Consider the following 114,827-nt stretch of genomic DNA (forward strand, 5'->3'; position numbering starts at 1 on the left):
CGGATATGTATTTCCCAAGTTCCATTTGGTTTAGTTATTTCAGATTTACAAATTTTAGTGGCCTTGTTTTCTCAATTGTTGTTGGAGCTTGAAGCTATAGTTCTCATGGCAGTTCTTGGCAGATGGTTAGTTATAGATAGAACTTTAATTTCCCGAATTTAGTAGTCAAATAGTTCCAAATCTTGTCTATTTTCTAGTTGCAAAAATCAGATTCTCTTTCCAGTTTAAACCAAAGACTTCTATGCAATGTTAGCAAACTCATGTTTACAAAATGATCTCAAGCACCTCTCGACAGCAGGTAGTTTAGGTTAAGTTTAAGCTCATGTTTAGAGTTCAAGTTTCCCACTTTAGTATTTAGGTCCATGTTCAAGTGCTTAATGCGTGGTGGCTAACATCAACCCCGTGTCGTAGAAACGATCTCGAGTAGGTCCCTAGTCTCTGTGGTTCGACCCCGCTCTTGCCGCTTATACTTTGTAAAATTAGTTGCAAAAGTGGGAAACTATAAATCTTGTTGAAGGAGGGACACGTGCACACCACACACGTGCAAAACACTAGGGCTGGCAATTTTCGACACGACACGATAATCCGACACGAATCCGCACGAAATTATTGGGTTGGGGTCAAGTCTTATTGGATCCGTGTCCTTATCGGGTTGACCCATTAAGAACCCGATAATTTCGGGTTGGGTTCGGGTCGGATGCGGGTCGAATACGGGTAACCCATTAAGAAATAATATTATTATTTTTATTATTATTTTAAAAAATATATATTACTTTAATGTTTTAATTTCTTATAAATTAGGTTTAAATAGTATAAAACGAATTTTAATTGTGTAAATTAGGTTAAAAATTAAGGTTTAATCGTGTAATATTAGGTTTTAATCGTGTAATATCAGGTTCGGGTTGTTATCGTGTCGTGTCAACCCATATTATATCGTGTCGATAACGGGTTCGTGTCGGGTGCGGGTCGTGTTCGGATTTGAAGGTAGCAGGTCGGGTTCGTGTTCGGATTTACAGTTTCCTTAACAGGTTGGGTTCAGGTTAGGCCTTATTGGGTTGGGTCATTATCAGGTTGACCCGATAACGACCCAATCCGCACGATTTGCCAGCCCTACAAAACACCTGTCTTCAATCATTTTTATTCCATTTTTCCTTATTTCATAGGAAAGTCTTTGAGCATTAATTAAATCGTGTGATTTAATTTTATGTGGAGGTCTACCAATTATTCGTTTAAGAAAGAGAGCGTTATCTGGTACGCAACTTATTCTAGCACTAAAATAAATCTGAAGTCTATTCATCATTGTTCAATTAATTAGCGTACAATTTCCTACATTAATTATTCGAGCACTAAACTAAAGTCCCGAGAATTAAATTCATCATCGTGGGATTAATTAGCGGACCATCAATTATTTGACCAGGCAAAACATTAGGAGGGCCCGAGAATTAATTTGACACAGCAGGCCCAACTTAAAGCAATTAATCCATTCCTTCATTTAATATTTTCAGGCCCAAGCTTCCATTTTAAGTAAAACATTAGCCCAACAAATTATGTCATTGACCCTAAAGGAGTGGCCAATTAAAAGAAAATAAGTGGCCCAATTCTACTCATAAACTCCATCGGTCTTCCCCCCATTTCAACATTCCCAGATTGGGGAAAAAAATTAAATCCCTAAAAGAAAACCGCAGCTCCCCGAGTTTTATTAAGAGTAAGCAACTTAACAATGAAGTTTTCTTGCCCGAGTTAAAGAAATTAAGAGTTTGTTCTCATAAATGGTGAGTCATAGAAGGCAACAACCAATAAAGATGTTTGAGAAAATAAGAGTAATCCGATTTCGGGAACTGAAAGTAAGTCATCACTATTGTGGGAATGATGACAGTGTCGTATTACATGCAAAATTGTGAATCAATCAAAAGTCTTGAATAGACGAGAGGACATCATTGTCAAGGAGGTTCAGAGAATGTCCGAAGAATGAGATTATTCTAAAGGTCATGCTTGTAAGCAACTTTAGAATTGAAGGTTTATGATTGGTGCTTACAAGTCAAAGCATTACTCTTGCTGATTTTGGTTGTTAGTACATTGAGATTTAAATTGCTTTGTTTGTATTTTTGCAGGTGGGGTTGGAACCTTGGGCTGCCATGCTGCTTCCCACACTTGGGCCCGCTGCCTTCGGCCCGGCGGGCTGATCGAAACAGCCGTGGAGTCTCGAGGGTTGGGCTGGTGAAAACGAGGCCCAGTATGCATGCTTTTGTAATAGTATTCATGTTTCATCATTTTCCATATTTTTTTGTAAGTTAACGGAGTTTGTGATGTATACATATATTCGAACACCTTGTTCGGAAGAGACGTCTTCGTATTCTTTCACCATATGCGTTATAATTCATAACTGTTCATTTGATTATTTTCGTTCGTTCGTTTATTACTTTAACTTTTATTTTTGCGAACTGGCAGCATTAAGTAACGACAAAATGGCAAAGAGTTCCATTTAAAACAAACAACGACGTAAGGGAGCGACAAAACTCTAGTTGGACATTAAACATAACGAAAGAGGGTAATAAAGGGGCTGGTATTACAATAGCATTATCTTATCATTTTAGTTCGTCCCACAAAATTAGATAACATCTATTTTTGGAAAAACAATTCCCTCTTATGTATTACGAGACTCATTCTTTATTAATAATACTTCGATCACCTTTTTTTCTATTTCTCTTTTATATTATTAATTTTGAATTAAAACCTGTTATATGCCAATTTTTTTATTCTTATGGGATGGTGGGAATATAAGATTTATAATTAATTGATTTATATTAAAATTTACGTAAAAATTAAATTGATCATGAAGCCGTAAATGCTACATGTTCCGTCACACCCTAAAATACATAACAGAACTTGGTAACATTTTGGGAGCAATTGATGTACATATAAATTTTGATTTTTATTATCTCTCAATTGAATTTCCCTTGACCCTTTCAATAAAATTTTAGTAAAGGAGCTATAGTAAAGAAAATAAAATAAGTACTAGTAATAAAAAGGATTTACATAAACTGATTCAGTACCAATTTAAAATATACATTTATTTTTTTGAATAATGATAGATGTACACAAATATATATGTACATAATTGGACATTTCAAATGTTTTGTCTTAAAAGTCACTTCCTAAATACCCCAATATTTTATCATTTTTAAATGCTTAATCTATATACATATTGATTCTGTTTTATCTATCGTGTCTATTTTTAGAAAATAGAAAGTTTCTCTGTTATATTTTACTTATTTTTTCTCTTTTTTCACTTTATCTATTTTCTTATCATTCTCTCCTTTACTTTATATTATTTTTTTTCTGATTTTGTTACTTTTTCATCAAAACTCACACTGTTCACAAATATAAATATTTTTATGGACCAAGGAATATAAATTAAGATCTTAAAAATGTTAGTGTTTTGATCATATCATTACAAGGTGATAAGCACAGAATCCAAATCACCGCTCTCAAACCGCTTGACCACATCCAGAAAAAAAAATGAACTACTTAAAATATTTTAATAATTTATTCTTTTGATTTGAGTATAAATTAATTTGTAGGCTAGTGCATTATTATACAATACAAATGGCGATTTTATTTTTATGTGACGCCTCAAAATATGTTAATAACATAACGAAGCACAATTATTATAATATAAATCCGGTATTTCAGCAACATATAATGCAGTAGAGAGTTTTGTAGGGCTATCTAGAATGTAATGTTTGCTCTATTCATTTCGCAAATATTAATATAACTGTTATTATTAGCGACGATTATATATACTTTTTGAGACAGAAATATGTTTAAGATAAGCATATACAATTAGAACTCTTTATTATTTTCTAACTGAGATGGGATTCTCTAAATGAGACAATTGAAAAGGAAATTTGAGATATTTGGAATGGAGGATTATGTTTCTAAAATATAAATACTGGATTCAGAAATGGGACAGTAACAAAAAAATATATTCGTCCCATAAAAATATAGAGATTTCCACTTATAAAAAGTTGTCCCAACTCATTACCCACATATATTAATTTATAATCTACCATTACAACTCAATAAAAACTAATAGTAATATGGATCCAATTATTCAATAACACTACTTTGCTACCATTTCTCTCTAACTTTATCAATTGTGCATTAAAACGTGTCATTTCAAATATACATATTTTTATGGGAAAAATGAGTACACTATTAATTGCCTTTGCATTAGAAATCTCAATTGTGTCTGAGCAAATGCCCTCCACAGATAGCTTGTTTCCCTGCAGTGTATATGTATATCTAAATTTGAATATATATATTTTTTTGGAATTTTATTTAAGTTGTGCAAGGACCACCAAACTTGACGCCAATCAATCCTAGAGAATATTTTAAATTTATTTGTTTGTGTTATGTTTGTTTTCTTCTCCAACTCTTATCTTGAAGGATAAGATATCTAGCAAAACGTAGTATTATTCACCCTCAAACAAAACCAAGGAAATTGAAAAAAAAAATGATGAATATTTTACGAATTGGAATGGTAAACAAATATAGGACACATTGCCATCTTCCTATGAAATATTCTAAGAAGAAAAAGAAGTTTCTATCAGAATAAAAGGTAGTATCAAAGTACATCAGCTGCTGTCTTTGTCGATTTCCAATTTATGGCATAACCTCATTTCTATTTCCATAGCTTACCAGTTTTTAGGTCATGTCCCAGTTTACATATATACCTTCTAATTCATGAATGAATTTATATGTTATTTTTGGATAATAATTTAGCAACAGCAGGTGCAGAGAAGGACCACCTCAATTTCATTGGTATTGTTGCTTTCAAATGACAGTCAGTTACTTTCCAATTTTTGAATTTCATGGAATTTACAAATTTCAAGATTTTTTTTATGTTGCTCGTTGTCATTTTTTGTGCAGTTATTTTATCATCCATTGACATTTTCTAACGATTAGATCTCGATTCATCACGTTGATGTTTGGTACATTAAGAAACAGCGGAAGAATTGTACCGTTGAAGCAAGGTTTTCACAAAGTATTTTTATAATAATTCAAAAGGATATGAGGTTCAAAAACACATTAAGGAGTACAATATACAGACGATCTAAAATAAATTAATTTCAAAGTTTTAATGAATACTAGTAGTAGTGTAGTGTAACATTAAATGCAGCCGTGTAATCTGTTTACACGTGTAGCCGATTTTTCTAATCTCTCTCTCTACAATTACATTTTCATCGGAAAAAATTCCGATAAACCGGCGGCGATTTGGTGTTCGCTATAGCCGGTGGAGGAGGAGGAGGAAAAGGAGAGAGGCGATGTGAAGGAATAATGTGCGGAGGAAGAGCAATGGTGATGGTTGATGAGCAAATCGACATAGGCGGCGACGATGTAGCCGTGATTGGATCTGTCGTTGAGTCTGAGGTAACAAGCGAGCAGCTCCTCGAAGTCGAGGCTGTTGAGGCCGTGCGCCGCCACCATCTCCGCCATTGACGATCTGAAATCGAGGAACGGATCGTAGGAATCGATGGCCGTGATTTTGACGCCGTGGCGCGAGTCTTCGAGGATGGACCGCGTCTCGCCTGGATCGAAGAAGAGGCGATCGGATCGGAGGGCTCCGATCACCGCGGATTCGTCGTCGTTGGCGCGAAATGAGAGAGTTTTAGGGCTGTTGTTGACGCAGGCCGGCCAGGGCCACGGTGAGGGTGAAAAGGGGGATGCGTTTTTGTTGCTCATTTGATTGGGAAAGATAGTGATATTGGTTGGTATCAATTTTGAAGAGAGGGAGGAGGCTTGTTTATTATACTACCTCAACTTCATGTATTTCAATGATAGAGATATTCATTTTTTTAAATAAACAATTTCATTATTTTCATTTCCTAAAAATTGTCCATTTTAATTCAGAGTGGATTGAAGTAATTAATGAAATATAAATTCAACTTTTATATATTACTCCTTCTGTTCTAGTTTAAGCAAGACGACCCACTTTTATATATTACTCCTTCTGTTCTAGTTTAAGCAAGACGACCCTACTCGCTTACACTAAGGCGGAAGTAGTAGGTAGTTCTTTAATAAAATGTATAGTGTAAGTAAGTAGAGATAGAAACATATTTACCATTTATTGTAAAAATTGAAAATGGACAATAATGATTATAGATGATAATGACAAAAGTGAACAATTAATAGGGGATAGATGGAGTAGAGTATTAATATTAAGTAGGACATGATATTGAATATAGTTACATTACTCCCTCCGTCTGCAAATAGGAGTCTCATTTTTCCATTTTTAGCCCGTCCGCAAATAGGAGTCCCAATTTACTTTTACCATAAATGATTTAACTCACTTTTCATTTAAAACTAATATATACAAGTGGGATCTCTATTCCACTAACTTTTTTCCACCAATTTGTCTTCACATTTCTTAAAATTCGTGCTGCGAAAATGTGAATTTTGGTGAAAAATGAAAAAATAAATTAAAAGTGGTGAGAAAACGGATATAATTTATTGAGAAGTGGGAAAATATATATTTTTAAATTTAGAAATGATTTTTAAATTAATTTCGAATTAAAAAAAAAGGAAAATGCCAACGGCTATGCCGTTGGCCAATCCCGTCGCGCCACGTCGCCCTGCTCAGCGGCACGGACGTGCTCGACGTGCCGTCGTCAAGAGCACAGTGGCGAGCATGTGCTTGCCACGCCAACGGCACGGATGCCGTCCTTAGCATCGAGCACCAATGTACATGCTCTTACAACAGATTACTTTGGATTTGGGTAAAGATCAAACGTAATAATATGAGATAATATTACTCAATTAGGGATTGCGCAATTAGCTTTATTTGAAGACAATTAGTTTACCGGCCCACGGATAATGTAGCAACATCTTAATTTACTTGGTTTAGGCCTGCTTAACCGGCCGGTTCCAGTTCTATCCGGTCCGGTTTGATCGGGTACCCGGTTCCCAATTTTCATGAATTCCGGAATCAAAACTGGAACCGATCCGACCGATTCTTACCCGGCCGATTCCGGTTACAAACCGAATCCGATTTGTAGTTTTAATTTTAATTTTTTTGAATAATTCAACATCTAGAAATATAGCAATTTATATCAAAAAAATTCAAAGAAACACACAAAAATACAAATCAACAAGATAACAAGATAACAATATTCATCATCCAATATTCCAATACCTAAAAACAATAATTCAATAAATACCTAAAAAGTATAACACCTAAAAATCAAAATCAACATCAACAAAATACTATCTAGTATACACCTAAACGCATGCAACACCATACACACACAACATCTTAAACACACACACAGCCCCATGCACTGACACACAGCCTCGACACAGACACACACACGACATATACACACACACAACCCCTATAAGATAATTGGAAATCTAAAATTGAATTTTTATTCGGTTCAGGGTAGAACCGGAACCGGAATTTTTGAGAACATTAGAACCGGTACCGGAAAACTGGTTCGCGGTTCCTCAATTACCCGGTCGGTTCCGATTCCGATTCTGGGTACCCGAGAACCGAACAACCGATTAAGTAGGCCTACTTGGGTTCGTTGGCGTCGTCAACGTTCATGAATATATTTATTGAACGAAGCCTATATTATATTATACTATTATAAATGCATATTTGGCGATGATTTATTGAATGGATGAAGGAAATATTCTATTATATTAATAGCATGTTTGGTAGGGTGGATAATTAATTTAGGGATTGAATTCTACGGAAAAAATAAAGGTAGATAAATCATCAAAGTATGAAATTTTTGACAAAAATGACATTTTTGTTCATAAAATTCAATCCTTAGATGAATTATCTACCCTACCAAACATGGCTTATAGTATTATAAATGCATATATAAGAATGATTTTATTGAATGAAAGAAAAATACTACAATATAAATTTGTATTAGTTCCATACTATTTAATCGTAAATATAAAGAAATATATAGTGTCTCTATTAGAATATCGAAAGTGTTTCCCATAGTTCACGTTTATGGGCCCAAAACAATTTATGATTTTAGAGGTTAGTGACATCAAAATTGTACACATATTAATTTCATGAAATACGAAAATGATATTTCATTAGTTTTTTAGGACCATTACATGGCTCGTATACTATATTGCATTTGCATGTGTAATTCTAGAATTGGAAGGTGGTGTTTTTGTAATTAAATATTTCTGAATTTGAATCTATTAAAGTCAATTACAAAGCATCCATTATTTTGAGAAAGAGGTCTAGATGTCTAGAGAGAAATTGATTTTAATTTGTGAAAGTCCTCCACAATATTAAAATGGTACGGAGTAATTTTTTTAAAATGGAAATGTCAAATTGGTATATAAATTGAATACCCAAAATGGGAGTGTTTTTGAACGAAGGGAGATTTATTATGCAAAGTTTGCGGAAATAAAAGCGATTACAACTACTGCTTTGAATGTGGGGATGCATGCTAAAAATTTGAAAGGCATATCTTAAATGAAATGAAAGAGGCATTCTGAATTTGGAGGCTTTCAATATGCCATTTATTGACGTTGCCGCCAATGCCTAACGACCAAAATCAGCAATAAGTATACTTCTGAAATACTACTCCCTCTATCTCATAATAATTGTCACTTTTATTATAGGCACGAGTTTTAAAAAATATAAAGAAAAATTGATTGGAAAAGTTAGTGGAATGTGGAACCCACTTTTTAATATTGATTTTATAATAAAATGTGAGTAAAGTGAGTTAGTGGAATGTGAAACCTACTTACCATTTATGGTAAAAATGAAGTGTGACAATCTGTGGCGGACGCAGAAATATTTATCGATAAGGGCTGGAATTTCTAAATTTTGTTTTAAAGTATATATTTGAGTAATGTAGATAATTTGTAGGGGCTTTTACACTATAATTTAAACTAAATTTGAATAAATTTTAAAAACAATTAATAGAAAAAGTAAAAAATATATATATTCATTGAGGACTTAAGCCTCCCTCGCTATACTTGAGCCCGCCCATGGTGACAATTATTGTGGGACGGATCGAAATGAAAAAGAGTGACAATTATTATGGGATGGAGGGAGTAGCAATTTAGGAGTTATTTTCATGCCATCTATCTATATATACATACCAACACACCAATTACTAATCAAAACTACCAAGTAGAAAATTTACTTTTCTTTCTCAAGAGTATAAAATTTCAAGTCATTCCTGTGATGTGTATAAATAAAGTATACGAAAAAAGATGAGTTTATAGTAGTACTCTAGTATTTAGAAATAGAGAAGCAAATGTGGAGGAAGATGATAGTACAAATTTATTATTGAATGGATGGGATATGTCAAACCTCAAAGCTAAACCAAATGCATCTCCGGAGGCATGTGATGTGGGTTTCAATTTTGAGAGGAACATATCCGAATACATTAACTTTGTCCTAAAAAGATCATGAAGATATATTTAGGGACCAGATGATATTTTTGTCTTTTGTCATGTAAATATTGGATGAGGATGGTCCTACTTCACGCCCACTTGCATATATATAGCTACTCTATCTGATGAGTATCCATATTATTCGATTTCGACGTAGGTGTTTCTGGGTGGTAAAACTGGCCGGAGAGGTCGATTGTCAAACAAAACTTACCAAGTTTTAAGGCAGTAAAAATGAAATCAGATTTAAACCCATAGGATAATCACATCACAATTTCCATATTAGAACACATGCATAAGCTTTCATCTAATCCTTGTCCCTTATAGGCTGCTTGTCACTGCAGTAACACAGCTATTATTATTCTCATCTTCTTTTTTCTTGATCTTTTGTTCTGGGAATGAGTTACTTATAAAAGCTTCGAACTCAGTCCTTAAAATAACAAGAACAAGGTGGAAGAAAAGAGTTTATGGAACAGCTTGTTAATCAATCCAACAACCAAAGACCTAATCAGCATACATATCAGTAAGGTATTCCTGATGATTGTCAAACTAGAAAATAGCATATCTTGTCGAACGGGTCCAGGTGAGACCGCCTGCTGGGACTGACTGCGCCAACCCATCATAAACATGGCTCCCAAAGCAAACTCCGATGAGCTGACACTCTATACAGATATCATAGATTCATTAACGAAAGAATATTCAAAAGTTATATTAAAACCCATTCTTACGAGCACAGAATAGTTAAAAGTAAACATATACGTAATTAAAATACACACATTATTTACTAAAGCCAACATAACAAAAACCATAACACATTATTGCATAAAACTCAAGATCTATTAGGCCAAATAAAACTAGCATAAATCTTCACATATCAAGGTAAACTAATATTCTATAACACGAATGTATTCAGCCGATTTTGATATGGTTCTAAATGATTCACACAAATAAAATCCCATCAACCAAACATCCCAACAACATAGTACACAACAAGTACAACAGCAAACGGCCTAAGAGACTTGATAGGACGGGAGCATTCTCAAACAATATCAACTATGGCTGCGGTCGACTAAGACCTTTACATCTTTACACTAGAAATAGGTTCCTTCCGGAGGCTGAACCAGCTTACGGTTGTGAGTTGCTGCCATCTCTTTTTTCAGCTGTGTCAGTATATATTCCATGGTGTACTCACGCTGCCAATTTGATAGGAGCGAAAACTTCTTTGGTTCCACCTAAAAGCCATAAATATCTCAGATATGCATATCTTATTCTAGTCGAGTAACAAAAATATCATAAGACAAAGGATAGAATTGGATATCAGTCATCTTGACTCATCTCATAACCCTCAACATCATTACCAATAGCAATAAATTGGTTGGGAAATACATTCAAATGCAATACATGAAAGTGACCATCATACCTAAAAAATTACCCTTAAACATCAGCTTAACCTGTGGATGCATTAAACATACTATAGAAAACCAGTAGATTGTTTTACGTAGTCAATTTCATTTTGTTTCATAGTCAAGAGAATTGAAGATATGCAATTCTGAAAATGAAATAGACAAGGAAATTATTTGACTTTTTCTATAGAATTCATACATGGAAGTTGACCAGAAAATCTATTAAAGCATGATGGGTGTTTTCTTTTTAATTCTACAACTCCAATTGATTCATTGTTGAATTCCATGATATCTAAAATTACTAAGCAACATAAACAATCATGAATCATCTAAGGGGCAAAACAGAGTCTCGGACACAGGTAACAAGTACAAACATATTTCATCGAGTTATATTTGAAAGAAAATGAGAATTGTTCAACGTTGAAAAGGTTAATATTATATCAAGACTTTATTATGAAGGTGCACTGCATGTGAAGTGGATTGTTTTTTATCAATTTAAGGAAGTTGAGAGGAAGGGAGAGAGGAGTCAATTGAATTGATAAAAATTCCTGGATTGTATATACAGAGAAATATCAGATTTTCTGATGCATTAGTTCAAAGTCTATAGCACAAAAGGGAGAAAATATAGTATTATTAGATTTAATTTACTTTCAATAGCTGAAAATGCAAATACAAAAAATACTTCAAAAAAGTAAATGTTCAAGATAGAAATAAGTTCATACCACGCCAGTTTCATGGTTTACACAAGTCATGTTAACCCGGGAATGAAAACGAACACTGGGAGGCTTCTCTGGATAATCTTTGTCACAGAATAGCTTCAGCTGATATATACGCCCTTCATGTACAGACTGAAAAAGAAAGCAGAACAGAACACTTACTGATGTACAGTTCAGGAGACAGTAGATCAAAGCAAATGTTCACAGTTCCACTAAAGATGCAGGTGCCATACATTCTAACGTACAAAGTCATCCCAAGAAAAATTGACACTGGCATCAACATAGACATCCCTAACGTATAAAGTTCTTTCCGAAAAAAACAACGTCGACATCAATATCGTATAATTATCAGCAGTTAAGGAACCAAAACAAAGCCCGCAGTGCACGGTTGCCTTTGAGAGAAATTGCTGCGATACACAGCACAGCACTGAATAACTTCAAAAAAACTGACATGAGGGAAAAGTATATGGAAGTAAGAAATATTACAAAAGGTATAGAAGTGAAAAGTATGAACAAATACAAAATTTAAAATTTCGTCCAAGCCCTGCAGAGAACCACAAATATTAAGATTATACCATAAAGATGCCCATTAAAACTTTGTAACTACACAACTTGTGAACATATAGATAAAGAGGGAATGCTTACATTGTGTGGACCTATGATGGTTCCTGTCCATGACCGCATGTAAATATCATCCCCATCATCCATTCCATAGCTCACAGTACCATCCCCAATTCCCTTCTCTCCACGTTCAAGTTCTTCCAGCAACCTGAAATTTCTAGGGACTGAAAGAAAAGCAGAATAATTGAGATTTTACATGAAGTAATCAGCAAGTCATCATTGACAGTGCAATAGGGACTCAGACTATGCAGCAAAATTTCATTGTACCCCCATTCATGCACTACCAATGCCGTGCATTCAATATATAGCTTGCACAGTATGACAAGAAAGTTAGAGGAAACCAACTTGCAACAAACTATAATAAATCAAATTAGATTATATCATCTAGGACAGTTGCAGAAAAAGCAGCCGGGAGATAAGGTGTAAATCCGGAAATAACATTGCGGTTTTACATTATAAGTATTTATAACTAAGGACATGACGCTCAAAACGACATATATCAATCGGGAAAAGAAAATGACCATACAATCCACATGATAGTTAAATAACTGGGCCTTGATAAGATAATAAATTAATCTATTGGAAAAAACTGAACTCAAAATAACTTGCAACATCCCTTAAGTGCGACAATCGAACTAAAAGATCTGAACAAAGAAACGCCTCTTTTCACATAATAATGCACCAGCAACATAAGATGTACGGAAAACATGAAATTCTTCAATAACAAAACACTAAATTAAGCTTCGAAGATCAAATTATCAGGAACAACTCTTCATTGAGATTCAACAGTTAACCCTTGAATACAATCGTTTTTCCATCACATAAAACACTAAATTACACAGAACGCGACGGCTCATCGTTTCCACATTATTAGCAATTAAATTGTGAGGGTGAAATAAAAAGAAAAAGAAACAAAAAATAATTCATAAGGAGAATTGAAACCATAAATTTGGAGAAGGAAGGATATATACCCACGACACTGGATCCTCCCGAGCCAAGAGTCATGGTGTAATGGCGTGAATCGGGCGCTAGGGTTTCTGAGCAGACTCGATTCGATGAGAGACAGAGAGGGAAGAGGCAGGCGTGTAGAGAGAGAATCGAAGACACGAGATTGAATTGAGGCGTTAAAAAGATTGGAAGGAGAAAAAGTGGAGTGAGAATAAGTTGAATTAAATAAATGATTCATGAAAAAGTATGCATTTGGGCCTTGGATGATTCATTTATTTAATGTGTTGATTTATAAACATAAAATAAATTAATTATTTTGATGATGTCTCCCTTGTCTTTTCAATTGAGAAAGTTGAACTCATTTATTTCAATTGTCTAAGCTCATGGTTAATGACCTCTAAGTTAAAAAAAGAAGCGATAAAGATCTCTAAAATTATTAATTTTGGTTAAAGGTATTTTTTACAAATTTTAAAATTAATTTAAAATATTATAAATTTTACTCTTTGTTTATTTACATTTTATTTGTTATTTCTCATGGCAGGTCAATTACATACTATATCCTACTAACTTCTATGCATTTTTTTTTTATCTCATTTAGCATTACTAACTCAACATGATTTTCTACATAGTTTTTTTTTCCTACTTGCTACAAACTTAAAAAGTGGTCTAAAATATTATAAACATTTCACCTTTGCTAAGGTAGAATAAGTTTTTTTGCTAAATATATCTTATTTGGGTTGGATTGGTAAATAACAAACAAAATACAAACTTGTGATATTTTAGCTCAATTTTATAGTTCGTTTGAAATACCAAAGTTCGGGGTTTTAGGGACCAATATCTTAAAAAAGAAATAACACAAAATAAAAATTAATTGTTCATATGATTAAAAACAATGATAATAAAAATATTTATTTTTAGCAATGATGAAGCTATGATTTTTATACCGATGTCTAAATTTGAGGTATTTTCAATATCGGGATCGTCGGAAGCTATTGCAACATGGGCGGTAGAGGAGTAGATATAAATGAGTAATTGTTGATAGAAACTAAAGCTGCAATGGTACCGTCGTAGGTGAAGTAACACTTACCCTTATTTGTTAACCATCAACAAATAAACTATTATCACAATTTTCACATAGAGGAACACTGGAATTCCTACACTCTTACATTGCATTTTAAAAAAAAAATCAAAAATTGATTCAAAGGGTCAACTTTGAATGGTCAACTTATTCAATGACTGAGATTGTGCGAAATGGCACATTCTCATTAGAGTAATAATCTCCCTCCAATAATAGGCCTTGAATTTTAATATGTAAGGTATAGATTTTATAAACTTGGGTTGCATTATTTGGTAATGAGTTCACCCCATGAGGATATATTAGTCAGTGGCACTTAGGCCATCCACAACGCTGTCACTAAACCGTCTCTTAATCGTCCCTTAAATTACTATTTGCGGGCCACACTGTACTTTTTTACTCCATCCCTTAACTAAGGGATGGAACCTGCAGCCCTCCGTCCCTTAAATTACTATTCATTCAATTTCATTTTTAATTTTTATTTCCAACCAAATTCAATTAAAAAAACGCACTTCATTAAAAATAAAATAAAATTACAACATAAAAAAATACAACTTAAAATTTAAAAAATAAAAAAAAGACATAATTAAAATCCAAAAAAAATAAAAATGACATAATTTAAAATAAAATTTTACAGAAAATAAAAAAAACTACTCCGCCGGTGAATCATCCCCCGGAGGCGGTGGAGGTGCACTGAAGCCGTGAGGAGGCGGAATGCCAAGTTGTGCCGCCATAAACGCAACTCCGTTAAGCCACGCTTGGTATTGGGCGGGCGTAAAGCGGGAAGTGTCCGCCATTGTGGCGGTCATGTACATGGCCATAAGGGAGTTGGGGGGTCCCCCGAGCCCGAGCCCGAGCCCGCCTGGCTTGATTCGGCTCTGCCCCTCTTCCCTCTAGCCGCCTTCGCCGCATTTCTTCCTTGCGGCCAACGGTGCCCACGGGAGGATCCCTCGACATCGTCTGCCGGGGTCTCAACCTCCTGCGAGGCAAACTCTTGTGGCCCGCTGCCCGAACCGCCCTCACCAGACGACTATTGGCCACTCGCCGTGTGCTTCGTGCGCTTCGACGTCGAGCCCGTGCAGGACCGCACACCGCCGGCCCACCTTTCGTCGTCCCTGACGACCTCCCAAACATCGACATATTTGAATTGTTTGCCGGTGTCGTCGAAGTAGACCCGCAAAGCCGACCTCAGAATGTCGGCTCCCGTGGCTCCGCTTTGGTAATGAGCCGCTTCATTCTTTTGACCTCCCTGTCGACTCGGTCAAAGTGAGCGCGGGGCATCTTATATGTGCGGCGGCGGGTCTTTTTCGGCTTAATCTCGTGGTAGGCCTTGGTGACCTTTTCCCAGAAGCACTTCCGGGGTTGTTGATTCCCGACGATGAGATCGTACGAGACACTGGTCCAGGCGTTGTACACCGCCAGCGTTTCTTTGGGGTCATACGGATGCCGACCTAGATCCTCCTCCTCCTCCTCGTCCGTCTCGGCCTCCGCCCTGGAGCTTCCCCCGCCTCGGCCTTCTTCCGGAGTGGGTTGAACCGGATAATCCTCTTGAATCTGGGATAATCCCTGCGAATACTACGGGGCGGAGGGACGGGCGTATGCATCAACATCAACATTGGGTAGTTGGTACCCCCCAACGTCGACGAACCCTGGGTGCCCGGCGTCGACGAACCGGAACCACCCAATGTGTTGTACATGCTCCCTCCGTCACCGAACGCGTTGAGATCCCACCCGCCGGAGCCGCCACCGCCGGAGTTTCCGTCTCCGGACATTTTGTGATGAGATGTTAGATGAAAATTGGAGAGGAAATGGAGATGATTTGGGAAGAATAGATGTGTAGTTGTGTGTGAAATGATGATGAATTAGGAGTATTTATAGAGTAAAAAATAAAAATAAATAAAAAAAAGAAAAACGGCTATTAACGGTAATATTACCGTTTCACATTTTTTTTATTTAATTCGAATTTTTTTTATAAAAAATAATTATTGCGTCAGCGTGACGATGCCCACTCGCGGGACGGCGAGTGGGCGTCACGCATGGCTTGGGAGCGCGCCACGTCGCCTCGGCGCGTGGAGAGCCGTCTCGCGTTTCGTCACGGCGGAACAGGACGGGTGACGGGCTGGGGACGAGACGGGGCGCGGCAACGCGTCACGCCGCCGTGCCCCTGAGTGACGGGATACGGGACACCCGCGTGACGCATTGCGGGTGGCCTCATGAGTTTTTAGGCGCAATTTTAATGGGAGTATCATTGCGGGTGACCTTATGAGTTTTTAGGCGCAAGTTTAATGGGAGTAATTCTCTCTCTCTGCACAATGCCATTTTCTCCAACTCAACAACACTAGTTCCCGTCCAGGCGACGTTACCTTCCAGTTCTAGAAGGAAGTCCAATTCTTCCTCTCTCTTTCGCAGTGAATACAGAAGTATCGCATCCTATTTTCACATTCTTTTGTTTTCCGGTAGAAAATGTATTCAAATTTAGAAAAATCATGTATCAAAATAATCATATTATACAAATATTTATTTTAATAAATAATCAACATATGTAATTTTTGCAATATAATTACTTACCATATTATAAAATTTTATAAATAAATATAATTATGAAAACATAATTATTAGGAAATAGAAAATATAAATAGTAAACATGGATTTTATAAATAATAATAATTATAAAAAATATAAGTTGTAGAAAATAAAACTGAAAATATCAGAAGAATAAAATAGAGAAAAATTGAGCTCGGTGAGTATCATACTCAGACCTCAATGTGAGGAGATATAATCTCACACCAATTGCGTCAAGATATATATTCTATTTGTCCATAAAAAATAGTGTCATTAGTGAACGACACGAGTCTTAATATGAAATTGAGAAAATATGAGAGAAAAATTAATAAACTGGGTAAAGTAGGAAGGAGAAAGAGAATCTATCAATATATAAAGTGAGAGTTCTGTGAAAATTTTTAAAATGCCAGTTTTGCCTTTTTTGGCGGGAAACTGAGCAATATTTTTAAAATCTAGCAATATTACAGTTGATTATTTGATTTTTTTGCACCATTTTCTGTCATTGTAGAGCTTATGTCTAGCCAGTTTGTATGAACCGAGATTTTGCTGTTTTTTAGGATGCATGTAATAGCCGAGACCTAGATTCACGAGAATTATGAAATAAATACTACTACCTCCGTCCCTGAAAATTCGTCCCAGTTTACCATTTCGGTCTGTCCCTGAAAATTTGTCCCACTTCAAACTTACTAAAAATGGACATTTATTTACACTCCTCCACATTCAGGGTAATTACAATTTGACCCATTTCATTTTGCAAATGGGTCATTATTTTCGATCAACTCTCTCGTCTCCCTCTACACTCCCCACCGCCTCCTTCAATGCTCTGCAACAACCCACCGCCTCCTTCAATGCATTTCAACCACCCACCGCCTCCTTCAATGCATTTCAACCACCCACCCACCTTCCCCATAACACTCAGCATCTTCCCCCATTGTTTCCCTCATTTAAATGGTTGAAATCTGGGCCCCATCCACCCACCGCCTCCTCAAATCCACAGAAACCCTAATTTCGTCGCCCCTTCGCCTCCCACAATTTGATTTCATCCACCATCCACCTCATATTTCTTCGACCAGAAACCCTAATTTCGTCGCCCCTTCGCCTCCCCCCAAATTTCTCACAGAAACCCTAATTTTTGTGAGATGGCTGGACATCCCGACTTCTGGCCTTGTTTGTCGGTCGACGATATGGACGAACTCGTCGTCCCAGACACGCCAGAGCATCTTTGGCCGTCATACCCCCCCATTGTCACCCCCTATCATGTCAGAACCTATACCGATACCGTCGTCCCTGAAACGGAACTTGAAAACCTCCCCCGATCTGAGATGTTTGAGTACTTTGGCTCTGTAAGCTGATGTATATTTTTGAGCTTTTATATCAATGAACTAATAACACACAAACTTAATAAATTAGCTCTAAAATTACAACCTTTCTGCAAGAGTACAGATGTAGTTGTAGTAAAAGAGTGTCGAACCACAGGGAGGAGTTTGATTATTTAACAAGACTTGACAAGATTAATAAGCTAAATTTAAGAACTAAAGTACGAAAATGGAGAAACTCAAGAGATAAAGAACATTGCTCCCAACAACATTCGGATGAATCATTATTGTATTGATTCTATATTCAAGTTCATAAGCAATTGAGAATGATGATCAATTTTACACTCTAAAAGTATTGAACATACTTAAAGAATTATAGTACTAATGCTAGGTGAACACATAGCCAAAAGTACCTACTCATTAGACTATTATTCCCACGAAAGCGCAGTAAATATTAGACTAACTTCTCAAAGCCAACAAATATTATGGTTAGCTGAACACTTAACACATAAACATCTTCTCATCAAACTAAACTCCCACGGATGCGTAGTAAGTAATAATTCAACTTCAAAGACTTTTTTACATCAATATTCACTTATGCATTTATCTCTGAACAAGGTAAAATTCATAAGTTCTTCATCTATGTTATCATCCAATTTCCAAGTTGAAGAGACATTAGAAAGAGGCAAATAATATACTACATTAGATGCATCATAACATAGCATATATAAAATGCAAACCATAGACGAAAACCAAAGCAAATGATTAAATATAGAATCTCTACAATCAATTCATCCTACTAGTGTTAGGAGCAATGAAGAAAAACTAGCCACACATGCTAAAGAAGAAAAACCGTAAGACTAATGGTGTTCTCTGATAGCCAGCGGTAGTCCGTCTCCGAGATGATGAAGATTGGATGTCGGATCCTCCTCCCTTCTTCTTCCTCTTCTCCCTTCTTTTCTCTCCAATTTCGTCCCTCTGTTCTCCCCAAACATCTAAAAAGCGTCCCCCTTTTTCTGTTCCAGTCGTCTCCTTTTGTTCCAAAGCAACCGCCCAAAAACTGACGAAGAAACTGCCATTTTGCAGTTAGACATGAATCACCCGACCGGGTGTTTTGTTGGTGTAAAATTCACCCGACCGGGTGATTTCCACTGGAGTCTCCACGTTTTGAAGAAGCAACCCGGGCGGGTGTTGGAATGTCTACCCGGGCGGGTAGACAGTTTAGCCGAGTGCAATAGCAAATAGCGCTTCATTTCGGAGCATTGAGCGTCATTTCCGGTGGATTTCCGGCGGTTTTCTGTCCTCCACACTGCTGCACACCAAGTGTTCGATGAAATGTTTCAAAGAGGATTCGGTCCTTGTCTTTTACATAGCACACCAATTGTTTGATGAAATGTCTGAGTGTATCAGCCCCTATTACTTGAACTACAATGAAAGCCACAATTTAATGAGTCATAACTTGTATAAAAGTATGAAGAACGAAGGGGAAAAATATGGAAAAATGCTTCGCATCAAATACCCCAAACTTGAGTTCTTGCTCGCCCTCGAGCAAGATGAACTTTAAGCACAATCATTCAACAAAGTTTAACTCACAAAATTATTTCAAAAGTTTTCATCAAAAAATCAAGAAGGGACGTGAATGACAAAATCTAAACCCCCAACATTTCCAATCAAGATTTCCCACTCTCAAGAACAATCACTCATCCACCTAGAATTTCAAGTCAAGGTGCACGTTAAAGTAAGTCCAAGCATAAGATCATACAACTCAAACCGTCGTCATTGACTCGTCAAGCATTACTAATCACATAGACTCGCGGATTTCAAATCAAACTTCTTTAACTTTACCAAGCTATTTACAAAACATTCACAATGTATCAACAATAAGGTCCAAGATCTTAATTAAAGGTTGTAATGTGGCTAGGGATGAGGTAGGATAAATATGGATAGTGAGCTCAAAAGCTACACATTTGAGTGCTAAATTCTTTCCTCCTACGACTTTCATCCAAAGAATCAAACAATAAGATCTTCAAATTACAACCAAACTTTCACTCCCCCAACTTGAGATCATTCTAGACAAGGTTACATCGTAAAAATATAAGCTCTCTCTTTATTTCATCAAACTTTTTTTTTATTTTAGATAAGACCTCGACTATTACAAATTTGGAGGTCGTCTTTTTTTTTTCTAAGAACTTCATTCTCAACACCTATACATTAAATCAAGTCTCAAAATGTCTACACTTTTACAAGACACCACCCAACACTCAAAACTCAAACAACAAAACTCAAACTTGTATTTAGCACCCGAATAGTAGTAAGGTTTATTGATGAGGCTAAAATAAGGCTTATTTAAGTAGCTAAGTGATTGGCTAAGTGTTTACACAAACAATGGGGATTTAAGCTCAAAGTGGCTTCTAGGGGATCATTTGTTGGACTAGGCATGTGATCATTTGGCCATGGAGTTCATCCTAGTGCCTTATCCTCCCATATCATTAACACAAATGAATGCAAGCATTTAACTCGATAAAGCAAATCGATCCAAGATCATTTCCACAAGACATGTGACTTTCATACTCTCCTCAACTCAAGAAATTGGTTGTAATCACAAATTACTCTTTCAAATAAATTCATGCACAAATTCCATCCATCCTAAGCTTCAAAGATCAAGAAAAATCAAGCAAGATTTCCTAACCAGAAAGCCGAAGATCTAGCATGCACCCATCAATTACATTGATTCAAAACACCTTTAGCATACAATACACCCAAGAAACATGCATCATGCATAAAAATCATTCAAACTCAAACAACCCCCCCAAACTTGAATGTTTCATTGTCCTCAATGCACGCAAAGAAGAACATAAAAAGTAAAGGGATAGAATACTCCCCCAAACTTGGCATGAAATCTGTAGCATATGGGTGGGAGGGCGGGTGTATCTTCAATTGTAGGTGTACTCTCTCATAAGCTTCAATGTAAGTCCTATCTCCATGTTGCTCCTACACAAAAAAAAATAAAACAACATAAAAAAAATACTCAATTCAATAAAATACATCGAAGGAAAGAATTGAGTAAACAAAACCCTCGACTTATTAAGAGAAAATAATAAACTAAAAACTCATTAGGTTGCCTCCCAACTAGCGCCTTTGTTTAAAGTCGTTGGCTCGACTTAGTCTTCTAGCTACAACTCTGAAACAAAAAAAATAAAATGTTAGAAAACTATATAAAAATAAAATAAAAAAGAATCCTAAATTAAATAACCTATTGCCTCCCCGGCAACGGGGCCAAAACTTGATGTGTATTTTTCGAGCTTTTATATCAATGAACTAATAACACACAAGCTTAATAAATTAGCTCTAAAATTACAACCTTTCTGCAAGAGTACAGATGTAGTTGTAGTAAAAGAGTGTCGAACCACATGGAGGCGTTTGATTATTTAACAAGACTTGACAAGATTAATAAACTAAATTTAAGAACTAAAGTATGAAAATGGAGAAACTCAAGAGATAAAGAACATTGCTCCCAACAACATTCGGATGAATCATTATTGTATTGATTCTATATTCAAGTTCATAAGCAATTGAGAACGATGATCAATTTTACACTCTAAAAGTATTGAACATAATTAAAGAACGATGATCAATTGAGAACGATGATCATTTCCGGTGGATTTCCAGCGGTTTTCTGTCCTCCACGCTGCTGCACACCAATCGTTCGATGAAATGCCTCAAAGAGGATTATGTCCTTGTCTTTTACATAGCACACCAATTGTTTGATGAAATGTCTTAGTGTATCAGCCCCTATTACTTGAACTACAATGAAAGCCACAATTTAATGATTCATAACTTGTATAAAAGTATGAAGAACGAAGGGGAAAAATATGAAAAAATGCTTCGCATCAAAAGCCCATACTACGGTCCCCCACCACCCCCAGCCACCCCCTACTACGGTCCCCCACCACCCCCAGCCACCCCCTACTACGGTCCCCCACCACCCCCAGCCAACCCCTACTACGGTCCACCACCACCATCGAATTCTGACAACTTACCGCAAGCTCCCCCCATCGTGTACTCGTCGGTTGAGAGATAAATGTTTGCGATCTTGCTGCCTAGGTTTTTGGATCTAATCTAAGTATGTTGTTCCTCAAATTCCAATCTTTGTGTTTGGATGGTGTGGTTTTCCGATGGTTTGGAGCATGAGGGTGTACATGGGTTTGGAGGCTGGGGGTTTTATACTGATTTAGGGTGTGGATGGGTCTGGAGACTGGGGGTTTGTACTGATTTAGGGTGTGGATGGGTTTGGAGGCTGGGGGTTTGTACTGATTTAGGGTGTGGATGGGTTTGGAGGCTGGGGGTTTGAGTTGGTGGTTGATCAATCTGGAGGCTGTGGGTGTTGATGGGTTTGGAGGCTGGGGGTTTGGATTGGTTTGATGGCCATGGTTGTTGTCTGAGCTGTAGTATGTGGGTGTTGTTGGTTTGGATGATGTGGGATTGAATGATTTGGTTATTGTTTTATGTTCTTGTGTTGGCTGTGATGAATGCTTATGAAGTTTGTATGGCTCCATACCGAGGCATTTGTGTTGTTTGCTGTGTCTGATGAGTTCCATGTGATGATTTTGCATGGCTTGCTGATGTTGGTGTGTTCATTGTGGTTTTGTATGGTTTGCTAATGCTGGTGTGTTCCCTGTGATGATTATGCTTGTGTTTTATGTTGCTGAGTTATTCTTATTAATAAGCCACCCCTGTACTTAGGTTAGGAGGCTTATGTGTCCATGATTTAAACATGCTATCTGAGGGATTAAGTTGAAAAAACCATACAAAATCATTATACAAACACTTTCACATTACAAGTCACCCTTAGAAGCCACCCCTAAACAGGTTTGGAGGCTGCCCTATGATGAAAGCTTTCTGAGGGATTAGGATTTTAGAAGCCACCCCTGTTCTTAGGTTTGGAGGCTTTACAAAATGACAAAAACAGTTGAATAGAATAAGCCACACCTAATTCTGAGGCTTACTCAACCAACTGACAAAAAGTATGATTCCTACATTCTGAATTAGAAGCCTACAGCTTCTGTGACACCAGAGATGTCATAGTTTGTACTCACATCATGTTCTGGCTGTTGGAGGTATGCCACAACAGCCTTCACAACTCCTTCTTCAACCTCTAATGCATCTGGCAGTGTCCCAATCCTTGTTACCCTCTCTTTAATCATGTGTGAAGTTTTGTAGCCATTGCCCCCTTGCACTTTAAGAATCTCAGTTAGACAACCTTGTAGAGTGAGGAAAACATTGTTGAGTGTGTATGGGCTAAGTTCATCAAATGAGCTATGCACATTCCTCAACAAGTCATCCACACCATTAGCTACCTTATCATCTTGTAGAGATTGGATTGCTCTAAAATATCTCAAATCCAACACATTGCAATCTGGGGATTGTGGTGGTTGGCACCTGATATGGAACTGGAACCCATCCGTGGATGAAACTGACAGAAAGCCAGCATCATTGTGGTGTATATGAGGCTTGGCATTGTCTCGTTGAATGAAAATCTCCTTACTTGTATTCTCTGGCCATTTTGCCTTGATTGCTGGTATGATCTATATATATATGATCTGTTAATATGTGATTGTATACATAAGGAAAACATAAAGTGTACCTTCTGAATTAGGCACTCTCTCATCACTTCCTTGTTCACTGATTGAATGGGCATTGTCTCCAGAGTCCCTCTTGGTCTGTTCTTGGATTTCTCTTTGCTGCTCCATAGTTGTGAATGAAAAAATGCCTATTTTTCCATAAAAAATGACTTCTCCATTTTCTGCAAAATGAGGTCTACACACAGCACACATAAACATCACCTTTGTGATGAATCGCTTTGACTTACATGATCTGACTGGCTCAGTCTCATCTGACAGCAGGTAGTATCAATCTGAGGTCTTAGTCATGTAAAACCATTTTTCATCTATGTGCACTACATTGTGCATATGGTGATATTTTAGCATACCATTGACTATGAGTGGTTGAATATGGCTTAGACCCCATCTCATTCTGGCAACTTTGTTTGAAGCAGTAAGTAGAGGCTTTATGGCATTTGTGTGTGGCCTTTGTTGGTTTTGTTTCACAAACCTACCAACTGTGCTCTTACTTACATCAAGTTTTGAAGCAAGCGTCCGGATGTTAGATCTCTCAAGAACTGACAACTCTCTTACCTTGCCAGCATCAAGCTGGAATTTGTCTTTGTGCTCGTAGCCCTTAACTCTGCCCTTTATGTTGATAGGTACTCCACTCTGAATTTGGAGTTTTGCTTCTGCCCATATTCTCTGGGATGTCTTCCTGCTAACTCCAAACTCTGTTGCTGCCTTTTGAATAGCTCCATATGGTACTTCTCCTGCCTGGCTCCATTGCAACAACCTTTGAGCTAGCAGAATTTTTTTGAGGCTTGGTATTATGCGTGAGTCTCTATCTGCCAGCTCCTCCTCCATAGCCCAGTAATGAAATTTTTCTGAGGGCACTAGTGATAAAAATCTCAAGTTGTAGTTAGATCTAGTCCTTTTATAGCTATGTGTAGGTTGATGTTCCCTCTATATTTGTGTGTATGAAATGGTGTTCCCTCCATGGATTTGAATTGTTTTCCCTTCCTTTGGGAGTTGGTAGTTGGCTTTATTCCCTCTCAAAATGTATGGAATAGGGTGGTAGCCCCTAATGTATTGAAAGGCAGAGGCATGTTTAAATGTATGAGCTTCATATTTCAATTTTTTTGTTCATTTTTTGGTATACACTGTAATTAAATGAATTTGCAGGGTGATAGCCTAAAATTTCGCATTAATGGTTGAATCACAAAATTTAATAATCACATTAAATAGCACTAATTTTTTAATCACATTAATTATGTAATCACATTAATTTCGTATTAATTATTTACTCACAGTAACTAGTTAATCAGATTCATTATGTGTAAGCACACTAAATTCACATTAAATTTTTACTCCCAGATTTTGTAATCACATTAATTTTTTAATGTCAAAAATTAATGGAGTACAAAACTTGCATAAAAGCATTTACACCTCATTTGTACAACAATAAAACAAAAGCATTCATGTGGAACCAAAACTCCACTACACTCCTTCATTTAATATAAAGTCAAATTACTCCATAAAACCTGTGCCCGGTCAAACCGGGACGAATTTTGGGAGACGGAGGTAGTAGAAATTTAAATAAAAAGAAAGAAAGAGTATTTATTTATTTCTTGAGTAAAAGAAATAAAATACATAGAATTTCAAGGTACTAAAATTTCAAATGCTTGAGGAATAAATATCTAAGATTATTGAGTTTTGCATACAAGTTGAAAAGAAAATTCAAGTCGAACTACGCTAATACAACTCGAGATCGCTAGCAACTACGTCGGTCTTCATCACTAGGCCATCTCGGCCCAGATTCCAGAAAGCCGAGAGGGCGAGACCACGAGGGAAGCAACCCCAGCAGCTAGCCTTGGGCGCTGCCAATACCTAACCAAAATCAGACCGAAACGCGCATTAGGTGAGATTTTAGATGCATGAATAAAAGACGAACTAACACCCTATATTAGAAAAGGGAAGAGGGACATTACCTTTCAGAACAGCGAGTGAGAGCTGGGCCGAGAGGAGCAAGTCAGCCAACAGAATTTCATCTCAGTAGCAGCACTCTGCAAGGCTGAATCCCTGCAGCTCGTACTCCACTCATACCTGCCATTTGCTATGGAGAATCAGACAATTGTGGTGCACCTGCCATAAACCAACAAAAGAAATAAATAAATCAAGTGCTAAAACTCCCACATAGAGCCAAATTCGGTTGAATTGCAATAAGAAGGACAGCCAGAAACTGAGGCTCTATGGCAGCCACCATAAACCCACGAGTACACCCCCATATGCCACCAAAATCGGTTAGAAAAGAGCTTGAGGGCCAGAGTACTCGCACTGCAACACCACAGACAGATCAGCCGATTTGTGCAGCCTAAGGGCCAGTGACTGCACACACCACAGCCTTACAGGCTTTCAGTTACACTTCCCCTCTATATAAGGGATAATCACTCAGCCTCACTCTCCCTCAGCACCCTAAATCATTCAGCAAGATACCTTGCAGTGAAGGTAACATCACTTCATTTCAAGTTCATATTCGAATACCACATCATCATGTAGAAACACATAGCATGATAGGCGAGTGGTAGGAACACATCAACAAACTCAAACGGCCGAACCCATCTCGGCCGAACTAACAACACAGTGAGATTTAACATATTACACATAAGCCTTCCAAGTAACAATACCTTATTCAAAAATCACCAAATCCACATAATAATCAATCCAAGTCTACAACCATAGTGAAAACAAGTCAGGAAAATTTATCTTCAGAATAGGAACCCGCCGGGATTTTCGGTGACTGAACTTTGGCATGCCACAACCGACGATGGCAGCTACACGGACTCTACGGGACAACAGCAGCTCCCACTCGTGCTACGAGTGGCCGACAGCGGCGGAGGGTGAGCAGGAGCCATTTTCGCCATCGACGAGGCGACGGCGAGGGAGAAAGGGACTGATGCAGGGCACCAGCAGCGGCGAGGCCGCTACCTGCGCATCACATCCATGGCAGCGGCGGCAATGAGCGTTTCGCCGGAGGATCTGTCGGCGGCGACGCTATGTGTCGACAGCGCCGTGAATGAGAAAAAGGAAGGAGGCAGGGGGTGGTGGTCGTCGTGCGATGCGGAGGTGAAAGAGATGAACGGAGGGAAAGGGGGCTGACCCCGTCGCGCTCACACGCCGGCGAGGAGCGCCGAAGGCGGTGGTGTGATCAATCGCCGAGAGGAAGGAGAGAAAGGGGGCTAGGGTTCCTCATTCTCAATTTTGGGGAAGAAAAGATAAAGTGTTGGCCGACGGATGGGAGTATGATTAAATTGGATTTGTTTCCTTTTTCCAAGTGGTAGTATAAGTGAAATGGGCCACTTATATTAAAATTGTTTGGGCCAGGAAAGTAATTCAACAAAGGAATTAGATCCCTCCATTGAATTTTGGGCTGTTAAATAAATCCTCTTCGGCCTCCAATAAAAGAAAAGAAGAGATATAGAGATTTGGGCCACTGCAGTCAATCTGGGCCTCGTCTCTAATATTTGTTGGACCATTATAATTAAATTTGATGGGCCACCGCTCTAAATAAATACAGGAATTTAGAAGAGAAATTCCCAAGCCACGGAAGAAAAGAAATTTATTAAGCCGTGTTGAAATGGTATTCAGTAAATACTTAGATGTGAACTTTATTAGCCAAGTAAGTATTTCAAAATACTTAAGGAAAATAATCCGGGAATTTTTTTTATACCCGAACAGTTCGCCCAGATTCTGAATAAATTAAATTGCTGATTTAATTAAGGAATTAAGATTTCTAAATTTAGAAAGCAAAGAAGTAAAATAATAAGCCCACGTTTAGACATGCATGCATGCAAGATAAGTAATTACTTAAAGCCTAATTTTAGTATATTATTTGTTATAAAGGAACGTCGTCACTCGACGAGTAATCCCAAGTCAGGAAGCGCTCGTTTAAAATAGTTAAGCAGACGAGGTGGGCTCTTCTTTATTTTCCAAGCGTGTTTTATGTGAAAACATGATTATTTTGAATGAGTTGTCATGCCCAATTTTGATTTTATGATTGCCTATCTGTTTGGCTATGCCAAACTAGTTTAATCGAATTCGGGTCCCAGTAGGGCCGCAAACCCTACTCGGACTAGTGTACACATAGGGACCGTGAGCTAGCGCCAACATTGGCCGGTCCAGTGACCGTTGGAATGTGGCCACATTCCCGGTTCACACAGATCAGATATGGTATTTCATGAGAAGTTCTATGACTGCAGTCTATTTTCAGAAAGAAATAACAGATTTAGTGACCGGGAATTGTTTTCGGAAAAACCCCGTGTTTACTCAAGTTTGGCTGACAACTAAAAGAGAAAATGTTTTTGGCATGAGCCCACTGAGTATACCAAGTACTCAGCCCTGCATATTGTTTTCCTTAATGTGCAGGTTGATCATTGTCGCAGCGGAGGAGGTGTTGGGAAAGAAAGTAAATTAAGTTAGGTAAGAAAGGAGATAGCTGATCTAGTATGTCTTCATACATATTACACCGTCTTGGTACTCTTCCGCTGCGAGAATCTAGACTTTGTTTTTAGAAAAGACAATGCCCAGAAAATACTCTGATTCAATATGGTTGTACTCTCTTTCACATTCAGACAGTGTTTCTCTTGAATTGATTATCCATTTATGATGAGTTGAGATTATTTAGCAAGTTTTAGTCGCGAAATAGCTACACTTTCTAAAAAAATATGTATTCTATCACAATATATATACTATATACATTCGATTCTTCCAATGCACATGCACCTGATCCATTCTTCAGTTTCCAATGTAATTTATCCCTAAAAAAAATTCTTCATATGTTAACATTCATATTTAAAATCTTTCATGTATACAAATTAAAAATTAATTTTGAAATTCAGTTTTTGATGAAAACAAGAGAAAGTGTGAGAGCCTAAAAATATCACAATCTTTCCTGAATTAATAATTGTACAATGCAGAAAGATTTAAAAGTATATAAATTGAATTTTTTTATGAAATTCGTGTCTAAAGAAAATGGGAGAAGGGGGCAGTAAAGAAAATGGGAGAAAGACGTAGTATTGAAAGGATTTAAATGTGAAATCAAATATTATTAAGTCTAACTTATACATCATGTATTCAGATTCGTATGTAATTACTTTGACAGACTGTAATATTATTCTGTGTAGCCTTTTTTAATCAAAATGGGCCGTTTATTTATAGTATGTAGTTACTTTTTTGTTGTCATTTAGTTTCGAAAATTTCAATTCAGGTGTATTTACAAATCCTAATGTTATTTAGTAGAATAGATTTATAAGCACTAAATAGTGTCTGAAAGTATTATCTGATTAATATATTATATCTGGGACAAATGAAATAATTTAAAGGTCCGTTCATCATTTTGTTTTTTTTGGGAACTACATTTTTTCAAGGGAGTACATGCCCAGCTTCCATCTCTCTATAAATACCATGTTCTCTCATATTTATAATTACTCACCTACGTTCACTCACCAACATCCCAGCTCGGTTTTTGGTGGTTCTATTCTTTCCATTAATCTTCTATCCATGAATGTCTATCATACTCCTATTCTGTTTTTCAGCCATTAATATTTTTTGTAACATTGCAAGATCTATAGCAGATGTTTATTTAATGATATTTATCATTCTTCTTTGCAACCTATATCTTAGTTAACATGTTCAGTTTTATTCATCATGTAATGCATAGTTTTTCTTTCATTCCACGTTCACCTATATCTAGATGTTGAGCATTGAACGAACCTTTGTTTATGCCTTCATGATGCAATGTTCAAATCCAAGGTCTATGTTTTACTCCCTCCGTCTCATAGTAGATGTCACACTTTCCTTTTTAGTTTGTCCTACAAAAGATGTCACATTTCCTCTTTTAGAAAAAGTTCCCTCTCACATCAATTATAAAATTATATTTTCTCTCATCACTTAACACACAAAATAACATCTCCTAAAATCCTGTGCCATCTCCCAACTGTGACATCTACTATGGGACGGAGGGAGTATTTCTTTGGTAAACAGTTTATAACTTGCAAAAATGGACAGTTTATATTCTCAGATAGGACACTGAGGAATGATTGAAATATTTTTCTTACCAATTTAGCTTTTCTGAAGTAATTGTCTTCCTTCTATTTTATGAAAACTTTGGGTGACATTTCTTCTGTTCCCATAAAGTATTCTTATGCACAACATCTTCCCTGGCAAAAAAAGATGGAGTTAAATTTCAATGTTGATTGACTGTTAATTTTTTTTCCTGAAATACTTCTCTGATCCGGCGGATTTATATTTCTTACCATAGTGACATTTCTGAAGTAAACTCTTTCTTTCTATTTTGGTAGACGTTTCTTTTCTTCCATATAATCTCATTTTCTTCATAGTTCAGATTATTCCTTGCAAAAAAATAAGCAGTTAATTTAACTGTTCATTGATTTATTTGTTTTCATTGTTTAGCTAAATCTCAGATGTGCCAAGACTCATTTTCTTACCATATATTCATTTGTTAAGTAATGGCTCCCTTTATTACCTAGATTAACAATCTTCACCAGGAAATTGCTTGGTCCATCAACTGAGTCTGGTGCGCTCATATCTATGAAGGTGTACCTAAAGATAAAAGTTCAATAGTTTAGAGTGTGTATTCTATGATTATACTGTATATTGTTATACCAAATTTACTAGGAAATAAATTAAATAATGTAAAATACCAGTTGAATAAATATATATTTCTGTTAACATATGTTCTGTTTTTGCATTACAGGGAACAAGAAGTCAAGCTACTTTTCCTAATAACTTAATCCAGAATAAGGCTTCTCAGCTTGGGAAGCCCTCGGATCATCCGAATGAAGTGGTGACTATTTTCCAGTCAAGCTCTCCCTCATCTATCATTGCCAAATCAACCAAGGGTTCGCTTTTTAATGACTTGCTCTATTTTTCATTGGCTATCCTCATTCTCGATAACATCAACTATAAGAAAAAGATATTACAATTATATTATACTTACTCCCTTACTTACCCAAGTGCAATGGAATATCATGCCAGGGGAAATCTCAAATCTGTGACAAGCAATCACATAACTTGTCATCCATATAACGCACATTACATAGCCAGCATACATTATTTCCAAATAAAGAGCCAATTTAATTTGAATTTAATGGAAGAAGTATGAAAAAGATTCAAATAGTCAAATAGTGCTAGATTCTATACGAAACCATTGTAAAATTATGTCCTAATTCCTCCATTTTTAAATCTGTTTATGAACAAAAATCTTAGACTTGCAATTTTTTGTGTTTCATAGTATGGTATATTACACAAAAATTTTACCTTTTTGAAACTGGACTGTATGATTTAGCCCCAATCTTTTAGGATTTTGCTTTTCTGCCAGTCATTGTTGTCGGTTTTGTTGTAACCTGAGAGCCGATGTTCGAGTAGGCGACCGTTCGCGTTCTCCATCTCTAATGGTCGAAAGCCGACCATTGGGTTATGAATGTGTAAAATAGTAGTTGAAATTAGCTAGAATCGTTCTATTTTTCGTCGATTTGTCCTTTGCTTCGATTTACCTGAAATCGGTCGCACTCCGTTTGGTTCGGCGGTATTTCTCAGTCTAGGGTATTCAATTTGATTCCTCCATCGATCTTTTGTTGTAGCTTCTGACCGCCATTCTAAGCATCGTCGACTACGGTTTTCATAAGGAGATGTCGGCACATTTTGGGAAGGAGACGACGTGATTCAATTGTCGGAGGAAGATCCCAGAGTCGTCGAATTTTTAGGGTTTGTGTGTGTCGGCGCCACTAAGGAGAGAAGAATGAGAAGTACGTATTCATATGTTTTAATATCTCTATATACATTTCCAACATCATTGACCGGTCACGATTCCAACATTTCCTTGATTACTTCTTGACAAGGTGGAGATGGATGAAAAAGATTAGTCCATAACAGCTTTATTCGACCAAGCATAATAGCTCAAAGACTAACTAACAACAAAACAATTATTTGATTTTTCGTTTGTTACAGTTTCGTCAGTGATTAATACTTAATACCCCCGTTTCTTCAATTATTTGATTTTTTTTCAGAGAAGGGCATTTCTATATTCACGAGTGTAATTTTTCTTTGAATTTCATTTTTTTCGGAAAGTAATGTTATACCCCTTCCACATCATCATCTTCTTCTTCATCATTTTATTATAATTATACTATGTCAAGCCAACAATTACAAATCAGCATTAGACTCATTGGTCAATGACAGTGAAGGAATTCAGCCTTTTCTTGTTAGTGTTTCTATTATTCTGCCGAAATGACATTCTCCAGAAAGGATAGACAGACGGTCATGATACTCAATTGGAAATGTGGCCAAGGCAAATATACAAAAAATGGTAAGGGTATTTGAGGTTGCTCTCTAAGAGGAAGAGGAAATCCCACGGATATGGATGGAGGCCATCAAAGTCCAACACTGGAATGAGGCAATGATATTGGAGTTGAAAGCTCTGATGAGAAACAACACTTGGTTAAGTGAAGTCTTGTCCGCTAGAAGGGAAGAAACCTGCAGGTAGCAGATGGGTGTTTACATTAAAAAGAAGACCGAATGGATCCATTAAGAGATACAAAGCCTGCCTAGTAGCAAAGGGTTACACCCAGACCTACAGTGTAGATTACTTTGAGACGTTCTCTCCTGTGGAAAAACGAACACTGTAAGAGTATTGCTCTCCTTCGCAACCAATAGAGATTGGTCATTACATCAGTTCGATATAATTAATGCTTTCCTACACCGTGAATTGAAAAAATGATGTATATATGATTGCCCCTCCATAGTGAAGATGAGTTTGCAGATGGAGAGGTCTGCTTCTGTATGGGTTGAAATAGTCTCCAAAGGCTTGGTTCGGGAGGTTTACTGAGGTGATGGAGAAATATGATTATCAGTAGAGCAACTCTGACCATACGTTGTTCTTGAAGAATAATATGAATCTTGTTGATTCGAAAAACTTATGTGCCTGGATTTATTCTTACAAAACTACTCAATAACCTAAATAAGAAATATTACAATTACAAGATGGAAAAGAAGATGATGATGATAAGTGTTATTTCTTTCTTCCCACAATAGGAGTCACATTTGGTGTGAGCACGAGTTTTAAGAAATGTAAAGAATAGTGGGTTGAAATAGTTAGTGGAATATGGAACTCACTTTTTCTTATTGATTTATAATAATAATAATATATGAGTGAAGTGAGTTAGTGGGAGGTGGGACCTACTTACCATTTATGGTAAAGTGAAAAGTGACTTTTATTGTGGGACGGACTGAAATGACAAAGTGTGACTCTTATTGTGAGACGGAGGGAATATGATTTAGATTAAAGCTTGAGAAAGAAAACCCAATGGCTAGTTTCATACACAATAACCTAATGGCTCCACCATCTAACAACACAGGAACTAGCAAGCATACCTTAACAAATAATCTAAGCCCGACAATAGATTAAGTGCAACCACAAGGGATTTTGGATAAATCTGTAATGATGAAGATGAGTGCTCAAATTTGAATCTTTGTTCTTCAATAATGTTCAAAGTCTGCTATGAAATGAACCCTAGAAAGAGTATTTATACTTAGGGTCTAAAAGGAGCAAATAAAATAAGTCTTGTACAAAGATTGCATATACTGTACAAAATTCCCGACCGGGCATTTCCAACGCTTCACTTTGCCCGGTCCAGGCGAATTCTCTGGAGGAAAATCGCCAAAACAGTCATAACGCCCAATCGGGCGTTTTCAACAGCTCTTTTTGCCTTGGTCGGGCGATTCTTCTGGAGTCACTACGTGGCTTTAGTAAAATTACCACAACTTTCTCATCCAGGCTCTGATCAAGTCATGCAAACTGCAAGGTAACACCAATTCTTTCAAAGACGAAGACAATGGTGGTTATGGAGTCGAATTTGGATATCATCTTGATAGCAAACTACTGCTTGAATCAGACTTCAGTTCCACTTGGTTCCTTGTCATGTGTCTACCTCTTCTCGGACCTCAATCAACCCATGGTCCTCGATGTTGTTGTATTCTATGATTGTGAACTCCCAAATTCACATCATCCTCTCTTTTTTTATGAAATGATTTCTCCTAAAATCCGGTTCTTTGATTCTTCTTTAGGACACCCAGATCATATCATTCCCTCATTTTGAAAGATTTATCCTCAAATCCTGATCAAGCCCCGATCAAGCGTACCAACAAAATTGAGTGAGTTAAAATCAAATACTATAGTGCTAGAAGATGGACTAGACTTAGCAAGGGTGTTGAGGGCGAAATTGTCTAGCTTGCATATTACCACGTGAACTATGCTTAGTGAATATGTGGCCACATTAATAATACTATCATCATGGGCATTAAGTAATAACAATGTTAGATATATTCGTTCACTAGGGTTAAGAAGCTTAAGATTAAACAATGAAGCTTGTAACAAGTAATGAGCTTAGGATTTACAACATAACCATAATACACATGTGAGCTCAATATAATAAGCAATGGAATGGTTACCATATTTTCTCCTAATACAAATGTGCATCCCATTAAGGTATTTCCCATAATCATACTCTAATAAGTCAAAAACATTGAAATATGATATGGAAGTACACACATCTAAAAATTCTTTCACAAAATAATCCAAAACAAAATAATTGGTTGTAAGATCTTTGACAAAAGATCCATAAAACACACCAACTCTATTGAAAGGTTTGGTTGTCATCCCAACACACAAATTCAAACACAATTTTCATATATTAGCTATAATTCTCCCATCAACAAAAAACAATTGTGTGTAGTTATCCTAGCATACAAGGCAATTATTCATACATTCAAAAAATTGTCCACAAGTTTCCCGGTCAGGGCGAATTCTCTGGAGGAAAATCGCCAAAATATTCATAACGCCCGACCGGGCGTTATCGACATCTTATTTCACCCGAGTCTGGCGATTCTTCTGGAGTCACTGCGCGGCTATGGTAAAATTACCATAACTTTCTCATCTGGGTTTTGACCGAGGCTTGTAAGGTATCCACATTGAAGATCTTTCAATGCGAAGAAAATGGTGGTTGTAGAGTTGAATTTGGATATCATCTTGAAAGGAAAACTAATGTTTGAATCAGACTCTAGTTACACTTGGTTCCTTGTTATGTGTCTATCTCTTCTTGGACCTCAATCAACCCATGACCCTCGATGTCGTTGTATTCTATGATTGTGAACGCTCAGATTCACATCAAATAAGTAAGGGGACAATATTACCTGTCTAATAATCTATGTCGATGACATGATTATCACAAAGTGGGAAATTTAATTTATTTATCTCACACCAGACCCGATATAGCATATGTCATTAGTGTGGTAAGCCAATTTATGCACCAGCCGCATAATGATCACCTTGAAGCAACTTTTATAGTAGTTCGATATCTAATAAGTACATTGATCATGTAATAATGTTAAAAAAGAATAGGCATTTGGAAATACACGGATATACAGACGCTGATTGGGCTGGAAATCCAATAGATAGACGACCGACCTCTAGACACTTTAACTTTGTAGGAGGGAATCTCGTCACATGTAAGCTCAAGAAACAAAAGGTTGTAGCATTATCAAGTGTTGAAGCTGAGTTCAGAGGGATAATGAATGGATTGACCGAAGTACTATGGATAAGAAGATTGATGAACGAGCTAGGAATCTCACCGCAGAGGACGTGTCGGATATTCTGTGATAATAAAGCTGCAATTAGTATTTTATAAAATCTAGTCTAGCATGATCGAACTAAACATGTTGAGATAGACAGACATTTCATCGAGGAGAACATTGAAGATGGAATTGATAAATTCCTACTTGGCCGATCAGAAAATCAAGTGGCAGATATTTAAGAAGGCTGTGGGATCCGGATCTTGTTCTGAAGTGCTTGGCAAGTTAAGTATTAGAAACTGTGCTAATTAACTTTAGGGAGAGTTTTGGAATAGAACGTCAATAACAATAAAAGAGCAGAAGATACGGTAGAGAGATTAGGGTTCAGTTCCCGTAATTTCTATGTACTATTTTTAGATGTATATTTTCATAGAATATTTCCTATCGATTCTTCTCTATAAGAGAGCAATCTCTGTAAATTATACACATACTTTCTCCCCAATACAGCTTAACATGTTGCAGTTTGGTTGTAATTTTTGGGTAAAATTATTTTTTGTTAGCATCATTGACATTGATGTTTTATGTTACTATACTTTTTACCTATATTTTGAACTGGTGGTTCACTTCCAGAGGGGAGGGCTCACAATGTTGAGATTATGTTTTTTGTTGGCACATGCATAAATTGTTTCATGGAGTTTAATTGACATACATACTAGGGTTGGTGCATGTATATATAGGATAGGTATCATGTTGATGCTATAGCTAACAAGTGGTCCTGGGATGGGCTGATCGGGCGTAGCAAAATTAACAAAAGCTCGGCCCGGCCCTGCCCGCCTGAGACATGGGCCTGGGCCGGAGCTCAATATAGGCGGGCCTCGACAGGCGTGGATCGGCTGGATTGGCCCAGCCCACTTGACAACTCTATGCAAAACCGGAGACTTAATTACTTGCTACATTGGAAATTAGACTTGTTTGAAATGAAGAGGTATCTTTCGTATAGTCTTGTTAGTATCCTTTGAATATACATCTGCCATTTTTCTAAGTATAAATATTAAATGTGTTTCATTTTTCTGAGTATTGTGATTATTCTCATCTACCGTCTTGTCTTGTTTTGTCATTTTCAGACGATTATACGAGGAAGATATGTATTACGCGCTCGTCTTTCACTGTAGAATAACAATAGGTAACTTTAATTTCTCCGATTACATGATATTGATTGTAATTGTCGATGATTATGCTATAATTTCATAAATGCAGTTAAAGCATTTTTTTTTTGTCCAAGAAATAAATGTGTGAAGTGACTTGAAGTAGACAAATCATCTTGGTTCTCTCAAATTCATGGTGGAACTTTTGTTATTCAGCATATAAAAATAGACAAAATACTATTTGTCTCTTATCCATTTTATTGCATTAAACACATATGGCTTTGAGACAAGAGAGTTATAGTACTATTTGCATAAAAATTCAGTCCATTATGAGTATATCTATAGCTCTATCATGAACAAGGAAAGTAGAATCGAATCCCTATATATAAGATTAATTCAAGAACACCAAGCTAATTTTCTCCTCCTTACCAAGGGAAGAGTAGAATAAGATTTGTATTTAAGCGGATGACATAGTTGCAGTTGTGAGTTTAAATGCAGTGTTAACAACATACTCCTACGCTAGCTAGCAAGATCAATGCCACATGGTATAACAGTTGTGACTTGATTTCAATTTTTAGCGTTTCTATGACTTTTGAAGGTTGCAACACTCTCTGATTATATAACCTTTGAGTAGTGTTTATTATGATTAAATTATATAGCAACTCCTTAATTAGTGTAACCATTGATACATTGCTTATGCTAATAAATATAAATAACGATTTTTTTATTAAACAATAGTTAATTCAAACATATGAAGAAACTATATATAGCGTGTAATAATGTTAACTTATTTATACCATTTACAAATTGTAGGCTGAATTTGTTTTAATACTTTCACACCACATTGTTTAGCCCAAAATCATTTTGAGTACCTAAAAATAGCGACAGTTACAAAAACTAAATGAGTTCAAAGTGATAGGTTATTTAATATTATTTCTTAATTACATCCTTTGCATAAAATAATTACTCAAAATTTTTCAAAACTCGCCATTAATATATGTATAGATGTGAGTGAAATGATATTCATTCTCTACTAACAATACATTAATTACTTTTTGTTGCTATATATCTCTTACTTTACCAATTATGCATTAAAATTCGTGCGCAATCAAAAATGCATATTTTTGTGAGACCAATGACGGATCTAGAAATTAAAACTTATGGGGTCAAATATAATGAATAATTATAATATATATACCCTATATATAAGAGAGAGAGTTTTGATCAATGTCGAACTAATTTTGAAGACCGAACTAGATACCAAATTAGGGCCATTAGATTTAGTTTTTTGATGAGATGCGCAATTATTTCGGTTTTCATTACAAACTCATTTTACTTCATTGTAGTAGGTTTATTACTTCATTTCGGTACGTAATACCTTGAAACTACAGTATGTTTTTACTTACTTCCAGTAGGTTTTGAAATGATTCAATATAGCTTCATTTGAATTCATTGAACTGAGTTTTTACTTTATTCACTTAAAAAAATACAATTCATTCCAGTAGCTTTATTACTTCATTCAAAAACGTTATTACTTCATTGGATAAGGTATTTACTTCATTCCTATAGGACTTCAAATGTTTCTACACATACTTCATTCAAATAGTTTATTAGATCATTCAATGTACTTATTATACCATTCAATTAGGCTATCACTTCATTTTATTGTCATAGCTGGAATTTTGGGACTATCACAACATTAATAGGATGGTCTTGACGTCTCCGTCCGCGAAACAGTCTGTATGTACTTGAATGAAGTAATAATCCTATTGGAATGAAGTAAAAACCTACTGGAATGAAGTAATATATTTTGGAATGAAGTTAAATCCTCCTAATATTTTATGACTTATTTGTCCCGGGCTAAATTAAAATAGGCTCGTGATAAAGGCGAAAATAATTTACACATTTGCTCATCTCATCCATAAAAAACTAGATCTAAAAACCTTAATTTGGTCTATTTCTGCGGTTCTGCAATAAGGAAAGGATTTGCATATAATGGAACTCATATATATATATATATATATATATATATGTAATCAAATGCAAACTTTAAATACTGTACAAACTCCAAACTATGATATGGACATTAGAAAATATCAACATATGACAAAATAACAACAAAAAATGTCAACACAATATCAAGTTGATGTCGTGTTCACATTTTTTGTTGCTATTATTTTATCATCCGTTGACATTTTCTAACGGTCCAGATTATAGTTTGGAGTTTGTACAATATTTAGAGTTTTCATTATCACTACCTTATACACACACACACACACACACATATATATATATATATATATATAGGGTTTTGATCTATGCAAAACTAGATTTAAATACAGAAACGCAGAACAATATCATACGTATGGCACATTTAGGTCATAGTTAGGTAATTTTTAGGTCATTCTAACAAAGCATAATCTAAAATGATCTTAGCATGACATTAAACCCAAATGTTATAATATGACCTAAAATTGCTTAACTGTGACCTTGCGTGTTTTTGGTTAATTATTGACCATTAGATCATCTAATCCTATGGCCAAGATTTGGGCTGTATTTCTGGATTTAAATGCATTTTTATTTTGATCATCTCCATATATATATATATAGAGAGAGAGAGAGAAAGAGAGAGAGAGAGTAGTGATCTAGGGAAACCGCTACTTAAATGCATAACTAGAGAACACGAATTTAGTTTACTATTAGAGCGATTTAGTTCACTATAAGAGTGATTTAGTTCACTACAAGAAGTAGTGAACCAAAACGCCTTTATAGTGAACTAAATTCTGCACGAAGTAAATACTTCACTATAATGGTGCTTTGGTTCACTCCTTCCTGTAGTGAACTAAATCACTCTTGTAGTGAACTAAATCGCCCATATAGTGAACTAGATCATTTTTATCTAATGACCGAGATTTGTTCTCTAGTTATACACTTAATATTAGTTATACTTTAATAATCTCCCTATATATATATATATCCCTATATATATATATATGGTTGTGATCAATTGAGATTTTTTAGCCTAATTGAGAATTGCGATGCATTATCAGCCACTCATTTTTATTAAATGAGTGGTCCAGAATTTGCCACAAGGAAAATATTTTTAGATTAATTAATTATGAAAGGGCAGAATGGTAATTTCATGGTACATTTTATTCAATAATTTTTTTTTAAAATTTTTAAATTTTGTTTTTAATTTTTTTTTAATTTTTTTGTCAATTACACACATATAATGTCAACTATGTGTACATGTGGGCCTGCGTGGATATGTGGTTGAGAAGGGTGGCAAGGATATGGTACCATCCTGGAGGTCTTGAGTTCGACTCCTAGATGGCGCGACTTTGGGATTAATTTCCCTGTGGGCCTGTTCAAGGTTGTTTCCTTGGGGCTTGGCAAGCTTTCGAGCCAAACTCAAACTCAAACCCAATTTTTTTTTTCATATCCACCTACTTGTTATACGTTTTCAATTACACCTACATACTTATTTAAATTACACATTAATCCCACAACATTATATCAAAAATTTAAATTAAATTAAATAATAAAATAAACTTTCTTATTATATATTAAAAATACTTTATATTAAAAAAATACACTAACTTAAAAATTAATATACACTTCACAAGCTATGATAAAATTAAAACATAAATCAAAACATATTGAAAATATCACAACTATGAAAAAAATATACCACAATGTGGATATAAAATTGAAAAAAAAATTCAAGATTCGAAATTTGTGTTTGTTCCCACAGCTGATCAACTAGTGCAACTCCGGAGAAACATTTTATTTCTTTTTGCACTCGTGCATCTTTATTTGAACTCGTGCATCTTTATTTTTTCGTGTTTTAATTCACATAATTAAATAATAATGGACCGATTTGCAATATCTCATAAATTTTTGCAGTAACACCATATTTGGTGTACACCTTATTTGGTGTAAATCCGTAGAAAACACCAAAAATGGATTTGCGTTTGGTGTATCGTTGGAGATGATTTTTACCCTAAAAATGGATTTTGGTGTATGATTGGAGTTGGTCTTGTTGGGTTTGTGTGTGGCTGGATGAATCAAATGCGGCCAAATAAATAAGTAACTCATGGCCCAAATCGCAAAGGCCCAAGACAACCGAGGAATCGGCCATTTGAGTGAGCTCGTTAGCTCATTCAGTTAAGTTGTTATACTTAGCTGATTTCTTTTTCTTCTTCTTCTTCTTCTTCTTCTTCATCATCATCATTCGAGTTATACAAGAAAATAGAGATAAGAGAGTATATACTGTAATTCTATTAGCTAGCTAGTTGAGAGTTTCACAATCGAGTTGTCTTCTCCGATTGAGTAGTGTGCTAGATTGATTGATTGAGTATATTGTAATCGGTTTCCACCATTTGTATCCGGAATAAAATCATCTCCCCTTCATCCGTGGATGTAGATTCGTTTATGGATCGAACCACGTAAATCTCGCGTCGATCTTTGCATTTGATTCTTCAAATTGGTGCCGCTTGTGGGAAATTTGCATTTGAAGGCTGATCCGAAGGCTCAAGATCTTCAACAAAAGGCCTACAACACTCTAATCCTGAGTCTCAGTGATCAGGTATTGAGGGAGGTTTCGAAGGAGGAGACCGCCGCTGCAATTTGGGAGAAGCTTGAGTCCATCTACATGACGAAGTCTCTTGCCAATCGCCTTCATCTAAAACAAAGGCTCTCTACTTTCAAGATTTCAGAGACAAAGAGCATCTTGGAGCAACTCGAAGATTTTGGTAAATGTGTGGATGATCTGGAAAACATTGATGAGCAGACCAAGGATGAAGATAAAGCCCTTATGCTTCTGAATTCACTGCCAAAAAGCTACGAACAATTCAAGGATGCTATACTCCTTGGAAGGGACTCCAAGATCACCTATGAGGAGGTGTATTCGGCCTTGAAGTTAAAGGACCTTCAGAACTCTTCAGGGAAGTCCCTTGATCCGGTTGGAGAAAGCATGAATGTGAAGGCTAATATCAAGAAGCCTGATAAGGGGAAGAAGCAAGGTTCTGATTAATGGAAAGGGAGGAGTCAGAAGGAGTCAGACCAGAAGGAATCTAAGACTTGCCATTATTGCAAGAAACCTGGACACATCAAGAAAAATTATTTTGCTTGGAAGAAGAAGCATGCTAAAGGCAGCTCAGATGAAAACACTATTGACTGTGCAGCTGAATTGGAGTCAGCTCAGGTTATGAATGTGACTGAGAAGCCTATTGCAGACTCTTGGATAATGGACTCTGGCTGTTTCTTCCACATATGCAGCCATAAGAACTGGTTTGAGGACCTCACTGAGGCTGAGGGGTCAGTCTTGCTGGGAATCAATCAGGTATGTGCTGTTAAAGGAATTGGTAATATTCACTTTAAGGTGCATGATGGTTCTATTAAATTGCTGACTGATGTGAGATATATACCTAGCATTAAGAGGAATCTCATATCTGTTGGTGTCTTAGAAATGAAGGGGTTTTCTTGTGTGTTCTCTGATAGTTGCATGAGAGTTTTGTCTGGGAATGCCATTGCTATGATAGCATCTAGAAGAAATAGATTGTATTATCTGGAAGTTGAGGTTTTTGTGGGGAGTTCTTGTGTTGCTGAGGATCAGAGTCTGGTAATGTGGCATAAGAGGCTGGGGCATGTAGGTGATAAGGGGCTTAGAGAGCTGGTTAAGAAGGGCATCTTCACATGTAATGAACAAGAAAGTGTGAAGATGTGTGAGTTTTGCTTGCTGGGAAAGGAAAAGAAATTACCTTATGGCTCAGGTAAGCACAGCTCCACAAAGCCTCTGGACTACTGTCACAGTGATTTATGGGGGCCTAGTCCAGTGAATTCCATAGGAGGTGGGAGGTATTTCTTGAGCATAATTGATGACTATAGCAGAAAGGTATGGGTCTGGATACTCAAAGAGAAGTTAGAGACTTTTGAGAAGTTTAAAACCTGGTACAAAACAGTTGAAGTTGAGAAGGGGTATGGTCTGAAATATCTAAGGACAGACAATGGCCTTGAATTCCTGTCTGCAGAGTTTGATATTTTATGCAAGCATAGGGGAATAAAAGGCACAGGACTGCCCTGGGGAATCCTCAACAGAATGGGACTGCAGAAAGAATGAATAGAACACTTCTTGAGAGGGTAAGATGTATGATGTTCACCTCTGGGATGCGTAAGAGATTCTGGGCAGAAGTTGTCTCTACTGCAGCAAAATTGATCAACAAATGTCCAAGCTCAGCCATTGATACCCCAGACAACAGATGGTGTGGGAGCTTAGGAGATTATGAGAAACTCAGGATTTTTGGCTGCAGAGCTTTTCCTCATATAAGGCAGGGAAAACTTGAACCTAGAGCATTGAAGTGTGTTTTTTTGGGCTACTGATAAGGCTCGTTTCATGCATTGGTTTTGGGTGATATTACATGCTTTTTTGGGAAGATAATGCGCAAATTTGAGATTAAGTGTGCAGATATTTGCTGGGTCAAGTAGATGCTGCAAATTGACCGAGCAGATGCAAAATGAGCAGAAAAGGAGTAAAAAGTGTCAAAAATCCGCTAGGTCAAAGAGAATTACCAGGAGAGCAGGTGCGTGAAAAATCTACCGAACCCAGGAACGCACACAAATTACCCGGGGCGGGGAAAATGGAGCAGAAAAAGTAAAGAAAGGAGCAGATTTAAAAGATCCTATTTTAAGGGTACAAACATCAAATCATGAAGAGCATACCCTAGGGATTCGAGCTTGAAGCCTCCCTATATAAATGGCCATCATGAATGAAGAAGGCAGCGCTTAACGCTACCATTCTCGTAGTTTAGGTAGAAAACTCTCATAGGCGCTTAACGCCAACGCTTCCTTAGCTTAGTTTAGTTGAGTTGTTGATTTCTTAGTTTAGTTTAGATAGTTTGCTGTTTTCTTAGCGTAATTTCATGGTTTTGACGGAGGAATTGACGACTCCGATGTTGGATCTCTATTTACTTCCGGTTTTTTGAAGCTTTGTTTTATTCTTATGCTCTGGACCTTGCTGTTTTTAGATCTATTTCGTGTTCTGAATTCCATAGCTGCTGTAGTTGTTTCTAAAGTTCAAGTCACACTCTATTTTGAATCTAGAGCTATGGAAATTGCAGTTTATCTTCTGTTGATTTTGTCTTGTTGATGTTTAATTTCTGTTGTTCTGTTTCACAATTGTTGTTTGTTGGTTGTTTGGAGTTGGGATCTGTTGGATTGTCGTTGGATTTTGTGGATCTGGATGTGGGGATGTTGGGGTTTTGTTGGATTGTGGTGGATCTGAATCTGTGTTGGTGGATCTGAAGTTTTCTGTTTCTATTCTGCATGATTATGGTTGTTTATTGTTCGATCTCGCATCTGCTAGACCCAGTAGCTTAGATCTGTTAGTTTAGGCATTAATTTCATGTTTAAATTTAGATCTAAGATTGCTCTGTTTTCATGGTGTTTAATGCTCTGTTTTGTTCTGTATTTCCCGTTGGATTCATGAAGAAGATGAAGTTTGCTGGTAGCTAGGATTATATCTGCATCTGCTTGTCCTCTTTTTGCTTTTACAGCTTTTCTGCCAGCCCCAGCCACTTTAGGAAAAATAGTCCCCACTTGCCTTTCATCTTTGTCTGCCTATTTTAGGAAAGCCTTTAGCTTGGTTAGTAAGTTTCAATTGTTTTCTTGAGTTGCTTTCATGTTTTATTAAAATGATCAAAAATGTTTTCGTGTTTTATTTTCCCGCCGTACTTCTTCAGTCTCCTAGGTCAGGTAGATAGATCCAGTTTAATTCCGCCAGGTCAAGTAGATTAGAGTCTTAACCCACTTAATGAATGTGCGGCAGCAGCCGACCCCTTTTCCGATTGTGTCGTAGAAACAATCTTGTGTAGGTCTCTAGTCTCTGTGGTTCGACCCCGCTCTTTCTGTTTATACTTTGTAATATTTGTTGCATTAGTGAGAAAATTATAAATCTTGTTGAGGACTATGGTGTTATCTACTTGATTTTGTTTCTCCGACACTGTAAATAGCTTTCGGCTTTCTTTAATTTTCTGTTTTTGATCGTTTTCTTTTGTCCAGACATGACTTCTTATCCAAGGTGTTTTCCAAGGTTGAAAAAATCAAGGCTGAAGTGGAGAAGGAAAGCTCTCCGATTACATGTGGCTGAAAGAATGCCTATGGGGCCAGGGAGTTTTCTTGTTCTTTCAATTTTATGATTAATGGTTGCATATATGATCCTTGGATACTTTAGAAGCTCATTTTGTAAATACTTTTAGGCGACTTTTAATTCTTGAAAATAGTTTTCTAAGAAAAATCCAAAAACATTTAAAAAAATTTAAAAAAATTTTAAACAAAAAATTTAGAAAATTGCAAAAAGATTTTTAGATATTTTAAATCCCTTTTTCTAATTAAGTTTATTTAAAAAAATTATTTTCAAAAACAAAATTGGGGATAATTCGGAGTTACGCGTAATAGGAAAAACTCCACTTCGCATGCACCTTATTATTGCATAACTGGTCAGTTTGCTAAGTACTATTCGGAAATCTGCTGGGTCAGGTAGATAGGAAGGAATTTGAAATTTTTTGGACTGAACCAGTATATGTTAGGGTTTTGTATACTAGAAATCACCTTTCGAGTGATTGAATACTGTAAAACTCTACTTGTTATTTTCCAATGAATAAAACAGATTATTTTTGTCATAATGTTGTTATGTTTTACATTTAATGGTTGTTTATTGCATATTTAAATGTATAAGAACGTAACAAAGTCTAAGTCTTTGTTCTAGTAGACCGGTTGTGGGCGTCGTCCACTTTAAGGTAACACGGTCAGTTCTGAACAAAGAAAAAGAAGAATTTCACAACCCAGATGACCTAGACTACCTATCGTGAAAGGTTGCAATGTCAGTCCGATTATTTATAAGCCTTATTGAAATAAGATGACGTTGGTGTGGTATAGCACTGAATGGATCTAACAGCAAGACGAGTCTTTATGCTATCTACTGAAAGATGAGGTCTTGATAATAATTTCTTAATCAACGTACGTTAGCATTGAGCATACGATATTGAGTATCTACTACTTTGACTTACCAAAGGTGCGGGTTTTTCGTAACCCAACGATCCAAGTATATTGGGTAGAGGTGATCATTATCTAGCTGCGCTAGGATTGCTATTACGTTGAATCGTGCGCGAGGAGAGTCTCGTTTGATAACATCCACAATAGGAGCTCGAAACAAGGTTTTATTATTCGGAACCTAGCTAGTTGGAGTTTGATTACTCTATGAATAATAAATAAAAGTTTCTTGCTAAGTCCACTCTTGGAGATTAAATATGTTGATTAATTAAGTCCATAGCAGACATTAATTAATTAATGGATGTTACTATCTTAAACGCGGGAAATGAATTGAACGCAAATAAAGGAAACCCGGAATACTTGTAATTTCAGATTTGGAAAGGCAGTGCAATATTACTTCTGTAGTGGTTGCTTGTAATATTCCAATATAAGCTTAAATTAAATTGTGGGTTCAATTTAATTAGTAAAAAGCTAATTGGGTGAGGCCTGATCCAATTCTTCCTTAGATCCCGGACTATGCCCAATTTGTGACTTAATATAAATAGGAGAATAAAGGATACATAAAACACTTTTTTCTACATAAAAATTTTGTCCCCCTCTAGAGAAAGAGAGTTCGAAATTTGAGCCTCCTCCCTGAGCAGTTTCTGTCTTTCATTATTCGAGTCCTAGTACGTTGGTGAGATTTGCCCACACAAATATCAGCGTATAGTCTGGGACACCAGTCAGAAGATTCGAGGTCTTGTATTGAAGATCTTCACGTGGAGACGGAGCAAGCCATCATCGATTCTTGATTGAATCAACGAGGTAAATTGGCTAATTCCGTAGTAAGCATGTTTTAGGGATTTTATATGCTAAAGCATGTTTTAATTCAAGTTATGAGCATGATACATGTGATAATTGTGCGAATAGAATTTGTCTGAATAATCTGCTAAATAGATCAAATTCATGTGATCGGATAAATGCTGCACGCTTCCGCTGCCAACCCCTTCAGTTTACTCCCAAGAATACTTGAGCAAAAGTTGTACATAGTGTGAATATGTTTTTTTTTTTTCTGAAATTCCTTATTAAAATCCAAACAAAGAAAAAAATTTATTCCCAAAAATATTTTTGAAATTATAAGTAAATCTGGGAAAGAAGTTTATAAATGAAAAAAAAAATTTGGATCTTACATCCACTTGACCAGTTTGCTTAAGAATTTCAAGTTTTAGTTTCGTAGGTCAGGAAGAGAGTACAAGGACCTCCAAGGAATTCCAATGATGAAGCTCCCTATTCAGGAAATAAGGAAGACGACTACCTGACCCAGCAGAATGGCAAGTCAGAAACAGGAGAAACAGAGGATTCCGCCCAGCAGGGGGTGGCCAAACCTGCTCTACAAACTCCAGACTATCGATGTTGATGTACAAGCAAGAGAGGACTTACCCTCGTGTCATCCAGCAAGAGAGCAAGGAATCCCCAAAGAAGATGCAACCCCCATGACCAGCAAGAGGACCAAGAAGGCAAGCACCACCAGCACCCCTAGGAAGGCTACTCCAAAAGGAGCCAAAAGCAAAATTGAACCACCCCAAATGACCAAGTAATTTTTATTTTCAGTTTTGGTTTTATTTTGTTAGATGTCTGCTATGCATGTTGTGTTTCTGTTATCGTGCATGCTTCGTTGTGTCTGTATATATGTATGTTTTGTGTACCTTCTCCCACTTAGCTCAATTCTTGGTCTAAGTGTGAGAAGTTTTTGTTAATATAGCATGTGTTTGGTATCTGTGTTTTCTGTGTATATCTTCTCCCACTTAGCCCATTGCTTGGCCTAAGTTTGAGAAGATTGTTGTGTATATACGTTCTGTTAATTGATGTTTTTGTCTTCTCCCACTTAGCCCAATTCTTGGTCTAAGTGTGAGAAGTTTGTGTTTTCTTTGTGTTTGTGATCTCTGTTTTGTTGTCGCCACTAACTGCCCTGTTTTCCACCTCATTGGGATTGCTTGGGGACAAGCATGAATGAAGTGGGAGGGGGAGAACAGTTAGTGCAGTTAGTGTCAAGCATGTAAATAATCTGTTAGGTCTAAGAGTCTGTAGTTTTTTTTAGGTTCTGTGTTTGTGTATGCATAACTGGTATAATAAATAGCAAAAGACCCTTAGGGAGAGTAATTGAAGAGATAATATATGCCAATTTGTAAAACTCTTTTCCTTAATAAATCAAAGTCAGTTGGATGAAGTAAGAACGATAGAAAATGCCTAAATTTGAAACTAACTGTGAAGCCCTCTTAAATAGTGAGTTATAAGCCTAGAGTAGAACACTTTCTACTAAACACATTAAAAAAGAATAGAGTGGCTGTCATTGATGCTAAGGGAAAAGTGACACAGATAGTAAGAACTAAAGGCAATAGGGACAACCATTTTGAGCTTAATTCTTTCGAACTTGCTGAACCTGCCTCATTGGAAGGGCACCCCTTAGTGAACTCTTTGGGCCTGTACTAAACTGAATCCATTTTTTTGGAACCTTTAGCCTTCATGCCATGTGAACAAGGGGGCAGGGATTGAGTAGCTCGATGGTAGGGGTAGAAGAGAGATTGAGAAACAAGGGAAAAATGTGCAAAAAGTTAGAAAAAAGAAACGAGCAAGAAAAGTTGTAACTTGACCCGAGAAAAATGTTAGAATAAGGGTAGAAAAAATATATATACATGTCATCAGGCCCAGGAAAGAGAAAAGAAGTTAGAAAAGAAAATGGGCAGGAACAGTTGTAACCTGACCCAAGAAAAAATACAGAAAAAAGAAGGTTATATGGCCCAGTGAAAATAAAGTAGGGAAAATAAGGCTAATTAGCCAGGGAACATCTCCAAAATGTTGGGAAAGATGAAATTATACACGGGGAGGTTGTTACCAAGTTTTGTCCCTAAGTTCACATGTCTGCATCATGTTTTCACTTATTCTTCTTGAACTTAGGACCCCTAGGATTCTCACCTATATACACTGTGATCCCCTAGCCCCGTTAAAACCGAATGAAAGACCTTAAGGAACTATTCTGTGGCATCCGATCTCAAGGCATCAGTGGTATGGCAATATGATGAGCGAATGATCCTAACATCTCTAGTGAGAAATGAGTGATTGAGTGAATCCAACAGATGGTAAGAAATAAGGCTATCTTGACGAACAGACAACCTGACCAAATAGAAGAAGGGATGGGGAAGAATCTGAGGCTGTAGATGCTTGGATTGACCTTAATCTTTGTCGAAGTCTGTTGCGTCTAGGTCTAGAAGTTTTTTGTCTCCCGTTTTAGAGTCGGTCATTTGATAACCATGCATTGAAACTTGCCTTATGTATTTTATTTTTTCTTTCATACTTGAGGATCAGTATGGTTTAAGTATGAGCAATTTGATAAGGCTCGTTTCATGCATTGGTTTTGGGTGATATTACATGCTTTTTTGGGGAGATAATGCGCAAATTTGAGATTAAGTGTGCAGAAATTTGCTGGGTCAAGTAGATGCTGCAAATTGACCGAGCAGATGCAAAATGAGCAGAAAATTAGTAAAAAATGTCAAAAATCCGCTAGGTCAAAGAGAATTAGCAGGAGAGCAGGCGCGTGAAAAATCTGTCGGACCCAGGAACGCACACAAATTACCTGGGGCGGGGAAAATGGAGCAGAAAAAGTAAAGAAAGGAGCAGATTTAAAAGATCCTATTTTAAGGGTACAAAAGTCAAATCATGAAGAGTATACCCTAGGGATTCGAGCTTGAAGCCTCCTTTTATAAAGGGACCATCATGAATGACGAAAGCAGCGCTTAACACTACCATTCTCGTAGTTTAGTTAGGAAACTCTCAAAGGCGCTTAACGCCACTGCTCTCTTAGCTTAGTTTAGTTGAGTTGTTGATTTCTTAGTTTAGTTTAGATAGTTCACTGTTTTTTTAGCTTAGTTCAATAGTTTCGACGGTGGAATTGACGACTCCGACGTTGGATCCTTGCTTTCTTTACCGCTTTTGAGACGATGTAGTTGGATCTCGAGTTTCATCGGAGGAATGGATGCCTCCGCCTTTGGATCTCGACTTATTTCCAGTTTTATGAAGCTTTGGTGTTTATTTTCATGTTGATGATGCTATTTACTCAAGTTTCTTGGATGCTTTTCATAATTGGTGGCTTAGATGTTTAGATCCATGCTGTTTACATGATTTCCAGTAGTTTAGAGGTTGAGATCTAGCTGTTCACGTGCTCGATTTCTGAGATCTGTTAGTTTAGGTGATGCATGCAAGGTTAATCTGTGTTTATTCCGCTTTCTGCTTGACCCAGGAGAGTAGATCTGGTAGTTCTAGCTTGAATTTCGTGTTTACATTTTGCTTTCGAAGCATGCTATGTTTTATTTCGTTAATAGTGTTGAAGCTCTGTTCCATGCTCTGTTTTTACTTGGTTGTTTGGAGAAGATGAAGTAAGAGGTTGTTAGAAACCAGATCTGCTTTTTTGCTTTTGCTTTTTTGCTTTTCACAGTTTCTGCCAGCCCCAGTCAGTTTAGGAAAAATAGTCCCCACTTGCTTTTGCATCTTTGTCTGCCTATTTTGGGAAAGTCTTTAGCTTGGTTAGTAAGTTTCAATTGTTTTCTTGAGTTGTTTTCATGTTTTATTAAAATGATCAAAAATGTTTTCGTGTTTTATTTTCCCTCTGTACTTCTTCAGACTCCTAGGTCAGTTAGATAGAGTCCCGTTTAATTCCGCCAGGTCAAGTAGATTAGAGTCTTAAACCACTTAATGAATGCGTGGCAGCAGCCGACCCCTTTTCCGATTGTGTCGTAGAAACAATCTCGAGTAAGTCCTTAGTCTCTGTGGTTCGACCCCGCTCTTGCCACTTATACTTTATAATATTTGTTGCATTAGTGGGAAAATTACAAATCTTGTTGAAAGGAGGAACACGTGCACACGACACACGTGCTAAAAATCCTCTCTTCAGCTACTGACATACTTGGATTTTACATGGTTTTAGAGGGTGGTTTTGTATGAATTTGATCATATATCATCTATCATTAGGCGTGTTTATATCTACTTCTCTAATATTTTAATATGTTGACCATTTTGTTAAGAATGTGTAGAAAGAGGTGCAAAATAGGTGGACGTGCAGCAGCCTTGGTTTGAGATAATTTTACTGGAGCTTTTCAATTCCAATCAGCCCCCAATGCATATCATTCTCTTTGTCTTCGAAAGAGCTTCGCGTGGGTATCTTAAACACCTCAATCGGAGTTTTGTAGAAGAAGTTATGGCCATTTTACAAGCACTGCGCTGTCCAAAAAATCTCACACGGCTGGGTGAATTTTTACCCTTTATAATTCCACCCGGCCGGGTGTCACTTTTATAAAATGAGGACTCCAGATACTTCTACCCGACCGGGTGGATTTCATGTTTAATAATTTCACCCGGCCGGGTACGTTGTTTTGGCGTATTTTTATGCCAAAAACGCGATTTTTGATGGGGATTAAAAGGAGAAAAAGCCTAGCGTTCATTCTACTCCCTCTCAGCCGCAAAAACACACACTCTCTCTCTAGGAAGCACTCTTGGAAGAAGATTGGAGATTCAAGCCTCAATTCCTCCGCCAATTGTAATCCGTGTCATGAATTACGTTGTTTCCCTTAGTTTTTGTTTGTTTTCTACTTTGAACATGAGTAACTAAACCTTTCATGTAGAATTCTTGGTGAAGATGCATTGATTCATAGTTTTAATCCAATTGATTTCGTTTTATCTTGCTCTTGCAATTGTTTGAATTATTCTTGTGCTTTTTCCTGTCAATTGCTTGATCACCAATTGAGAGTGTTAGGGTTTCTTAGAGTAATCGTGAGATGAAATATTTAATCTTGGAAGAGGAATAATTCACACCTTTATTCAATAAAACTCGGGAGAGTTGAAATTCTAAGTGGGATCATTAATCTAATCAAATTGTTAGGATTTAGGTCTAAGAATTAGAAGGGGACTTCAATTATTACACCTAATCTACGAATTTCTCACCTCGGTAGGGGGTTTAATCTACAATTGTGATTGATTCAACAATTCTGGAGACTTTAAATGGTAAATCGGTTTTAATTGGGTTAGGCTATGAGTTGCGCATCGGATCCTTGAATTCTGCATATTTCTCCATCATCTTACACAACTTGCTTAATTGCTTTCTTGTTTAAGTGTTCTATTTTAATCTCTGCATTTACATGTTTTCAGTAGTTGTTAGTTTTAAAACCAAAATTTCTGATCGTCTGGATAGTAGTTGAAATTAGTTCGTGGTACTTAGGTTGACACTTAATTGTCTCTGTGAGATACGATATACTCTTGCTTGCTATTTGCTACGATAACCCCGTACACTTGCAGGTATTATTTGGGTAAAATAAAGTTGAGTCAAGTTTTTGGCGCCGTTGCCGGGGACAATTTTGTGTTATATAGCTTGATATCGTGATAATAATCAAAATTACTACTTCAGATTTTACTGCTTTATTTTTCTTTTAATTTTTCTTTTAATTTTTCGAGTTTCACATTTGTATTTCGTGTTCAGGTGTATGCACACACGTTCTAAAGGCTTGCCTCTAGAACCTTTCGACTCTGAGATCGAAGCATCAAACCGGAAGAGGAATGTATATACGAGGCTCACGCAGAAAATTCACACTTCTTCGCCTACCCGCGCAGGAGCATCTTCAGATCAGAGGGATCTTTCACCCATCCGATCACCAGTTCAGGATCATATTCAGTTTGATCCCGTTTCTCATAGTCTGATGGAGAACGAAGAGGGTAACAACGACCCACCACCCCCTCCTCCCACTAATGCTGAGCTTCTACGACAGCTGGAGGAGTTGCGCCAACAGGTCAATCGTGGCAAACCCAACTGTCCATAACAACATCGCAGCCAACACTTTTGAGCTGAAAAGAGGACTAATCCAAATGGCGGAGAACATTGCTTTTAGGGGCAAATCCAGAGATGATCCGAACAAACATATCACCAAGTTCATTCAGATCTGCAACACAACAAAGCTGAATGGAGTGACAGATGAGCAGGTTCAACTAAGTTTGTTTCCCTTTTCCCTGGAGGACTCAACAAAGGACTGGTTGGAGAGTTTGGAGCTGGGTTCTATTAGAACATGGGATGCTATGGTGGAAAAGATTTTGGAAAAGTTCTATCCCCCGAGTGAGGCTATTAAGAGGCAACATGAGATCATTGCCTTTCAGATGAACCCTGCAGAGAATATTAGAGAAGCACGGGGAGAGGTTCAAAGCCTTGATGAAGCGGTGTCCCAACCATGGGTTAACCCCGACAGTGCAAGTCATTACATTATTCAAAGGGTGCGTGCCTGAAGCACAACGGGAGTTCAATTTGAGCTCAGGTGGAAATCTTCTCAAGAAAGGAGTGAATGAAGCTATGGAAGTGATTGAGGAGCTCGCTTATAATGATGAAGGATGGAGTAATGAGAGGAGTAAGGTGCATAGGGTGGCTTCCACTACAAATCATGATCCAATAAGCACCTTATCCGACAAGTGGATGCTCTTACAATGAAATATGACTGCATGGCGATGGGGCAGCCCTCTCAAGGACCCCAAAGAGGTGTGGAAGGCGTGAATTACGTGCAACAAGGGGGCAACAACAGGTACTATAATAACCAACGCCCTAACTATCAGGGTGGATGTTATAATCAGTACGGGAACATGGGGCATCCCAACCTCTCTTATGGGAACCCCAATAATGCTCTGCAACCACCTCAGGGGTTCACAGTTACTGATGGAATGGTTAATGATCAAAAAAAGATGACCACAGAGGACATACTCAAGTCCTTCATGATTCAGACTAACAAGGTCATGGAACAGAACAACCAAAGGATGGAGAAAGTTGAATCAGACGTGCAAGGAATGACCACTCATCTGAAGAATATTGACATACAGATCAGCCAGATTTCCCAAACTGTGAGTGCTAATACTCAACCGGGAAAGTTTCCATCAAATACTATCATCAATCCCAAGGACTGCAAAGCTATACATCTGAGGAGTGGAACAAGCTATGAGGGACCTCCAATGCCATCTGAAAATGAGGATAGAGTAGTAGAAAAGAGAGCTGAAGAGAAGGAATTGGTCGAAGAAAATGAGACTGTGCAGATTTCTACTCCACCTAAGGAGAACACGACTGTACATTCACCTACACCACCAACAGCTCATAGTCCAGCTGAAGTGAGGATCCCTTATCCTCAACGTGTTCAGAAGAAGAAGACAGATGATCAGTTTTCAAGGTTCTTAGACATCTTTAGGAAGGTTAACTTGAATATCCCATTGGTGGTGGCACTTCAAGAAATGCCTACATATGCAAAGTTCCTAAAAGATGTGCTCTCCAAGAAGAAGAGGTGGACTGACTATGAGACGGCAAACATATCTGAAAATTGTAGTGCCATAATTCAGAAAAAGCTACCGGCCAAGCTTAATGATCCTGGCAGTTTCAACATCTCATGCGTCATTGGAAATGACAGACAGACAAAGGCACTTTGTGATCTGGGGGCGAGCATAAATTTGATGCCATTATCATTTTTCAGGAAGATGAAGATCGGCACTCTCAAGCCGACAACAATCACACCGCAGATGGCAGATAGAACCGTCACCTATCCTAAAGGAATTGTTGAGGACGTTCTTGTGATGGTACACGACTTCATATTTCCCGTCGATTTTGTAGTGTTGGATATGGAAGAAGACATGAATGTACCGCTTATCCTGGGGCGTCCATTCCTTGCAACGGGAAAAGCATTGATAGATATAGCAAAGGGAGAGCTCACTCTTCATATGGGCAACAAACGCCACATCTTATCTATCTACAATGCTATGAAGAGTCGTGAGGAGGAGGAACTTGTTATGAAGAAGGAGTGCAAAGTTGTGCATGTTGTAGAGGTCCAAAAGGCACAAGAAATTGAGTCCACATTTGGGGATTTTTCTTTGCCGCAGTGGATGTTGGTTCATGTGGTGGATCAAGTTCTAAAGAAGAGACTGCATTAAATCCTAAAGTGAAGGAGAAGAAAACAAAAGCTGAAAATTCACCCAAAGTGGAAATCAAAATTTCTGATGGAGCTCTGAAAAATACTTGGTGGAAGAAGAGATTGGCTAGATCATATGCTTCCAAGATTGACAGAAAGTCTAACACCACCAGTTATGGCATGACATGATGCAGCTCATGGAGGACGTCGAGCCAACGACGATAACCAAAGGCATTGTATGGGAGGTAACCCCTAGTAGGTAACTTTTAATTTTATCATTTCAGTTTGTTTTTGGTGTGTTTTGTGTTGCTTGCATACCATGTAAGTCTCCCTTCTCCACCAACTTTTCAAACTTATTCTTTGCATAGCTTTGAATAAGTTTGGGGGGATGATATGGTGGATAGAGACACTAATGAGGTACTTATCTTATTGCTTTATTTTTGCTTTATATTGATTAGTTGTCTTTTGCTGTTTTTTTATTTTGTTTTAGGATAGAATTGTTTTGTCTTGAATTGAAATTTTTTTTGGTAGTAATTGGGGTGAAGACTAGTCGCCTATGATAAAAGAACCATCCATTTTGAGCTATCACTTGACCATTGACTTGAGAGTTTGAGTAATAGGGTGCATAAGCAACGAATTGCTTGTTTGCCTTGATTCATGCTATTTACCCAAGTGATATTTTTGAGCCTTCAATTCTTTCATGTGTGTTTTATCATCAATTGTGCATATGTTTCTAGAACTTGCTCCTGGTCTTCTTGAGTCTACATAGTGACCTTAAAGATAGGGGAAGATGTTAGGCTGTCGTTGTTAGCCTCATATTTACCGAAACACTAACCTTAATATATAACATCCTTGATAGCCAAGTTTGAGCCTTAAGCCTTTTCTTTTGTCAAGCTAATCAAGTGGGTTGGGAATCCTAGACTCTAAATTTATTGAGATATGAAAAGAAGAGTTGGGAGAGTATAATTGAAAAAAAGTTGGTTGAGTTGTACTTAAAAAAAAAGCGTGAACGGAAAAAAAAAAGAAAAAGAAAAAAAAAAGAAGAAAGAAAAAAAAATTGTATATAGAGAATAATTTGAGGTCTTTGGAAGTTGGGAAGAAATTAGACAAAGTCTAGTTATTATCGAGAAGTGTTTTGAGAATGGTTGAAGTTAAAAGTTGATTGTTGTGATTTCTTGGGATTTTACGTTTTGGGAATTTCAGTCACTTTAGCCAAATATTTCCTCACCATACAAAAGAGCCTACATTATAACCTAAATAAAAGACCTTTCGGACTCTTGATTTATTGTCACACGAGGTAGAGGAGATGTTAGACATTGAGCAAGCTTATGGTAAACCATGCATTTTTGCTTGATTTGAGTGACTACTTGATATCTTATACACTTTTTAGTGAGGTGAATATACACACATATATACATCCTGAGTGAAGCATGAATCCAAGGTGATATACGAGTTAGTAGTAAAAGTGCATTCGACAGCTTAACTTAATGGAATTTGTATTGTGATATGTTTTTTTTATTCCGTATTCTTTGAGACGATGATGATGTCTAAAACCCCTTTAAATCCAAGTCTTCTTTTAGTTCTTTTTCTTCATTACTCGAGGACTAGCAATTATGTAAGTTTGGGGGAGTTGACATACTTGGATTTTACATGGTTTTAGAGGGTGGTTTTGTATGAATTTGATAATATATCGTCAATCATTAGGCGTGTTTATATCTACTTCTCTATTATGTTGGTACGTTGACCATTTTATTAAGAATGTGTAGAAAAAGGTGCAAAATAGGTGGATGTGCAGCAGCCTTGGTTTGAGACAATTTTACTAGAGATTTTGAATTCCAATCAGCCTTGGTTCGAAAGAGCTTCGCGTGGGTATCTTAAACCACTCCATCGGAGCTCTGTAGAAGAAGTTATGGTCGTTTTACAAGCATTGAGCTGTCCAGAAAATCTCACGCGGCTGGTTGAATTTTTACCCTTTATAACTCCACCCAGCCAGGTGACACTTTTATAACGCGGGACTCCAGAGACTTCTATCCGACCGGGTTGATTTCATGTTGAATAATTCCACCCGGCCGGGTACGTTTTTTGGCGTATTTTTATGCCAAAAACGCGATTTTTTATGGGGATTAAAAGGAGAAAAAGCCTAGCGTTCATTCTACTCCCTCCCAGCCGCAAAAACACACACTCTCTCTCTAGGAAGCACTCTTGGAAGAAGATTGGGGATTCAAGCCTCAATTCCTCCGCCAATTGTAATCCGTGTCATGAATTACGTTGTTTCCCTTAGTTTTTGTTTGTTTTCTACTTTGAACATGAGTAACTAAACCTTTCATGTAGAATTCTTGGTGAAGATGCATTGATTCATAGTTTTAATCCAATTGATTTCGTTTTATCTTGCTCTTGTAATTGTTTGAATTATTCTTGTGCTTTTTCCTGTCAATTGCTTGATCACCAATTGAGAGTGTTAGGGTTTCTTAGAGTAATCGGGAGATGAAATATTTAATCTTGGAAGAGGAATAATTCACACCTTTATTCAATAAAACTCGGGAGAGTTGAAATTCTAAGTGGGATCATTAATCTAATCAAATTGTTAGGAGTTAGGTGTAAGAATTAGAAGTGGACTTCAATTATTACACCTAATCTACGGATTTCTCACCTTGGGAGGGGGTTTAATCTACAATTGTGATTGATTCAACAATTATGGAGACTTTAAATGGTAAATCAGTTTTAATTGGGTTAGGCTATGAGTTGTGCATCGGATACTTGAATTCTGCATATTTCTCCATCATTTTACACAACTTGCTTAATTGCGTTCTTGTTTAAGTGTTCTATTTTAATCTCTGCATTTACATGTTTTCGGTAGCTGTTAGTTTTAGAACCAAAATTTCTGATCGACTGGATAGTAGTTGAAATTAGTTCGTGGTACTTAGGTTGACACTTAATTGTCTCTGTGGGATACGATATACTCTTGCTTGCTATTTGCTACGATAACCTTGTACACTTGCGGGTATTATTTGGGTAAAATAAAGTTGAGTCAGCTACCAAGATGGAGTGAAGGGCTACAGATTATGGTGCACAGAAGCTACGAATCAGTAAGTTATCATTAGTAGGGATGTCATATTTGATGAATCAGAAATGCCATACAAGCCTACTAAGCAGAATTAAAGACCTTCTAAATCTACTGGCATTAGTTTTGATCAGCACCAGCTAGAAGATAAGAGCTCGGAACCTGTTATTCAAATAGAGGAATTGATTTCCTTAGATGAAGAAAATGAGTCAGTAGCTGACTTGCCTCTAGATCATCCTGACCAAGAGACACAAAGTGAACAATATATTCTAGCCAGAGACAGCACTAAAAGGGAAATCAGTCCACCAGCTAAATATAGAGATGCAGATTTTGTGTATTATGCACTCTGTGTTGCAGAGGAACTGGAGATTTCAGAGCCAAGTACTTATAAGGAAGCTATTGGTAGCAAAGATAAGGAGAAATGGATAAAGGCTATGAAGGATGAGATAGAATCTCTCATCAAAAACAAAACCTGGGTCCTTGTTCTCAGATCACAGATTGAACAATGACCTATTTCTTGCAAATGGATTTACAAGAAAAAGGTGGAGGCCTCTGAGAATGATAGTATCAGGTTTAAGGCTCGTTTAGTTGCAAGGGGTTTCACACAGGAGGAGGGGATTGATTATACTTAAGTCTTCTCTCATGTTGTGAAACATAGCTCTATAAGGATTCTCTTGGCAATAGTGGCTCGAAGAGAGTGGGAATTGCAAAAACTAGATGTGGTGAGTTGGATTCTCCTTAACTTGAATTCTCCTGACACAACCCTTAACTCGCGGAGATAACCTTTTTAAAAACAACACCACTTACTAACAAGACTTAAGAAAATTCTTATACTTTAATTAGAATGCATGCCCCTAATTAATCATGGACCAAGAACTTAATTAGAATTCTAGCATAAGACCAAATTAATTTCAGCCCAAGCTACTTAGTAAATTAATTCCGTCCCGCACTACCTTCAAATATTTCTGCACCCAATACTTCAGCCCAATATACTCTTCCCATTTATTCTCTTCTCTAGGCCCAAATCAAATAATCTTTCAGCCTCTCTTCTTCCTCCTCTTTAATTTTCCTCAAGCCCAACTTAAATTAAATATGGCCCAAAGTCAAGAGCCCAATTAAATACTCCCCACCATCGGATCTCTCCCAAATCACCCTTACCGTTCTTTCCCAATTCATCTCTCCATTTTCCCCAAAATTAGAAATCCCTAAGTTGAGAATCGGTGAAGTAGCGACGCCCAGCACTAGCTTCCTCTGCGTCCTCGCCGCAGCAGCGCCACCGCGGCTGTTCAGATTTTCCGGAGCTCCGCCATCACCCATCTTTCTATTTTCACTCGGCGGCGCCGACACCAGCCGCCGCCGCCTCGAGCTGCTGCTCCAGCAGCGCCACCGCTACAGTCAGTTCTCCGTTTCACATCTCCAATCCCAAACCTTAGATCTCTAATTTAGTGAAGGAACAGTAGCACCTCGACCAATCCTGTTTTTCTTTCTCTCGGCGAAATCGTCGCCGTCTCCGGCAGAAACGGTCATCACCGCGATTGTCCTCCAGGGTTGGAGGTGTTACCGTGCGAGGCAGCCTCTTTCTCGGCCTCTGCCGGCTCACCAATCGTCGCCCGCCTCGTCGTCCGGCTCTCCGTCGAGCTCTTTCACCCAACGAAGTCGCCGATAGGGGAGATGGCGTCGCCTTTCTCCCTTCCTCCTCCTTCTCCGTCAAGATTCTTTTCCCCAGAGATCGCAGTGCCGCCGCCTGCTATTCTATCGGCGTCGACGTCTCCGTCAGCTCTCCGGGGATCCGTCGGTGCTCGCTCTTCGGAAATCAGCCCCTCCGCTTAAGCTAAGTCTCATTCCCCATTCCCTTTTACTTAGTTTAGGCAGCCCCGATTTGCTATGTGATAATTTGATTGTTGAGCAATGTTTTGTGCTCATCGTGTACTATGGTGTGGGAATCCTATTGCCAGTCTTAAGTTCTTGAGCATGAAGTTCTAATATGATGCAGAGGGGAGCATTTTGGTTACCTTGCTTGGTGATTCTTGCTGTCCGCGGAACTGCCACTCCTTGCGCCACCCCGCAGATACATGGCTGACCCGGGTAGTACACATTGGCAAGCTGTGAAGTGGATTATGAAGTATCTAGTAGGCACACAGGATGTGGGATTATTGTTCTGCACAATGGATGATGAGAATGAACTCATAGAATATTGTCTTGCAGACTATGCTGCAAATGTTGACAGCAGGGAGTCTCAATCTGCCTATATCTTCAAGCTATATGGTACTGCAATAAGTTGGAAGTCCAACCTTCAACCTGTGGTTGCACTCTCCACAACAGAGGCAGAGTATATCTCGTTGACAGAAGCAGTCAAGGAAGCAAAGTGGTTGAAGGGGATTTTCGGTGACTTTGGTGTGGGCAGGACACTGTGACAATCTTATGTGATAACAGCAGTGCCATTAGCTTGGCTAAGCACCAAACTTTTCATGAAAGAAGTAAGCACATCGACATCAAGCTTCATTTTGTGAGGGATGAGATAGGCAGAGGCATGGTGGCTGTGAAGAATATTCACACCTCTGAGAATGCAGCTGACATGATGGCTAAACCTCTACCAAGTGCTAAGTTCGAGCATTGCTTGGACTTGGTTAACTTGACTGCTAAGAGATGAGGGAAAATAGGTGAAGGTGGAGATGGTTTGGTGGATGTAGCCAAGGTGGAGTTTGTTGGGTTTGTGTGTGGCTGGATCAACCAAATGCGGCCCAATAAATAAGTAACTCAGGGCCCAAATCGCAAAGGCCCAAGACAGCCGAGGAATCGGCCATTTGAGTGAGCTCGTTAGCTCATTCAGTTAAGTTGTTATACTTAGCTGATTTCTTCTCCTTCTTCTTCTTCATTCGAGTGATTCTGGAAAGTAGAGAGAAGAGAGTATACACTATAATTCTTTTAGCTAGCTAGTTGAGAGTTTCACAATCGAGTTGTCTTCTCCGATTGAGTAGTGTGCTAGATTGATTGAGTGTATTGTAATCGGTTTCCACCATTTGTATCCGGAATAAAATCGTCTCCCCTTCGTCCGTGGATGTAGATCCGTTTGTGGATCGAACCACGTAAATCTCGAGTCGATCTTTGCATTTGATTCTTCAGGTCTTATAGCCCATTTCATCATCAAACTAATAAAGAAGTAAATACGTATCTTCCTCCTCGGTGTAAAATTTGAATTCGGCTCTACCTATCCTAATTCCCCTCTCCGTCTCTCTCCTCTAATCGTCGGACCCCACTTGATCCCACGTGGCTCCGTCTTTGTCCGGGACGGAGGGAGTATACAGCAAACAAAAATAAACATAAAAATAAAAATAAAAATAAAAATAAAAATAATTGTGAGTTTCTATGCACCCGGATCAGGACCCCACTCGTAATGCACGTTGTCCTAAACTAAAAATTGCAGTTAATGCCTAATTTAGTATTTATTGAAGGGTTAAAGAGTGCCTCTTTCTTAATTAAAACCATACGGCACCTAATACGGCCAAATTATAGTTATTGCCCAATTGTATGATTCCATATGGTTTGCTGCCTATAAATAGAATTAGTTTACCGATCCATCAACTCCACCATTACTTGCATCGATCCATAAACCTGTCTTCTATGAATCTCAAGTTGAGTGCAAACTGCGCTGTTTCTCCAAGGTGAGGTCTTGGAAATCATGTTCACATATCACAATTAATGTGCTTCATTTCTTCAACCTTTTGGTGTTGACATCTCCTTTTTATGTGAAATTACTTGAATTTATTATGTTATTATACTTAGAATAAAGATTAAGGGGATGCCATATGTTTTCTTCCAGTCCAATATTCTGGCTATGTATATAAAGAGATGTGATTTAGCAGGAATGGTATTAGGGTGGAAAATGATAATACATGCACAACTATGTAAAATTCATGAATTCCAATTCCAAATGAACTAATAAATGTCAAACAAATACAAACCACAAATCAACAAAGTCATTCAAAGTTAAAATTTGGTGGTCCGGATCGCTACATGGTGTTTCTAGCCGAGATTTTTGCAACTGTGATTGACTAGGCACATCACGCCACAATGTGTTCGGGCCACGAGAATTTTATTAATGTTGTTATGCATGTGTATTTATTTGTTCATACATTTGTAACATTTATTCTCATTTTAAAACTCATTAGTCTATATCTATTTCCTATACATTTATACTCCATTCGTCCATGAAAAATAGTTCATATTACCTTTATCGTCTATCATTAACATTAGTTAGATACTGAAAATGACAAATTATTTTCATTTATAATTCACATTTTATCTTTCTCTCTCTTACTATACACTTTATCTCTTTTTCTTTGGTACTTCACTAATTTCATAAAGTATTAAACACATTTTATATTTCTCTCCTATTACCCACTTTATATAATTTTTCTTTCGTACTTGACTAATATCATACAATATTAAACATGTATCATCCCCATTGAGGCTATTTTTGATGGGCGGGAGGGAGTATTAGTTTTATTGATTAGTTATGTCGACATGACGAAGGTTGCAAGGAAAAGTGGCCATAGTAACTGGCGGCGCAAGTGGCATAGGAGCAAGCGCGGTGAGCCTATTCAACGACCACGGCGCAAAGGTCGTGATCGCCGACATCCAAGACGATCTCGGAAATGCCCTAGCCGAGAGTCTCGGTCCCGACGTCACCTACATCCACTGCGACGTCACGGACGAGGACCACGTCCACGGCCTAGTGGATGCGGCCGTGGCCAAGCACGGCCGCGTGGACATCATGTACAGCAACGCGGGCGTCGTGGAAAGAACGACATCTATTGTCGACGTGGACAAGGGCGAGCTCCAGCGCACCCTCAGCGTCAACTTGGCCGGGGCCTTCCTAGCCGCGAAGCATGCAGCCAGGGTAATGGCCCCGGCCAGGAAAGGGTGCATAATATTCACCGCCAGCGCGTGCACCGAGGTCGCCGGGATCGCGGGGCACGCCTACGTGGCGTCCAAATATGGGATCGTGGGGTTGATGAAGAGCCTGGCGGTGGAGCTTGGATCGCACGGGATTAGAGCTAATTGTGTTTCCCCATTTGGGGTGTTGACGGGGATTGCGGCTAGGGATGAAAAGACAAAGTTGATGTTTGATGGTATGATGTCGGCGGTGGGGAATCTGAAGGGGAAGATTCTGACGGCGGAGGATGTTGCAAAGGCGGCGCTTTACTTGGCTAGTGAGGAGGCTAGCTATGTGAGTGGGTTGAATCTTGTTGTGGATGGAGGGTATAGTGTTGTCAATCCCACTCTTAACAATATCATGAGCGCTGGCCAATCTTGATGTGTTGGTGAGACACATTTTATGGGGATTTAACTAATAACATCACTTGCCTTAGCCAAAAAAATAATTGTCAGAATATGATAACTGGGAGATGTAAGATTGTAGTTAAATTGTTTGATCTTATCTTCCATGTTGTATGGCGTGAATTCATTTACATCCATTTGGTACATGGAAATAGAATTGAAATTTTATGGAACTAAAAAGCATGGTTGGAGCAGTTTGCACGATTAGTTTCGTTTGTATACAATAAACTCTACGGTCCACTTTAACCTAATGTGAGTAGAAGTAATTTTATTATGTTGTGTTTAATTTGCGTATGCATTTATAAGATGTTTCTCAAATATTTAAATGTATAAGAATTTTTTTGGGTATTTGAATTCAAATGTATAAGGCGAACAAATTTAATTGTAACCGTCGTTCATAATAGGTAACACGGGCGGTTCTATGCAATGTTTGCAAAAGAAAAAATGGAACTTCACAACCTAAATAGGCTTTGGCTACCTATCGCGAAAGGTTGCAGTGTCAATCCACATGTTTCCTTTGCTTTTAGAAAACTAGTGTTATCACCTGTGCTATGCACAAGACATAATATTTTTCAAATAATGAAGATAAATTTTAAGGTAAGTAGATTAAACAAAAGAGAAGAAAAATAATATAATAATGCTTATAGTTAAGAAAATGTGTTAATTACACTAGGTATTAATAATTTTAAGAACAATTAAAAATATTATAAGCAATAACAAAAAGAGAAATATACTTCTCTCAACCCACTTTAAATGAAATATTTCATATTCAGCAAACGATTTTATACAGTTTTAATTTCTGATATGATTGGAGTAAAAAAAATAATACAACTGAAAGTCAAGACTAAGGACTCTAGTTCGCAATACAGATTAAAAACATGCAGAGTTCGTGCAACTGATCCAGTCAGACGATGAATGGATCAAGCAGGCAACTATCTAGTCGTTGGTTATGCAAACGGAGAGACTTAGGGCTTTCAAGACCTTACCCACAATACTATAGACTAGTAAAGGGAAGTAAGGGTCTAATCCCACAGGGACAGAGGCGTGCCGAGTTGTGTTCAGGACATGTTGGGGATTGGCTGCTGCCACGCTTCACTAAGGTGGGTTAAACTACGACTAAGAACTGGACTACTAAAATCACAAAATTAACTTGATCAACCAGGCTAAGCATGATGAAAACAACTCAAGTAGGAAACAGTACGACAGCGTAAAGTAGTTGGGACCACTGAAAAGAAATGGCACACTACCAAAAAGTTGTAAACAAAAAAAGCTGACAGAGACTGCTACTCTAACAAACTACGACCATCTTCTTCGCTAAGCAACTAAATTAAACACCTACGGCAGATGAAAATAAAGCAGATGACATGAAAGCAGGAAACAGATAAATTGAAACACGGATTCATGTAATTCAGACGGAAGAAAAACAGATCTAAAGTATCTATCCTAAAATCATGCAAGTTGACGAACTAGAACTTAGATCTAACTACGAGCAATCGAAACTGAACAACGAGCGATTATCTTAACGAAATCTAATGCAGATCTAAACCAACATGCATCGCATACTCCATCTAAACATCAGATCTAATCATAAACGACTAAATCATGCAGAACTAACTTAAAATCAAAACAGAACTAAAGCTAAGCAAGAGAAACGAAATCAGAAAACACTAGATCCAAAACAACTTGCATTAAAAACTTCATTTCATAAACGATCTTCAATGAGTAAAACAAAACAGAATTCCAACTCAGATTTGAAAATCGATCAACAACGGAGAGTAGCAACTAAGAGAAAAACATAAAGAACAACTAGACTTTGGAAAAAACATGAACTAAAAACGGAATAACAATTGTTTGACCCCTCGGGGTTTAAGGAAAACACAAACTACGAAAACTTCTTGGCAGATCTGAGTCCCTTCTTCCTTAATGAGGAAGAAGAGAGGAAAGTTGAGGTAAAACGGTGACTTTGGTGGCTCCTAGCTTCCTTGCTCCATGTTACGAATAAAAGTGTGAAGTTTGGAATGTGAAGTGACTGAAAATGATGATGCCAAACTCTCCTTTTGTGTGTGTTCTCTCCACTATTTATAGGATGACATTGGGCCCAAATCCCTAGGGTAAGCTCATCATGTCTTGACATTAATGCCCTTGAGATAGCATCTTCTTTTGTTTCTCCTATGACTCATCATCTCATGTGGTGAACTCTACTTGATCAACTTGCTAGTTAGGTAGACTCCATTGCTTGTTGGCAACTAATCAACATTCGGTTCGAGCCATTTCTCGCTTCTTTTACGAGTTGATCAAGTTGTTCATGCACTCTGCCGCTTCAGCACTTTTAGCTCCTACACACTCAAATTCACCACTTTTTTCGCACATTATCGCCCATGTTAGTGTTATAAACCCCTATAAAACCATACTTGTAACGAGCCCTATCAACAACTAACAAAGAAAAATATGTGTGACCAAGGATCAAAGAATATGCATTAATTAAAATAAGATAATTAAGTAGAAATAAGAAATAATATCATTATATACTTAAAAAAAAAGTAATGTTAGGTCACAATCTAAGTTAAGTGTTTCCTATTCAACAAGAAATTTTATATCTTTTTATTTTATGAGTCAATTGTAGAAGAATAAAATAACACAAAAGATTAAGTGATGATTTAAAAAAATGTTTTGCATGATTTAATTATAACTGAAGATAAAAGAGAGAAGAAGTTGCATATTAGCAAAGAACAACTCCTAAAAGGGAGTAAAGGTGCAATGCTAAATACGAAATAAAATAAAAAATTAAATTAAAGAATTAATTTTGAAACTAATTAATAGTGTGTTGCACGTCTGTAGAGACACTGACACTTAAAAAAGTTATTGGAATAATGATACTCCGTCCCGTCTCACAAAATTTGTCTCATTCTACTATTTTCATCGAGTCAAACTGGGGCAAACTTTATGGGACGGAGGGAGTAATATTATTCTATTTTTATCAATCTTCATCATCTTCTTCCTTAAACACTCAGACTGTTTCTTGCTATTTCTCTGCAATTTAAGAATTTTCAATTGTCAGCCCATTTTACTATGTGTATCCATGACTATAGAATGAATAATCTTCAATTAAATAGTGAAATAAGTCTAACTCATTAATTGCATGAGTGGCCCAAATTTCAGCCCAATTTCATTCTATTCCTCTCAAATGATCCCTAACCCTAGAGACAAGGAAAGCAGGCGGCGCACCATCTTCCATCTCCTCTCCTTCCACCGACAATTCCTCCCGTCGGCACCACCAGGTCGCCGTCAAATCACGCTGGCGCCTTCTCTCGCTTTCTCGGCGAAATGCCGCAGACACCGACAACCTCTTTTCTCTTTCTCTCTCTATAAATTTTTTTTGCGCGTTGTAAGTCTGCAACCCCTCCCCACTGCACTTGTCACCGCCGGCGACCATCACCTCTATCGCTAGTCTTCCACTCAATTTTTTTCTGCGCGCTGCAAACACCTTCCTTCCTCTACAAAAAAGAAAAAAATTCAACTTCATGCCCAACCTCCCAACATCAAAATTGCTGAAATAAAAGGTTAGATTAACTCCTTATGGTATCAAAATTGGTTAAATTGGACGTTATTTGTCGTAAGTTAGAGACTGTAATTGGATGTTTTCTCTTCGCGGTGGCAGGACCGTGGCTGGCATCTCTCTCGTCACCTCACCCGGAGCCGTCGCTGGAATCCAAGCATAACCACATCTGCTATACTCCAAGTCTGCAATCACAAAATCAGAAAATCGGTCCACGAAATGCAGATTCTAGTGCATCTATTTAAAACTGTTTTAATTTGTGGGTATATATAACTATTTAATCTTATTTTTGAAGTTATTATTGCTCAATAGGAGCTATATTTTTTTTATCCAAATGGTTGCTATTTCTCAAAATGACCAAAAGGGTAAAAAAACTTTACAATTTCTCGCCAAAAAGGGCATTATTGACTTTCCATCCATCTGTCCTTTTTAGTAGGATAGATAAGCAACACATGTTTGGTATAGCACTGAACAGATTAACAGTAAAAACAGTGAAATAAGTATTTCTTGCTATTTAATAAAAGCCAAAGTCTCAATATTTATTATCTCATAACCAATGTATTTATTTGGCATTCGTTGCATAACATTTATGTGATTCTTCATTGTCACAAAAACCATCGAGGAATTTCTTTTAAAAGCCTTAGAGCATTAGAGCATCCGCAACGCGTGCCGTTGCGGTGCCTTATTTCGTTCCGGAGGAACGGAACCGCGGCGGCACGCGTTGCAGCCGCCCGTGTCGTCGCCATTCCGTGCCGGTGCCGTGCCGGGTGCCGTTCCCGCGAGACGCGGCACGACACGTTCCGCCACGCGCCGAGGCGACGTGGCGGCCTCCCATTCGACGCGTGACGCCCACTCGCTGCCCCGCGAGTGGGCGTCGTCACGGTGACGCAATAATTCAATTTTTTTTTAAAAAAATCGAATTTAATAAAAAAAATATTTTTATTTATAAAAATTGTTTTTTATATTTAAAAACAATTTTTACAAATAAATGAATACTAGAAATTCGTATTAGCCCATATATATTTGATGGGCTTGCGAATTTATGAAACCCATTCTTGGTTGTCTCTCTTTTATAGAGACATCCTTGAATGTTTTTTGTTCCACTTTCGATGTGGGACAAACTCATCTTGGTTGTCTCTATTTTATAGAGACATCCTTGAATATTTTATGTTCCACTTTCGATGTGGGACAAACTCATTCTTGATTATCTCTATTTTATAGAGACATCCTTGAATGTTTTATGTTCCACTTTCGATGTGGGAAAAACTCTTTCTTGGTTGTCTCTCTTTTATAGAGACATCCTTGAATGTTTCATGTTCCACTTTCGATGTGGGACAAACTCATTCTTGGTTATCTCTATTTTATAAAGACAACCTTGAATGTTTTATGTTCCACTTTCGATGTGGGACAAACTCATTCTTGGTTGTCTCTATTTTATAGAGACATCCTTGAATGTTTTATGTTCCACTTTCGATGTGGGACAAACTTATTCTTGGTTGTCTCTATAAAATTGTATTTTAAATTATGTCAATTTTTATTTTTTTAGGATTTTAATTATGTCTTTTTCTATTTTTTTGAATTTTAAGTTGTAATGTTATTTTAATTTTATTAAAGTGTGTTTGTTTTAATTGAATTGAGTTGGAAATAAAAATAAAAATGAAATTGAATGAATAGTAATTTAAGGAACGGTTAAGGAACGGTTAAGGAACGGAGGGTTGCAGGTTCCGTTCCTTAGTTAAGGAATGGAGTAAAAAAGTACAGTGGGGCCCGCAAATAGTAGTTTAAGGAACGGTTTAGGAACGGTATAGGAACAGCGTTGTGGATGGCCTTAGAAATGGAATGACCCTCGTAAAGGGCCTTCCTTTTTTTTATTTTTTACATGTCAACATTTTATCCAAGGCACTATCTCCCTGCAATGGAAGGCCTATCCCACATCCCATTTCATTTCCATATATATCATCATTATTTTATTTTAATTTTTTTGCACTTCTATATTTAATATGTTATCAAATTAAATAAATTAAAATGCAAAAATATTAATACGCAAATATTCGTTGTATCACGCGGTTTATTACTTCATCGTCAGAATCGCTACCAGAAGACATTTATATTCTTATAGAGAGAGAAAAATTATAGAAAATGAGAAAAGATAAAGATGTAGGTGTGACAAATGGAAAGAATTGATGGGGTATTTATGGTAGAAAATCAGGAATAAAATTTTTTTTAAAAATGGAATGGTCGATGATCGGCCTATCACCGCAATGGTTGGCCGATCATCGGCCATTGTGGATCTACCAAGGCCATCGTATCGTCCATATGAGGTAGGGCTTTGATCGGCTCATTCTCTGCAATGGAGGGCCGATCTCAAAGCCTCTTGATCATCCTTTCCATTGCTAATGCTCTTATAATCTTTTCTGTATGTTTCATATTCCAAAATAGGGTATGTTTGATTTTTCATTCTTTGTTTTGTAGGTTTTGTTATTAGATTTATGATATTTTTTTTCATTTGATTTATGTTATTATTACTTGAATAATAGAGATGTAGTTGCTCTATGCAATTTCTTAGTTATTCTTGAATGAGCATTCGGTTTTCGGTTCGATTTGATCGGTTTTCAGTTTGATTTTTGGCCAAATCGAACTGAATCGAAAATTCTAAATTTTGTGAAAATGAAAATAAAACTGAATCGAACCGAACTGTCCAAAAAATCAAACCTGAAAAATTGAAATCCGAACCGAAAAAACTGAAATTTCATAAATATATTCAAAAAAATCTGAAAAACCGAAATCCAAACTTAAAAAATCAACCCGAAAGACCAAAATTGCATAATATATAAAAAAGCCGAAAATCCAAAAATTAATTTTCTATAGTTAATACAAAAATTATAGCGTATCAACCAATTGACATATCCAAACAATTAGAATCTTTATAAAATCTAAATTGTCAATTTTTTTAATATAATTCAACACAAATAGAGTTTATTGTTAGGTATAAAGTATAATGTATAATGTATAATACTATTTAAAAGAATTTCAATGTTTTGGGAGTTTTACGATCTGAACCGGACCGAACCGAAAAATCAAAATTAGCCAGAACTTAAAAATGAACTGAACCGAAAAACTGAAAAAAAAAAAAAACTAACTAAATTTTAAATTTCGGTTTGGTTGAGATAGGATATTTGCTTTTCGGTTATTTCGCTCACCCCTACTTACATTTGTTGCTTCAACAAATAAATGTGCCCTTGCTATTAAAGAGAAAGGCTTTGTATTTGCTATCTACTTCTATAAAGTACTCCTATTTGGTTTTTATCAATTCATTTGATTATTATCTTAGATTTGAAATGCGCTTTATTTGCCTCAGTTAATATATTTTCTCTTTTTTGTTGTATGAGGGGGCAAGAATATGCATGTCACATGCTTCCATATGCATATATGTTTTTTGGTCTTACTGGTTTTCCCACATGGCAGGACAATCAACATCGATACTGTTACCACCTTCTCTCTTAACAACCAGTTTTATTCATCACAGTATATGACTTAAGAAAGAACATTCTCTCTTTAAACGACTAGATGATAACTGATAGATTGTTTTCAAGACAAAGGCCCTTTATCTTCTAAAACTTCAATGTAATCATCTGCTTATTTTTGTCATAGAGAAGAGTAATGCTCTTCTACATTCATGGGAGCCAAGAGGTTTTGACTATGTTCCCTCAACCTTCAGCGCCATTGATTTGGCCTCAGTGATTGAATAGAGTTATGTGTAATGATTGTTAGGTAACTCTCATTATCCTTCTCTATGGCCTTTTTACTATGTTGTGGGGTGATCAAAATCATTATTCTTCAAAGCATATTTGGATAAAAAGAAGTGCTTTTTCAAAAGTTTATGTTGTTATTTAGTGCCTCTCAACTGTGTCGTGGTGTCAAAGTGGACGGGGCCAATGATACAACTCAGCTTGTTCTTCTAAAGCCAGTCTACATTAATAATCCATCCATATCATACAAATAGTATATTTAAAAATAACATAAATTTTAATGCATAACTAGTAAAGAATCGTATTAACCAATCAAACTTGTTGAATAAATCGTATTATATCAGTGGAAATTTGAATATTTAGAAAAAAGTTCAAATTAATAGGTTTGAGACGGGTAAGTAAAAAAATCGTGGATTCGTGGTTGCAAAAACATGAGAAATCAAAATACTTTGGTCTTTTTTAATAAAAAAAATCGGAAGTAAATTGATTATGATCACTCATTGATGAACTATCATCACTATGTTGTTCCACACAGATTGTCATTTATAAAACGTTGTTTTTAGTTTGCCCTATATAATTTACACATTTAGGGACCGTTTGGATGAGAAAAAACTAAACATAACTAAAGAAATTGGACAATTAAAACTGTGACTATATGTAAAGAAGTGAAAGTGTTATAAGTTAGATTAATGGTTTGGAATATTAGATTATAAGTTAGATTACTAGTTAGAATTAGACCTTCTTTAAAACACAATGAATACAACTCAAAGACTATATTCACCAAAACAAAAATTTAAATAACTCCACTAAACTAGCTACATAAGAACTATCAAAGCTATCATAATATTAGACATTGTTCAACAAAAAGAATATTGCAACCGCAAGTGGATTTTGGCATAGATTATTTGAGCTTGAAGAAGACTCCAAGGGTTTACAAATGCGGTCAAAGCTTAAAACTGAAAACACCCTAGTAGAGTAATTTTAACTAATAGTGGAAAGACACCCAAAATGAGTTAAAAATCAGACAAACCATGTCCATAAAACTATCAGCGAGTCGTTGGGTTCAACATGGTGGTAAACTCGGTGATTTACTAGACTTTTGCACTAGTTGGCGAGTCGTTGGGGTTCGACAGAGTGATGAACTCGGCGACTCGCTTGTAAGTGCCTGGATTGCTTGTTGTTCTCCTGCATTGTGGTGGTTCGACGTAGTGTCGAACTGGATGACTCCCTAGTAAATGCTTGCTCTTCTTATTAGGCCATCCACAACGCTGTCACTATACCGTCCCTTAAATTACTATTCGCCGGCCCCACTGTACTTTTTTACTCCATCCCTTAACTAAGGGACGGAACCTGCAACCCCCCGTCCCTTAAACCGTCCCTTAAATTACTATTCATTCAATTTCATTTTTTATTATTATTTCCAACCAAATTCAATTAAAAAAACACACTTCATTAAAAATAAAATAAAATTACAACATAAAAAAATACAACTTTAAATTAAAAAAAATAAAAAAAGACATAATTAAAATCCTAAAAAAATAAAAATGACATAATTTAAAATACAATTTTATAGAAAAAAAAAACTACCCCGCCGGCGAATCATCCCCCCGGAGGAGGCGGTTGAGGTGCACCGAAGCCTTAAGGAGGTGGAATGCCAAGTTGTGCCGCCATAAACGTAACTCCGTTAAGCCAGGCTTGGTATTGGGTGGGCGTAAAGCGGGAAGTGTCCGCCATTGTGGCGGTCATGTACATGGACATAAGGGAGTTCGAGGGTCCCCCCGAGCCCGAGCCCGAGCCCGCCTGGCTTGATTCGGCTCGGCCCCTTCTCCCTCTAGCCGCCTTCGCCGTATTTCTCCCTTGCGGTCGACGGCGCCCACGAGTGGACTCCCCGGCATCGTCTGTCAGGGTCTCTTCCTCCTGCGAGGCAAACTCTTGTGGCTCGTTGCCCGAACCGTCCCTCACCAGACGAGTATTGGATACTCGTCGTGTGCTTCGTGCGCTTCGAGGTCGATCCCGAGCTGGACCGCACACCGCCGACCCACCTTTCCTTGTCCCTGACGACCTCCCAAACATCGGCATATTTGAATTGTTTGTCGGTGTCTTCGAAGTAGACCCGCAAAGCCAACCTCAGAAAGTCGGCTCCCGTGGCTCCGCTTTGGTACTGAGCCGCTTCATGCTTGTAGATGGCGCAGAATCGTTTGACCTCTCTGTCGACTCGGTCAAAGTAAGCGCGGAGCATCTTATATGTGTGGCGGCGGGTCTTTTTCGGCTTAATCTCGTGGTAGGCCTCGGTGACCTTTTCCCAGAAGCACTTCCGGGGTTGTTGATTCCCGACGATGGGATCGTACGAGACGTTGATCCAGGCGTTGTACACCGCCATCGTTTCTTTGGGGTCGTACGGATGCCGGCCTAGATCCTCCTCCTCCGCCTCCGCCCTGGAACTTCCCCCGCCTCGGCCTTCTTCCGGAGTGGGTTGAACCGGATAATCCTTCCGAATCTGGGAGAGTCCCTGCGAATACCTCGGGGCGGAGGGACGAGTGTATGCATCCACATCAAAATTGGATGGTTGATACCCCCCGGCGTCGACGAACCGTGGGTGCCCGGCGTCGACGAATCGGAACCACCAAATGTGTGGTACATGTTCCCCCAGTCGCCGAACGCATTGAGGTCCCACGAGCCGGAGCCGCCACCACCAAAGTTTCCGGCGCCGGACATTTTGTGATGAGATGTTAGATGAAAATTGGAGAGGAAATGGAGATGATTTGGGAAGAATAGATGTGTAGTTGTGTGTGAAATGAGGATGAATTAGGAGTATTTATAGAGTAAAAAAATAAAAATAATAATAAAAGGAAAAACGGCTATTAATGGCAATATTACCGTTTTTCACATTATTTTATAATTTTTTTATTTAATCCGAATTTAAAAAAATTGAATTATTGCGTCAGCGTGACGATGCCCACTCGCGGGACGGCGAGTGGGCGTCACGCATGGCCTGGGAGCGCGCCACGTCGCCTCGGCACGTGGCGAGCCGTCCCGCGTTTCGTCACGGCGGAACGGGACTAGTGACTGGCTGGGGCGGGCTGGTGACGGGACGAGACGCTGCAACGCGTCCCGCCCCGGTTCCGTCACGCAGGAACGGAATACGGGCAACCCGCGTAACGCGTTGCGGGTGGCCTTATGATGTTGGGGCATATCTGCACAACTTATGAAATAGAGGGACCATTCTGTAATATTCTAATTTCTGTTTTCAAATTTTCCACAGTTAGTTGAATGTTTAGAAAGTGAGGGAAATCCAGTCAGTTTTGACACACTTGTAAATCGAGCTAAGAGAGAGGATTTTTCATCAAAAAGCTTGAGTTCATCCATGAATAAAAACGATCTCCATTGATTCTCTTCTTGTTCGATTGTTCTTTGTTTTACTCACTTCAATACATTGTGTGGATTTAGTTTCTTGATTGTTCCGGTTGGTTTGATTGAGTTCAAGAACCGATTGCGTTGAACTACGATTTACACTTCTCCCGCGTTTTGGTGGCTCACCGTTTTGCTCCCTGATAAAACCTTGATGCAAGTGAGCGGTGTGTGACGAGTTGCCGCTGAACTGAATCTGCGTGCGGCAGTTTGTGGAGCAAGTTTCATGGTAGTTTGTGTGAAAGTTTAAGAAAATAAACCTAGTTGAGGTGTTAGGGTTGAACACGTTGGAATGAGAAAAAAGATCACTCTTTATTCCTCGACACTAATTTCTAATGGGGTTCTAGTATTTATAGAAGCCGCAACCCTAGACGGTTCGACTTATCCTACATCTCGGGAAAGAACCGACAAGAAAACCCGATGTAATATTAAATAACGATGTAGATATCTTGCTTATAAGGCAAGATTTCTTCAAAACGAATATTCAGTCAAAATAGAGAATTCTAAAACAAAGATTAGGAAATAAACAAAAAGGTAATTAAAAAGAACAGAATTAAACATCCGCATAGCGGGCTGGTGCTTTGGTGGCCCGTTTCGGTCGGTCGGGTTTGGTTATGGGCTTCTTCTCCCGGACTCTTCTCTGGCTTGGTCCAGCTCTTGACTTCTGTTAACTTGGCCCGTCTGCCTGAACTGGTGCTGATCCTTCATCCTTAGCCGGATCCCTATCAACTCCCCCCTCCAAAAGAACCACCTTGTCCTCAGTGAACTAACCATTGATCTTGCGGCACGCCAGCCACCAACACTGTACGAGCAGCAGATGCTCGAACAGGAGAATCACTCGGTGCTCCATCCAGTAACTCCGACGGAGGGAGCAGAGGTATGTTGGGTTGCCATGGTTGAATGAACAGTCGAAGCAATGACGCGTGAAAAACATCATGAATCTTGCTATCCATGGGAAGTTGCAGTCGGTAAGCCACGCTGCCAATGCGCTCCATCACCTTAAAGGGGCCGTAGAAACGACGTCCCAATTTGGTCGAAATTGGTCTCCCTACCGAATGTTGTCGGTATGGCTGGAGGTGAAGTAAAATGTCATCGCCCACGGCAAATTCCACGTCCTTACGATGTCGATTCGCCTGAGTAGCCATAGCATGTTGAGCGCGTCGGATGCGCTGCTTCAGAGTATGTAACAGAGCTTCCCTTTCAATCAAAATATCATTCACCGTGACATTATGAGACGGCTTAGAGTAAGTGTCGAAGAGGTTTGGTGGTTCTCGTCCGTACAAATCCTGGTATGGTGACATGCCAATACTAATGTTTGTAGAACAATTTAAAGCTAGTTCGGCCCACGCTAGCAACGGGTACCATTTCTGTGGACAGTCAAAAGTATAAGCACGCAGAAACTGTTCAAGAGCGCGATTTGTTACCTCAGATTGACCGTCCGTCTGGGGGTGGTAAGGAGTGGTGAATTGCAGTTTCGACCCGCTCAAACGGAGAAGCTCCTGCCAAAAATCACTCATAAAAATCGCATCACGGTCCGATAGAAGCTTCTTGGGGAATCCGTGTAGCTTAACCATTGTATCGACAAACACTCTAGCAACTTTCGGCGCATCGTATCCGGGCTTAAGAGCCGCGAAATGAGCGTATTTAGATAGTCTATCCACGACTACCATGATCGCCGTGTAACCGAGAGATGGCGGAAGGCCCACGATGAAATCCATTGAGGCAGCGTCCCACACAAATCTGGTATCGGTAACGGTTGGATCAAGCCGTTTGGCTTGTCGCGGATGTATTTCGTAGCTTGGCATGCTGAGCAAGCGGCGACGAACTGTTGGATGTCGCGACGCATATCTGGCCAGTTGAATGAGGCCACGACTCTAGAAAACGTTCTTTTCACCCCCGGGTGACCGGCAGTAGGTGCGGAGTGACACTCGCCCAAGATCTCCGGAATTGCTATGGAATGGCGATCGAGCAACAGACGGCGTTTGAAATGCAACAGGTCGTCGACCACGGATATAGAAGGTGAAGCTTTGCCTTGAGTAACGGATTCGTGCAGCTCGAGCAACGTTGGAAGGACACGATTTTCCTCACGAACCACATCTAATATGGTTACGGATGGTCGTACAGCGTGTGCAGCGTTGCCACGTCACGCCCTTCCATTTGCCGGGATAGTGCATCAGCGACTTTGTTCGAAGCCTCTGTTTTGTATTCGATGACGAACTTGAATCCCATAAGCTTTCGCGGATAAAACTGTTGATCCGGCGTCTGAACCACTTGGGACAAGAGGTCTTTTAAGCTGCGCTGGTCACTGCGAATGACTAATTCTCGACCAAACAGATACTGGCGCCACTTTTGTACCGCCTCTACTATGGCGTACAACTCCTTGTGGTAAGTAGAAGCTAAGTGTCGTCGTTGCCCTAATTTCTTGCTAAAATAGGCGACGGGGTAGCCCTCTTGTAATAGCACGGCACCAATACCTAGGTCTGAAGCGTAAGTCTCCACCACGAATGGCACTCCGAAATCTGGCAGGTGGAGTACAGGTGTTGTGCTCATTGCATGCTTCAAATCCGCAAAGCTCGAATCCGCCGCAGCATTCCACTCGAAAGCATCCTTTTTCAAAAGTTCAGTCAAGGGAGCTGCTCTCAAAGAATAGTATTTAACGAACCGGCGATAATACCCCGTCAAACCCAGAAAACCTCGGAGTTGCTTCACCGATGATGGAGTTAGCCAGGAAGTCATGGAAGCTATTTTAGAGGGGTCGGCGAGTAACTTTCCCGCCGTGATGATATGGCCCAAATAGTCAATGGTCGTGACTCCGAAAGCGCATTTGGAGGGCTTGACGAAGAACTCATTGGCACCCAAGATTGTCAGGACCTGTCGCAGATGTTGGAGGTGTTCCTCGGCGGATGCGCTGTATACCAGTATATCGTCAAAAAAAACAATGATGAAGCGTCGCAAGAATGGTTGAAATATGCTATTCATTGCTGCTTGGAATGTGGATGGAGCATTAGTGAGGCTGACGAGCATCACCAGAAACTCGAAATGGCCATCGTGGGTACGGAAGGCCGTCTTGTGGATATCCGCTACATTCATGCGGATCTGATGGTAGCCGGACCTCAAGTCGAGCTTGGAGAAAAATCTTGCCGCATGTAGCTTATCAAAGAGTTCGACAGCTGTAGGGATCGAGAAACGGTCGGGTGTAGTTGCCGCATTCAACGCCCTATAGTCGACACAGAAACGAAAGCTGTCGTCCTTCTTCCGTACCAGCAATACGGGAGATGAGAAAGGGCTGGTGCTCGGCTGTATGACGCCTTGTGTCAACATATCCAGAATCTGCTTCTCGATCTCATTCTTTTGGAAGTAGGGATACCTATACGGACGAACATTGATCTGTCTAGAGTCCGACTGCAGGTGTATACGGTGGTCCCACTTCCGTGAGGGTGGTAACCCGGTTGGGACCGCGAACAGTTGCTCGAACTCGTCGAGCAAGCTGGCGACATTCTGGTCCAAGGCTGCCTGCTCTACTGCTGATATGGTCGGGCCGAGTGGCAGAACCTCGAACAAATCAGCATCAGTATCGGCGCTAACCAGAGAAAATAGGTTGTTGTAGGAGATAGGGCTTGGTGTTGCGCTTTCGCCCTTTAGGAATACTGCCTGACCATTAAAATCGAATCGCATTGTGAGATTTCTGTAGTTTTTTGTGACGTCCCCAAGTTCCTGCAACCATTGGACTCCCAGAATCACATCCGGGCCTTCAACTTGCAGTAAAAACAAGTCAATGTCGAAATGATGGCCCTGTATAGAAATTGGAGTACCGAGAGAAGCAAAAGAACACTTAAGTGCGGCCCCGTTACCGACAAAAACACGAAAGAGAGATATGGAATGCAGAGGGAGACTTAGCTTCTCAGCGACATAGGGTTTAATAAAGTTGTGAGTGCTACCACCGTCAATCAGGATAGAGACTGAAGATCTATTGATACGGCCGTTCATGCGAATGGAACGGGGTCGGATCTTAGGGCACAGCACGTGGATGGATGACACAGCTCATGTGATGACCATGTTGGAGGCATCTTCGTTGTTAGCACTGTCGTCATTATCTTCTGTCAGCGGATCATCGTCCTCGTCTTCCCCAATCAAGGCATAAAACTTCTTTGCACACACATGGGCGCGCGAATACTTCTCCGGGCACCAATAACAGAGCCCTCGTCGTGCTCGGTCAGCCCGTTCAGCGTCTGATAGTCGAACAACGGGGTAATCGGTCGGTGGTTTGCCCCCTTTGACCATTGAAGTTGTTGCTGTTGTAGTCCTCGTTTGAGGACTAGTGGTTTCTCGAGGTTGCCAAGACGGTTTGGGGGGAAAAGAGGATGCTTTTCCAGCGGCCGTCTGACAGGATGCGAGCTGTTTTGCGAGGGCGAATGCATCCTGCAGCGTCGCGGGGCGGCGTGCCAGCATTTCTTGTTTGATGGACGGCGATAAACCGGCAATGAAGAGTGATGTTAACGTGGCGTCGCCCACATGGGAGGTCTTTTGGATCATAGACTCGAACATGGTTTGGTAAGTCTCCACTGTTGACGTCTGTCTGAGCGTGGCTAATCACCCAACGTAGTCTTCATAGAGGTCCGGATCAAACCTCTTCTTGATTGCCAACAAGAATGAATCCCATGATTTTAACTCCATGTTATCTTCCCAATAGGTGAACCATTCTTCGGCAGCGTCATCTAATAGAAAAGATGTCAAATAAAGACGATCCCTCAGAGGGGTAAAATCGTGGTTGTAGTATTTTTGGATCCGGCAGATCCATTTGATGACGTTGTCGTCGTTGAAGCGTGGTGCTCCCGAGTCGAGTTTGGACTGTGTCTCAGCGTCGAAATTAATCAGCTTCATCGTGACAGATTCTGGAAGGCTCCAGCCGCGAGTAGCGGAAGGCGTATTCGGTGCGCCGGGCGGCTTTGCTAGACATTTATGCATCGTCTCATTTAGAGCAAGCAAAGTCGAGTCGATGTTCGAATTGGTCACCGTCTGCTTATTAGTGAAGGCCTCGTAGTCGTATCGATGTGACATCAGGGTTTTTTCATACTTTGCTTGACGTCGATGCATATCAAACAACATCTCTCCGATCTCTTGCGTCGTATACTGGTGGACGTTGTCCCCGGTGTCGGTTGGTTCCCCCGTGGATGTCATGATGCAGGTAGGAAGAGCGAATCAAGAAAGCACCAGATGATAGAACCTTGATGCAAGTGAGCGGTGTGTGACGAGTTGCCGTTGAACTGAATCTGCGTGCAGCAGTTTGTGGAGCAAGTTTCGTGGTAGTTTGTGTGAAAGTTTAAGAAAATAAACCTAGTTGAGGTGCTAGGGACGTTGGAATGAGAAAAAAGATCACTCTTTATTCCTCGACACTAATTTCTAATGGGGTTCTAGTATTTATAGAACCCGCAACCCTAGACGGTTCGACTTATCCTACATCTCGGGAAAGAACCGACAAGAAAACCCGAGGTAATATTAAATAACGATGTAGATATCTTGCTTATAAGGCAAGATATCTTCAAAACGAATATTCAGTCAAAATAGAGAATTCTAAAACAAAGATTAGGAAATAAACAAAAAGGTAATTAAAAAGAACAGAATTAAACATCCGCATAGCGGGCTGGTGCTTTGGTGGCCCGTTTCGGTCGGTCGGGTTTTTTTTTCCCGGTCGGTCGGGTTTGGTTATGGGCTTCTTCTCCCGGACTCTTCTCTGGCTTGGTCCAGCTCTTGACTTCTGTTGACTTGGCCCGTCTGCCTGAACTGGTGTTGATCCTTCATCCTTAGCCGGGTCCCTATCACTCCCACGTGACTTCAAGCAATAATTTCGACTTCCGGGTTCGGACACTCACGTAACTCACACGGAAGATCAACAACGTAGACGTTGTGGATTCTCCTTCTGATTTGGAAATGTCTGTCGGCTTAGGATCCAAACTTGGACTTTACTCTGTCGGAAAATTGAATCTTTCTAGAAGTGCACCCACACCCAAATCAAACCCACCCTTGAGTCGTTCAATCTTATTCTATGAATACAAAGGTAGAAACTGAGCAAATCAAATACGGATAAGGGGTTGGAGACTTGGAGGAATACACCAATCAGACTACTTACATCTTATTGTCTGACTAGATAAAGAATTTTATGCAGCCGTCATCAATCATACCAAAATTAAACCAATTATTTAACAAATTTTAATTATGCAGACAGACCAGATTTATTATACCCAAAAAAGACATTCTTGTACACCCCACTCATCACCCACCACGTTTTGCCTCACATGCCCTCTCCCGCTTTGCTTACGTGTACCTTGCGCTTCATCCCTAGTACTTCCATTCCACTCCCCGCTTTGAATTCATAATCAAAGTCAAGTCTGCACGCTTTTCCACATATCATATCATATCAAATCGTAAACAAAATCATCATTTATCCCACACATTCTTCTCCATCATTCAGATCTCTTTAGCCGTTTTTACTTTTTATGCACATTTATATTTTCATTTTTTAACTTGTATTTATTGAAACCACATTCCAGCTGTAATAAGATTCCCGATTTTAAAAAAAACACCACTTTGCTCCCACTGAAGAACATTTTGTTTATAGGCAGATGGAAAAGGAAAGTTTTCTGGAAAATTTCTTGAAACCTCTGATTCAATTGACCCACCAATAAATGAGTTGTGTGCTTTAATTCTTCAATTAAGTGCTTGATTCCGTATCTGGACTGATTACTATTTCAATTTCCCCAAAAAAGAGTAAAATCAAAGTGTGATTGATGAGGAGGATGATGTCGGGCCTGAATGAGCCCACCAAGATTCGGAAAAGGGGAAACTCGTCTTCACCGTCTTCATCGTCGAGAATTTACAATTATAGGCTGAGCAAACGGGCCATCTTGGTGGGGAAGAATCGGGCCGGGCTGGGGAGGTCTCGATCCAGCACCCCTGTGCCGACGTGGCGAACCAGCGCCGCCGTTGAGACTCCGAGGTGTTCGCAGAGCGGGAGATCGGCCCGGCCCGTGTCGGCCCGGCGGCTGGCTGCGACGCTGTGGGAGATGAACGAGATGCCGTCGCCGGAAATTGATGAGAGTGATTTAGAGATGAGGAAGCGGCAGCAGAGGAAGAGCGGGAGCAGGAAAGGCGAGAAACTGCTGCATTCGGGCTCGGGCTATTTGCCGCCGCACTTGTCCGATCCGCCTCACAGCCCCACTGTTTCTCAGGTCAATACTTCAATTATATATGTTCGCTAATTGGAATTGAATTGAAATTAAAATAATATGGAATTGAATTTGAAATCCTTGTTCGGTAAAAATGATACTCATGCTGGGAATGTACGTGTGTGCAATGTATGCTTTAGGGAATGTTATCAAATGTAAATTTTAAATATTGCATAAACTCCAAACTATGATTTAAATAGTTAAAAAATTGTCAACATATGACAAAATTATAGCAATAGAAAATGTCATCTCAGTGTCAATATGTTGACATTGTATTGACACTATGTTGATATTGCAGTTACTTTGTTATCTGTTGACATTTTCTTACGGTTTAGATCATAATTTTGAGTTTGTATACTCCCTCCATCCCCCAAATTTTATCTCATTTTACCATTTTCGTTCGTCCCACAAATTTTGTCCCATTTGGAATCTTTCCAGAAGTAGACATTAAATACACCCTTCGATCTCCTCAACGTGGGACCCTTATTCCACTTACACACATTCATTTAATACAAAATCAAAACAATTTCTTAAAACTCGCGTCGAGTCAAACTAAGACAAACTTTGGGGAACAGAGGGGGTAATATTTAGGGGCTTCTTGGTATGATAGAATGGAATGAGGAGGGAATGGAATGGAGGTGGAATGGAATGACAATTTCATTACATATGTAAAGAATACAAATGGAATGGAATTGAGTAGTGTGAGTGGTGTGTGCAATGTGTGTAGTGAGTGTGTATAGTGTGCATAGTGTGTGTAGTGTATGTGCAATGTGTTTTTTTTTCCTGATGTTAGTGTATGTACAATGTGTGTAGTGTGAATTTTTATTAATAATTAAAAATTCTAAAATTTTAGTTTTATTATAAAATTATAAAATTGAGTGATATTAAATTTAAATACTAGTACTATAATACTACTATGTTTTATAATTAAAATCTAAAATAAAAAGATAAGAGAAAAATGGAATGGAATGATCATTCCTTAGCTAAATGGAAGTCCTATGTGGAATAGAATGGTGATTCCAAATGAAATGATGAATCCCAAGGAAGAAAAATACCAAGCAAATGAGTGGAATGGAGGTAGGAATGTCATTCTATTATCCCATTCCATTCCACCATACCAAGTAGGGTCTTAGAGTTTGCATTTTATCATTACTCGTATGTTCTGTGTGTAGTTTGTTTGAAGGTGTCCAATTTTATAGCTATTTGAAATTCTAATTACCTATTTTTGATATAGAATTCAAATTATGAAAATGGGAGGAATTGAAATCGTAATTCAGTAGCCTATATGTCTATTTATGCTGTCAAACTAGAAAGCATAGAATCTAAACATCTGAGTTTGTTTTGTAGAAAATGCCAACAAGTAGTCGCCGGAGGCAGAAGCTTATGTCTTCTGATAGAAGCATTGATTGTGTTAGCAATGCAAGTTTTATGGAGGTGAATTTTTATTTATTTATTTGCTAATTTCACCGGATTTAATTGGTGTGCTGCATAAACCTACATCTACAAGTTTCAGACAGAGAGTCGATCACGCCACCAGATTTCGACGGAATCCGGCGTTGGTGGGAGGAATCGTCTGAAGGAAGCAAGCAGTGCTCTGACCACATCAAAAGAGCTGCTCAAGATCATCAACCGCCTTTGGGGTCAAGCGGATCAGCCTTCTTCGAGCATGTCTCTCGTCTCGGCCCTCCACTCTGAGCTCGAGAGGGCTCGTTTGCAGGTCAATCACCTCATCCAAGAGCAACGCTCCGAGAAGAACGACATCAGCTACCTCATTAAGTGTTTTGCCGAGGAAAAGGCCTCTTGGAAGAGCCACGAGGACCTCGCTGTGGAAGCTGCTGTCGGATCTCTCGCCCGTGAGCTGGATGCAGAGCGGAAGCTGAGAAGGCGGCTTGAGAGCCTGAACGCGAAGCTAGGGCAGGAGCTTGCAGAGATCAAGTCGTCGCTCGTTAAAGCAGTTAAAGAATTGGAGTCTGAGAAAAGAGCAAGAGAGATAGCGGAACAGGTGTGCGATGAGCTAGCTAGAAATATCGACCAGGATAGGGCCGGAGTGGACAAGTGTGTCGGATTTCATCAACAAGTGGAGGAGGAACGGGAGCTGCTGGAATTGGCCGATAGGTTGCACGAGGAGCGAGCCCAAATGAAGCTTTCCGAGGCCAAGCATCAATTCGAGGAGAAGAGCTCTGCGGTCAGCAAGCTAAGGAGGCAGCTCGAGGCTTTCATAGGATCAAAACGAGACAAAGTTGATGAAGAAGTCGAGGATGGTGTAGACAGCAAAGAAGAAGGCTCTGCAGAGAGTGATCTTCACTCCATCGAATTGGAGTTGAATAACAACGATAGTAACGAAAAAGGACACAGCAAATGGGCTTACACCTCTGCAGTTGAACGCGTGTCTAGGAGAACACCGGCTAGTAATGATACGAGAGCAAGAAACTCCATCTCCGGGTTGGTCTCTCGTGGGAGCATCTCTCTGCAGAGGAGCACGTCTGATGGAGTCGAATGGGCAGCTCAAGGTGCAGGTAACCAACAGACGGTTAACGAGAAAACTAGTAAAGGTTTCAAGAATCAGTTACTAGCAAATTCCCGGTTAGGGATAGAAAACCATAGCCTATCGAAGAAGAAGGAGCATTCATATCCTCCGAGAGATGTAAGTCATGAGAAATCTAAGTCAAGAACAGCAGAAGGCAGCCGAGGATCTAAATGGTGACGTTTTCGAGCATCTACACGTCAACGCAATCTGACACGAGCAATATATGAACACAAGTTAACAACATCTTGTTGATTTAATTTGTGGAATACATATGGGAACTCCTCCACGATCATGTTATGGTCTCGTGCCATGTTTCGCGTTGCAGAAGGCGTGACAAACTCCGTCTTCCACTTCTTGTAAGTTGCTTTGTGTATATTTTTGTTAAAGGGAAGTAGTACTTGTTATATACAACAGTATGTTGAATTTGAATTTGAATTTGAATTTGAATTTGAATTTGAATTTGGAATGATTTAATTATGTCCCTCATAGTTAAATTAATATTGAATCTGTATCTTGTACGGTTTTAGGTGGAAATTAAGTGATCAAAACATTGAATTTTGTCCTAACATATGTAGTTATAATAAGGGAAGGACAATTTAGGTGAAATTATTTAAAAAGTCTGAATTATTGCCTTGTTTTGGAATTTTATTACAAGACGCTGTTGCATTGAGTTGGTACAAATATTTAAGAAAAAAGATAGATCGAGTGAGACCGACAATACAGAAAGCATTTGGCATCGCTCTTCGGTTTATGTCTTGTTAAGTTCGAATTGAAAGCATGGTTTTATTATTTATAATAGCTGTCGTTTTGGAATACATATTTGTCTTGTAATAAATGCTGCGAACAGAATATACACCTCAATGCCAAACAAAAACAAGGTTTTACTATGTAAGAAAATGGGATAAATTCCATATTTATTTAATAATTCAATGGTTAGAAGAAGATAGTGAGCATTAGTATGCCTTGAATCTGTATAGATTATGTTTATTAATTGGGATATGATTATGTTTCCGAATTATGATAGGATCTCATATGTGCCTATTTATATGAGAATAGGACACATAATTCTGCAATCTGAAATCTATAGCCACAATCCGAAAAACAATCTGAATAAAATATGTTCTCTGTTTCTGTCCGTGAATGTAGCCAACACAAGATTGTGATTGGTGATTAATTATAGTAAGTCTGATCACTTGAATCAATGGCTTAAACTTGTTTACTAGACATTGGGATGAATGAAATAAGACCAGTACAGATCTAGACAGTTGTTTAATTTGGGAGCTTGTGAAAACTACATGTGCCAGAAGTCATTCTAAATTATATAGATGCATACTTTTCAACTCCCATTAATTAGAAGCAACGTCTATATTGTTGATATTACAGATGATAGGATGTAATCAAATACTCCTACTAACTAATAGTTTATTGTACTACTAACTTTGCCAATCAATCAACTTTAACATAATAAAAACTTTAATGTCAATTATATCTTTGTGTTAGACATTTGCATATTTATATCACCCTAACGTGACCCTATGCTATAGAAACTGATACTATCTTTATCCACAAAAAATAGACTAGTTTTATTATTTTGGGATGTCCACTAAAATTAGACTAAGTCTAAAAATAAAAACTTTTCAACCAATATTAATCATATACATCATTCTAAATATGGATCTCACAATCCACTAATACTCATTCCACTATATTTTCCCTCCTTCTCTCTTACTTTATCTTGTCATTCACAATCTTGTCTGTTTTTCATGGACGGAGGGAGTATTTTTTTTTTGTTTAAGCATTTAAATTAAAAATGATAGGAAACAAATGTAGAAAATTAAAGATGGAAAGAATAGTAAAGAGTAGTACTATTAGCTTAAATGAATTCTCCCAATTATCACACAACCTTTAATAAAATTCAATTCCAACTATACATAGAAGATATAGTATATTCTAATCCTAGTAGTTATTCTCTTATTTTGATTTTCCATAATCTTTTATTAACATCATTTTAATGAAGAAGACATAAATCAATTAATAAAATTAAATAAAGCATGTACAGTAAAGTCTTCTTTTTCAAAAAGATAACTCCTCCAATCATCCATCAGCAAAGATACCCAACTGTCTACATTTTAAACTCCCACCTCTGCCATGACTAAATGAATCACAGACACAGTCTGTTGGTAAAGAATGGCAATCTGGGTGGTTGCAATGTGGTTTGCAGCATTGACTCAACTCTCATCTTCTTCCATCATCACAACACCTGGTTTCCCATCCTCAGCAATCAAATTGAAGGCAAAGCTTCACCACTCCAAATCCAAACTCTACCAAGAAAAGTTCTTCACACAGATCCTTGATCACTTCAACTACAATCCACCGAGCTACCACACCTTCCAGCAGCGCTACCTCATCAATCAAAACCACTGGGGCGGCGCCGCCAGCAGCTCCCCCATCTTCGTCTACACGGGCAACGAAGGCGACATCGAGTGGTTCGCTCAGAACACCGGCTTCATGTTCGAAACAGCCCCCCTTTTCGACGCCCTCCTCCTCTTCATCGAGGTTGTCGTTACTCTCTTTATATCCTCTCTCTCTCTATCTCTCTTTCTTTGGTGCGATGAAGCTTACTCAAACTAACTGCAGCATAGATTCTACGGAAAGTCTATCCCTTTTGGCGGGAATAAAACAGTGGCGTATTCGAATTCGTCGACGCTGGGCTGGCTGAGCTCGACGCAGGCGTTGGCGGACTACGCGACGCTCGTGCTCGATCTCAAGCACAACTTGTCCGCGCCAGATTCCCCTGTTATCGTCTTCGGAGGCTCCTATGGTGGAAGTATGTATGCTCTCTTTAGTCTTCTCCGATTAGGCTACATTCAGTATCATGGAATTGGGATTGCGGAATTGGAATTGGAACTTTAAATTCCAAATCCAATGTTTGGTACAACGAAAAAGTAGATAATTGGGCAACTTCACACAGCACAAATTCGACAAACATACATTGCACACGTACTACACACACAGCACAGACATCAAATCAATTAATTCAAATCCGTGTATCATTTTTTACCTTTGTTTGGAATTGAATTATCCTTCAAATTCGAATTCTTATTTCAATTCCAGTTCCGTGTACTGAACAAACCCTTAGTTTGTTTCAGATTTTAAGTTGATTACATCTCTTGTGTTGGTATTGGCAGTGCTGGCGGCATGGTTTAGATTGAAGTATCCTCATGTAGCTATTGGGGCATTGGCCTCTTCTGCGCCAATCCTCAATTTTGACAACATCACTTCCCCATTTAGTTTCAATGATATCATCACCAAAGATTTCAGGGTAAATTACTCACCTCTCTCTCTTCATCATGTTTAGAGCCGTTATGTGCTTATCCTAACTACTCTCTCCGTACCTTAATTTTTTTTTGACCAGGTATGGTTTTAAGAAATGTAATGAAAAACGAGTTGAAAAAATTAGTGAAGAGTGTGTCCTGTTTTAATATATTATAAAATGTGAGTAGGAATAAGTTAGTGGAATATGGGGTCCACTGCTAAGAATGGTAAAAAAAAATGAAATGTGACAAATTTTATGGGATGGACGGAAAATGTGACAACATTTAAGAGACGGAGAGAGTAAGACTATGATGAATGATAATTGTGATTTGGTACTAGTCAATGTCGTGTCCTAATTAGAAAAAGAAATAAACCGGTTTGATGTGTATTCAAATTATTAAGAGGAGTGAATGATAAGGTTATAGGGCATTGGTCGAAAATGAAGGACAAAAGCATCAAGTAGAAAGTCTATCTCTGGGACCATGTATATGTATTTGTGGGTTTTGTGAATGTGGTGTAAATAATTATGTGAAAATGAATGATTTGGATTGGTGCTATGGAATAATGTATATGAAACTGCAGAGTGAGAGTGAGAATTGTTACAAAGTGATTAAAAGATCGTGGCAAGAAATTGATGACACGGCAGCAAAGCCTGGTGGATTGGAAATTCTCAGAAAGGCATTCAGAATATGCAAGTAAGAATGATTTTCGACTCAATTAGTAACTAGTAAATATTTATACTATGTAATAGTAATGTGGTACTATTTGTTATATATAGGAATTATATAAGTGCAGGGTATCTTGAAGGTTGGATTGCTACAGCATTTACATACACAGCCATGACGGATTATCCAACTCCCACCAATTTCCTTAATCCCTTGCCTGCCTATCCGGTCAAACAGGTAAACATAATTTTTATTTTCAGAGCTCCGCAATTGAAAGTCTAATTGCCTTTTTTTTCATTTTAAGTAAGTAGAGCTACTATTTAACTAAATCATTACCCTCATATTCTACTATAAAACAAATATATATAGGTGACATCCACACTTCACTAACTCATTTCCCCATTTCTTTCACAAAGCCTAACAATTTCTTATAACTCAGTCGAGTAAAAAATGGACTATAAATGGTGGACAAAGTGAATAGTATTTTCATTACAATATTTGTTTCTTAAGGTTACAAATTTCTCTTGACTTATACTCCCTCCATCCGCGAATAGAAGTCTTGTTTTTCTATTTTAGTCCGTCCACGAATAGAAGTCCATGTTCACTTTTACCATAAATGGCAATAGGGTCCAACAGTTCATTAACTTATTTCACTCACATTTCATTTAAAACTAATATACAAAGGGTAAAATTGTCATTTTATTAAGCAAAAATATCATTTTATCAAATAAAAGTATCATTTCATCTACCTAAAATATCATTTTATCAAGCAAAAGTATCACGTCCTTTCACCTTGCTCACCAATTTTAATTATGAAATGAGCCTTTATTATACCCGAAAAATGATAATCTTATTTGAAAAAAATGATATTTTGCTTAAATTGTGTGATGCAGATTTAGTTATAGGATTATCACACAAATTAGTGTTGTCATTGTAATGCACCCTATTCCCCACGTGGTACAAACTTAATAATCACGCAATAAAATAATTAATTGTATGCTTAGAACGGAAAAGACTAGGTTTGATTTTAATAATCACAAAAATATTGGAAAATAGATGTGCAAAGCAATTGACGATCCGAAAACCGGAAACAACACCTTCGAGAAATTATACGCTGCGGCGAACATCTACTACAACTATAGTGGAGATGCCACGTGTTTCGATCTGGCTGATGATTCAGATCCCCACGGTCTCGGTGGATGGACATGGCAGGTATGTACCATTATCAAAAAAATTCAACAATTACTTTAGATCCATTAAAATTTGGCGAAAATCCTAATTATAAATATTTTATAAAAAATACTCCGTCCCTCAAAATTTCATCACATTTTATTTTTTAAATTCATTTTTTAAAAATAATACTCCCTCCGTCCCGCTTTAGCAGTCCCGGTTGATCAATTTCGGGTGTCTCACTTTAGGAGTCCCGGTTGAACTCAGTGCATAAAAATTGATGTCCACTACATCAATTTATTTATTACCTCATTTAAAAGTGGGACTCAACCTCCACTACATCATTTATTTATTACACACTTAAAAGCAAAAAAGTAAAAAAGTTGTTTAAAAGTGGGACTCAACCTCCACTACATCATTTATTTATTACACACTTAAATACCCCTTAAAACATGTGCCCGACTCAACCGGGACTGCTAAAGCGGGACGGAGGGAGTAATAAATAGCTAAAATTGAGAGAGAATAGCATAGATGAAAATCTTCTCTGTATTATCATTATTCTCTCACTTATTTTACTATATCTCCACTTTAACTTTTTATTATCATTTTTTTAAAAATGAGTGTAGAAAATGAAAGGTGACAAATTTTAGGGAGGGGAGGGAGTACGTAATAGTAGAAAAATTGATTAAATCAAATTAAATAAATGGTGAAATTTCAGGCATGTACTGAGATGATTCTACTAACAGACGGCAACACAGTAGATAGCGTGTTCCCGCCGTCCAATTACAGCTACAACGACCGACTTCAGTTTTGCAAAGATAGGTTCAACATTCAGCCCAGGCCCACATGGGCCCCCACAGAGTTCGGAGCCCGTGTAACAACCATTTTCCGGCCCATTTTAATTACTTTCCGGCCCATTCATATTCTTTTTCTAAAAATATTCTTTTTTTTTCAGCATATTCACAGAGTTCTGAAACGCTTTGGTAGCAACATCATCTTCTTTAATGGGCTAAGGGATCCATGGAGTGGTGGAGGGTACTACACTTGATTAATTATGAATATATATTCATTATTACCTTTTTTAAAATAATATTTTTTATGTGATTCGTTTGTTGATGGCAGGGTGTTAAAAGATATTTCAAAGACACTGGTTGCTATTGTTGCTAAAAAAGGTATGTGTGGGCTTTTTATTGGGCTTCACACTTTTGTTGCTTTGGGCATTTTATTGGGCTTCATTTTATGTATACGGCCCATAACATGTAATGTGTTTTAAAATGGGAAAAGGATCTGAAAATACAGGTTAAATTTTTTTTTCCATTAGTTATAGTAATAATAAGATAAATGAAAAGTAGTTGATGGTGATGGTGATGGTGATGGTGATAGTGATGTATGTATATTACAGGTGCGCACCACGTGGACCTTAGATTCTCAACAAATGAAGATCCAAAATGGCTCAAGGAAGTAAGGAAAAGAGAAGTCCACATTATATCAAAATGGATCTCTCAGTATTATCATGATTTGGCTGATTCTTCCAATTATTGATTTGAATTCTCTGTGTTTACTTACACACACATACACGTGAATTTATCAAAATTCTCATATCCAAAAAGTGATCAATTTCTGATGTTTGATTTCAAATAGTACTGTTCATGTAATAATTGTGTATCTTATAATGGAGATTTTGATAAATAAATAAAAAAATTATTCACATGCATTATTGTATGAATTTGGACTTCATTATATTAAAAATCATGAAAGAAATTATCTTCTAAAATCTTTTTAAGATGCAGAAATAACTCAAAACTCCAAATTTGTAATATTTCAAACAGACCCTGAGATTTTCTTCACCCCAACATCATAATTAAGTAATAATTTGATGGCAAAAGTGGTTCGTAAAAAGAAGGGGTATTGGCGCTTAACATCATGAAATATTCCAACAGTTTATTTTTATATACAAACTTTAAACTTATATAGTTGTTGCATTTTTTATCACCAGCGACAAAAATCTGACTACATTACTTATCATCACAACACGTCGGATATGGTTATCACTTAAAAATAATAGTTATGTGATTACAAAGTCCCTAGAATGCAGATATAATTGTCTATCTCATTTTAATGTAGTCAAATTTTATCGCCGGTGAAATTATATGTCAAGTTTAAAGTTCGTATAAAAAAATAAACTTTTAGAAAATTTTGTGATATTATGCGACAATACCTCTAAAAAAATTAGTGAAGCACAACAAAATTTCAATTAATTGAGTGCACAGCATGTAATATTACAAAGAGTTGTGCTAAATGGTCATATTATAGCCAGTCACACAAGGTTATATCAGTAAATTGTAGTACTCCATTAGTTATATATTAAAATATAAATTGTAGTTAGTGGATAACTTAAAATGACTCATTGACCCTCCACTATACTTTTGGTTATATTAGAATCCCCCTTTAAGTTTTGGAAATTTAAATTAACGTTATGCATTAATTACACATTATAGAGTTTCAAAGTTAAAAATCAATACAAAATCTTTTACATTCAAGACGATAATATTTATTAACATTAAAATTTTACAAAACAAATTACATTAGAGTAGCTATTAGTGTACTTCATTTCCTAAAATATAATCATCATTTAATACAAGAGATGGCGTATACTTCTTTTTCATTGGCATATTTCATTTTATTACTACTATTATATATATGTATATTCATATAGATTCAATCATATTAAAAAAATCAACTTAATCAATATTAATGATATTAGAATTTCTTTTAATAATTCATTAACTGTTCTATTTATCTTGTGAGAGTATATCTTAATCAAATAAAATAATTATTTAATCAAATACTAATGTCAATAAAAAATTTTTTACCAATCAAATAATTGAATGAAATAATTCATTACTTTATATATCTATGTTTTGATAGTATTAAATTTGACCACAATAAAGGATATAGAAGTAAAATCAATTCCTAACTAAACCGGATATTCTGAGTAAACCGATTTTTTTGCTATTAAATCAGTTTATGGCGGGCCATAATGTGGCCAAGTAGCATTTCCCTATTACAAAAGATACAAAAATTTGGTTGCAATTAATGCTGAGATAATCTGACATTTCTTGAATTTTTTTCTTGTCTCATGTGTTCAAAGAAATTGACAACACTGTGCAGTAGCACATTTTGAACGGCACACGTCTTCTTCCATGTATTCCGTGTCACCGCATTTGTTTTCTTTTTCCACCTATGTTTAATTGAACAAATAACTAGAAGAAGTATTAGTATGTGTAATAACTCCTAATATCACAAAATATTTCAAAAAATTGTTTTTCCAATTAAATTTGACATATAATATCATGAATTTAAATAGTTGTTGATTTTTCCCTTGCGATAGAATCCGACTAAATCTCATTTATCATTGCATCACATCAGATATGGTATGCACTGAAAAATTATAGTGGTTTGGTTATTAAGACCCTAAAAGGCCGATATAATTATCCATCCCATTTTAATATAGCCAGATTTCATCATCGGTAGGAAAATTCAACATCTATTTAAATTAGGCGCCAATAACTCTATCTAGAATATATTTTTAAGCTGGGTTCACGGCATATATATTCTAATGTTGGTATCTATTCTTCTTTTATTACCCTCTCTGAAACCTAGCCTAGCAATTTTGTTTTCCTTTTAAAGATATTATATGTTGTATGTAGGTAGTGATAAAATGCAAACTTTATATATTATACAAACTTCAAATTATGACCTGAACCGTTAAAAAATGTCAACATATGACAAAATACAGCAACAACAAAATGTCTACACAGTGTCCACACAATGTCAACACAGCATCAATATAATAACAACACAGCATCAACCGTTGACATTATGTTAATATTTTTTATTGCTATTATTTTATTATCTGTTGATATTTTTTAATAGTAAAAAATTATACTAGTTTAAAGTTTATACAATATTTATAGTTTGGATTTGATTAGCTAGTTTATCTAGTTGCTGTTTGTTTGCTATATTATATATTTGTGAACTGTTTCATGTGCGATTGGAAAGAGAAAGGTCTTTTCAAATAATAATATCAGAAGGAAGTATTTATACTTGAAATTTTTTCTTACAATGTTTGGCAACGTTAGTTTGACTTTGACCTTGCTATTCTTACCACAAGAGAAAAACGTAAACCAATTTATGGTCGTAATTGATTTTGCAGTCTGACTTTTCAAACACAATATTTTCTTTATTTTATCCACATAAAATTTCGGGTAACAGCTAAATTAGTTCTCTTGGTTTATGTCCGTTCTTATCGACGATATTATTATTATTATTATTATTATTATTATTATTATTATTATTATTATTATTATTATATAATGATGGTTTCTAGTAATATAAGTTGTAAGTAAATTGAAATAGAAAAAAAAGTGTCATTTTTATTGGAGAAAGAAGTAAAAATCACAACAAATTCCATTTTATAAGAAAAATATCCGAACCCTGAGATGGGAGTGAGGGAAATAAATGTGGGATCAATTATTGGGTATGGATACAGTGGCGGTAAGATGGAGTACTCTCTTCGTTTTTTTTTAATAGATGCATTTTCTTTTTGACATGAGGATTAAGAATGTGTAAGTAGATGATGAATAAAGTAAAAGAGATTAAGAGAAAAATAAAATAAGAAAGAGAGATAATTTTGTCCAAAATAGAAATGACAAATTTCTCAAAATAGAAAAATGATTAAATTAATATTGAACGGAAGAAATACTTTTTAGAGGTTTATAAATTATAGTTACGAAAAAAGTAAATAGAATTTTAGATCATGAATGTTCTAAAATAGCAAAGTGGGACATATTTAGAAGGACGAACGGAGTTTATTTTGGACCACTATAAAAACTAATACTGAGTGCTCGGTCAAATCCAAACTATGAGTAATTGGGGCTTCCTTTCTAATTTAATTTATTGCTTGTGTTTATAATTTCAATATTTATTAATTAATGCTACTGACTTTAACTAATTGATACTCTCTTTGTTCTAAAAAATAGACATAACTTGTAAATGATACAAGTTTTATTATGTAAGTAATTGGTAAAGTAAGAGATGCATGAAAAAATAGAGAAAGTAGTGTTAGTAGACTGTGGGGTCCACATTATTAGTAGTGTGTAATTGGTTAAAAATTTTCCTTATTTAGACATGGTCTAGTTTTGGGGTCTACCCAAAATGGTAAAACTAGTAGTATATTTTGTTTTAAGGCGGACAGAATATCTTTCACTCATCATGAATTGATTTATAAAAAAATATAGTTCGATCATTTCCTCAAAAAGTAGATCAATTTAAAAAATTTATTTCCACAAATTAAAACCTTTTATCATTCATACAATCCAGTCAAACTACATTGATCGGGCTACATTTCAACATTAGGTTTAAACCTTCTTACAGGCAATTATTTTTAACTTGTGTGTGATAGTAATCTCATTTGCACATGCAATTCTTAAAAGAGTACACCTTCCGTTTCATAGTGGTAGAGTTATTTTGCCATTTTGATACGTTCCACAATAGTAGAGTCATTTCTTTTTTTAGTAAAAGTCAACACATTTATTTTCACATACTTTACTCTCTCTTACTTTATTCTCTATTCATTTTTCTACTTTCTTAATTTCTATGCCGAAAAGAAATATCTCAACTACTATGAAACCGAGAAAGTATATGATATGTGCCACCCCAACTAACGTATTCCAGTTTAGTAAAAAAAATAGATAAGAAAAAACATGATAAAGAACACACATAAATCAATTTTATACATTAATTATGGAGATGTAAATCAACCTTTTGGATCATTATACGATACGATGTTCTTGGTCACGACTAGATATATTGTTTTCTATAAACAATGTTTGTTACGTTGCACTGTTACTGCCTTAATCACGTTTTTCCAAATAATTAATGTAAGATACCACCTAATAAATAATTATTGGAAAACATCAAATAATTGCTACCAAAAGCTTGGTCCTCGTAGTTTCACGTGTACTATCTTATTTTATGATTCAAATTAATGCATATGAAATGTGCGGCGGTCGAAGAATACTTGTATCATGTGATCTTGTATCAGATAAAAATATATTTGCTTCTTATATATTACTTACTACTTATGTGATTAATTAGAGAGTACTAATAAGCCACTTGGTCAAAATCTATTAGATGAAACCGAATTTACATTTTTAGCTTAGTGAAAATATTATTATACCTATAAAAATAAAAACTAGTGGTCTCGTAACAAGTTTCCCATGGTGAAATGACTTAATTAGAAGTTAAAAAGGGGATTTTGGCCCCTGATATTATGGAATTTTAAAAATTTTGATTTTTTTCCACAACCTTTCATTTTAGCAAATAATATCACGAATTTTAACCCCTTGCTTGTTATTTCCAACCAGGGAAACTATCCTAAAAAGATTAAAGAACTTGGAGCTCTTGAAGTTGTTGTTGAGAAATTATGAAAAAAATCCGTATCATGATATTATTTGCCGGAATTTTTTTGCCGATAGAAAATAACAAACTCAGGTAAAAGTTCATGATATTATTTGCCAAATTAAAAGTTTATTGGAAAAATTTAACTTTTTGAAAATTTTATAATATCAGATGTGAATATAAAACACCCCTCACCAGATAGTGCCTGACTGCCTTCCTTCTCATCCTACAAATGATAAATATAAAGCAATAATAAATTACTAATCTCATTTAAGTCCTAAATCTTTTTGTATTACTACTATTTCTTCTATTTATTCTAGAGTGATGATGATATGACTCGAATAGTACTTACCAGAAAAGTGATTTCTTAATTAATTAAATATTTTACCAACAAATGAATCAGTGTATAATTTATCATGAATTATTCTCTTGTATATATAAAAGAGAATCTGGAATATGGGCTCGTGATTTGGAGGCTTGATGAGTAAGCATGTTTTCTGACTTATTTGCATAATTAAACGTAACCACCGATTATTTTTGATGAATAGCATGGCGCATGTGACTTCTATTTTATACACACATACCCGCCCATGTGTGTGTGAGAGAGTGTTATTCCCGCTTCCCAACAACCTCATACGTATTAAATTTTGTTTTCATTAGTGTAAAATACTAGTACTTGATAAAAAAAAGTTTGAAACTAATATTAGTAGTGGATAATGAGTCTCGCATCTTTAATTAAAAGACTTTCCAAATTTAAAATGTTCATATTTTTCAGGAACGGACTAAAAAGAAAATTGTTCATATTATTTCAGAGACAGACTAAAAAGGATATTGTTCATATTCCTTCGTCCCACAAGAATATATGAATATGCACTCTTTTCTTTTTAATCTGTCTCATACGAATATACACTTTCTAATTTTAGAAATTTTTTTATCTCTAGGTGTGACTCATTCTCCATTAATAAACTTTAATTGTTTTTCTTTATACTTCCTCCGTCCGCGAATAGGTGTCCCGTTTTGCCATTTTGGTCTGTCCGCGAATAGGAGTCCCGTTTCATAATTATCGTAAATGGTAAAGAAGTCTCACATTCCACCAACTCATTCCACTCACATATCATTTAAAACTAATACTTACAAGTGGAACCCTTATTTCACTAATTTTATTCCCCCACTTTTCTTAACAATTCTTAAAACTCATGTCACAATGAAATGAGACTCCTATTCACAGACGGGGGGAATATCTCACCCTTATTTTATCAATTGTACTTTAAAATTTGTGTTCAACTCAAAGTGCCTATACTCGTGAGACGAAGGGAATAGTAATATACAAATGAAAAGGCAAGCTAAAGCTAAGTTCAACATCTACATGGAATTTGAGTGGGATTTTGTCCGAGTCTTCTACCAAACTTAGACACATACATACATACCATCGTCAACTCACCTAATTGAAATATTGTGTACATTACTAAATAATTCAGTTTCACCGCATTACATATAACGTCACATTACACATAAATTAGGGATTTGAAATGAAGAAGTTGGCACTTGACATATCATAATAGCTGGATTGATCCAATGAAAATGATAAGACCATAAAATAAATAGGAAAGAAGAGATAGCGACAGAGAGTGATGAGAGTGCGTGTAATTAATCAAATGTGACGGGGAAATATGGGGCTCATGGAAATTAAAATTTGAGTTTGTGAGGACATAATTCAAACACGAGACACTCAGATTAAATAAAAGGCAGTCTCCTCTCCTCACTATATTTATTCCAAAATCCACACATCTTATCTCTTCTTCCTAATAATCAATATGCTTAAATTCTTATCTCATTTCCCACTTATTAATTATTTATATAGCTATTGTCTATGATACGAGCATATTTCTAAGGATTATCCCCATATCTATATTATTTAGTTAGTTATTGATTTATCATATCTTTTCATATTTATTAGGATTATTTTCTTGTTCGTTAAGTTAGGGTATCCACTATTATAAATAGTGGACATTGTTATTCATTTGAATCATTGGAGAAATATCAAATCAATTTATCTTTTATCGTTCTTTTATCTTTTCGTACTTTATTTTTCCGCAAGTTCATCTCGTCAAACCTTAATTAACTGAGAACCTTAGGCTGCTCGACGGGAGGATTCCGCGAACGAACCTAACCCTTCTCCGGCAACCTCGCGCTGCCGGGACCGATCAGATTTGCAAAAATTAGGAAAAGTGTATCTTGCATGTACTGTCTCTTGTCGCCATTGACAAAATCATATATATAATTTCGTGTCCATGGGTTGAGAAGAAGTAGCCATTAATTAAGTAAACACGACATTATATACTCTATAAAACAAAATAAAAAGATTGAGGTGCAATTTGATAGAAAATAATAGAATGCCGAAAATAAGAGAAACTAAAATACTTGAAAGAACTGCATTATATCAATTTGGATGATTCTACACTACTACGTTCTTCACTTTTATAAGTGTTCTAACTTTAGAAATACGTAGAAAATTTTCATTGCTTTTTTACGTTTACACTATGATCTCCATGATTAATTTTAATTGACTAATTTTAATTGACTATGATTATGTATAATTTCTCTGACTATTAGAAATGAGTCACTCACCCCTTAAAAGGGCTTATAAGGGGAGGATTATTGCAGTAAAAAAGACGATTCCGTCACCTTGGTGCCCCCTACAGTTCAATCAGGGTACACAGTAGCCCGTTAAGGGGGAGGCCTAACCCACTGGATGCCCGAAGCCCATCTCCCAATGCCTCATACTTGTGCCTGAGAGATGGAAGCAACTACACGACAGGGGGAGGATTATTAATACTTATGTAGATGAGCTAGGATCATCACCAAGTCGATGTGAAACAAGATTTAAGAGTTTTAACACGCCCCTTCAAGTGTGGGCCGGAATGACGCATCAGACTTTCATCACGTGGGTAGGCAAGAGAAGAGATAAAGAGATAAAATTCATCATCGACTTGGACCCGCTCTGATACCATATTAGAAATGAGTCACTCACCTCTTAAAAGACCTTATAAGGGGAATGATTATCTATATTTATATAGATGATCTAGGATTATCAACAAATCAAAGTGGGATAAAATTTAAGAGTCTTAACCTATAGTTAAATTTGAATTGAAGTAGTACAGAGAGATATAGGTCCCCCACCACGAACTATCGCAGCATTATGCCTCAAATTGGGTGAGCATATCCCTTTTTTGAGTTATAGGTCATGGGAGTGGGTGTCGATATTTATTTGAACACACACATATAATTAAATAAAATGTGAGTGTCTAAATCTTACGCACACACTCAAACAAAAGTTTAGAGATCTATACCAAATTAATTTATTAAGTCTATTTAAATGAACAAATATTGGAATTAGGTCGCATAATCATTTGGCATTATTAGTTTTGCGTTGAGATGCTCATTCATTTCTTAACGCTAATATTAATAATTAGTAGTAGTACTTCTTTTGAAAGCAGATATGTAAAGTACCGATTTCATGTACTAGACTAGTATATTCTTTACCTATCAGATGATTTATTCATAAATTTTGAACTAAATTCGAAATTCAGGTTTTGAGAGTAATTAGACAAATAAATAATTCTCTAGGTGGAGTAGTAATTATGAAAAAAAAAGAAGAAAGGATAGTGTGCAGCTTGAAAATTGAAGATGGCCAAATTAATTGTTGTATGGTATAGTGTAATGCAATTGCGCCTAAAATAGGACTAGGCGTTAAATTCCACAACTAAGGTAGTTCAATATATTTATTCCAAATGTGCTGAAATTAGTTATAATTATTGTAACACAGTATTTAATGGTTCCAGTGATCTTTTTCTAATTCTCGGACAGGTCGAGTTTGATCTTGTACTAAATTTTAGAGGGAAATTGACACACTCATCAAGCTAAAGACCACGAATTATAAAATACTTGTATAATGACGACTGATTTCCTATAATTTTGACTAATGACTGATAAAAAAAAATTCTTAAATTATACTCCCTCCGTCCCGCACTACTCGCACTTATTTCCTTTTTAGGCGTCCCAAGTTACTTGCACTCTTTCCATTTTTAGTAAAAAATTTTACCTACAGCCGTCATTTTTGACTTTTCTATACACTCATTCCTTAATCTCCGAGCCGAAAAAGAAATGAGCGAGTAGCCCGAGACGGAGGAGTAGTAGTACTAACCTTATTTAGTCAGGAACAGCTAATTTGAAAATACGAAAAAAGAGAAAAAGAGGGGGGGGGGGGGATTAATTTGGTGAGGAGAGGATGGGCCCCACCAGTGGATCTGTTAGCGAACACAGTAACATGGCAAGTGTCCAAATTTTTCCAAGACATTGAATAGTAGCCGCTGCTAGAATTTATGAATTAAAAAAAATAACAATAATTTAATGTCAAAGTGTGTGGATATTTTAAATAGATATTTTGTAGTACTAGTAATATACTCTCTCCTACTTTACATAGACGTCTCATTTTTTTTTCTGGCATAAATTTTAGAAAATGATAAAAAAAAATGGATGAAATTTTTTTTTTAGTGAAATATAACTCCTTTTTGTATATATTAATTTTAAATCAAATGTAAGCGGAATGAGTTAGTATAATGTAGGACTTTATTACCATTTATACTCTATCCGATCCCCATTAAATATCTTATATTTTCTTATTTGGATAGTCCTCAATAATTGTCTTATTTCACTTTCTTTCTATAATTGACCCTACATTCTACTCCTAATTAACTTATTCTCTATTACATTTTATTATAAAACTAATACCCCATTTGTCCCATAATAAGAGTCACGCTTTGGTGATTTTGGTCCGTCCCACAATAAGAGTTACACTTCATTGTGACCATAAATGGTTGGTAGGTCTCATATTCCACTAACTCACTTCACTCATATTTTATTATAAAATCAATATAAAAATGTAGGTCTCATATTCCATTAACTTTTCCAATCAACAATTATTTACATTTCTTAAAACTCATGCCCACAATAAGAGTGACTCCTATTGTATATAGTATAAAAGTAGGACCCACGTCCAACTAACTTTTTCTATCCACTTTTACTAATTAAGTGAAACAATATCTTAAAACTCATCCTGGTTAGATATGAGATATTTAATGGAGACCGGGAGAATAGTAAAAAATGAACTGGAATATTTATTTTTGGACAGACTAAAACGGAAAAAATGAGACTTCTATTCAAATATAAGAGCATTCGCAGCGGTGCTCGCTGGGACGGACGTCGTCTGTGCTGCTGGCACGGCACCTCCCTGCTCGCCGCTGCTCGATGCATCAAGCTCGTCCGTGGCGCTGAGCAGGCGACGTGGCGCTTTTCTATTCGCCAACGGATTTTCCGTTGGAATTATTTTTTTAAATTGAAAATAATACCGAAAATAATACCAAAAATAAAAAAAAAAATATTTTCAGATTCCCAAAAATATAGCCATTTTTTTACCATTTTTTTGGAATTTTTTTTTTTACTTTTTTTTATTTTTAAAACCCCAAAATCATCTATAAATACACACATTCATCATCCATTTTTCACATCAAATTTATCTCTCATTCATCCTTTTTCATGCAACTCATCTACATTTAATTATGTAATTTTTAATTTTTAGGATTTTAATTATATAATTTTTAATTTTTTAGTAATTTGTAATGGTATCGGATATTTTTAATGCATTTTAATATTGTGGAAATGTTTTTAGTAATTGAAGTATTTAAATTAAATAATGGAATGGTGGGACCCTTGAGCATGTTTTTACGGAAGAACATGAATGTGGGTGTTGTGCTTTTGGGGAAGAGCATGAATGTGGGTGTTGTGATCTAGAGAATAAAAAAGTAATAAAAGTGGGTCCGGGTCCACATCAAAGAGCACGGATGTGGATGCTCTAAGAAAGGAAAGTAAAGAGAGTTAGAGTTGTGGCAGAATTGGGTAAATTATGTAATAGCCGTGCAGTGCAGACCCTGATGAGACCCTATTTTCATGTTGGCTTGAAAAGTTAGACAGTAGATTGCACTGATTTTAATGATTGATATTTCAAGTCACTCACGCAACCACAACTACCTATACAATATATATACTACTCACATACGTATATGCAACTCAATCTCCTATCTGTACACATTTTGATTTCAAACCATCAAACACATTCACATTTTGAGAATCAAATTAAATTGCAAAAAAATGTCAATAAATCACTTCTCCACACAAGCCCACTGGTGGCCACACTCGCACTACACAACCACAATGGACGATTCAGTTTCAGTTTCAATGTCAACCACACACAACGACGACGAGGAGGAGCAGGAGCAGGAGCAGGAGCGGCTGTTCGAGAAGCCGCTGACGCCGAGTGACGTGGGGAAGCTGAACCGGCTGGTGATACCGAAGCAGCACGCGGAGAAGCATTTCCCCCTGGGCGACGGGGAGAGCGGGCTGCTGCTGGGGTTCGAGGACGAGTCGGGGAAACCGTGGCGCTTCCGCTACTCGTACTGGAACAGCAGCCAGAGCTACGTGCTCACCAAGGGGTGGAGCCGCTTTGTCAAGGAGAAGCGCCTCCGCGCCGGGGACGTCGTCGTCTTCGCGCGCCACTGCTTTGACTCTGGCCGCCTCTTCATCGGCACTTCTCAGCCCGCCAGGTGGAGCGGTATGGTGGCTTATCCGCCTCAAATCCAGCAACAGCCGCGCCTCCATTTCCCATCTCATGCAGGTACATTGCACAACTATCAAATTGAGGCCACGTCGGTTGTGAATGCAATTAATAAGAGATTTACAAACCAAATGACCTCTCCCTCTTACCTCACAACACAAATTTTTTAGATGAATTGTACTTTTTTATCCTTGAGTAGAAAAATGAAATAGAATGAATAGAAATAAATGAATTTATATTTTTAGCAATTGATCAATTTAAATGAGAGGAACTAAGAAGAAAAATGATTCAGAATTTTTTGGAGTGAACATGAACGCAGGGAGTGGGAATTCCAAGACGCTGAGGTTGTTTGGAGTGAACTTGGAGTGCCAAACTGACGAATCAGAGTCGCCGATGTCCACCCAACCCCACTCCTTCCATCAACAATATCACATGGTAATTAATTAACTCAATTACTACTAGTATTTTATTACTATCTCGCTTCCCATTAATTGCTTCTCTCTCTTCCTTTCATTAAAATTATCACACTTGTACCACAACACAAGATTTTAGGAGATTGTGTTTTGTATGTTAAGTAAAGAGAGGAAATATAATATTTATGTTAACGTAAGAGAGAACTTTTACTGAAAATGAAAATGTGACATCTTTAGTTTGACAAACTAAAAAGGAAAGTGAGACACCTTCTATAGTAGGGAGTAGTACTAATATTCTTTTTTGTTCGTCCTCGATTAATTGACATCTTTAATTTTTTACTACTTTTAGTAATGGACTTCACACCCCCTTAATTTATTTCATTCACATTTTATTATAAATTAATGTATGAAAATAGAACCCATGTTCCACTAACTTTTTCCATCCACGCTTCTGCTTCTCTTAAGAGCATGTCATTGGTACATTTTCCACTATGATATTGCTGCTTCCTGTATTGGAACAGATACATGAGCTACACTAATTTCCTAACATCACTATTGGGACTTTTATTAAAATATATTCCCATCTGCTAAACCTCACAGATTTACTAATTTATTTATGGAATCAATTACTTTATCAGAGTGTTACCAATTCAGATAGGCTACAGCCTCTTTTGTTAATTATCTCAACATTCAACTCGTTGATAGAATAAGCAATTATTTAATCACCCCAAGAAAAATAGAGTGGGCCAAACACATGTATAGGTGCTCTTTCTTTCCAGTTGATTATGAAGTAGTAGTTAGAAGTGTGACGCGTTTACAGATAGGATATTAATTTAGTTTAATTAAGGATTTTTATATCGTTGTCGTTTCTCAATGTGTTAATTACAGTATTATGATTATGTAATAATGATTTAAATTCAAATTTGACACACTTGTCCTGTCTATCTACACATTTAATCTATGATCCACATGATTTATGGGTTAAATAAGAGGTTTTACTTGCATGCTTATCAACAAAAGATTATCATATCTATGGCTAATAATCATACCTTTATGGATGAAACAACATCAGCAACAGGATATCAGTTTCTCAGGAGGAAATGTATATCGGCAAGGATAACATATCTCTCTATTTGATCTATTTGTATTTGGAAAAGAAAAAAAAAAGAACCAATAAGAATGAAAGAAGAAGAGAGCATCCCATATTTAAGGGGTAAGCCCAGGAGGGAAAAGCCCAAATAGAGTGAGTAGGGGGCCCCACACACAGAGAGGATTATATATTTATATGAAGGAGGAAAGAGTATTGGATGGTTGCAATCAAGATTTTACAAGATCATGTGGGAATTGGGCTACTATAGTGATGTGGGTAGTAGCAATTAACTTCAACTTCAACATGGGGACTTCTGCTTCCAGTCCCAATTAACAGAGTAATTAAACTCCACTGCCCTCTGCCATAACTTCAAACTTTTTTTTTTGGAAATTTATGTATTTTTCTCAGCATATGTATTTATGTAATTATTTACATGAAACAAAATAGAATTTGGTACAACTAGAATATCTTGCCGGGTAATATAAAACCTTTTGACTTGCTATTCAATGATTCCTCAGCTCTAGCATGGTTTATACTTGAACTTGATTTTGTAATGCATATCACTATTCAAACAAGTTTTAATTTTGAATACACATAATAGCAAGGAGAATTAAATGACAATTATAGCATGGGAAATGGGTACAGAATGTTTCAATGTGGAATCATATATATAATGTAAGGGTAAAGTCACTAGAAGCAGAGAATGGAAAATGTTTTGTTAGTCAAATTGTGTATGTATGTTATTGTCTGGGCCCAGAAAATATTAAGAGAACAACAAGTTTCATGTTAAAATGGTTGAAATCAGCTACTAAGGTAGAAGTGAAGCTAAGAGAGAAAGTAGAAGATGACCGTTGGAATGAGCTGAAAAGGAGCCGTTGGTGACAGTTGGAAGTTTGTTGAGTTGGTTATTAGCTAGCTGGCAAATAAGTGTGATCCCGATTACTAGCTTAAGTAGAGATTCTCAGTTGATATAAATAGAGAAGGCTATGCAGTTGATGCACTTTTTATTAGCACTACAACTACGTGCAAGTGTACAAGGCAGAAATAGTATAACTAATAGTCAGTACCAGATATCGAACATATGGAAAACTATCACAGACTGACTACCTTCTACTAAGCGTCTTCTACTATTTGGAAAAACAAAATGTTTTGGATTTTTGGAAAATAAAAGTTGTAAAAACAAGAGCAAATAACAATTGCAGAATAAAACACAGAGATTAATCAGATGAGAAAGAGAATTCCAGGGATGTGCTTTCACAGTTATGGTTTTACAAATTCCAACTACAACACCCTAGCCACGGTTCATACTTCACTAGAACGAGTCACAAAAATATTGTCCATGCGGCACAAAGTAGATCACAGACACTAGGGGCATAGGTCCCTGGATTTGTAACTCCTAATGTTCTCGCTCTCAATTAACAGTGCCGTTTTAAGGGAAGCTAATTGTAACATCAACTAAGTTCTTTTAACTCGCAAACCTCCTCTCACAATTATGTTGCAAACCAATAAATCATCACAAAATGTGTCACTCAAACGTGAAACAATTATCCAACACTTAGAATAGAAGCAACGTACTGAACAAAACGATAAATAAAAAGGATTGGTATAACCAAAGTCGTTACTAACACATCCCTAGAATTCTATGAATTTAGTTACACATGGTAGAATAATCTAAGAACATAGTTTGTAGGGAAAACAAAGAAAACATAAGAACTATGATGATAGAACCCAAAGGTTGAATCTTGTAGCCTTGATCTTCTCTTGAATCATTTTTCAAACGCCTTCAATGTTGATGAACAATGGAAGAACTCTCAAATATTATCTCTGGAAAATTATGAAGCAAAATGATCTCTTTGATGAAGCTTTATGGGGTATTTATAGCATTCAATTTCGAATCCCTAAATATGACAAACATTAAGCACAGTATGGTAAATCTTGGAAAGAAAATAGGTCAGTTCTATGCGCCGCATTTTCCCAGCGAGTCGCTGCACTTTGTTCAGCTGTAGCTGCAGACTGTTCATAGCTTCTGTCTCTTGATCAGCGGTTGCTGCACTTGTTTCAGCGGTCGCTGGCAATCATCCCGTAGCTACTGGATCCTCGGGAGCGGTCGTTAGGCGTGTTCCTATTTTCAGCTCAACTTTTCGAAGCAAACCGCTACCTGTTCAGCAGTTGTTGGCGGCCAGCGGTCGCTGGCTATGTTGCAGCGGCTCGAATACTCCAGATATCCATCTTCGACTTTTTGCTATCTTTTAGGCTCTAGTTTGCACATTTCTCTATAAAACACGTTAAAATACCAAAATAGATAAAAATATGTAATTAATGGACATGTAATGCAACTTCGACACTCAAAATGGACCAAATAATGGTCTTAAATAGTACAAAATGCGAGCGTATCAGCAATATACAACTGATTTTGACACAAAATAAATCAATAAAGAGTTCTCTGTTTTCTCCCTTGAGTATGTGTGGTATGTTGTGTGATATTCATTTTCTATAGTTTATATTAATAGAGAAATTTTTATTTCCGCCACGCTATTTCGTTTGGCTTGTTGTTTTCTTTGTTGGTTTCTACAAAGAATCGCTATGGTAATCGGCAGGAAGAACAAATCGTTCCGGTTGATGATCATACCCAGTCCATATTATATTCATTCTAGTGATAATCTGAGTCTTCAACTCGTTCCTCAGCTGTTGCCTCCAATTACATAAATCGAAGCAGATCTGTTAATACTTCCTTAGTCGCCAAAAATAAGCTGTCGTTTGTAGATGGAGCATTGTTGAGACCGCTTGACGATGATCTATTGTTTTCTACTTGGATTCGATGTAACAATATGGTGGTTTCGTGGCTTCAGAAAATTCAATTTCTCCACAAATTTGCTCGGAGTGTTATGTACCTTGATAATGCGCATGATATCTGGACAGATCTCAGAGATTGTTTCTCATAATGTGATTTCGCTAGATCTTATCAACTCAAGCAACAGATCATGTCTCTAGTGCAAGGTCACTCGATATCAGCACCTACTTCACTAATCTCCAGATCCTTTGTGATGAGTTTAAACACTCACAACCAATCTCGTGGTGTATATGTAATGCTTGCAGATGCGATACTGCTATAAAGTGGCACACACATAAGAAGCAAGAGTGTCAATGCAGTTTTTAATTGGTTTGAATTCCTCATATTCTCAAGTTAGATCCACTATTTTATCCATGACACATCTACCTCCTTTATCAAAGGTGTTCTCCTTAGTGGTTCAGGAAGAAAGGCAACGCACTATTGATGGTAATCTGGCTTCACCTATTCATCTTCTTCAAGTGATCAGCCTTATACTGTGAATGCAACCTCTTCAAATTTTGGTTGAGGAAAATTGTTGTGCTTTCATTGTGGTTGAACCAATCAAATTATTGATAGGTGTTTTTCCTTGGTGGCTTTCCTCAAGGTTTTGGAAGGGTCAGGGGTAATCCAAGTTATAGAGATTTTTCTAAGGAATTTGCTAATTCCAAAGTTGTTAACTATGTTGATGATTCTGTACATGAAGGTGATGACAAAGTGGCTTCTAATCCATTGTCTCAGTCAAGGATTATGCCTTCATCTCATCAGTGCCAACCGCTAATATCCCTCGTGTAATCACTACTTGCTGTCACATCTCCTTCATCATCATCTCCCTCTCCTACTCATACTTCTTCTGCACATATAAGTTCCTAATCTATTTCCGTGCAAACACCTAATCCACAAGACTAATTTATTAGAGAGTAGCTAAAACATATCACAAAAACAATATTTTTATTAATAAATATCAACTTTACTTTTTGTTATATGAACAGAGCGCCAACGTGATAGAACTCGCCCATGATTTACAAATTCTGGAGGGTTGCTAGCATTGCCGCTGCCAATGACACTTTGATTTGAGATGCCAATGGACGAATAACTTTTGGAGAATTGTTAGCACTGCCGCTGCCAATGACACTTTGATTTGAGATGCCAATGGACGAATAACTTCTCTGTGACTAAAGTGTGCTATTTTAAAACAAATCACATGTGCTACTAGTTCTAGTGCTCCAGAAGTAATCGTCTGAAATGCTTTGTTTATTCTGTTGGGGCTAGCGCGGCGGAAGTGCCCGGAAACAAATGGACCCTTACGGATCTATTTAGTTGATTATGTGATTAATTCCATTTTTGTGTAATAAACATATAGATCTATGCAAATATTTAAAAGTGATAGTCAACATGTACCTTTTGATTCTTCAAAGAATTGACGTGGCTTGCACCTTCTCCACGTCTAGAATTTTTTGTTGACCACGAATCTTCTAACCTATTCCCATGGTCGTGATTATCCATATGCGTGGAAAAATCTTAGATAACCTTGATAGATCTAGATGGATTCTATGAAGACATCACAATGGAATGTGAAGAACTTAAGAATTAGGTCAAGATCTAGTATTATGAGAGATCAAAGAAACAATTCTCTTTTTTTCTCTATGGTGGGCGCTGACACTAATTATAAAACATTTTATGGGCTACGTTAGGGATCCATGGAAGAATTGGATTGGGCTAGCCCGTTGAATATTTACTAGTTAAATCAATTAACTCATGACTTAATATATATTCAATGGAATATTATTCTGTACCACTATCGAAAATAATATTGATCTCCCATCCAATTTCCAAATTACAAAGACTTGGGTTTCATTTTGATCTATAATATTTCCCACATTTTAAGATTTCTTTATCCATTATTTTAATTCTTTTGTCTGCTATAGGACTTGAATTAAATTAATATTTTTTCCAAAGATCTTTTATAGTTTGGAACTTTATTTATTACTCATGGAATAAATTCCAACTAATAAAATCTTTTTCCAAACACCTCTTGGGATAAAATCATACTACCTTGCCATGCGAATTCAATATAATAATATTCTTAATATATTTCACGTCATTCGATTAATACCATCCAAGATATTATGTTTTGAGTTGCGAAAAATTCTCGCATATTGATGAGTCAAAACGACATATTCACTACAAAAAAACTCGCTATTTAGTGACTGAATTATCCGTCATTAATCAGTGAAATTTCTTCACTTAACAGGTTAGTGACATAGCAAGTTTCGACAGATCCGTTATTATAAAACTTGTCGATAAAAAATATTAGTGACGGATTTGTCCATCACTAAAGCTATTAATCCACCCAATGATGGAAAACATAGGCGACTGCTTCGCTTTATTGACGAAATATTTTGTCATTAGTGACTGAGGTTTTCCAGTCATTTTTTCGTCACTGTTGTTAAGCTAGCAGCCGCCGTCACTAATTTCCGTCACTATCTAGCGCTTTTTTTGTAGTGATTATCAAATGAACAATATTACACCATCCGTCCCCAAAGAATATGCACTTTGGGTTTGACACGGGTTTTAATGCGAAATTGGGAAAATAAGAGAGAGGTAGAGATAAAAGTTATTAAAGTATTGTTAGCGGATAATGGGTCCCACCTCGTTAGAGTGAAAATAATTTACAACAAAGGAAAGTGCATATTCTTGTGGGACGGACTAAAAAGGAAAGAGTGCATATTCTTGTGGGACGGAGGGACTAATATTAACTACAGAGATTAAGTAATACTAAACTCCTGAGATCGTACCTTTCAATAGATTGCAATAAAGAATACTCTCTCTTGTCGGATCCGTTCAGTGCTATACCACACAAGTGTTGTTAGCATTTCCTAGAGAGAAAAGAGTTACCACACAAACATTACAACTTTTCTAATAGGTAGCCAAAACCTATCTTGGTACAATGCAAAAAGTCTTAGACTCATTTATTTAATGCATCAATGTTATTTAATAAACTATTATATTAATGTATTTATTCTCTTGATAAAGGTTCAAAGTGGATATTGTTGAGTTTCTCGTATACATGCATGAGTAACTGTACAAGGACATGTACGCTCAAAGCTACTTTTAGTATACAAACCCCAACATCTTCACCGGTTGGCCTTGAATTCTCAGTCCTTGTTATTGTCTGTTGGCCTTCTATGGTTGTATGTTAGTTACTTGTCACCCAATGCATAGAAACAATTGGTATTATGCGAACAAGTCTATGTTACAACTGTTGTTTTATATGGAGTATTTTACCGATTCCATTTCATAAATTACTTGTCATTTAATTTTCTAGAAACTATGGCTGACCATTGACAATTTTCACCTTCAGCTAATTCAAGCCAAGGTACTCAAGGTCAGTGTGGTGTTCCGTCCCCGCTCACCTCATCCTTCCCCACTAATGTTTGTGACAACCCGGTCAAAAAATTAACTCGAAGAAGTTATATACTCCCCTCGTCCCATAAAAATATGTGCACTTTCCATTTTCGCCAGTCCCACAAAAATATGTGCATTCAATTTTTGGAAAGTATCCCAATTTATTATCCAAATATATCAACTTATTTACAACTTATACCAAAATTAAACACTACTAAAATGTGAGTCTCGCTATCCACTAACACTACTTTAACTATCATTCTCCTCATCTCTCTTACTTTAGCAATTTTGTCTTACTTCCCGTGTCATATCTATTGTTCATATTTTATAGGACGGATGTAGTATATTTATTCCCCTATAGCAGGAAGTAACTAATATCGAAGAACCAGCTACCACATGTGTGACAGAGCAAGACGATGTTGGTCAGACCGTGAAGATGTCGCTCTTATTGGTGCAATAAAGGAGTTGGTGGCTCAAGGATGGAAATCTGGTAATTGATTCCGGTCAAGCTATCAGAAGAAGCTCGAGCATTGGTTGAAGACATACTTCCCCAACATTGATCTAAAGGTTAGCCGACACATCATTTCTAAGATAATGGCATAAAAGAGGGAACTACTACTCACTTGCTCAGATCCTCGAGAGGAGCGGTGTTGGTTTTAAGGGACATGGAGATTTCAAAATTTATAATGATGATGATAGTGGGATTAGAACGGTAGAGTAAGGACATCCTCTATATATATATTTGTTAATCTAATTTTTCGATGCAATCTACTTATGGCTCTAACTATACCATATTGTTATTAATACTAGCTCACTCAAACTTCAAAATAGCAAGATAAGAATGCGAGGTGCATGCGGTGGAAGTCCTAGCCATATTGGAATGATTGGAAATACATATATATGAAGGACATGGATTCGATAGAGGTTCTGAGGGTGTGTCTGAGGCTAACAAGAACTTAGTGCAAGAAGAATAAACTGGTGATGAAGAGGTGTACGATGATTACCATGTGTTTTTCAAGGACATACTAGCTGATGAACCATTCCACTCGATAGTAGCAGCCGAGCCTGGAGAAAGAAGTACTTCCCGAAAAGGAAAATCCTCTACCAAAAAAAATGTAGCCATAAGCGCACGGGAAGTGATGAGGATGATGGCCTGCTGAAACTTCTAGGTAAGCTATATGTTGTGACCAATTCTCGTCTAAATACATTATCCTCATGCATTGGATATGATATGGACATCAGGCAAAGCTAGACAGGAAATCTTTCGTCACCTTGAGAACTTGTTGGAGCTGTCTGATGCACAAAAATATGATACGAGTCACGTGATGCACTATTTTTAGCACTACAACTACTTGCAAGTACACAAGGCAGAAATAGTATAGATAAATGTTAGTACTGGATATCGAACACATGAAATAGAATTGCAACTAACTATCATATACTAGGCGTCATATACTATCTAGAGAAATAAAGTTTTGGGTTTGAAATTTATAAAACTAGACATAAATAAATAAAGTAAAAAAATAAAAGCTAATAAGATAGAATCAGGTAAATGGTGGAATTTCAAAGATAAAGATTTCACTATCTCTTTAGTTATTCTAATTAGTTCTACGTTCATTCGACTCAAGTTTTACAACGATTTCTCTCAATCATGCATCAATACTCATGTCACAATTCTTGTATGAACACACAAGATAAATCAATCAAAGCTATCACTGATCAGAGATTGATAATAATCAAGGTAACGACCAATTAGTCTAACAAAAGCTCAAGAAAAATCAAGTGCAATGAGTTCTGAACATTAAACATAAAAAGAACTACATAAAATTAATTATTATTAATCCTCAAAATTCTATTGTTTAGTAATTCATAGATAAATGAACTAAAACAATAATTAAAGTACGAGACATGAAATAAATAAACAAAACCCAAGGTTGAATCTTGAAGTCTTCATGCTCCTTTTTCCTTGCTTCAATCTCCAAAAATGATGGAATAATTAAGATATGGAGTAGAGAGGGAGGAGCCTTGGAGGCTCCCCAAAGGAAGCTTGGGCCAACAACGGGTTTCTTCTCTAGTTTTTTGTTTAGTTTCCCATCTGGACCCATAACTAGTAGGTTGGCCCTTGTTGTTGGTTGACACTAAATCCAATGGATAGCCCTCTTTGAACATAAGTTTGTGTCGAACATGGTCACTTGGTTCGGAGTGAGTAGCAACTTCATGGACATGACCGTGGAAAGTATTAATGTGGAAGAGAAAATCATTGTTGCATGATTCTGTTGAATTAGAGAGCACAATAACAGTTTTTCACGCTCAACTTTGACAACGTCATATGCAAACAACTCCTCAAACTCATTGTACGCGAGATCTCCATAATGAAAGTATGCTCTGACCAATGATTGCGCTATAGAATAACATTGAGTAAATTTAAGCTATTTTAATAAGTCAATGGTAAAATGAGAAGAATGCATACAACAAGTTTCTCGGTCCAAACATTTTCCCCAACTATGAGCATATTCGTTAGTGGGTTACAGTATGTGCCTTCCATTGGCAGTACCTCTTTAAAGGTCTTGTAGCATTTCTCCAGAAAGTGTAGCTGGTCATAGAGCAACCCAATCAAAGGCATAGCCTAGCTCGCACTGGATTAATGATCCGACCTCTATGATGAAATAGCTCAGAAATACCGTGTCATCCCACTTGTTGGCGAGTTTAAGCTTGACCATGGTGCCCAGCAGGAGTAAATCAAGTGTGACTCCGCCTTAAACTATACAAGAGAGAGCTTTGTTAGGGGAGGTTATGTGCCATGATATTTTGGTTGATATTATGTGTGAGACTAATGGACCTATTTTGTGATGGGCCTGGGATTTAATTCAATGGGCTGAATCAATTAAGTGGCCCGTATCATTTTTGATGGCCCACAAGTTTGTGGCCCGTTACTTACCTATGGATGCCAGATAGCTACCGCGTAGCAACTCCATGAGGATCGTGAGCTATGGCTATTAGATCTGAAGTTAGTGCTTCTTCACTGAGTGATAAGTCTTATGACTTATTCACTCATCCATTCATTCAAACACTATAAACTCTCTCTCTCTCTCTCTGATATTTCTCTCTACATTCTCTCTAAAATTCTCTCTCTTTCTCTCTTCTCTAATCTTCGCCGATGATGTTCTCCTGCCATTCCTTCACCTCTTTTGGTGAGTTATGAGTGAGGATTCGTCAATGCTGTGTTGATCGGTTTGTTTTGTTCGAGATCAAATGGTTGAGTTCCGATATGTTCTAAGGAGAAAGATCTTCGGGCGATTCGTTGAGATCTAAGAGACCCGTGACTTCTTAAGTCTCTGGCTGTGTTTGCGAGGTGATTTGTCGGCTTCGTGTTGCAGTCGGCTGGTACGAAGTAGCAATTGATGGATCCTTAGGGTTTTGGGGTTCAATTGGTCTCACGGTATTCTATTGTGACTTGTTAGTAAAAATAGATGAGATCTTTGGCTCTGTGAAGTTGCGTGTGCAACCTGAGCCAAATACTATATCTTCTTGACACCGTCTTATTTAGTAACTTAGTGAGCAGGATAACTACAAGTGGTGCTTGGCTTAGAGTCAGAGCCGCCGGAGGATCTAACTAGTGCTATAGCTCTAGCTTGTAATAGACATCTTGTATCTTGTTTCTTATCTTTGATTTTAATTGGTATGTGTTCTTTGGAGATTGACTATCTCCGACTTGCGGTGTAATCAAAGAGGTCTTGGTAATTAGTAGATCCCGAATGGTCTGATCCGTAAATTATGTATACAAAGAGAGGTGTGTGGGTTGTTGGTCGAAGGGAATGTATATATGCTAAAGGTGAGGCTATTGTTCATATTGGAGACTTAAATTTTAAATCAGAAGATGCAAGTTGGATTTGGTTTTGCATCAAATATTTATGAAGAAGATCTTAATTATTTATTTCTCAGAATAAATGTGGTACTTTAGCGTCCAGTCTGGGCACTTTCTTTAATAAAATGGAGATAAGATTCACATTCGTAGCTAATTTATTTTGAATTGTTGAGTAAATACTACAACTACCCTTATATAAAATGCGCGCGCGCGCACGCACACACAAATATAAGGATGTAATCAAATGCAAACTCAATATATTATCATAAAACCTTCCGCGTTTGCATATCAATTGTCACATAGAAAGTAATTTCCTAAATCAAGACGTATAACCATATTCTCATCAGTGTACAACAACATAATATTATTACAAAGCATAACCTATATACATGGTTTATAGGAATTTATATGTATAAAAACCTTTTGGCACCATTAAACCATCTTCCTTGTCCACTGCATCTCGAAGCACCTTAGCATCACTGAATGATCTATCCCAACCAAGTAAAAAATAAAAAAACCTCATTTTGCGGTCACAAGCTGCAAGGGTATTGGTTGTAATTTGACCTTTTTGATTGTGATAACAAGGCTTATCAACGTTACTAACAAGAACGTCGATATACGTCCCGTCTAAAGCTCCAAAATACCCATACGCATCATCATTAGACAGGAGACCAGTGTTTTCGTAGGAAAGAAATCAATAAGTCTAACCTGGACGCATAAACAAATTATTCTTAAAATGAAGAAAGTGCCTTAAAATGTTTCCACCTTGTGTCGTCATTATTGTCCGTGACGGGTTCCGGTTTAGGTAAGAGAATTCTGTGTAGTCTTATAACAGTTCTTAAAGCTAGATGCACAGTGTGACATAGTTTTACCTGACCGCTTGAAGTTGAAACCTATTATACGATTTATTTTGTGATGTGCAAGTATCCCTAGAAACATGGCAACCTGCTCCTCAACAAATACATACCTACTATTTCGCAAACCCCCCTTCCTTTAGAAGAAGACACGATCTCCTGAAGGTATTCCTATCCATACACAGGTTTTAAAAAAAAATTAATTCCTATATAAGGGAGGAAATTACAAATAAACTCCTATAGTATAGATAGGAGGAAATTACAACTGATGTCAAGAAGGCTCGAACTCGGCACCTCATGCAATAATGTCTAAGCTCCTTACCGCTAGGACAATTGACTAAGAAGTCGATGTCGCTAACAAAAACAAGTCTGTTCACATGCTGGACTTGTGATGGAATCCGATCTATAAGAGAGTACTGCTTAATCAAGTGTCGCCTATGACGTCTACGCATAAGTCTACCGACTATCGTGCCTCAAATAAAAATACAAGATTATGGTAGTTTGCATATAGAAAAAATTCATTATGTCTTCTAACATAAGGTAATGGATGTAGAGGTAGACAACAGAGGTGCCATGAATGATAAACATATACAATCGATGCATGATATTTTCTGCACAGTAAAAATGAAATAAAATTCATTGTTAGAAACACATTGGAACTGAATATGTAGCTCTTCAAACTGCCACTATCTACATTATTGTGTCGTTCTGGAAGTCTTCAACAAAATAACTACTTCTAAGAGAGTGGGGTAAAACGGTGT

At 37.3% G+C, this 114,827-nt stretch overlaps 7 protein-coding genes and 1 long non-coding RNA gene across 9 annotated transcripts; 5 read left to right on the forward strand and 3 right to left on the reverse strand.

The window, feature by feature from the left end:
- Positions 1-5,079: 5,079 nt before the first annotated feature.
- Positions 5,080-5,772, reverse strand: LOC121800328 (transcription repressor OFP15-like). The gene has a single exon (XM_042199903.1). It carries the CDS (start codon positions 5,743-5,745, stop codon positions 5,236-5,238), a length of 510 nt encoding a protein of 169 aa, XP_042055837.1. The 5' UTR covers positions 5,746-5,772; the 3' UTR covers positions 5,080-5,235.
- A 4,481-nt stretch (positions 5,773-10,253) lies between these two features.
- Positions 10,254-13,358, reverse strand: LOC121799148 (ubiquitin-conjugating enzyme E2 variant 1D-like). Its single transcript, XM_042198491.1, has 4 exons — positions 13,147-13,358; positions 12,200-12,339; positions 11,561-11,686; positions 10,254-10,667 (listed from the first exon to the last, which is right to left on the reverse strand). Exons 1-4 carry the CDS (start codon positions 13,178-13,180, stop codon positions 10,527-10,529), a joined length of 441 nt encoding a protein of 146 aa, XP_042054425.1. The 5' UTR covers positions 13,181-13,358; the 3' UTR covers positions 10,254-10,526.
- An 11,918-nt stretch (positions 13,359-25,276) lies between these two features.
- LOC121801257 lies at positions 25,277-26,992 on the reverse strand. Its single transcript, XR_006050571.1, has 2 exons — positions 25,668-26,992; positions 25,277-25,566 (listed from the first exon to the last, which is right to left on the reverse strand). It is a non-coding gene; the product is annotated as an uncharacterized LOC121801257 (long non-coding RNA).
- A 26,029-nt stretch (positions 26,993-53,021) lies between these two features.
- Positions 53,022-54,485, forward strand: LOC121800839. The gene has a single exon (XM_042200336.1). It carries the CDS (start codon positions 53,022-53,024, stop codon positions 54,483-54,485), a length of 1,464 nt encoding a protein of 487 aa, XP_042056270.1.
- A 6,632-nt stretch (positions 54,486-61,117) lies between these two features.
- LOC121799611 (tropinone reductase-like 1) lies at positions 61,118-63,037 on the forward strand. The gene is made up of 2 exons (XM_042199022.1): positions 61,118-61,186; positions 62,058-63,037. Exons 1-2 carry the CDS (start codon positions 61,146-61,148, stop codon positions 62,839-62,841), a joined length of 825 nt encoding a protein of 274 aa, XP_042054956.1. The 5' UTR covers positions 61,118-61,145; the 3' UTR covers positions 62,842-63,037.
- Positions 63,038-79,939: 16,902 nt separating this feature from the next.
- Positions 79,940-83,801, forward strand: LOC121799151 (uncharacterized protein At5g41620-like). The gene is made up of 3 exons (XM_042198494.1): positions 79,940-80,803; positions 82,148-82,234; positions 82,314-83,801. Exons 1-3 carry the CDS (start codon positions 80,363-80,365, stop codon positions 83,502-83,504), a joined length of 1,719 nt encoding a protein of 572 aa, XP_042054428.1. The 5' UTR covers positions 79,940-80,362; the 3' UTR covers positions 83,505-83,801.
- Positions 83,802-85,383: 1,582 nt separating this feature from the next.
- On the forward strand, positions 85,384-90,191 carry LOC121799152 (lysosomal Pro-X carboxypeptidase-like). The gene is made up of 10 exons (XM_042198495.1): positions 85,384-85,883; positions 85,965-86,154; positions 86,516-86,649; positions 87,225-87,337; positions 87,421-87,544; positions 88,364-88,519; positions 89,196-89,351; positions 89,433-89,512; positions 89,600-89,649; positions 89,880-90,191. The coding sequence occupies exons 1-10, from the start codon at positions 85,515-85,517 to the stop codon at positions 90,017-90,019; spliced, it is 1,512 nt and encodes a 503-aa protein (XP_042054429.1). The 5' UTR covers positions 85,384-85,514; the 3' UTR covers positions 90,020-90,191.
- Positions 90,192-101,056: 10,865 nt separating this feature from the next.
- LOC121801588 (B3 domain-containing protein At2g36080-like) lies at positions 101,057-103,614 on the forward strand. Of its 2 annotated transcripts, none has more exons than XM_042201107.1 (3): positions 101,057-101,669; positions 101,902-102,044; positions 103,095-103,614. In XM_042201107.1, the coding sequence occupies exons 1-3, from the start codon at positions 101,147-101,149 to the stop codon at positions 103,140-103,142; spliced, it is 714 nt and encodes a 237-aa protein (XP_042057041.1). In that variant the 5' UTR covers positions 101,057-101,146; the 3' UTR covers positions 103,143-103,614. The 2 variants fall into 2 exon arrangements, with proteins under 2 accessions (XP_042057041.1, XP_042057042.1); XM_042201108.1 differs by having other exon boundaries at positions 101,929-102,044.
- The last annotated feature ends 11,213 nt before the right edge of the window (positions 103,615-114,827 follow it).

This window comes from Salvia splendens, chromosome 4 (genome assembly GCF_004379255.2).
Source record: "Salvia splendens isolate huo1 chromosome 4, SspV2, whole genome shotgun sequence".
Lineage (NCBI taxonomy): Eukaryota > Viridiplantae > Streptophyta > Magnoliopsida > Lamiales > Lamiaceae > Salvia > Salvia splendens.

Bases quoted from the DNA above. Each gene is read 5' to 3' on its own strand.
- LOC121799611 (XM_042199022.1), top strand. From the start codon at position 61,146: ATGAATCTCAAGTTGAGTGCAAACTGCGCTGTTTCTCCAAG. The intron at 61,187-62,057 runs GTGAGGTCTTGG...GACATGACGAAG, and splicing joins AACTGCGCTGTTTCTCCAAG to GTTGCAAGGAAAAGTGGCCA.
- LOC121801588 (XM_042201107.1), top strand. From the start codon at position 101,147: ATGTCAATAAATCACTTCTCCACACAAGCCCACTGGTGGCCACACTCG. The intron at 101,670-101,901 runs GTACATTGCACA...AAAATGATTCAG, and splicing joins CCATTTCCCATCTCATGCAG to AATTTTTTGGAGTGAACATG. The intron at 102,045-103,094 runs GTAATTAATTAA...AAACAACATCAG, and splicing joins TCCATCAACAATATCACATG to CAACAGGATATCAGTTTCTC.
- LOC121799148 (XM_042198491.1), bottom strand. From the start codon at position 13,180: ATGACTCTTGGCTCGGGAGGATCCAGTGTCGTGG. The intron at 12,340-13,146 runs GTATATATCCTT...CTTTTCTTTCAG, and splicing joins GGGAGGATCCAGTGTCGTGG to TCCCTAGAAATTTCAGGTTG. The intron at 10,668-11,560 runs GTATGAACTTAT...TATGGCTTTTAG, and splicing joins TAAACCATGAAACTGGCGTG to GTGGAACCAAAGAAGTTTTC.
- LOC121799152 (XM_042198495.1), top strand. From the start codon at position 85,515: ATGGCAATCTGGGTGGTTGCAATGTGGTTTGCAGCATTGACTCAACTC. The intron at 87,338-87,420 runs GTAAGAATGATT...TGTTATATATAG, and splicing joins AAGGCATTCAGAATATGCAA to GAATTATATAAGTGCAGGGT. The intron at 89,352-89,432 runs GTAACAACCATT...TTTTTTTTTCAG, and splicing joins CCACAGAGTTCGGAGCCCGT to CATATTCACAGAGTTCTGAA.
- LOC121800839 (XM_042200336.1), top strand. From the start codon at position 53,022: ATGGCGATGGGGCAGCCCTCTCAAGGACCCCAAAGAGGTGTGGAAGGC.
- LOC121800328 (XM_042199903.1), bottom strand. From the start codon at position 5,745: ATGAGCAACAAAAACGCATCCCCCTTTTCACCCTCACCGTGGCCCTGG.
- LOC121799151 (XM_042198494.1), top strand. From the start codon at position 80,363: ATGAGGAGGATGATGTCGGGCCTGAATGAGCCCACCAAGATTCGGAAA. The intron at 80,804-82,147 runs GTCAATACTTCA...TTTGTTTTGTAG, and splicing joins ACAGCCCCACTGTTTCTCAG to AAAATGCCAACAAGTAGTCG. The intron at 82,235-82,313 runs GTGAATTTTTAT...TACAAGTTTCAG, and splicing joins GCAATGCAAGTTTTATGGAG to ACAGAGAGTCGATCACGCCA.